The 124,801-nt window shown below is 41.5% G+C and overlaps 3 protein-coding genes and 1 non-coding gene across 4 annotated transcripts; 2 read left to right on the forward strand and 2 right to left on the reverse strand.

The window, feature by feature from the left end:
• Window positions 1–19,161: 19,161 nt before the first annotated feature.
• On the forward strand, window positions 19,162–44,060 carry HSPH1 (heat shock protein family H (Hsp110) member 1). The gene is made up of 18 exons (XM_068930116.1): window positions 19,162–19,515; window positions 20,873–20,930; window positions 24,169–24,309; window positions 26,142–26,264; window positions 27,437–27,536; window positions 30,481–30,614; window positions 31,130–31,374; window positions 32,264–32,492; window positions 33,552–33,658; window positions 35,118–35,251; window positions 37,865–38,070; window positions 38,897–39,028; window positions 39,783–39,920; window positions 40,344–40,469; window positions 41,014–41,121; window positions 41,228–41,347; window positions 42,534–42,695; window positions 43,190–44,060. The coding sequence occupies exons 1-18, from the start codon at window positions 19,409–19,411 to the stop codon at window positions 43,388–43,390; spliced, it is 2,571 nt and encodes an 856-aa protein (XP_068786217.1). The 5' UTR covers window positions 19,162–19,408; the 3' UTR covers window positions 43,391–44,060.
• Window positions 44,061–44,193: 133 nt separating this feature from the next.
• Window positions 44,194–65,669, reverse strand: LOC104151642 (cilia- and flagella-associated protein 337-like). Its single transcript, XM_068930117.1, has 22 exons — window positions 65,629–65,669; window positions 64,697–64,743; window positions 62,738–62,855; window positions 62,381–62,450; window positions 58,998–59,241; window positions 58,056–58,161; window positions 57,259–57,410; window positions 56,737–56,839; window positions 55,563–55,669; window positions 55,395–55,474; window positions 55,253–55,307; window positions 54,178–54,223; window positions 52,971–53,030; window positions 52,287–52,449; window positions 51,540–51,635; window positions 50,756–50,814; window positions 50,354–50,495; window positions 49,639–49,678; window positions 48,721–48,809; window positions 47,337–47,527; window positions 45,862–45,962; window positions 44,194–45,772 (listed from the first exon to the last, which is right to left on the reverse strand). The coding sequence occupies exons 1-22, from the start codon at window positions 65,650–65,652 to the stop codon at window positions 45,598–45,600; spliced, it is 2,268 nt and encodes a 755-aa protein (XP_068786218.1). The 5' UTR covers window positions 65,653–65,669; the 3' UTR covers window positions 44,194–45,597.
• Window positions 65,670–69,593: 3,924 nt separating this feature from the next.
• Window positions 69,594–87,950, reverse strand: LOC138066084 (uncharacterized). The gene is made up of 7 exons (XM_068933192.1): window positions 87,837–87,950; window positions 79,894–80,176; window positions 77,393–77,446; window positions 74,240–74,323; window positions 73,604–73,669; window positions 70,175–70,257; window positions 69,594–69,690 (listed from the first exon to the last, which is right to left on the reverse strand). Exons 1-7 carry the CDS (start codon window positions 87,902–87,904, stop codon window positions 69,594–69,596), a joined length of 735 nt encoding a protein of 244 aa, XP_068789293.1. The 5' UTR covers window positions 87,905–87,950.
• A 6,001-nt stretch (window positions 87,951–93,951) lies between these two features.
• Window positions 93,952–94,024, forward strand: TRNAV-AAC (transfer RNA valine (anticodon AAC)). Its single transcript has one exon. It is a non-coding gene; the product is annotated as a tRNA-Val (tRNA).
• Window positions 94,025–124,801: the final 30,777 nt, after the last annotated feature.

A 124,801-nucleotide genomic window follows, 5' to 3' on the forward strand; every position in this document is an offset into this window, starting at 1 on the left:
AAATATTTACAACTCTATCACAATGATGTAGTGTACAGAAATACAGGCCTGCTACGATAGCAGAGGCCTTAAGAAGTGGAGGCACAGGATGCAGCATAGAGGAGTACAGGCATGAGATAAGAGATGGGGCAAAGCCGTGGTGGCACCGGAGAACCTGTGCCTGTAAACAGCTCATCAATAGTCAGTTAAAGAAACGCAGACCTGGAGAAAACTGGTTTTAGGGGTATAACAAAGAGACAAGGAAGTGTATCGCATAAGTAAAAGGCACCATATGCAGTAAATTCAAATGTAACGTGAACCTGCAGACCAATGAAGAAACAGCAAAGGTGTAAAAGCATGTTAACAAACATCTAAAAGTGACCCCAGATCCTACCTTGAGGAAGAATAAGTCATCAACATAAACATCTTATTCCTCCTAGTGAAGGGATCCAGATGCTGACAAAGTGCCATAACATCCTGACCTCCACTGCCAGAGTTAAACTACCAACCTTAGGACTCAGAGGAACAGTGAAGGGTGAGAGTAACACCAGGAGAAGGGCTAGAAATCAAGAAGCATGTATACAACTATTTTAATTGCAGTTAGATGTAATTGTTACAGAAAAAGAATAGACTAATAATGATTAGACTCTTCAGATTTCAATTACACTAACAATAAATTCTTGGCTTTACCTACATATAAGGCACGCTTCCTCTTTGTGCATAAACAAGATTTTGAGTGTAACACCTCGCAAGCTAGGTAATAATTCCTTAGATAGTGGGTACTCAAAGACATGAATTCCAGTCAGATCTGTACGTGCACGCTTTGCTCTCAAATGCGCACAGGTGGTTTCCTGCATGCACAGTCCTTTCTTCCCAGCCCAGTCACTCAGTGCGCACTAATCTCACTGGTGCAGTGCACAGGTAAATTATAAACTTCCTATGTTTTTAATCCGGTAAGGCCAGCAGCGCAGGACCTAACTTAGACTCTTCCTAAAAACTCTGCAGCTTTTAGGTCGACTGCACAGATGGAGTGTTCAATAGGGTACCTTAAGTACGCCAGAGAGGCGATTTTAAAAATGAATGGAAATCTTTTTGCAGTGGTAAATGTTCACTCCCACTGCAAGTTTAGGCAATCTACATCACTTTAACCTGGTACTAGATTTCACACTTTTATTTAAAACTGTCTCAATAGAGACATACTAGTGATTTCCTTAGGAAATTAGATTTATTTAATCTATTTGCCTATCTGCCTTATATTACAGAATATAAAGGGATTGAAGAGAAAGTGAAAACAGGTGGCAAGTGTGAGCAGCTACAGATTGTAATTTGCATTACAGAACAATTTCTTGTTGCTGGCATTCTGATTCACTGAATAAGTTACTGGCCTAAAAATAAACATTCTGTTGCAAATTAAGTAGAAACTTTCATACTATGTTTTTCTCTCTGATTCTATGTGCATGCTCATTATCAGGGGAAAAAAAAGCGTTTCATTAGTTATCCGTTCATATCTATACCCTTAACACAATAAAAGGCGTGAATCATTCTGCATATCATGTGTGTCTGCATTGAAGTGTTTCTCCTTAAATATTTCATGAGTGTTTCTTGGCCTTTCTCCTATTTCTCCATTCTGTGGTGGTTTCTGCAAATATGCACATATTTTATAAACAAAGATCATGCCCACAGAAGTTGGGCTAAACTTGAGACTTCTCACTCAGAATGATTAAGATATACCTATGTCTGAATACTTCCCCACTCAGCAAGTTGCAAGTCAGTAAGAAAAAAATCTTTTGTTGATATATAGCTGATATTTTGGTTTCTCACAAATCTAAAAGCTGTTTCACTGCACTCATTATAAATAAGGAACTCTTACACAAAACCTAATGCTCTCCAATTGTTAAGAAAAATAACACTAAAATGTTTTACATCTTATATTTGGGGCTGTGAGAGGGAAGGAGGAAATAAATTTTTTTCTTGACTTCTGCTATGCATACAAACTCAGATTATGTTTGCTTGTTTTTCTAACTACACTCCCTATTAGGTATTTTCCATTGCAGATGGCACGAAAATAATGAATTTTTTGGTGTAGAATAGTGAGTTTCAGAACACCACCACGCTTCCTTTCCTTCTAGTATCACATATATCACAAGTTAATAAATAATGCAAATGTAGCACTGTTGCTGTGCCATCTCTCAAATTAACTAGAAAGAGAGCCTGCCAGACATATGCATAAAGTTACGCATATCAAATTTATCTTGTCCTCACTGGATATCTTTTACAGATCTTAAATATAAATTAAATGTTTTAAAGTATTCATCATAGGTGAGATTTAAAAAAAAAAACCCAAAGTACACTTTTTCCAGAACTAAAAGTAAAAACAGAATTTCTTGAAAGGGGTAATTGAAATAAATTAAATTACTATGTTCTTTGAAACAACTTTTATAATAGCATGTATAGTATAGCAATTTTGCATCTGAGTTACCACATTCTAGTTAATTTAGTTAATAATAGTATCATAAAATGTGAGATTAAGAGGTCTGTAGAATTTGAGATTGTTTTTTCCTATTGATTTGTGGAAGCTCTGCTGCTTTGCTTCAACTTGACAATCTTGATAGAAGAACTTCAGCAACGTTTCCACAATTAAAAACTTTTGCCTGTGATTTGAATAGCAGCAACTTTTCACCCATGATTCTGGTCCTGAAAACATTTTATGTGCATAAGCAGTTAGAGATCAACAGGACCATTTATTTGCTAAATTTAAGTCTCTACCTGTTTCCAAAGGCTCAGGGTCACTATTTAAGGCTTTTCCATGGATCAGACAGCTATAAAAAGCCAGAAAATTCAGAGTCCCAATGAAGAAGCAAGCTTGTAGCTGTGGCAAATGTTTGTATTTTATCAAGCATAAAGATGAACCTTCACAATATATATAAACACTACCTGTATTCTAATAGTGCCATTCAGGCCAATGTTTTATTCATTCATTCCTTTACATAAATCAAGGGATAGACAACTGTTCTAGCCCTGAACAAAGTGTTCTGACAGCCAGAAAACCCAAAGAGTCTCGAACTATCGAGGGAAAAAGGAACACCAGGAGAATTTCTGAGGCGGAAGATGGCAACAGAGTCCATTTGAGACCAGCTGGACTGGCATGTGGTTCGCTAGTGGCTGGTCCTTGTGAAGATGCAGCCCAACAGTGGTTCAGGATAGCCAGAAGGCTCTGTCATAGACCAAAGCCAAGTATTCCTATAGAAAGACTATGTAGGAGAAGCAAAGGGAAATCATGAATCAGAAACAAGGACCATCAGTGAGTGTGAGTAGCTGACTAGAACTATGTTGCTACGTTAGCTGTTCAAAAAATGTTGAACCAATCCAGGAATGACAGTGTATTTGTATGGTTTCTTGAAATTGATGGGGCAGGAAGGCTTTTTTGGCAAAGAAATAGGTCTGTAAATCAGAAGACTTAACTTCTATTCCAGCTCTACCTCAAAGCAGCTGCTTTGTCCTACTCAGCAAATTACATAAGCATAGGCCTAACTAAGCTTACAAATAGTCTTGCTAGAATCAGCACAGCTACTCAAAATGAGTTCAAAATTACACACTCTGAATCACAATATGCATCTGTAGAATATAGTGAGTTTCCCAGCTTTCAGCTGCTCTAGAGAATAATTCAATGACGATTCCATTCCATTAAAAACATGAATGGTCAGTTAATACCCTTGGAGCATATCCACATTTGTTAAATGCCGGGCAGTGAGCTTGAGCGTGGGAGCCCTCATGGTTGCTCAGCTCTTAACTTCACTCCCTGGCCCTTTTGGACCACTGTAGCTTTTCCCAGGAGAAATCTGCAATAAAGTAGCAAGCCCTAAGTGGTGTGAATTTGACTCAGTCAGAGCTACTTGGCCTGGGACTTGTCCCATCTTGTTCAGAAAGATTTATATAACCACAGTATCAGCCCAGGTGCATGCTCTAATCCTGACAACCAAACCACTCAGGGAGATCAGCACTCTCCAGTGAAATCTCTGCGGGCAGTCCACAATGTAGTTGGAGCTTCTTAGTCTCTCTCCTTCTTGGGCTAATCTAGGAAGCACTTGCTCTTAGTTAAAATTTTGAGGACTGCACATTGAAGTTAGTCTCAAGTCATTCAATTCAAGCTTTATAGAGAACTGGTCTGGGGACATAGCAGAGAGTCATGGGAACACAGAATTCAGTCAAGCAATTTCTCTCTAGTTGACCCTCAGCATGTGATTGACATTGCTGTTATTAGATTATACCCCTCTTTAAAAAAGACTAGGAAAAACACTGGATATACTGAAGAAAGTAATCAGTCCCAGATTCTTAGAGGATTGTGAAGGTGGACCAAAGATGATTGCTTGCATATAGAGCAAGCTCCTCTCTGTGACCTGGCACAGAAAATCTCCCATGTAACAACATATTTTGAGGCTTGTGATAGCATTGTCCAAGCAGCACAGACTATGGGTACTCAGGGGTGCCAGGGGCAAATACTTCAACATCTTTGAAGCATTACAATCTAAGCCACGCATGAGAAACAGGAGCTCTATCAAGCTGTGGAACATGAAACAGATCCCCAGAGTGCCTTAAGACAAGGGCTTAAAAGTCAGTACTTCAGTATCTCTTGGAGACCACATTTTGAAATTTCTAACTGGATCATTCTTGTAAGTGTCACTGAAAACCTGTTGCCTCAACACAGCCAGATTCCAAACATGTCTGTTCTTCTGAAATACACACTCAGCAGCAGGAAACCTAAAATGGTTATCCTAATTCAGCGAGCGCAAATATAACTTACAGCTGCAGTCTTGTCAAATTCATGCTTCTTAAATTTGTAGTGTAAAATATACAGTAGCTGTAAATCAACAGGTCTGTGTGAAAGAGATACATGTTTGGGATATGGAATACTTTGGAAAGTGAACCTAAAAACTAAATTCCCTGTCTCCCTTTCTTGAAGCTTTCCTTCCCACTCATTTCTCCTCTTCAGTCAATAACTCTGTCATCCCTCCTTCCCACAGGCTCATAGCTTAGTTACAGAACCTGATTTTTCTTCTTTCTCCCTGTATTGATTCAGGTATTCAATTTTTCTGATTATATCTTATAACATCCTCCGATGCTCTCTGCAGCTCTCTATTCTCTGTGTAGGCTTTAGTCATTCTGCACTCCTAAACTGCTATCTCCTCTTTGGCTTTTCTCTCACTTACTACAATACCTCAAATCTCCCAAAAAATCTATTACAAGATCTATGCAGTCTATCTGAAAATTGCAGTACTAAGCTATCATATCATAGAAGGGATTCAGACTGTCAGTGTCCTGTGAAAAGCATCTTACTATCCTTAAGTTAGTATTAATATTTCATAACATTCAATTATATGCAACTGTAAAGTTCTCTTCTACTTTTGGAGGCTCGATGTTGTCTCAAATTTCACTTTATGAGACTAGTTTTAAGATTAAATCATTTGATTAGTACTTTTATCTAGATTCAGAATTTAATATTTGAAATTATTTTGTCTTATGTCATATTGACAGGAAGTTTCATTTATAAACTATTTGTAGCCCTGCACTCCTGAAAAGAGCTGTAATATAAGTTCATGCAGGATTAGTATCTGCAGATAAACATTTGCAGAGTTAAAATTATGAGAAAATGCATTATTATGATTTCTTGAGGCTGTCATGTGATGAGAGGAAGATGATTTATGCATCTTTCTTTGTACTACATACAGTCAAGGAGAAACAAGAAAAAGGAAAAAGGAGATAGAAGACTAAAGTTTTTCAGTCTCAACCAGCCATGGGCATATCACCCACTTCTTTGGTCAAATGAACAGCTTGCTAGAAAGAACTGTCAGACTTGATACTTTTGTCTCTTGCTGCTTCCATCTGACACAGAATTACTTCTACCAAGCATTTCCAAACTCTTTGTATTTTCCTTGCTAAACTACTGCTATTTGAAAATAGAAAGCATAAGTCTTAAACTAATTAATATTATTTTTTAATCAATATATGAAAATATTACCTTGTCAACCCAGAGAGCATAGAAGAACAGCAAAGGATTTAAGAGAGTAAAAATATACAGGAACAGAATGTTTCCATATAAAGAGCTTAATGGTCTCATTGACCACTTTCTCCTGCTCTTTTTCCTACTAGACAAGAAATAGAGCAGTATATAGAATTCCTTCTCCTTCGCAGTGAGAAAACACTCTGTAACAGATGGTCAAACGTTATCCTCTGAATTCATCCCACTACTTTTCTGTTGTTTTCATGTTCTATAAGTAATAGTGTTGACTCAGGTGTTGACTAGTAGGCTAAGCTAGATCAGCTGTTGAGATTACTACACCTCAAGGTGTCCCACTTCACACAGGTGGCTTCCACATACTTTCTTTTACCTTATTATACCTGCATTGTAAAGTGTGGCAGTTCAGCAGGAACTGTCTTAAGAATCATTATGCCATCCCATTGCGGCAGGAGAAAAACAAAACAAAACACAAAACAAAAACAAAGACTGCCACAACCCCACCATCTACACCACCAGAAGTAGAACAGACCACATCTGCATTACAACTTTTAATACCATTAATCCTGAGAAAGCACCTGTGATTTATGTTTGGATAAAAACGCTCTAAGCAAGGGTAGGAGTATAAGGGCTAGTTTCTTCAGCTGAAGTAGCTCTCCTGTGAACCAGCTCAGATGTGCACAATGATCATGCCCCAGAACAAGCAGGGTGTGGAAATCTCCACTAGCTGCTAAGTGGGAATAAGAAAGGTCTATACATTGAATTGTAACATAAGATCAAGCACGGTTTTCTCTGTCACTTGCATCTTTATCGACTTTGTACCTATGTTATTAATTTCATAAATACTTTTTTTCTTAAAGGGACTTGAGAAAAATCTCATCTCCAGATCTGTAGAAGAGGCATTGGCATTAGCTACTCAAATGGCCTTCAAAGCAGGACACGTAGGATATTCTCACAGAACCCCCAAAACCTTTTGACAATGACATCATAGTATTATGTTTGCTCTGATATCTGTGGCTATCTAATACAGAATGATAAAATATTTGTGACTTGTCTTCACACCAACAACTCTGGGCCACACACACAGCTGTTTACCTTCTTTATCACTGACCTGAACAATGGGATGGAGTACAGATGGTGCCAAACTGCTGGAGGAGAGGAGCAGTCAACAGCTTGGAGGGCAGGGCTGCCATTCAAAAGGACCCTAACAAGCTAGGGATTGGGCTGACAGAAAGCTCATGAAGTTCAAAGTCCTGCACCTTGGGCAGATTAGACTCTTATAACAGTATAGGCTGGGACTGACTGTCTATGGAGCAGCTTTGCTGAAAAGGGCCTGGGAGTCCTTGTGGACAAGCTGAAGAGAAAGCATAGCGCCTTTGTGATGAAGGCCAACTGTACAACAAGCTGCATTAGTAGGAGTACAGTCAGGAGGTCAAAAAGGTGACTAGTTCCCTCTACTTGTTCCTTGTGAGACTGCACCAGGAGTATGAGGCTCTCCAGTACAAGTGGAAGGCTGACAAACTGGAGCAAGTCCAGGGCAGCACCAAGATAGTTAACAGCTTGGAGCATTTGATGTACTAGGAAAGTCTGAGGAAAGTTCAAACTAGAGGAAAAAAAAAGACTAAGGGAGGTTCTAACTGCTTTCTTCGAGTATCATAGTGGAGAAGGCAGAGGTTCTTCTCAGAAGTGCACAGTAAGAGTATAATAGGCCACAATTTGCAGTAAGGGAAATTCCAATAGATATAAGGAGAGGGCAACACCACAGAGAGATGATCCCTTGAGACAAGTTGCCCTATGAGGTTGAAGAATCTCCATCCTTGGAGAAATTCAGAACTTAATTGGACGGGAGCCTAAGCAAACTTAGGTAAGTTCACAGGTGAGCCCACTTTGAGCAGAGAGTTGGATCAGATGACCTCCAGAGGTCCTTTCCAACCTAAATTGTTCTGGGATTGTAAAATGGTACGGACAAGAGAAAAAAAAAAAAAATGACATGACACCTATGTAGCACTTATAGATTGATAATGTCTGTAGGTATTTGGGGTTTGTAAACTGCCTCCTGGCTTAGAGGTTGAGATTTTGGAGGGCTACAAAGATGATTAGAGGGCTGGAGCACCTCTCCTATGAAGAAAGACTGCGAGAGCTGGGCCTGTTCAGTCTGGAGAAGAGAAGACTGAGAGGGGATCTCATCAACGTGTACAAGTATCTGAAGGGGGGGGTGTCAAGAGGATGAGGCCAGCCTCTTCTCCGTGGTGCCCAGTGACAGGACAAGAGGCAACGGGCAGAAACTGAACCACAGGAAGTTCCACCTGAACCTGAGAAAAAACTTCTTCACTGTGAGGGTGACAGAGCACTGGAACAGGTTGCCCAGAGGGGTAGTGGAGTCTCCTTCCCTGGAGATATTCAAAACCCATCTGGATGTGATCCTGGGCAATCTGCTCTAGAGGTCCCTGCTTGAGCAGGGAGGTTGGACTAGATGATCTCCAGAGGTCCCTTCCAACCTCAACCATTCTGTGATTCTGTGGTACAGAACCATTTATATAGAGCAAAGTCAAGTGAACATATAAGAAAAAAAAAGTCAAAAGATGCTCAGGAGATTGATGGCAAACCCATAAAGAAACATATTGCCAAAAGAAAGCATAAAACATACAGTTCTAAATGAAAAATGCCGAGTTAAGACTCCTTGGAAAAAATTGCTCTGTGGACATACTCAGTATGTTATACACTATTTAATAGCAGTGACAAGACTTCATGTATCATTACAAAAAGCACTATAATCCTGAGAAAATGCCTGAGATGCACAGTAAACCTCAGTAACTGGAGCTTTGTGTAGACAGCATGGAAAGCCACTGACTTGAATTTTACCTAAAAAGTTGTAAAGACTTGCCAATGATCTTCTCTAAATCAGTAAAAATTTTCTCTTTTCATCACAATTATTGAAATTAACAGATCAGACATCTTGATCTGAACTAGGCAAGTTTGAAGGACAAATTATGTTTCCAACGCAGGAAACATTTCCAAAGACAAACTGTTTCAAACAGTTTTATCTACTCCAGAATTTACAAAATTAAAATCATGGAGGGGAGAAGGCATAGAACTTAGAAAAAAATGCTAAAGGTCATTAATTCACACGTGCTCACACCAGGACCTATGCTGCCTCTCAAATCAGTAAGACATAACAAATCAAAAGCATCTTTCCATTTTGCAAGACATTGACTTTCTGTTCCTATCTGACATCAAGTTCCAAATTCTATGAGACTGAAGAGGTATAGTATCAGCTGAGTAGCCTGCAGAAGAAGAAGAGAAAAATACAGTCCAGCATACCACTTCTTGAACCATGGTCCCTAGTACTTCTGAAGGCCTCCATTCTGAAGGATCAATGAACCGGATCTAAACAATTTTGACAGATGTTTGAAATCTCCATCATTAGACATTGTTAGGCAAAGATGAGAGATCTACCTCAGTACTTACCTCCCCTCATCATTAGGAAGTTTTTCCTGATGTTTGACTTAAACCTTCATTCTAGTTTTGGATATTACTTCCTGCTTTACCCTTCATAGGCCTAGAGATAAGATCTTTCATAATTCTTCTGTACTTGACAAATATCATGTTTCTGCTCAATTTATTTTCCAACTAAATAGAGAGAATAAAGAAAGTGGGATTCTTTTAAAGTTAAATCATTGATCCTCACTGGTTGCCTCAGTGTGGATATTTGCAGCCTCTGCCCATTTTTCAGGTCTAAAACTATCTGTTACTTCAAGTTTACCTGTGAGGCTTTAAATATATGAAGAATGAAAGACCTTGAACTTGCAGAAATGCACTGCCATCAGTTTTGGAGTGGTATAAACAGGTACACCTGATCGGTTTATGCATTAGAAATAGATAATCCAAGAAATGTGATTTAATCATCTGTTCTTGAATTTTGTAACCTGGTCAGACTCTAACAAACACATTCCTTAAAAGGCCTGAACGAGCATTGCAAAATTCTGGATATAGAAGGTTCATAAACAGTTTATAACAGATACTGGGTAATACATGATCTGTTATTTTTTCTGATATCTCACTGAATGGCAACATTTTCTAAGAATAACAAATAATATTTTTATGCGGATTTTCATTTATGCTAAAATTATGGTATATTTAGCCAACATACCTGCATATTTTACCCAAAATACAGACATAAACTAAAAAGTTCCAAATACTATATTCCTTTTCACTTGCTCATTGTGTCCCACAGTAGTAAACACTGTATAACGGTCAATCAGTTTTCAAAATGCAATCATTGTCAGTTTACTTCATTAATCTAATGGCAAAATACTTTCAGTTTTCTACTATTTGAATATTTTTGTCTGTACAATTATTTTAATTATCCCCAGAAAAGATTTATACCAGTAGCTAAATGAGGTATTTGTCATAAGCTTTACAACAGTAACATACATAAATTTGAAATAGGCATACATACAAGCTTCTGATTTGGAACAAATTGTGTGCCTGCCAGCAAGAAGATTAAGGTCCAATTAAAAAGACCTAAATACATCTTAAAGGTAAACTGCTTAGAGAAAATTTCACGTTTACAGAAGCATATAATGCTATTTCTTACGTCAGCCATGTAGGCATCAACATAAAGCAGCTTTTAATTCAGAAATCAATTTCAACCAAAGTCCAGAATAAACCACCTAGGTGCAATTCTTGCTTTTTAACCTAGTGCATAGCTTCACTACAGGCCGGCTGAGGCACATACACTAAAGCAGACTGGCTGTAAAGTACATCTTTCTATTTCTGTCAAAAGTATCAGAAATGATCTGCAGATTAGAACTTGAAATCAAAGAGGAGTTCCTTAAACCAAGCAACATCAGTTCTTGGTCAGAAATCCATTACCATTTAGAGCAAGATGATTACTTAAAAGTAAGCTAAAAAAAGAAAAGAAACACAACTACTCGTTCTGCTTTTTGACTTGCCTTATATAGTTACGCTTGAAGGAAGAAAGAAGTTGAGCTAATACCATAAAACCTAGGCTAAAGGACATCCATACTGTCGCTTACATGAGGCTATGGTGCCCCCCAATGTCCAGAAGTTATAGTTAAGCTTGGTTTTTCTCTTTTGATCCAACAGCATGCAAAAAGCAACCTATATGATGCTTACTAATAACCATTTGTGTATGTCATTTCTTATAGGTTTGGCTCAGAAATAAAATTAACAGATGTGGTAAATTTCAAAAAAGGCAAATATTTCATATATTTATTTTGCTTTTGGACATTTTGTTTCAGCCTGAATTCTCTGCAAAATGTTTACTAGCATAGCCCAGGTGAACTCAGACAAGTCATCAAAATAAATTTACCAGTATTTTCATGATTGCCTTATTATTTTAGTCTCTGCACCTTTTGGGCCCACCCAGTTTGAGCCACTCATAAGGATCAGTCTTCATGATGTTCCAAACAGTGCTCAGACTTTATTGTGACACTGCTTCAATCCACTCTCTTGCATGACAACACAGTTTTCATCCACTGATCCTTGAATCTAGGCCACGTTTAAAGGAGAGTAACTTTTTAGAAATGCAACCACCCATAACTATACACAATGACTCCAAACAAGAATGTATCATATTGCAAAAGTTTACAGTTATTGTTAAATGTTTGCATCTCATTTTTTGTTTTTAGTCTGGCTCTCAGTCTCCCATCAGTGGATAACATCACTATGTCTCAAATGGAAAATGTTCTAAGTGAGATTTAGAATTATCTGCACCAGAAAAAGTAAAGTCTGTAGGTAAATCTTAACAGTGGATTATTTGTATTTTTCATATTTATCCTTCATAGAGTATGTTCTTTAAGCTATAAAGCATGCTACCAGTTATCTGAGATATAGTCAAGTCTTCCAAATTCTTTACAAGAAACTAAACCCAGCAAATGACACTCATTTACAGTGTCTAGATTACAGAAAGTAACCTTGTGGTGATATCTATTCCTCCACAGTAGTATGTCTGGATAAAGTTTTTTAAATAGATTATATTACTTCTTTCTTCACATTTACTAATCCTTTATACAACTAAGGATTGTGTTACCTTGATTTCACCATGGATTTATGATTGAATCTTATGTTCACCTAAGAAGAAAAAAAAGATAACAGAAAGAGCTCCCTTCATAGGCTCTTAGTTTCCAAAATACGCTTAATATTCCTTAGTCAAGCATAGTCGATCTTCTTCTTCCAAAGAATGATTTTTACAGGCTCTGTATGTATCACCTCAGCAACATTTTTGAACAAGAAGGGAGCAGTTTGACCCATTTCAGTAATTACTCAGCCTGCTAATTTTTCATTTACAATATTTGATATTTTATCCAATTGATTTTTCTATGTTTTCTATGAGGTCATTTTGAAGTTTTAAATTCTCAAAATACATTTTATTAACAGATTTCTGTGGCAGCATGTTTTAAGACAGTCATATATTTATAATAGCTGATTTACTCCAAATGTAGCTATAAACACACTATAAACCTTAAAAAGGAACTTGCAACATTCTATTTAGTGTATTTGTTGCAATTGCTTACTTTGTGACAATACAAACAGAGAAATAACATACATACCAGTTCCCGTTTAGGAAAAAAATGCAAATGTTGGTCTTGTGTATGCATACACAAAGATTTATTATAACAGAAAGATTAACTACAGAGGTAATTAAGGTTAGCTCTTCAAAAAAAAAAACAAACTACAGTTTAGCTATATCTAGTTATGTATCTTTTTGTACTGTTCAGGCCTAACTCTGCTTAGTCATGGTATACTTTAAGTAAGGCAGTGAAACTGAGAAAGAAATCAATTTCCTTGTGTCTCTACAAAGGTTTTTTTTTTTTTAAGTAAGAGTGTTTTTTTTTATTCCATTATTTTGATTCACATAAAAAGAAAAGTCAAAACGTGGACCCTCTTTGAAGTGCTTGGGACATTTTCTAGTGAAAAAACAGTTTGAATTGGAGTCAGAAATTCATAGCAAGTACTTGTCATACTAATATTGCAAGTGTTATTTTTAAAACATTCTACCAGTGTTGAAAGCACAAGGAGCCTGCATAATCCCTGCACATCTAATTAGCACTGAATCATATAAATGATACATAATGATTTGGCAGCATATTGCCAGATGGTTTGCTATCAGATGAAGTAGTAATAGCTTGGCTTCTTTCTTTTCTTCCTCTCCCCTCCCTCCAAGAATTTTCATTTATATCCATTTTTACATCCATTTCATATACTTAAAAAATAATGCTCAGTTTCTTTGATTTTACATACACAAAGCAGTTGAAAATAATTATTTGCAATATTGTTTTAAATCAGGACTGTCTCCTTGTTTTGTAATCTTTTTGTATTTATTCATTAATTACACTCAGGCATGAGAGAATTTATGCAATCAAATTCCAGACTTAAAAACTGTTCCCTTTAACTCTTTATTACTTTCAATTTGTGATGACACCTGGACATTTACATGAGATTTGTTTTGCACTGTAATCAGATCGGGTTTTTTTCCCTCCATCAAAAGACTTATTGTGTCTAAGCAACAAAGAAAAATAAAAAGGTTGTAAGAGAATCATGAACACATAAGCAATCAAGTTAAAGTATTTGAGATGCATGAACACCTAAGGCTTAACGTTATTGGAATGCTACCAAACTCCACAATTTTCAACTTAAAGCATGCACAGTATACTTACTTTAATATATTAAGTCTTTTAAATACTAAGTAAATAAAGTTTGTTGTTCTTTTTCCTAAAATCTTCATGTTTTCCAGTAAGACAATTCAGCTGGGTTTAAGTGAAAGGATTAAAATATCTGTGCTACTTTTATATGAATAAAATTGAAAAGTTTACAATACCTTGACACTATAACTTTTAACTTCTCTTCTCCAACTTGGTATTACTTAGTTTCAAGATTTTTTTTTTTAATCCAGAGAATGGTTAACCAATATTAAACAGCAATGGTAGTTTCTCAGAAGTCAAAACAAAAATTCGCACTTAATTTTTGAGAAATGCAAATTAACCTCAGAAGCAAAGTGTGCTCCATTTTAATCCATGTTTTATAAGCATATTACTTAGTTCTATTATTAGGTGAGAAAATTAAATAAATAAGATTCCAGAAAAGAATTAGGACAGCCTTGCTTTTAGATTTAAAAGCTACTTTGGAGGATAAGAGTCTTATTTGGGGTGTCAGAGAGCAAGATAAAAAGCATTATTCCCCCTGGGTTACACTCAGATTTGAGTCCACGCTATGCTATGCCTTAAAGTATGCTGAAACAAGGGCAGAGCCATGAAGAGTCACATTAGAGTCTGCCAAGCGCTGAGGCTTTTATCAAGCAGCATGCAAACTCTGGCGAGTGAAGTTTATTTGCCTTACTCAAGGGGCTGTACATAGTGTTTAAAGCGGATATTCCCACATTAGGGAAGCTCTGCACAATACAGCTCAGATGTCAAACCTTTATAAAGCAGTGTGCTTTGGTTGCTATGCTTCAGACTATCTACAATACCACCTTGGTAACATATCCTTTTTATTTCCTTCTACAGGATCGGTTGTTGAGGAGCAAGACGCTACCAAAGTTCAAGCTACAAAGCAAGAGTAACATTAATACTTCCTATGCAAACAGAAAAAACAAAAAGTCAAATGAAAACACTTAGCCACTTTACACACAGAATGTGGTTTTTCTTATCTACTGCTTTGCATAGTTGAAAAAGCCTTTGGCATCCCATATTACATATGGGAGTAAGAATAGCTGTGCCTGCAAATCCCCACAGCATTTCACTTAATACCAGCATCTTTTTCACATGAGTTGCAAAATGTATATGTACATGAAAATAAGTATCATATAGTGATAATATACATAGTGATATATAAATCAGTGTTAAAAAAGCTGGAGTACAACATTGGCAGCAAGGGAGACTACTGGAGCTATCTAGTGAATTTGTATTTCCTGAGAACCACAATTTGATAGGAACTTCAGCCTTTCTTTAGAGTAAGAAATGATCTCAAACAATATCTTTGCTCTTTAAAACTTTGTCTGGAACTGAAGATCAAGAGAACCCTAATCTCATCAAGCCCTCATTAAAGGCCTTCTCAAATAAAGAAGGGGGAGAGAAATGCTGCAAAAGCTTACATTGACCAGCAGATCCACTGTATACTATCGTAAGAGCCTACCGCTTACTGTTACAGTATGCCAGCTGCAGTAAAGCTGGCATAGGCAGGCTCCAAATAGACTAGAAAGAGATAACATGGGTTGGAATGCACCTCAGTCCACAAAGGGAAACTGAGAAAATACATAATGTCTCCAAAGAAATGCTAGAGAGGCCTATTTATTTTTAATTGCAAGGTTTAGATGTGGCCTGCCTGCGCTGGGATAGGTTTTCCTATTTTGTTGTTGTTGTTGCTTGTTTTTATTATAATATGAAGACTATATAGAAAGAACACTGACTCTGTTATCCCAGCAGAGCTTCTATACATCTTACACATCTCTTTTGGGGCCCCTGGCAGCATAGCAGTTCTGAGAACTCAACAGATTTGTAGGTTACGTTCTGTGATATTTTGGCCTTGTAGAGGGACATTAGCCGGTCATCTTTGTTCAGCCGGGGTAATGCTTTATAACTGTAATATTCCCTGTATATTAATGTCATTTTGCTTCTACCACATGACAGTTTATCTACATTAAACATGGTGCAGCAGATGAGATCCCTCCACTTCCCATCTCAAATTTAGTTTCTTAACACTCTTCTTAACACTTTCAGTCCTAGAAAGTGTTACACACTTCTACGTTCCACAATACAGAACATCCAGTTCTAGAACATCCAGTTTCTAATAAGAAAACAAATTTTAGAAAGTCTAACCAACTTACGAAGACCAGATTGTTTTTTCTCCAAGTCAGTGTGTGGCCATGCTTAAAGAGGCCCTTAACTATCACAAACAGTAAGAGCACCTCATTAGCTGAGCTTCCTGAACATGGTGATGAATAAAGGAAAATGCATGAGAGAGAACTCGGTCACCAAACCATCTCCTTAATCACCATAAGCTAAGCACCTATGTAGTTAGGATGAGTATTTGAGTACCCAAATTTTCCATCTAAGCAAGGGAACCTTAAAAAGTTGAAAAACGCTAGTAAAATGTTTTATTCTGATAATGAGCTGCAATAGGTGATGCTCTGTAAAAACAGAAGAGTTGAAATAGAGATGGCGTATCCATACCTAAGAATTCAATATCCCACTGAACAGTGAAGTTCCGAAAGCAAACTAGATTTTTTCTAAACTTTTTAAAAGGTTTATTATCTCAGTTGTACAGCTCTTGGTAGGTCATAGTTTCAATGATTCCAGTCTTGCTGGCTATAAGCAGAGCATCATAGTCTACCCAGAGAGACGTTAGTCTTCCCACCATCAGACTTCAGCAGCATGTTAACCTTAGCCAAATTGATCTGATTATTTGTTGGTTTTCACCAGCAATGAAAAATAGGGTGTTGTTATTCATGACATAATGGTCAAACCTGTTCCTCCATAGAGCGTTTTTCTGGGGTACCTGTGCACTGTCCAAAACTGACTCATCTTTAGGCTGCAGAATGAAAACTGTGTGTGGCTGTGACTGCACTTTCAGAATGACCCCTACTGCTGTCTTGGCTACTACAGCCTCCTCCTTAGCCCTCCTGGACAAGCACCTTAATACTATTACTGATTGCCCTTAGTAGAACTTACCTCCTCTCCACCTCCTCCACCCAGCCTGGGCATCACTTACACCCCACATTACACTCCCACATTACAGTGGGAATTCACCTCACCAAGCAGGTCACTATCAGTAGGTGCTCCTGCTCCAGGCCAAGAAAGATGAGCTGGATTCCTATACGGGGATCCCAGTTCTTGAGAGCCATACCTCAGCCACTGCACCACAGTATACTGTGCTGTAGCATAATACATCAGATACCTGCTGGCTGATACACTAACTTCCAAATTCACTATTGAGCTTAACATTTTTCACCTGTTAGAGATCAGCTGCAAATCTGGGCAGTCATTTACCTTTGACTAGAAATAACACAGTTTACAGCAAAGAAGGAAAAAAAGCAAAAGGAATGTTTGTAACCTACTTTTATCATCTATGGTGACACTTAAACTACTGGGTATACCACGTATTTGTCATTTGCCACAACAGGATTTTCTAAACAATCACTGAAAACACTAGGCAGCCGGCTTTTTGACAGATAGAGCTCAGGCTGACATACAGGTGAACTAGTAAAGCAGGTTAGATTTTCTCTTACAAATTCTAGAAAAGTATTATCTGGGACACAAGGAATTGGGACACTTGTGAATAGGACAGAACTGCTTGGGGCATTTTTGGTATCACCTAAGAAAAAACAAGATATTTAAGTACCTAAACGCTTTAAACACATCTACCACCCTGTTTGAAAGTGCAGTGCCGGGAATATTTGCAGAACCACAGAATGGTTGAGGTTGGAAGGGATCTCTGGAGATCATCTACTCCAACCCCCCTGCTCAAATCGCCATGTCAAGTAGGGATAGGAAATCTCATCAAAAAAGACATAACATTTAGTGTTTTGGCCATCCTGTCAGCTAATTCTTGGATTATAAATTACATCCTCAGCTAGAGTAACACAATAACCTCCATGGATTTTTCAGGAATCTAGCTCCTATAATATAGGCAAGCATTAAGACACTTTCAGTGTGCCCCATTCTATTTTAGGGGACAAGTTCTTTCCCTTATATTCTCAAGAAGGCTTAGGATTCAAGGCAGCAGGAGTTGAATCTTACTCAGCTCTGATGAGTAGTTTCAGTGGAAATAGAGTGCTACAGCACAGCATGTGGAAAGGGAGTAGGGGCAAAATACTGCCACTTTATTCCACCCAGGGACGCTCAGGACCCTTAACACTACCATCTCTCCCTAACCTTCAGGGCAGCCAGGACCAGAAAGCCAATGGATAACTGGCATAACGCTGGCAATAGCAATGAGATCTGTGTACCTGCTGGGAAGGCAGGAGGCAAGTGGCTGAGAAGACCTGCCTGTATCAGGGAATGGGGTCCTGAGCAGACATCTAAAATTAAATAGCTAGGAGGAAAAACACGTGAATATTATAGTGTAGTGGATTATAAAACCTAAAAAAAAAAACCACACACATGCCATCTTCAGAAAGACAAGTGACCTAGAGCATGAATATATGATTTTTTTCAATCTGTTCTGGTGCTTCTTCCTAGCCCTAACAGCAACCCAACAGCAAGTTAAGGAAACAACTTAGTTATGTGATACCCAGCTCTACAGAAAAGAGCTCCCTGGTGAATAGAGGACTAGCAATATTGTCGCAGCTAGCTGCTTAACTACCAGGCTTCCGCACATAGAGGCCGAGCAAAAGGCAAGTTCCCTGAAAGGGAAAGATCAGAGCCGAGCAACCTACTTGCCAGCAGCGCGCTGGGCGGCCCCCGCCTGCCGCGCTCGGGGCCGGGCGGCCGCGGCTGCACCCAGGCCGCCATGACCGGAGCGTTCAACAGCCCCGTATCCCCGCCACATCCTCACCCGCGGCCAACCCCGGCCTCCTTCCGCTCCCTTCAAAGCCCGCACCGTTGGCAGCCCTAAAATCACTTGCGCCCAAGCAGCCCCCGCGCTTCGGCAGAGCCAGAGCGAGGCTCTCCGCACGGCTCCCCCTCACACGCCGCGCCGCCCGGCCCCAACCGCTCCCCGGCACCCCCCGGGCAGGGGGGAAACCGGGGCGCGGGGGTGGGGGGAAGGGAAGGAAGCTGAGGAAGTGAAGAAGGAAAGGCGGCTGCAAGCAGAGAGAGGCAGAGCAAACGAAGGCGAGGGCGCAAGGGGATCGCACTGCGGGAGGCGTCACGAAGGCGCGGAGCGGGCGGACGCCTTCACTTGTTCCCCCCCCTCCCCAGCCCGGACGAGCTGCTTAACGGCCGATGTGCGCGCGCGCTCGAGACACCGACTACGCGCGCTGCTCACCGCCCCGCCCCGCCCCCCCGTCTTTGGCTCCTCGGCCCCGCCCCTTCCCGCCCATCCGGCCCCGCCCCCTGCTCCGCCGGCTTTGACAGCGGCCGGTGCAAAGCCGCCCCGCCTCCTCTCGCCGCTTCTCCTCTCAGAGTCGGCGGCGTCCGCGGTCGTCATGAGAACAACGCGCGTCACACGGCTCCGGCGCCGCTGATTGGCAGAAATCGTTCGAGAACGCCGCCGAAGGCGGAAACGGAAGCCGCACGTGGAGCCGGTGAGTGGTTGCCGCAGTTTCTGGAAACTTCGTCTCATTGTCATATTTAAAGCGGCGGTGCCGGCCTCCCTCCCCTTCGCCCCTTTCGCCTGGAGACGCCGCGCGCGGGACTACGGCCGGGACCGGAGCCGGACGTGGGTCCGGGGCTGCCGCAGCGCCGGGTCCGCGCGCAGCTACAGCGGGGGCGGGCAGCCCCTGGCGGCGGGGCTATGGCCGTGGTGGGCTTTGACCTGGGCTTCCAGAGCTGCTACATCGCCGTGGCGCGGGCCGGCGGCATCGAGACTGTCGCCAACGAGTTCAGCGACCGGTGCACGCCGTGAGTACGCCGGGGGAGGAGAGGCGGCCAGGCAGCCGGCCGGCGGGGTCCCTCAGGCGGCCGCGGAGCGGGGCGAGGGGGGGTTAACGGTCGGTGGAGGGCCCCGCGCTGGAAGATGCTAGAAGCTTCTAGGCGGGCGGGGGCTGGGCCCGCTGTGTGTAGGCAGCGGGAGAGCCTGTGTGGGGGGCCACAGCCGCCCGGCTCTGCGGGGGGGGAACCCCGGCGCCGCCGCGCTGCGGGGGAGCGCGGTGTGGGCGGCGGCGGAGGGGGGCCGCGCACCGAGCGGGGGGAACCGCGCCGCGCCCCGGGACGGAGGAGCCCGTGCCGTGCCCTGCTGCACCTCCAGTACGTGTGTGTGTGTGTATCGGGCAGCAAAACGCCCGCGCCGAAATGGGTCTGAAGCCTGTCTTTTTGGAGGGGGGGGGGGGAGCGCATACTAACTGGGAAAATGCGGACACCTCGCAGTTGGGGGTGTTTGTGAGCCTGATGGTGCGGCAGGCTGGCAAAGTCCGCTGTTGCGACGTGAATTCCCACCTAGGGAGTGTAATTTGGTGCCCGTGTGTTAGAGGGTGGTCTGTGTTAGCAGGTGGGTTCTCCCGTGTGGCTGGCGAAAGGTGGTGGTGGAATTGAAATCCTCAGCTTTGCCGTGAATGGCTTTTAAGGTTAATTTTCGCGGGGGAAAAAGGGAGAGGATTCAGCTGTAGGGTTGCTTTCTGTTGTCTCTTGTGCAAATGCATATTGCTGCAGGCAGTTAAAACAGTTTACGGCTTAGTAATACACGCAAATGAAATCTATTTTGCAGTTGTTTTGTTGATGAAGTTTAGCAGTCTAGTTTTTATTGAAACCATTCCCCAGAGCTTAGTATACGTGAATTTGAAAGTTCTAGATTTCAGCTATTTTAATTTAGCCTCATCAAAAAGTGACAATTTAAACGGAAAAAAAGCCAGTTTCCCTACAGTAGGGTAGTTCGGTTGGCTGAGTGGATTCTCCTCTGAATGTCCAGAGCAGTTTGCCTTTGTTATGAGGTCAGATATAGAATGCCTCAGGCTCAGAGCAAGAGTTATAAAGTTATGAGCAGCCAAACAGAAAGGGGTAGGATGGAATCTGGCTGTGACATCTTAACTGTAATCATCATATTTAACTGTGTTTGAATAAACAGTTGTGAAAAGTCCTGAATTTAAGCTAGGACCCTAAAATAGGTAGGGCTCTTACTGTAGTACCTTAACCACAAGCTGTAAGAACCTCACTTTAACAGAAACAGAGTTTCAAGTTTTACACAGTTGCAAAAAATGTATCCACAGTAGTTCTCAGTGCTATTTATTGTCGCTGTGGAGTTAATTGACCTGTTCTCTTTCAGATCAGTTGTTTCGTTTGGATCCAAGAACAGAGCTATTGGTGTCTCAGCTAAAAACCAGGTAGGTCATTTTCTGACGTTTGTGAGTAACAGTAAAACAGCTAATGCAAACTCTTGTTCGGGTACCAGTGTAAAATCAAATAATTTCTTCTTGTTAGTTAATCACTTTATTTTAGAAATGCAGCACTATGCTGCCGTGCTTCCTGCTGAGAAATGCAAAATGCAAGTTGTTTTAGAGAACTTTGCTGCTCTCTTTTATTAATTGAAGTATCTTCCAGTTGAGCACGTTTCTCTTTTGACAACTTAGTCATAAAGTTTCTTGTCCTAATGCTTACATGTAGGATTTTTCTGTATTTGAAGGAAAGCATTTTAAATAATGGATATAGTTTTTTAAAATTAAGTGCGAGTGATGACCCTTGGCCCAGATTCTTACAGCTACTTAGGTACCTTGTTACCTTTGGTTTCCTTGGGAAGTAAGTGTCTATGTGTTTTTAAAGTGTAAGTCTTTATTTTTGTTTGAGCTGTTCTGAAAGGGATTTGGAGAAATATTTAACGTTTTATTTATTTATATACATAAATAAATAAAAAAATAATATTTTCATTTGAAAAAGAAATATCAACTCTGACACATCTTAAAGTAACTAAATGCAGTGATTAAATTCTCAAGTATTGTAAACCCCTGTTCTGTAGGTTGTTATGTAACTAGTGGCAGTATAGACTAAGTGTGCAGTCTGTGTTGGCCTGTGCAGATCTCGTGTAGTGAAGGCACTGCAGTGGGTTTCCATGGAGAGAGCACTAAAGGAGACTTTTTCCTACTATAACAGCTCCCTTAATTTTCAACAGCCAAGGAAATAATAATTTGTGTGTTCATAAGCACACATACAGCTTTGGTTACAGGTTAACATTCAGTGTAATACAGTAAATGTGTGGGGAGGGTTTGCCTTACAAAAATTTCACTTTTATCATTACATCTGTTTGGGTGCTGGCTTCTGCTGTTTTAAGTCATAAAATAATTCATCAGTGTGCAAAAATGAGTGAGTTGTTAGTCAAAACAAATGACCTAAATTCTATGTAGATTCTCTTGAGACTAACTGAAAGATATAATAATGTTGCTAGATCATTCTATTAAATCCTGTCCAGAACTTCAAGTAAACTGGAAGTGGAGTAGATTTTTTTCTTAAAGTTGCATTTAAAAGCACATATGCACAGTGATCTTGTTTTTTCTGCCTGCCTGGAACTTCAATTGCCTTCAGACTAGCTAGTGTTTTAGGGATGTTAATATGTTGAGTCTTTCATTTTTAGTTGACGTAGCAGTTGAAACAAAATATTTTTGCCAGAAGAAAAGAATGTGAAACTTAAGTGATAAAAGATTTCAGAGCATGAATTCCTTTTGTAAGCCATCCAATTTTTCTGATCACCTGTTGTATAGGTCAGGTTTCTTTTGTAAATGTGGAAGTTCTTTGACTTGGACAACTGAGAGTTACATTTTCAGTGACTTAAGATGTAGTAGCTGCACATACTGAGAAGGAAAATGATTATCTTACTCATTTGGGTAATAAATTTCTTAACTTAAAAAAAAATCTTGACTAGTCACTTCAAGAATGTGGCTATATCTAAAAGGCCTCAGGATACTTGGAGGTGGTCTCTTACTCTGAAACTTGAGCTGTTTACAGTAGTGAATTTTTTAAAAGAAATTCTGTGGCATTTTAAGTAAGTCTTGATAGCACTGGATGTGAGCAGCCGTGTGTCAGTTAACCAGCCATAATTCTCAGCTTTTTAAATTGTGACTAAGCAGGAAGATATTGAAACATGTAGAGCTCTGATGGCATAAAATTACTCTGAAATATCTTAAGATTGTTCTCTTGGAAAAGGCTTTGAGTTTAATTCTAAATTAGGTTATAAAAAGCCACCAGAGTGTGTGTGCTTCTCTGCGCACTGCATAGTAGTTATTTTTGCATCCACATTCTTCAACAGTATAGTTGTGAGTTACAGAACATTCAAGTAGTACGAAGTTGTGGCTATACAAATAATGAAGTTGTGCCAGAAAATGGTTTTGGACACTGGAACATAAATACTTTATTGTGTTAAAGTATTGGAGTAGTTCCTGGCATGATTTTGGCCTGTACAAGCTAGTGTTCTGTATTACGATTGCTGGGTACTGTTTGGCAATTAGAATGGGCTGGAAACCATTTGCAGTTGGGAGTTTGGGTGTGGCATCCTTCCCCACACACGATGTTAACTGGAAGTTAGTGTTTAATAGTATGGATATGGACTGCTTCTTTGTCAGTGAGTTTTCCTGATGGAGGAGTCTCATAGAAACATAATTTACCAGTGTAAGATATAGTTTCAATCTCGCAGTGGTTAATTTTGCATGTAATAAAAAAGTGACAGTTTCCTTTGAGGGTAGCAGAGACAAGAAGTCTTCCTCAGCGTACTCATCCTTTGACTTACTACCACGCAATATGTTGGTGCCTACCTGAAGTTGTACAGGAGGGAACAATGCACTTCTGTAGTTTCCATCCAGTAGAATAGGCTTCATTCCACTCATGAAGGTATTTGAGGTTTATTTCTTATAGGCCACTCTGACTTGAGCATTCTGCATTGTGCTGCTGATAAAGAATGCCTCTTTGGGTTCGTTCTACAGGGAGCTTGCACTGTGTTTCAACATATACTTTAAACTGGCACCTAGTTCCAAAGTGTCTCGTGTTTCTAGCTGTTTGTTATCACGCTTTATTTTCCTTTGGTCTTACACAGTAATTTTTGCGACTGCTGGGTGAACGTGAACAAGGAACTGAGTTGGTTTGAGAGTAACTCAGGAAAAAGGCCAGGAAGTACTGAACTGGATCAGGAGACTGATCAGCTTGAAACTGAGTGACTGAACAAACAATTGTTTATGCTTAATGTAATGGGAGCAAAAAAATGACTGGAGATGAGGTGACTGGGATTGCAGTGCCAGCTTGCTGTCATTGACGGTATTTGTGAAACTGGCTCCTTTCTGTAATTATTTGAATTGCATCTAAATACGTGGCTAAAGTAGTAGATATCGTGAAGTGATCAGGTGAACAGTAATAGGATTTAAGATTTTAGAGCTACTTGTGTCATACTCATTTAGATTTTCTGCAGTAATGAGCTGGTATGAACCTGTAGTACCAGATAGCAATTACAAGTGCTATAAAAATAAATGTAACAAGTAACAGTCATCCTAAAGCTTGACTGGTGCTTGGGGTCATATAGAGAGCAGTGCGGAACATTGCGGGATGATTAAAATAGTTTCTGAAATATCCTGTTTTTCTTTACAGCAAATTACTCATGCCAACAACACCGTATCTAACTTCAAGAGATTTCATGGCCGTGCATTTAATGATCCTTTTGTTCAGAAGGAGAAAGAAAAGTTGAGCTATGAATTGGTTCCTATGAAGAATGGTGGCGTTGGAGTAAAGGTAAATTTGCAGCTTTCTGTTTTTTATAGCCAAATGGAAAATTTTGCATTTCAGCATTTAATCATAAAAATGCAGATGTCATTTAATTTCTCTAAAGGTTTTCTTAAACCTTTCTCTTACAGAAGAGCTGTTGTAAGAATAGTCAACTTCATCTTGAAGTAGTGTATATTAACTATCAAATAAAACTTCATTTGCAAGTAATAGCTCAAATATGAATTTCCCTGGTGGCAAATTGCACACACAGCTCAAACATTGCAGCAGAAAAACTGCTAAGGTAATTGCAAGGTTATGTGGTTTTACTTTGAATTATTAACCTTTTTCTCTCTCTGGTGTGGAATGCATTGTAACATTGTAACAGGAGGTAACCTGGTTACCTCCTTCTCAAGTGGTAGGAATCCGCTACAAATGAGCGACATCTTTGTAGTGGAGTGTCTGGTATCCTGTAAGTTACTTGCAGCAGATGTTCAAAAACAGTCTTTACAAGATAATCCAGGTTTTTGTCTTGCTTACACTACAAGGAGTTTGTTGGTACAGTGTTAACTTTTTCTAGGAGAGGTGCAGTTACTAACATTAGATTCATCTATATTGGTAATGACAGGTTTGTTACTGTAACAGACTATAACACTGCTTCCCAGATGAAGGCTGTAGCTTAGTTAGGGCTGTGGGCTGTGTTTTCTTTTCTCCATACCTTGAATTGGTGCCTCAAAACTTCAGTATAGATCAGGCTAGGTAATGAATGGATTACGTAAGAGACTATGTATTAGACTGAATTCCTTACTGGAAGGATAGTCAGGTTTTACAAAAGACGAGACACTTTCTTGATGCAGATTGTGAATTGTGATGTTAACAGATGTTCCAGACAGAAATTAATGTTTTCCTTTAATTATAATAAGTGGAGGTGTCTTTTATTGTTCGAGAATGTCTACTATTGAGAGAACAGTGCTACTTGGTATTTCTATGTTTTCAGTCTGTTTGGAGAACAAATAAGTGAGTGTTTTTTCTATTTAACTGGGGAGGGGGGAAGATTTGAGAATAGCTGCAGTGAGAACGTTCAGTAAGTTGTGGGGTATTTAGTGACCACTTGTTCCACTGAAACTGTGATACCTTTTTTTTTTTTTCCTCTTCCAAACTGAAATGATATGAATAAAAGGCAAGGACTAGTTTGAGTCAATCATAAAATATTCTTTCCCTTTGTTACTGGCATTTATTCTATTACACAGAAAACTGGTGATTCCTTAGTAATTTTCAGGAGGGAGCAGCATGAGAATTAACTTTTTATTGAGCTTTGTATTTTGAGCTTATAGCTTTATATGCATATAGTGAAGTTTTGATGTGTAGTTCTTCATTTCAAAAGCATCATCTTGGTGGTTAGGCTTTTAGGGGAGTTAATTTTTTGACAAAACTCATATGATTCAAATGTTTGAACAGAAATGTGAAAATGTCAGGGGGAGAAAGCACGTAATTCTATACCTTTCTGCAGTTGTCAGCAGCTTTTAAATGATGGTTATTTTCACTTTTTTAGCATAATGCTGTGGGACCATGTCTTATTCATGCTTTACAGTCATGCCACTTTCTAAATCACTTGAAACTCCCAGCTGTTTTCTTCATCTATTTAGTTAATATGGTTCTTGATGCTTAAGTCTGTGTGAAAATAAATTATTGCTTCTGTAGATGTTCAAGTGGCAAGTTAAATTGTAAAACCAGTCTTATAATGGACTAATTACACTTCTCAGGATTGAAAGAGTATTAGGCAGCAGCCTATCCAAAATGTTAAATGTAAGTTTTTCTTCTGGTTGAAACTGTGGAATCGTTTCCTGTGTTTTTCTATCTAGGTGATGTACATGGATGAAGAACACATCTTCAGTGTGGAACAAATTTCAGCTATGTTGTTGACTAAATTAAAGGAGACTGCAGAGAGTAACCTGAAAAAGCCAGTAACAGACTGTGTTATTTCTGTAAGTAATTGTAGTGTATGGGAAGAGTATGTCTTCGAACTTCAGATATGGAGGGTGTTCTGTGTCTGTTTGTGTACAGTGAAAAAGAAACCATATAAGCACTTACAAAGGGATTAATTCTAACTAGCTTTAGACTTAAAGAAATCCCAGGCCACTTCCATATTGCAGTCCCTGAACTATTTCATGAACTCATTCTCTTGGTGGTGTCTGAACTTTGGGGTCCAACAGCATTTTCTGGATCCAGGTGTGTACCCTGCTGAGTAGATTCCATGTCTGAGAACACTACACAAAGAAGATACCTTTTTTAAATCAAAGTTTGCCCTTTGGCAGCTGAGAACTTTCTGTCCTATTTTTAGTCATTCTTTCAGTAAGGTAACTTTTTTCAATTTGTGACTGCACGGAAAGTGACCTCAGATTAAGAACAGTCATTCCATTGCAATGCTCAAGTATAAAATAACATTCACCTGTCTGTGCACAGTGACGCTCTGAAGAAGTCGGCCTCCTGTTGCATCTAGGCATGTTTGGCTCTGTTATTAGAAGAATTTGTTCTGCAGTCAACATCTGGAAAGTTAATGTCTTCTAATGATGTTGTTTCTGTCTCCGAGGGCATCAGAGGTCTCTGTCCAAGGCTGGAGTTCTGTAGGAAATTTTCAGTAATGTGCTACTTCAGAATCTCTTACTGTTTTTTGCCTGAAGTCACTTCGGCCAAAACAGATTCTCTTTTATTTGTATTATCCCTTATTTCTTTGTAGCTGTCATCTGTAATATTGCTGTGCTTCTTTTTTCCTTCTTGGACAGAAATACTTGTATTAGTTGCGACTGTGGTTCTTCTTTGTCTCTCTCCATAATACCTGGTTGCATATTTTGCACCAGTAATTAAAGTTCTGTTTTCTTGCTCGAGTTTCCACCATTTGTATACAAGTATTTTATTTGCTTTTTGCTAGTGTGTACTAGTGTAAATTAGCTGATGCTAGCTTAATTTTATCTAGTGTGATTGAGCAGAATGTTTGAAGCCTCAATTCAGTACAGTAGTTGTATGTTAAAATCTTGCAGTGAGTGTCTTCCTTAAAGATACAGAACAGAAAATTTTTAAATGCAGATTTTCAAATGAACAGTGTTTTGTAATGTATCATTTTCTGGAAATAACTTTTGTTCTTACCTGCTTTCTTCAGGTTCCATCCTTTTTCACAGATGCTGAAAGGAGATCTGTTCTGGATGCAGCTCAGATTGTTGGATTAAACTGTCTTAGATTAATGAATGACATGACAGCAGGTAGGTATGGTAGAATAACGGTTTCTGCAAAGCTGTATATGGTGAAAGGTACATTTAGGTATTCTAAGAAATAAGGCTGGCTTTAAAAATCAGGCACTAAGCAGACTTGTTCTAAACACTTGTTGCTCTCCTCTTTAACTTAAAATCTTTCACGTCATATCCTCCATATGCATGTGCATATAAAATGAAGCTTTAGCAATAGTTACATTCCTGTGTGCTTGCTTAAGAGTCGTTATGCATGCCTAGACTACTCATCCATTTAGGGTCCAGATTTCAGTGGAAAAAAACTTAAAATGAACAGTTATCAGATTATTCAAGGAATTTCCTGTAAGAGTGCTTAATCTTGATCATGTAATAGTTTCCAAAGCTTTTTGTCAGTGTAATTGTGAATTTAAAAAAAAAAAAAAAGAATAACTGTTTAATTGCCTTTGCTGATGTGTTCAGGACACTAAAAATAATTGTCAGAACAAATAGCTTATTTGGTGTTTTTTTAAATAAGCATTCTTATCCTAAGTCTTCCCACATTTCTGTATGTATTTGAATTGGTCAGAAAAATAGGGAGGGTTTTATTTTGTTTGGAGAAACAGGAATCTTTCATGCCAGCATTTTTGCTGAGCGCCAGGTGGATTCATAAGAAGTAAAATCTTAAACATGCATTGATGCAATGGTATCTTGATGTTTTCTAGAATTACTTTCAGATACTTATCTGTGGTAAAGTGTAGGGTTACTAGTGGACATTGCCATTTGATCAATATTAAGAATTTTTAATTGAGCACTGTGTGTATTTACACCTAATGAGGAACAAGTCTGACAGTAGAAAAACCCGTAGGTGTGTATTAGTGTTATCTAACTTCAGCTTAGCCTCTCATCTCTATAGCAGAGTGCTATAGAGAGCATGTGGCAGTTTGAATTCTTGAGTTGGGTAAGTGTGGATCCCACAGTAGATACACTTATGTCCCATGTTTGTGTGTGTAATCTCAGCTGCAGTGTTCACTCAAGAGACGTGCAGTCCTGCTGTAGAGAGAGGATGAGGAAGGGCAAATATCCAGCCCTCTGCTTTTAAGTTAAAATTCCATTTTAAAAATATTTATGAAGAAATCAGTTTCCCCCCCCAAAAAACAGTTAATTTGGCATTGAAAAAGAACCTTTCCTACCCCTTTCTTTTTTGAAAGAGAGAGAACCCTGCAGGCCTGATTCAGAGATGACCTGTCATGATGGGGCAATATGTGTCAACTAAAAGCCTCGCTGCAAAAGGCATTGTCATTTCCTTTTTTGTTTATTTGGCAGAACACTCTTATCAGCTCAGTCTCTGGCTATACGTGAACCTTAAACTTTTCAGGACTTGTTAGCAAGGATCTTTAGAATCTTTCCATTGAGATGAAAAGTTCTCTGGAATGCAGATAAGCTCTTTCATATCCTTAGCACCACCAGCATGTGTAGCATATAGCACTTCTCATTTTGATTTCTTTGGCTTGTAGGGGAATCAGTACTATTCAAGGTTTTCTAACATTTTAAATTTAAGAATCTTTGATAGTATATGTGGGGAAGAGGTCCTGATTTATAAGAGGGCAGAAAAGAAAAATAGTTTATTTCCCTTTGTTGTAATAAAAGGCAAATGCAGCTGCTGCCTCCAGCTGTGATTTATCAAGTTCTGTTCATAAATTCATTTTAGCTAGGAAACAAACACAGTGCGTTCAGTCTGAATATAAAGTCAAGAATATAAACATGAAATGAAACAGGAAACCAACACACAATTCAACAAAATTTAGGTATCGGGTATAGCACTTGGAAATACTACATGAAATTAGAGATTCTGTTCTTGAAGCACCTGTTAATGACTTGGCTGCAGGAGGGACTACTGTGATGCTGACAGTGGGTTTTTATAGACTGCAGAGAATCCACACAGGTGAAAATGAGTGTGCCAGCTGCAGGGAGAACTGTATTAGACCCCACAATTCATAAATCTCAAACCTCTGCTCAGTGGGAAACCAGGCTGTCCTTGTTCCAGATGGTGTGGAACTACTGTTCTGATGTGAGAGAGGGAGCCAGTGTTGCGTTCTTGTCATGCAAGAGGATGTCACTGTGACTATAAAACCTTACTCTTTAGAGCACTTATTCACAGCCTTCCTTACACCTTTCTAATGCTCCAATTCCCTTGCTTGATAATGTGGCCTGTAACTTGGGCTATTATCTTCAACATGGGATTTTTTTCATAGTGCTCGGATGTCTTGCATGTTCTGTCTGCCATGCCGAAAATCTCAGCCTTTCCTACACTGACGTAGCTGAAAAACTCTCTAGGCTTGTGTTTTTCATCTGTTACTGCTTCAGCCCTGTTCTAGCTCTGACACTGGTATCCATCCAGAATGCTGTTGCAAAGTTTCTGGTCTGTCCCTTGACTGTGTCATCTGGTGTTTACATGCCCCATTGGCTTCCACACTTTGAATGTACTTCACAAACTGTTCTTGTCTGATTTCCTGCTTAGACTGAGATTCTCTCTTGCAAGCCTCTGCTGCCTATTCATAGCATTCTTGGACAAAACCTCCATAAGTGCGGTATTCCTTGTAAATACAAAACACTTAAACACTGTATTTCTGATACCTAGGAGAAGCCAAAGACTGAGATGTTGATAAACTGAGATCAAAATAGATAACCCCCAAGCAGGGTCATTGCTTCTAGTTTTGTTTAAGCGTTTAGGGATAGAGCATATACGTGTTTGAAGGAGGTTGGTTTTTTTTTTTTTTTTTTGCTTTTCAGATTCTAGGGCATATGTTAACAGAATACAACTTATGTATAGGTAAGAACTTGCATAGGTTATACTATGTTTAGTACAAGTCTGGTTTTCTCTTGGTGCTTTTGATCCTATAGCTCATGTTCGGAAGGATGGCTGGTGTGTACTTGGAGACTCACTTGATTACATTGTTATTATCTGATACTTGTTTTGCAGTGGCTCTGAACTATGGAATTTATAAACAAGACCTTCCAGCTCCTGAAGAGAAGCCACGGATAGTCGTGTTTGTTGATATGGGACATTCTGCGTTTCAAATATCAGCCTGTGCATTTAACAAGAGTAAACTAAAGGTAGTAAAACTAAGTTGAAAATAAAAGGCTTTATGAAACATAAGAATCAAATGATCTGTAAACCCTGCTTTGCTTAAATAAGTTTTGAAATAGTTTAGTGCATGTGCAGTGGCAAAGAGATGACAGATGTAGACTACTTTTATCAGTGCCCTTCATTAGAATGGTTTTAAACCGAGGCAGTAAATTGCCTGGTGTACACCAGGCAAAGGTACACAATACAGTTGGAATCACTCAGTTTGTTTTATCTAAATGAATGTGTGTATGCGTTAAAGATGAGTTACTGCTTAGATTGTGGCTGCTTAGGATTGTCATCTAGTTATTTAGGCTGGCTTCCACTGTGAAACTAAAGACCAATTTTTGACTGATGTGGCTGATTAAAATAGATCCTGTGTGTTGGAACGCGGGCTGAATTTTCTCTGACTTTTTTTGGAAACAAAGGCTTGCTGATGTTGGAAGACTGCTACAAAATTTGATTTTCACTGCATGTAAGACTAAATTGTGTTCTTTCAAACCAGGTGCTTGGGACAGCATTTGACCCTTTCTTAGGTGGAAGAAACTTTGATGGAAAGTTAGTAGATTACTTCTGTGCAGAAATAAAATCAAAGTACAAACTGGATCCAAAAGCAAAAGTTCGAGCTCTTCTTCGTCTGTATCAGGAGTGTGAGAAGCTGAAGAAACTAATGAGTTCAAATAGCACAGACATTCCCCTAAATATTGAGTGTTTCATGAACGATACTGATGTATCTGGAAAAATGAACAGGTGAGGTCTAAGACAGGCAGTTGCTTTGCTGGCCGTGTTTCTTAAACTGCTGCTTCTCGTGTCCTAAAGAGACTTGTTGTGGTAGATTTCAGGGCAAGTACTGAGCAGCTGAGGCATTTTCTTTTAATGCTAGAATAACTAAGGCTGAAATGTAATGTTCAGCTACCTGAGCAAAGAGATGCACTGCTCAAGTGTAATATGTGCATGATAAGCAAGGGTTCTCTTTGTAGAATGACACGTTCTTAAAACCACAGACAAATGCATGCAAACAAGACCAGTGGGGTTGACTGGGCATTAAGGTCTCCTCCCTATTCAGATAACCTAAATTCCATACCATTCTTAAGGCAGCAACAAATGGAGCTTTTTTCTTTTTTCTGTCTTTACTGTACTGTGGATATTAACAGAAATGGAGGGCAGAAACAATGCTGTTGGGGGGTGAGTTGATAATGGCCTGGTGTAAATAAAGGTCTCTTTTTAAACACATACACGCTCACAGGCACAACTTCATTTGTAGTTACTGCTAGTCCTGTAACTAATATCAAGTGAGTATTTAGTCCCCAGTACTTAGGGAGTAGGCTTTCATAGTAAAGGAAGCACGAGTGCTTTTTGTGTTATCTGTAATCTCTGCTCAGAGGCAAAAATACATTTGTTTTGCAGTTTAATTGATTAACTGCATTCATAACGGCATAGGAAAATCTGTAGAGCAGATGTTTATTATGCACTGCCTTGTCTATTGCTGTCACCTCAGTCCTCTCACAGGAGCTTAGCCTCAAGTCTCTTATTGCAATGTATTTAACAAATCTGGTCAGAATTGATTTAGAAACAAAAACACCAGGAAATCATAGTGGTGGGACAGGCATGTTTTAATTAATTTTATTCTGTTCCTTAGGTCTCAGTTTGAAGAACTATGTGCTGACTTGCTGCAAAGGATAGAGGTGCCTCTACTTTCACTGATGGAGCAAACACAATTGAAAGTGGAAGATGTGACTGCTGTAGAGATTGTGGGGGGAGCAACCCGCATTCCTGCTGTCAAAGAGAGGATTGCTAAATTCTTTGGCAAAGATGTCAGTACAACGCTGAATGCAGATGAAGCCATAGCTAGAGGCTGTGCTCTGCAGGTACGTATTGGTAGCACTTGAGAATCTTTGCACTTCTATTTCCTGGGAGCACTCTTTTGGAGAGCTAACCAAGCGGTTAGGAGAAATGTGAGAAGGCCACTGAAAAAACCACGTTGAGTGGTTCCTTTAAAAGCAGGCAAGGGAACGTACTTGTTCACTAATCTGTTTATGGAACTTTGCTGTTAGAGTTCAGAGCGCTCTTCTATGTTACGCTACTTTATTTAAAGTACTATTGTTGGGTGTATTCTATAAGCAGCCCATTCTCCTCTTCAAAAGAACAGGATCTAGGAATCTTCTTTTTAAAGAAAAATTTAACGGTCATAGTCAACCTGAGAGAAGGATTTCTTTCATCACCAAAGTGTGCAAAACGTATCTATGTCGAGCCAAAAACACTGCAAGTTTGCATTTTCTGGTATCCAACTTTCCATCCATATAAAACTGACTTTTATTCTATTGTTATCCCCTGCTCCCCTCTTTATTTTTATGGTTTCCAGTCCAAGTGAACTATATTTTTACAGGCAAAACACTCCTTCCTCCTTTTCTGCTTTTACTCCTTCTCTTGTTTCACTCCCTCTTCTTTGTCTTGTTTCTTTATCCCATCTTACTAATTGCTTGCCATCACTAGCAGTCAATTCTCCGCAGAGAAAGAAGCGCGACCTGCAAGACAAACACTGTTTCTTTTAGGGTTAAGTAACGCAGCACGTCGATTCTTTGCAGTCCTGCTATTGCTTTAGACTGTTACCATTTTCAGAAAGTACACTAAGGATAAAAACTGACATTCTTACATTAAATGTTTGAACTAAGGATAATTGAGTTGTCTTAAGGGTGGGCCAAACGTCTCACCGATCCAAAGAATGTAAACACTTATATAGGAGATTTTTGTTTTCTTACCAAATTTCATTAAAATCAAGCAGTTCACCTACCTCTGTTTAGTACAGGCAACACAGTTCTCATGTTGCTCTGTTTACAGAGAGATATTTTAATGTATTGTTGGGGAAGGGCAGGGAGCAGAGCAGAAAGAGCAGTTAACCAACTGTAGTACATGTCTTTTTCTTTTAGTGTGCAATTCTTTCCCCAGCTTTTAAAGTGAGAGAGTTCTCTGTGACAGATGCAACACCGTTCCCAATATCTCTGTTGTGGAATACAGAAGCTGAAGACACTGAAGGGTAAGTAGCTCAAAATACAATTCTCAGAAGCTTTTTGGCCTTCAGAATTCAAGGATAATGTTCTTGGTTGTATTTAAATTATGATCTTGGCTTTCTGATGCAGAGACCATGTAGGTCCTGTACCAGAGACTGATGGCAGGATTCTGTATAAAAGCATGAGTTAAAATTTTAGCCATAACTATCTTCATAAATTTCAAAAATAAATTACAACTTTGGTGAGCAGCCAGTCGATGTCTTGTTTCCTGTATTCCCCATATTTGATTGTCTGTTTTTTTTTTAAAATGCAAAATGAAGTGCGTGAACTGTTAGATGATGATCGCGTTTTCCTTTTTTTTTTTTTTTTCTCCTTTTTTTCTTTGGTTGTTCTCAAGGTCTTCCTAACACATACTGGATTACTGCTTTAGTAGGAATGTTATGCATTATGTAAATGTTGTCAGCTTATGTGGATACTGCTTGTCTGGCTGAAAGCAGAAGCAAGGATTTAACCCTTCTGTGGTTGGCTTGTTTGACTGGAAGGGAGAAGAGAGATTTCTTGCAACTGCAGTGTCTTAAGACAGTGATCTCTGTGCCATTAATTATGCCATGCCTGTGGGAAATGCAGTTCTTGCTGTTCAGGATGTACAGAGATCTAAATGTCCCTTTGTGAGATGTTAGGGAGAGTAATAGAGGGACCTATTCATTCTTTTCTCATGTTCTCTGTAGTTCAGCCTTTAGTCTTTTGTCTCTTCCTTCTGTGGGGATGCAGAACCTAATATTTGATCTGTCACAGGTTTCTGAGAGCAAACTCTGGATTTACATTTCAAGTGGAGCACTTATTTTCTCACATTTAGGTTACTGGATGAGTTCCTTCCATAGTTAAGAGATAAAAATTAGCTGGAAATTAGAAAGAATCAGACTGACATAATGGGGGACAGAGCCTAGAGAAAGAACATAAAGCTGTGGGGTGTGCCTGCCTTCCCCCCTCCCCCCCCCCCCCCCCAGTTATATCAAGGAAGGAATAATAATCTGGTGTCAGGGTTCTCAATTGAACTATAGAAGGCAAATGAGTAAGGAATTAGCAGGGCTATAATTAGCCTTTTGAGTCTAACTGAGGAAGGGTGCAAATTATGATTTTAAATTATGCTGTTCCAAGCTCTGAGCAGCATTTTTGGAGGACACAAATTTTGCAGGTCTGCTGATAGTCTGTCACTCAAGTTTCCTCCTACATCTAAACTTGCTTGCTTCTGAGACCCAGATCAAAATGAGTGGAATAGGGTAATTTTGTTTTATAGTACACAACTGTAAATCCTCCCCCCCCCCCCCATCTTATTGAGCAGTAGCAAAGACTTTTCCTTGGAAGTGTTCAGAAGGGTAAATTTGTCAAAGCAGGGGGTTTCTCTTGACACTTTCCGACCCTAAATCAAAACATCCTAGCTAAGATATCTTGCTAAGACTGATGTTTTCTCTTCCTTAATTATAGGGTCCATGAGGTGTTCAGCAGAAATCATGCAGCACCTTTCTCCAAAGTTCTCACCTTCTATAGGAAAGGTCCATTTGAGTTGGAAGCTTTTTATTCTGATCCTAATGGAGTCCCATATCCTGAGACAAAAATTGGTAAGTAATTCTGGAAACGTTGCTGTCTCACATTGCATGGTATCAGTGTTGTTCTTAAGTCAACTCTAATAGTAACATGCTGCGATGTGTTACAGTATAGCTGTATGATGGATACATTTAGTCTTTTCTGTCTGGAGGACTCATTTTTAAACAGTTGCATTTCATAGGTAACTGAGTTTGCCTTTTGTTTAGCTTCAAAAGATGCCTCAGTGTGAAGAGATGAGGGGGAACTGGGACAGAATGGCCAGGAGCAGAATGGGGCTATAATTGCAAGAGATGCTTCTTAACTTCTTTTAATCCTTTTCTCTGCCTTTCATTAAAGCAAGCTGATATATGAAAAATATTTTTCATGTATCTATTCATATATCTTCTATATATAAAAAAATTGAAGTATGAATTATCCAGTAACAATGAAATCATGACATTCTTCTTGAATTATTAGTTTTTGTGGGTTTCTGTACTTGCTGCATTTTCCTTAATGTTGAGTAAGTTTTAATCAAGGCAGCCTGACACAGTGGCAGCTACAAGACAACAGTAGTAATATGAATTGTATTGGTAACATCTACAAACAGCTGTTTCTTACTTTTTGATAAATTAAAACATTGAAAGTGTTGACAGTTACAAAGAGTTTAGAATGCAGAGAGGTTGTGATGGTAAAGACAGACCAGTTAAATACTTGCCCTTGAGTTCTAAGCTTGGAGTCCCATGTATGTTTGCACAGTGGAATTAAGATAGACATTTATTACCAATTGTCAAGTAATTGTTTTTGTTAGGAAGCTGAACAGTTATTGTACTTTATTTTCTTCGGAATGATAGAAGGAACGACAAATCTCTCTTGTCAGGAAAACAGTTCCTCTTCTGTTTTTTTCTCTTTTGTTTTTTTCTTTGTTTGTACCCAAACTGTCCACTGGTTAGGTATTTTGCAATACAGCTGTGCTATTGGTTAACAGTACATTTACATTACAATATCAGAATTGTATTAAAGATTTATTTTACAAATACTTTGGAGGTGGTTGGGAGAATACATAGGGCGAAACCATGTCCAACTGATTGATTTACTGATAGTTTGGCTAATACATAATGCACTACAAAGTTAGCTATAACTATTGTTCTAACGGGAACCACCATTTATTTTCCTTACTTTAAAGTAAATTATGTGGTTGTTTCACTGATAGTCACAAAGGTCAAGTACCCTATCTCTTAGAAACTAGCATGATATTTTATAGTTGCAGATGCAATAGACTTTGATGTATGTAACTGTTACTGTAAAGACCAATAGTGGAATTTCTGTTCAACTTATATGGCCATAACAAATGAAAAGATCTTTAACTGCTGTTCTGCAAATTGAGCATGGAATTTGAAAATCAGGTTGGTTTCAGCTCACCACCCACTAACTCTTTGCTCAGAACAGTTGTTACTAGCTCTAATGGGCAAGTCAGTGGTTGGGAGGAAACTGTCAAAAGAGGGCATGTTGCAACCCCAGTATTACTGGATTTGCAAGAGAAGGGATCACAGTCTTTAACCGATAAAGTAGGCAGATAGAAGCCCATACACATAATGACCAGATCTATGACAACAAAACAGTGCATGTGAGTGTGTGTATATTCATCCTGTGATGAAATTAATGAGTTGCTACTTTGCAGTTATACAAGCATTATAATCTCCAGGTTGCTGTTTTGATGATAAACCTATAACAATGCAGTAGGCAGAAAAAACACTTGTCTGCTTTTAAGTTAATGTCAAGAGATCTAACTTTTCATACACTTTTAAACTAGTTGTGTGTTTCTTTCACAACACTTATTTCAAGTATTGCAGAGGCCCCAAAACTACATATTCTGCCTCAGAGCAAAAAGGTAATGACAGATTTATGTGGCTATTAGAAGCTGAAAATGAAAAATGATTTTTATATTTCAAAAATACTGTTTCTCTACTGGACAATAACTTGTATTAAAAAGACATTCATCAAAACATTTGCATTAAACTAAATCCTTGTATAGTGTTTTTATCCCACTCTTGCATCACAGACAGCACAGCTATGGCAGGGTGACCTTTTATTTTTGGTATTTAATCTGTGTTACTGGTGACAGGAAAAACCTACCCTAGATGGAGAAAATAAACATTCTCCCTTTTGTGTTGTAAGCTAAAATTGGCTGAACACTAACATATTTTTTTGTCTTCAGTAGTCTTAATTTCATTTTGGGGACTCTGAGATTCTCACAGATAGCAAGACATCATAAGGGCTTTCAGAACTTACTGTTGATGTCGAAATAGATGTGAAAAAGCATTCAATTTTGTCTTAGATTTATGGGCTCAATTTTACAAGTCTAAAAACTAAGGTGAAAATGTGTTCTTAATATTAGGCACAATTGTCATGAAGCCAGAATGACAGGCTTAAAAACCTGCAATGATATTTCCAGATTTCTGTCCTTTCCTCCTGCCAATTTTGTTCCTGATGGAGTGCCCTGGTGAGAAATTCATGAGTCATGAATTTCTCAGGCTCCATTGTCTTAGTCAAATATGTGGAAAGTCTTTTGTATGACAGAGGGAGGTATTTTCCTAACTCTGTAATGTTACTTAGTTAATGCTATCATGTGAATGTTATTTTATTTTTAGGTAGGTATGTTATACAGAATGTGGCAGCCCAGAAGGATGGAGAGAAGTCTAAAGTCAAAGTGAAAGTCCGTGTCAATACTCATGGCATTTTCAGTGTGTCCACTGCATCCATGGTAGAACCAGTTAAGACTGAGGAGAGTGAAGATGTCACTGTTGAGACCGAAGTAGAATCTCTGGACCAGAGGCCTCCTGAAAATTCAGATGATGTGAGTTGATCGATCTTGTGCATAAATGTCCTTATTGGTGAAAGTGCATTCTGGTAAATATTTAGGAAAAGAAATACCTTCTTCTAAGGAGGCAAAGTGAGGTTAACTTTGAGATGTGCCAAGTTATCAGGAAGAATAATATCTTTATAAGAATAGGAGAAATTTAATGCTGCTATCCTGAAAATGTGTGTATTTCAAAATCAATTGTAGAGCCTCTTCTAAAAGTGCCAAGTTATTCCAGTTATAGCCAAATGGCAGCAGGATTGTTGCTTGAGGGTGGGCTTGCTTGCAGCTGCTCTATTTATCAATGTGTTCCAAATAGGAAAACTCACTTTGCATTGTCATCTGTGCTGTCTGTGTTGAAGAAGTTTGTTTATAATTCTACATATTAGTAAAGTTTGGAAACTTCTTGTGAAAGGGAAAACTGGATTGTTCTACAGCATTGAAGGAAGGGGGACGGTGGGGAATAATGCAACATTGTTATGATAGACGTGATGTTTTAATAATTTTCTGAGGGGAAGAAAAACTGAAAAGCTATGATTCAATTAAGTAAAAGCCACTTTCAGTAAGAGAAAGTGGTAACATGCACACATGCAAGTTTTAGGCTGCCAGCCTGGCATCAGCAGCATTTTCACAGAGTCCTTCCTGACTTGCGCCTAGTTTGTATCTCTTCATTAGTCAAAGCATGCGTGTTTCTGTGTGTGCACAGGATGCTTTCTAGGGCATTTTGTATAGTATGTGTGTCAGAAATGAAGTGTCCTGTAACTTTTATTGCATACAAGTGCACGTGCCTTCTACATCCTTTGTGCCTGGGCTTTCATTTCAGAAAAATATCCAGCAAGAGAACAGTGAGGCTGGAACACAGTCCCAGGTACAAACTGATGGTCAGCAAACGCCACAGTCTCCCCCTTCATCAGAACCTCCCTCTGAAGAAAACAAAATCCCAGATGTCAAGAAAGTGAGTGACCCTTTAACTCTGAAAATGTTATGCTCTATAATGGTGGCATTTGTAAGGGTAACGTATTCCAGAAAATTAAGGAACTTGATACTCGGGACTTTTTTGTTTGCTTTTTTGGTGGGGAAAAATGATCTGTACAGCTTCTATGATCTCTTCTCCCTCCCCCCCCCCCATATCCCCAAGTTTGAAAAAAATTCCTGCAGGGAGTAAGTCTCTACCACATCCCTGTCTTTATGCAGTGTTGCACAGCTAATTGGTCTGGGTTGCAGAAATTTCAATTTGTTTAACAGCTGCAAGAGGCCAAGCTTACTAGACCTGCTGAGAGAAGCTGGAATTTGTTTCCTCTTAGGTTTAAGAGGCCCCGTCTATGTGGAAAAACTTGAATCTGCATGATATTGCTAGTAGTTTGTTTTTACATGGATGAAAAATGTTTCTGTTTAAAATCTTGCTGCTGTCAGCATCACTAGTGAAGTGCTAAGCTACAGATGGGCACTTCTGGAAAAATTGCAAATAGAACATATTCTGAGAGATGCCCTTCCCGTTGCTCAATTCTGTGCATGAAATAGACTGTAAACAGCCTAGAATATGAGGTGTAATCCCTGAAAGGGAAAGCGTCTCGCAAGTGTATGCTGAAAGTTATGAAAGAACACAAGATATCTGCTTGTTCCATCCAGGAATGTTTCTACCCATCAAAGTGTTACATTATCAGAAAGAAGTCAGGAATATTATCTTATTTTTCTTCTCTCCAACTCAGACAAATGAGAAGAAAGCTGATCAGCCTCCAGAAGCTAAGAAACCCAAGATAAAAGTGAAAAATGTGGAACTGCCTATTGAAGCTAACTTGGTTTGGCAGTTAGGAAAAGATCTCCTCAATATGTATATTGAAACAGAGGTGAGTTAGAGTGTGGTTAAGCTGATTTCTTGATTACAGTTATTTAACATTTCTCCACTTTTTATGGCAACCTCTGATCTTTTAGTGTAACCCCAGAACGTAGACTCTGACAGCTAATTTACTGTGAGCTAATGCACTGTCTAATGTTAACGCATAGCTGACAAATGTTAATCAAAAAGATAGAAGTGTCATTTATAGTGATAGCATCAGAGCAGTATTCCATGATAAGATCAGATTGGTTCAAGCTGTTTCAATCTAGAGAAGGACATCCCATTTCTTCTGGTGAGTCCACTGTGTAGCTATTAGAATGCTAGCAGTTCTGTGAACCAAGGCCTCTTGGAGATTAGTAACCTTCACAGAAGCTATGCTTTTTATGATGCCATTTGAAAATATTTAATTAAAATGTGTTCTGTTATTATGCAGGGTAAGATGATTATGCAAGACAAACTGGAGAAAGAAAGAAATGATGCAAAGAATGCAGTGGAGGAATATGTATATGAGTTTAGAGACAAGTTGTCTGGACCATACGAAAAGTTTGTTTGTGAAAAGGTAGGTTATAGTTTCAAGAGCGTCTCTGAAAACATTATCAAATATATAGTCTGTATTTCTTGGTCAAGCTTTATCATACCCATCCTGGAAGTAGCTGAAAATTGTTATTTATTTCAATAATGGCTGCGACTGATCCAGAATTAGGTTCTAGTTTAGCAAATAGTATATAGCCCTGAAAAAAAGAAATTTTTGTCATCAGGGAGTAAAGTTGTGTTTCCACATAAAGTCCACATAAAAGACTGAAAATGGAAGCTGCGTTATGGTATCCATAACCAGAGACATGAATTAAAGCCACGCTCCAAGCACTGGCTTGAGTCACAGGCAACCAGCTGCAAATGCTACCTATGTTGCAGACTTGTGTATTTCCTAGTTCAGAAGCTGGTATGATTTAATTGCCTTAATTAAGCAAAAGCTGCAGTAGAAATGCAGTTTCCCTTCAGGAGGCTAAAAATGAATGCTTATGAACGTCCTGTTCATACAAGACAAGCACAGTCAATTAGTTCATATTTTGATGTTCAACATGTTGAATTGTATTGACGCATAGGATCTGCGAGGATTCTCTGCACTCCTAACAGAGACAGAAGGCTGGCTATATGAAGAGGGTGAGGATGAAGCTAAGCAGGTGTATGTAGACAAATTGGAGGATTTAAAGGTAAGTCTGTTGGTATGCCAAAAAGCAAAATTTCCAAAATACCACATGAAAACAGTGTTAATGAATGTTAATGAACTGTGTAGTGCATACGAAATGCTTTTTCCAGAAATTAGGTACTCCGATTGAAATGCGCTACCAAGAAGCAGAAGAACGACCGAGGCTGTTAGAAGAACTGGGACGCAGGCTCCAATACTATGCTACAATAGCTGGGGAATTCAGGAATAAAGTAAGTGCCCTGAAAGTATCTGTCTTTTACCACACAATATTTCACTGAGGTCCACCAGCTGGCAGAGATTTCAAATTTGCTTTCAGAGGACCTGCAGTCTACTATTATATAGGTCATGAAATTAACACCACAAATGTCTCGCAGTACTCTGCTTCAGTTGCTTGATACTTCTCTGGATATTTTCAGGCCCAAAAGTGCATTCTCATAAACAGTGAAGGCTAGGCTGTAGTCTGATGATTGATCCTTTAACAGCTAATCTGACTTCTTTTAAAGCTGTGCTTTAAACATGTACATTTCAGTTCTTTCTCAGCATGGCACAATATCCATTTTTGCTCCTGAAACATGAGTATAAAAGACAGTTCAGGATAAACTAAAAAACATACAGCATTTTATGTATAGGATGTATCCTTTTTTGCCACTGATGTTTGGAAATGACTTTTTTTATAAGTATGCCTGCCTCTGAAAATTCAGTCCATGGCTTTCACCTTACCAGTTTAAATAGGGCAGCTCATAGCACTCAAACTAATTAAATTTGACATCAAGACTTGCAACAGAAACAATTCTGTCTTCACAGTTGTAGATTATAAAACCATTTTTATTAAGTGAATCATGCAGTAATATTATACAGTCTTGACATAACTAACATCATTGAATACAGCAGGTTTAAGATTCAAATCAGTCTTCTGAATTCCCAGCCAAAATCAGAGGTTGTGTTGCTGGGTAGGTCCTTCCACCCTCTGTCAGTTACTTGCATAACTGTTAGTATGGCACAGTGGGGGACGCTTCCAAAGCTGAGCCGCTCTCAGCTTTCCCTTTTTGTGTACAGCAGAAGGGTACCGTCGTAACTGACCTGGGCCCACATAAGACTTCCCTGAAGATGGGGCAGGGTTTCCTTTAGCAATCCTGTTACAAATGCTGTGTTATCTTATTGCAAGCCCTGTTTGTGAAGCCTGCTTTCCCTTCTGTGAAATAGCTCTCTTGCTTGATTATCGGACAAATGAAGCTTCAACATCTATATTTCTTGGTGTCTCTGGCTGTAACAGATCTGGCTTGTTGCCAGCACTTGTTTATTTTCAAAATCAGTGTAGATGATAAATGGTAATTGATTGGAATAGTCTTCTCAGCATAACTTGATGCCAGGGAACTTGACATTATTAAATAATACAAAACATCTGAATTTGTGCAGGATGAGAAATACATACATATTGATGAAATGGAAATGATGAAAGTAGAGAAATGTGTTGGTGACGTGGTGGAGTGGATGAATAATGCTGTAAGTGCACAGGCTAAAAAGAGCTTAGATCAGGATCCAGCTGTGCGTTCAACTGAAATTAAGGCAAAGCTACAGGTAAGTACTGAAATAACTAATTTTAGAGGCTGGTGCTAAGGCTTAGACTGACTTTTTCTTTTTTGCTGTTTTGTTTTTCTTTGCATTTAATCTTGCTGCTGCAGTGTTCTTAAAGGGTAGTTAGAAGATGTGGTAGCACATGATTCAGTAGAAAGCAGAGGAGCTTATAGTGTACCATATAGAATTTTGTGGAGCTATAGACATTTTGCGTTTCAGTCACTTTGAAAAGTCGGTTGACTTTTTCAGTACTATTGGTACAGAATAGTCTTGAAAAACATGTAAAATGAAAAATGTTAAATGAAGTACTTCTGTCTGCAGAACTAAGTAAGTCAGTTAAGTTATTTCAGGGTGCAATCTGTACTTGTCAATTTGGACTCAGGAAGCAAATAAAGAGACAAGTTTCAAACAGTAATGAGCACAGGGCTCAGCACGCTGGTGAAGTCGATGAGCCCTTAATACATATTCTGATCATAGCTCTTTCCTCTTTCTTTCAGGAGTTGAACAATATCTGTGAGCCTATTGTAACACAACCGAAACCAAAAGTTGACTCTCCTAAGGAAGAAAATCCATTAAATGAACAGAGTGATTATAAAAGCGAAGACATGGGAGAAGATGACAAAAATTCCGAAATGCCTCAACAAAATGGCGAATGTCATCCAAGTGATCAAAACGCCATGAGCATGGACTTGGACTAAACCACTGCACTTGCAGCAACTTATTTCATCCTGTGACAGAAGATATTTTTGCTGTCGTATGTGATGGGGGCAGGGTAGGGGGGATGCATTGTTTCGGGAGCTATTTATATTTTTCTTAAAACTTGTCTGGAATATGTTGTATTATGGGAGGAAGAGTAGTAATAATGATGGTCATGACTATCCTAAAAGGAAAATTGCCTTGGTAACTTTCAGATTCCTGTGGAATTGTGAGTTCATACTAAGCTTCTGTGCAGTATTTAACCATTTGCATCACTAACGATGAAAAGAAGCCCTTGCTCAGAAATATACTGCTACTTCAAGAGGTTGTAACCGAAACCTTCGTAGGCATTTGTAGATGCCAAGGTAGTTTTCTTTCATCTGGACATCTAATTGGGTATGTCAATAAAAAGCCAGTGTCTATCCCATTTTATAAGGACTTTCCAGAATAAAATCCTTCTGTTCTAAGGCTTTTGACTATTGCAGTCCAAAGCACTTATCAGATAATAAGATGGTGAAATGTGTTAGTAGCATGCGGAAACACTTATGTTTCGTCTCTTGCTAAACAATACATTTTTCATGTGGGGTACATAAAATGAAGGAAATGCTAATTCTGTTAGTGTTATTGTGAAGCCTTTTAATGAGCTTTAAAATAAAGTTCATTTTACTGCTATCTCCTGACTTGTTGGCTTTAGCTGTTTTCAGTACTTCTGGTATAAGTGAGTGCCCTTTTTGGTGTTTATGGCAGATAAGCAAGGCTGCTACTTTGCCTTCCTGTGCATGAGTCCTAAAAAGCTGTAACTCTCATACTTAGCACAGAACAGTTTGTGCAGTAAGCTGAAAGTAACAACTGCTTAACCAAATAGACAAACATTCATTTTTCTGTGCCCTAAAGAATGAATATACCAGAAGGAACCCAGAAGCTTCACAAAGGTAAAGCATATGATAAATTTGTAAGATTTAGATCCCTGTAGCTTAGAGACCAAAACCTGCAGTTCAGAAGATCATGTTAAAAGCTGATTAACGACATCACAGTTTCAGGTGCCTTTTGTTAAAGATTGAGCTAAAAAAGCAAAATGAGGTTTCAGCTCCTTTTAAGCAAGTGACTGGTTAGACCTTGATAAATGGTTTAAGAACAAAAAATTCTTCTCAGGTGAATCTCAAGTCTACAAAAGAAGCTTATTTTTCGGTACATGTAGCAGAGGAAGGTGCTGAAAGAGATGATTCATATCCTCTAATTTAGATGTCAGACTATACTAGGGAACCCTGAAGTCAGGAGGTAAGAGATTTTTCTTTTTGGAAGCATATTGCAAAGTGTGTTTGGAATCTCCACTGATGCACTGGAGTATTGACTCCCTGTGTAAGCATGTATAACCAGATGCTGGAAGGCCACAGAATCACTCAGTGCAAGGTCTTGGAAAAGGATGTGTGGCTCAGGAGTATTTTGCCTGCAACAACAAAACTTCGGGGGGGGGGGGGGGCGGAAGAGGAAGTTTTGTTCCACTAGAGCTGCTGCAGTGGGAGTACACTTGAGAGGACTGGTGCTTACTTAGGGCCAACTAGTCTTACTCTTGCCTTTCTCTCTCCTCATTATTGCTTTTAGTAACATCCCTAGCTCTTCTAACAGACAGGGGCAGGAGCAATGCTACAGTGCACGCAGCTTTCTGTAGCAGTGCCTAGTTGTCAGCATTGGCTGTAAGCAACTGGACTACAAAAACACAGATCCATGTTATAGGCTCCTCATGCCTGCACTTTCCTCTGTGCTGATCCATTAGGCAGTTGTGTACAGTAGGCAACACCAAAAATCTTAGCTCTAGAAAAAAGATGGGGAAGAATCTAAAGAAGTCACTAGATTTCAAAACTGTGTTTGCAGTGTGGAGGAGGGTAGTAATTTACTTCTATTGGTCCCAATATAGTGGTAGGATCAAGATTTAAGCATTTTAACTGACTTACACTTCTTGCTTAGGTTTTTACTTGCTGAAATGGACAGTATGGCTCTAGCACTGTAAAGGATGTTGGAACTTATATGGCAAACCAGAAGGATTCTATAGCAGGAAGCTTATTCTGATTATAGAAACACTTTGTTGAGGCATTTTATTTAAAGTAGAATTCTGTCGAAACAGCTAGTTCTCGAGCTACCAGAAAAAGCTTGGCTGGGACCGAAGTGATGGATTAGCACATGTTCAGTTACCTCTAGAGAAGGTATTGCTCTAATTTTCCTCTAATGAACTTTCATAAAAGAAATCTGAACCAAGTACAGACAAATCAGGTTTTTCACAAATTTCTGGAACATTGGCTATTTCATAGCAGTTAATGGTGTGGTAAGTACTCAATCCCTTATGATTAAGTGGCTTATTTAAATTCTTACAGTGCTTGTGCTTCAATCTAAAGGAAAAAAAATTGAAAGTGGAAATTAGTGATGCAAGTTTCTTCTTCCCTCCCCCTGAATTAATGAATTTCTCTTTGTAATTTACCTTTCACCAGAGCTCTGTGAAAGCCACTTGTTCACTCCTACTTTGATCTCAGCATCAGTAATAGAGATGTGAGGATATTTGGGATGGTAGCTTTCTTCATGCTGCAACATACCAAAAGAACACTCAGTAGTGCAAGGAATAGTCTGATTGCTAATCAGTTTGATCTTATTAACATGGTGATTCTTTGGTCTTACTGTGCTACTGATTAAATAGTGCACAAAGATCTCTTTTTTTTCTTCCCTTCCCTTCCAAAGGAAGAAAACTTGATTGCTCAAAAACAGGATTTTGAAATGCTTCTGATGGAGTATTTTGGATAGTGTATGTTAAATCATTACATTTACTTGCAACACTCATCTCTAAATTCCCAACTTTATATAAGCATTTGTGAGTGTTTTGCTATTATGGCATTACTAATAAGGAGGATATTCAGAATATCTTACTGTTTCGGTATGTTTTTTCAGGCTGTGTTTTGAGACTCTTTTGACTTTGAAAGATCCTAGAAAAGTATCTAATAAAGACCACCTTTTTGTATCCAAAAATCTGTGTGTGAAGTATACTGGGAGATCAAATCTCCACTAAAAATATTTAAGGACATGAGTGACAAACCATCAAAGGCATTTACTCAGACAGCCTTTATGGGTCATTATTAACCTTAGCTAAGTGTATAAATATGCCTTATCTGCTATTATCTTTGCCGGCATAACAGACTTGTGAATTAAATGCTGCTTTAAAATAGAGTTTGTAAGCTCCCAACGCACATCAAATAGCTTGAAATTCAATCTTCCTTTATTTCTGAATTTCAGATGATTCAAACTTAGGTAAAATACATAAGACTTACTAGAATTGTTGTATTTTATAGTTTGCTGTTACATTTTTTTTCAAAAGATTAATGGAAGTAATAATTGTGAAATGATGCACATTCTTAGGGGGAATCACCCCTCCCCGACAAATCTAAGTATTTTAAACCACCATGGTAGAGTTTAGAGCCACAAAAGGATAAGGGCAAAGCAAACAATGTAATATTTTATTTATTTATTTTTAAATCTACAGCATAACTTCTCACATAAAGGCTGGATCTAGCATATTGTTAGTCCATAAAAATGTAAAGAAAAATGTACAGGCTGACTATTACTAAGGCTCAGTTGGTGCATGGTAACACTTGATCATGTGTCTGGTCCTCACTGAAATGTTTCTTTCATTAACACCTGATAAAAATGATGAAGCCAAAATAAAACAATCTTTCTGAAATACCAAATATGCCAGCCAGCTGCACACTCATATTAAAGTTTTAGTTTACCAGATGGTAGTCTAATACACCACAGGTTTGAATTTAATTCTTTGTTTCTTAAGCAGTTGTACAGAATCCAGAGATATGCCCTAAATGCACCACCTTGCCTACATCACTTGTTTTACTAGAGGACAGCAATGGAGGCCTTACCCATTGCATGGAGAAAAACTGCTGTGTATGCACAAACCTTAGGCACAGGTTTCCCCTGGGCTTTGGGACTCTGGTCTGAGTTGATGACTTCCAAGACAGAAGACTGTCCTTCTAGCACTGGATGAAGGGGCAGGCTTTGTGGGTCTATCAGGATTTCATAGGGAACCCTGGGGTGTTTCCAGGAGGCAGGAGTGAAAACCTCCCAGGGCTCAGCCTGGCCAAAGGTCCCTGGAGGGCGGAGAGAAAAAAGGAAAAAAAGATATCCATGTAAAGAGGCAGATGGGCTAATTCACAAACCTGCTTTTCAATGGACTCATCAAGTCATTGTGGTACCAGCTAAAGATTGTAGGAAATCTTTGAATAAACTTTCTTCAGGGGAGAGAACGGGCAAAAAGCAGGAATCACAGCACATGAGTTGCAACAAAAAGCACATAAAGAAAAAAGTGTCACTGCTTTAGGCAAGATACCAAAGGAGGAGGGACTTGAGGTATTGCTGTGATTAATCTTTGGCACCAGGCTATCTATTTATGTGAACTAGGGCTGCTTTCCTCTAATTCTGAAATTGGACTGCCAGGTGAGTTACTAAATTTGATTGGGGGGAAGGGGGGGGGGGTTAAACTTTTCTGTAACAGCTGAGCAGCCTGATTACCAGGATATCTGCTGCTCTGATACAAATATTTGTCATGCATATATTTGTGGTTTTTGTAGCTCCCTATGATTAAGCTACAGTATAGTTCTGTGAAACACATTCAATACATAAATAAATAAATACATTTTATATAATCTTCAAAGTCAGATGTTATTTATTTCATGGACCTTGATCAATCCCAAAAAACAGTATTGAATTCAGTACATGTTATCGCAGATAATTTCGAGTGACTTTCAAAAGTGGTGAAGGAGCCAAAAATGCAAATAGAAAAACAGGACCTAAACATATAATTTCCACAGAGTTAAAAAAAAAAAAGTATTACAAAAAAAAGCCATCAGCACCTGCATCTTTAGATTTTTAAAAAAAATCTTAAAAAGCTGGCCTTTAATTCATCTGACTGAAGGCGTTCACTTCTAAATATGATTTTACAATACTCTTCCTCCTCAGAAAGTAAGAAGCATGCTGGGAATTGGAAAGAAGAGAAAACCCCATAGGTGTTCCTTGTGGATATTAATAAAACCCACCCCGTCATTCAAATGTAGCCCCTAGTGATGTAAAACATGAGATGCAAGGCTGAATAGTACAGGTCCAAACTCTAAATCCCTTGCTGTAGTCCAAGAATCTGTTGCTTAGACGCTCACTAACTTATGACTGCAGTGGTAGGGTAATTATAAAAGTCCACATCACCTTTGTAGGTTTTTTTTTTTTTTAATCTGTATCTGCTGTTTATTAACTGGTGCCTTTTGAGTGCTTAGCTGTTATTATTACTTACCAATGTATTCTCCAGTCAGACTCCACAGGCGGACTGTGCAATCTATAGATGAGGACAACAGGACTCTGTCTTCATCTATCACCTCTAATCTATCAAAACAGAGAGCAGCATAGACAGGTATATACAGAGGTTCCTACCAGGAAACCTGTGACAGCATCACTAACTTGCACCTTCTGTTGTTGAGCTTTACTGCCCCAAAATTTCATCTACAGTGGGTAGCTTTACAGGTTGGCTTCAGCATACAGATGCTTATCCCTCTTGGCATGCCTCTACAGAGACTGGGAGGGAGAGGGATCCTCCAAAGAGAGATTCAGAAAGGGAGTTTACCTCTCAGGATCAGTTGCCCACTGGGGTCCCTGCTCCCTTGGACTGCAGAGGGGACCGGCGAGCCCAGCCTTCTCGGATTGAGGAGCTCTGTCAGAGTGTGTGATACCTGTGCTGAGGGCACGCAACAGAGCTGATGTAGCTCTGCCGAAGCATGTGATACCCATGCCTGTGACAGTGCTGATGTTGCAGGTCTGCCGGAGCGTAATACCTGTGCCTAGAGCATGTGTGGCAGCGCTGATGTTGTAGCTCTGCTGGAGCGTGCGATACACACCCCCAGGGCGCATGCAACAGTGCTGATGCTGTAAGGCAGCCGCTGTTTCAAGGAACTGAAGCGCCAGGTACTATCAGACAAGTCTGAATGACACTGAAGTAAACATGGCACCATCATGGCACTTCACACGATTTGAGAAGTAATCAGCACAGGCGATCTCTGAACATCAGCAGAGAGCAGAGCTGAGGTTTCTAGTGTTGCCAGTGTAGATGATAATTAAGTAACTGAAACACGTTCCACTGAAAAGCAGCTGTTTATAGGTCTGTGTACTCTGTAGCTATTTACACAGCTCAAACTGCACTATGTAAGACCATACTTACGATACAACCATTTTTATATGTGCTCGCCAGTGATGCATATCTACAGTAAAAGAAAGAATAAATCTGTAATATTCCCTATGATTCACAGTAATACACAAATATATGTCAATAGTGAAGAATATTTCACCAAGTGTCACTTCAGAGAGGCAACATTTTGTGCAAGGCCAAACATAAAGCCTACGAAACAAAAACTACATATTTCTGACTCAGTATTTTAACCTTTTTTTTAATGTAACACAATGTTAACATAGTTTTCACCTAGGGCATGTTAAACTGATGCATGTCTGTTTAGCTCCCACCAAACTACATGGATTTGAGTGTTACAGGATGATATGTCAACATCCTTACTGAGATCTGGCTCAATCCTTACCTCATACTGAATTCAAAGTAGGTTTGTTAGTATTTAGCCAATGGACCATTAAATCGTTTTACCTAAAATGCTTCACAGAGGCAAATTTAGCTGTGCTGAAAACAAGTCATCACATAACCAAAGTTAGATTTATGAGATTGTACAAGAGGGGAAAACAGATATAAATGTGGCTCGGAGGAGTATTTTGATTTGTTTGGAGTTTTTTTTAATATAGTTTCAAATCATAAGAACTTTGTTCATTTTAATCCTTATTTTCTCTTCTTGTGTTTGCTTAGATGCACACACATACATACATATAATGATTCAAACAGTTTATCTGTGTAAAAAACAATTCATACCACATACATTGTGGTGGCTCCTGCTCCAGATTCCCAAGGGCATAATCCTTGATGCTGTAGACATACACATAACCATCACTATCGGCCGCATAAAGAGATGAATCATCAGGAGTGACAGCTATGCTGCTGATTGGAGATTTTACTCGAGACTGAAATAGACGTTCAGGTATGATTAACCAATAACTTATAGTCTGTGATAATACAGTCCAGACTGTTTTAATGCACTTAAATTGCAGCATTCAGGTGATATAACTAATCCAAAGAGGAGATACATTTGTAACAACCAATCAAGGAGATTGTACTTTTCCTCTGCCCTCTATTAATCATACACAATTTACCTGGAACTGCAAGGGCGGTGCCAAACAGTTCTGCCTGGCTTACTTTTGCCTGTGTCAACAGCCAAACTTACAGGTATGAAGCTTGCTGGAGGTGAGGCTCCGCTGAGCAGGCTCCAGAAGATGAGAGAACCTGCAGAAAAACAAATCAGAATGGCAGAAATATTTCTCAGCAGTTGTGGAGCATGAGTCTATTGGGACAGGAATACAGAGGTGATGAAATCAGAATTAGAAGCAACGATCAAGCTATTCTCCACTAATCGTCACTTGTCTACAAGTTATTTACAGTAATACACTGGCTTTTCCTATAGTGATGTTTTGTCATTTTTATCATGCAGCTCGGATATTCTCCAGGTATTTTCCATCTGAGTAAATGATTATTTTCACTTAAAACTTTAACATAAGGCAAGGGAAGGATCAAGAAAACATCCAAATTTAAGGGGGAAAAAAAATAGCAATTAAGAAAGGTTAGAGGGAGTCCTGCTATCAGCAAAAAACAAAGTTCTGCCATCGAATGGATGAGCACGTTCTCCCAGGACCAGAGCTCCTGCAGATTTTACTGCACCGGAGAGGAGTGTTCAGCAGCCACGGGAACATGCAGCATTAAGGTGCTGACCTCCTTTTAGATGCTGTAAATCAATAATCTGAAAATACATCCTTATGGATTAAAAGCGAAGGGAGAGGAAAGATTCGTTGTGACTGCAATCTGAGAAACAACTAACTCACAGTTTTCCAAAAAAACATAATTCAGGTCTGTTTTTCGAAAAACTATAGTGCAGATCATTTAAAACACGCTCCATACACTACAGAGCTGTCACATTGCTGGGACATGCACCACATCACAGTGCTAACTCCTACCTTGAGGCCCATTAGAGATAAGAGCTGCTGCTCCAGATTCAAGCATAGCCATGCGAGTCCTTAGAAATACAACTTGGGTAACACTTGTGTCTATAGCTTGGAAAGGAAAAGGAAGAACAAAATTCATGTGTCACTGCAAGCCTGCTTAAATGCTCAAGAGTTCAGCATTACCCTTCTGTAAAGAATAAAACTGAACCAATAAAATAAATTATGTCGACACAGCAAGATTCCACCCTGCCGCTGTATTGAAATTATGATAACCAAAACCCCTGCTTTTGTCTTTTTCTAACACAGTGGTAACGCTTTGATATGCATTTATTACAGCTATCCCTTCAAAGCCTCACAAAACCACCAATATCATCATTGATAGCTTTCAGTAGAGCTGATCAGAGAAAGATGGAAACCTTTTACAGCGGAAAGGTTGTCTACGGAAATTAAAAGCACTCTGCAGAATCATGGATTATACCAGTTTTATTTTGGAGTTAAAAAAAGGAAAATTCTGGGCTGTCTTAGTAGTTTTAGAACAAAACTTCTATTTTTCTTGAAGAAACAGTTTGAATGATAAGGTTTACTATTTGTAAGATAGAAAGATAGATTGATAGCTGGTATAAGTAATCTCACAAAAATCGAAAACAACCATTTAAACCTATCTATCTTAAATATTTTTCTGGTCTTCCTTTTGCAAAGATTTTGCAACGCTGAGGTTTATTTATTATTGTCACTGCATTGCTCCCAAACGGTACTCGCCTCCTCCCTCAGCGCAGTCAGCAGGAAGTGGAGTGTGAAGTTTGCAATAGATGCAGCCAGAGTTCATGTTCCAAACTATAATTTCACCATCGTAACTAGCTGTGGCGAGCAGAGTCGGTGGACAATAAGCAACACACAGGATATCCTCTTTATGACCTTGGGTCTGGATGCAAATGGAAAAAAGCCATGAAGGAAAAATTGTTCATCCTTCCCTTTTATTCAGCAGGCTCTTTGGCTTGGTCCAATCCCACGCAAGAGCCTAGAAGGAGTGATTCCTGCTCTCAGTCTAATGTCCTATACACAAGGCATGAGAATAACCTCTCCCTTCTCCACGTCCCCTTCCAGAAAGTCTTGTATTTTCCATGAGTCTGCTGCAGGTTTGGTGGCACCTCCTTTCCACCTCCCATCTCAGCTCACAAACATTCAGCTTTATCTGTCTCCTCTTCCCCGAGCTCAGGCTATTTCTCTGACTAAGTCTCTGACTTTTCCTAGACATTATGAAAACTAGTGACCAAGGCATATGTGCTGCTAAAATTAAATTAACAGCTGATTACAAAAATATCATTTGCCTAAATTAAATCTAGACCAAGTATTTATTTGTTGAGCCATGCTGACTTAAATAGTGCCATAGCTTACTGGTCTCCTTAAAAATGTGTTTGAAATATACTCGAGGTGGGTTCTTACTATGTCATCCTGCCAAAAGGGCTGAGGTTTCTGAACATGATGAAGCTCCTCTGTGCAGTCCTGTACCAAAGACGACAGACAAGGGAGACACTGGTACATCCATAGCTGGAAGGGGTTTGCTCTCCCTCTCCCCAGACACACATTCGCCTGCTCAGCAGGAGGGAAGGCCAGCGCTATGCAGTCTGAACAGTCCTACCTGCAAAAAGAGCTGGCCAGAAAATGGGAATTCCACTTCACAGAAGGTAAAGAGGTTCCTAAATTGCTTTTTGTTTCAATTTAGGATGAAGTACTTTTTTTGTTTGTTTCTTTCTTTTAAAGAAAAAGAAAGCAAGAGAAGTGTCCCAGAATAGCTAAAAGCTAAGTATTATCTTTTTCTTTCCCTCTCAGTCCCATTTGCAACATCACCCAGTTTGTTGAAGCCAATATGTTTGGTTTCAACAAATGTCCATTTGAAAATTTCTTTGTAGGAAGATACCTAATATGTAATGCCTGCTGCTAATTCCCAAGGGCACAGAAGGAAATCCTGCATCTTATGAGGAAACACCAGCCCTTCATATCACTAGAAGTAATATGTTTCCTCTCTGCATTTTAAATTTAACCTTGGTAGAGGTCACCATGATTTGGCTATCTGACAATGGACAACTACACGTTTCTCTGATCACAGCCAGATAAAGCTTTACACAGATTTTGCTGTATGAATGGCTCAAAATTCTGAGTTCAGAGGACAAGAAAACATTGTGGCACTTACTGAGCAAAGATGTACAGATACAGCCAACTTTCTGCACTGATTAGTCAAGCCAAACTCAAAAGAATTACTCCCAGCCCCCAAGGTCAATCCAAACCCAAGCAACTGCAGTTTTACCAGGCAAATCAGAGTGTCATCCGCCGGGCACAAACACAAGCCTTAGAGAAAGCCACAAAATTGTGCCTGCTTTCTGAGCTGAGCACCATCACAATCTAGAAGCAGGGAGGCCCATTTTAACACCACTTGCCCTGTGGGATGATCTCTCAGGTTTTGTGCATCTTGGATACATTTTTGGTTTCAAGCCCAGACAGAAGGTTTTACTAGTGGTAAAACGTTTTTTGTTCCTTTTCAGTTTTTACAAGATCAAAACACTGAGTTCTGGTTTTCACTGAAAATAGGAATTTTATACCAATATTTTTATGCTAATAGATCATCCCTTTCAGATGCAGTCCTTCTACTTACAAAGTACACGTTTATTCTTCTGTCCCATCCAACAGCTACGATATACCTAGGAGAACATTCAGGACACTGCTCAGGATGCGTTTGCTTTATCAACAAACTTTTCCAAAATTAAAAAGAGAGGCAGTATTTAAATATGGCTAGTTTAAATATTCATACAAGGTCAAATTTACCCACTGGTTTCTAAAGGATGAAGCAGTTATCTGCAATGTGCCACTCTGATCTTACTCTTCCTCTCAGAAACTACAGAGCTCTTCATCAATGTGCGTGGCACTATGCTTCACGTAATAGGCTCTGACTTATATGCGATGCTATGAGACAAATAGCACAGGTATACTGTCTATGATGTAGCAGAGCAATGGCACCAGACAGCTTGACTTTTAGAGCACCATCTGATTTGCACATGTGTCTAAATGCATATATAGAAGGGAAGGGACAGATAAAACAGCTGACGGGGACAGCTGAAAAATGTAAAATCCAACTGACAAGAGTTTTCTGCTCAGTCCTTAGCTCAGGATCAGTTCTGCCATTGCTAAAGGACTCTGTCCCAAGCAAGACAGCTCACAACGTTTAGTCTTGTCCTTGCAGGCAGGATGTGTTCTCTCCTAGGGGATCCTAGGAGGGGTAGGCACCTTCCCCTGGGATCCCTGCCTTTGCAGGTGGTATGGGGATGTGTGTGGCAGGGGGGAGCCCCTGGGACAGACCCTTTCCCAGCTAACCTCTTTCCATCCTGCAGGCTCTCCGGAAGGACTGGGGTCCCCTAGACATTGCCTCACCGTGGATGCGCAAACTGAGCCTGCCCTTACGAGCGGTCACCGAGAACCTGAGCCCGCTTGGTCAGGCTGGGCGGCTCCGTTTGTCCGCACTACGCCTCTGCTTGGTTTTGTTTTTGTTTTTTTTTTCTTTGCAGAAGCTGCAATACATGTTTCTTTCTGAGGCACATATATCTGACTAATCCTTCAGGAATGTCTCAGGGGAGCACCTTCCCACAGAAAAGCATAGTTACTTGCTGCATAAACTCCCACCAAACGCATCCGCCCCTGGGACAAGGCTCACTCAATGCTGTGGAAGACCTTACTTGCTCCTATTCACCACCGCATAGGTGCAGTCACAGATCTCGTCACACTTTCCTTCTGCAGGAGAAAAGAAACCAATCCATCCTCATTTATGCTCTTTAAATATTTTCCAATCTTTCCTCCACATATTCCCAAACCGCTTACCCCTCTTCAGAGTATTCAGACAGTGCCCGTTATTGTAATTCCATATCTTCAAACATCCATCTCGGCCTCCTGTAACCAATCTAACACAAGTTTCAAATTCAATGTCTTTTTCTGCATGTACTAGCAATAATGCCTACAGAGATTTAATAAACACAAAAAGAAATGTACCTTCTTCCACTGCCATCAAAAGTCAAACAGGTAATTGCTGCGTCTCCATGGGCCCTGGTGAACTCAAATAACTGCTTTCCTGTTTCAAAATCCCACACTTTAACTGTCTATAATGAAAGAAAAAAAAGTCAAAGAAAGTCGGAGCCTGAAAAGAAGCTCAAACTTTCCATTTCAGTTCCTACTCCTGGTCCTCACCTTCATGCCCTGGCTTTCTTTTCTGTTGAACAGCAAGGAAAAGCCATGTCCTTCTGTCCCCTTTACTGACGTCTCAAATATCTACCTCAGTAATACTACACTGGGGGCTAGAGGACAGGTTTCAGTGGGGGTTAGTGCTTAAAGGCCCTTGTATGAACACGGCTCTGGGTGTCTAGCACATGTGTTTCTGCTGATAAAGCCCCTGTGGTGTGAACATCCACTGCTGGGTGGCACACAGCTGCCCACGTCCGGGCTCCTCCCCACTGCGTGCTGCTGCGCTCCTGGGGTCACAGGACAGGTCCATCGACACTGGCCTCCTTTGCAGGACCTGCCCTGTGACTGTGCTCAGAGCGCATCCCATCTCCTTCAGAAGACTGACAGAGACAGTAGTGTTGCCAGCCCTGTTTTAATCCAATATCCGGTGATTTTGGTACCTACAGTCCCTCCTACAGAAGCTGCACTAGTTTGTGTAGCAGATGACCACCAGATGATGTGTCAGTGCAGAAGGGCTGAAAGTCAAGAGGCTTCAGCGCAATGGACCGAGGCCACCTGCCTGCAGGGACACAAGAGCCTGCTGAGCAAAGAACCAAAACAAGGTACTGGTCTATATTAACGGTTCTCCTACCAGTTTAACTCTAGATGAAACTCCTGCAGCAGCACCCCCAGCACAGCTGCTGGGGCTTATCACTACTTGAATCATTTATCCCAGGGAAAACCCACTGCAGACTCTAGACAGGCACAACTGATGGGATCAGGGAGCAGGAAAGGGAGCAGCATAAATAACAGATTCATGTTCTCAGGAGCAGCTGCCCAGAAGATGAATGGGATATGTGCTGCTTTATACCTTCTATAATATTCTCCATACGGGCTGCTGTAGAAAGCAGGGCATTAAAAATGCACAGGCAGACAGAAAATAGCTAACACTCACACGAGGCTGTCAGAAGCACTACCTCTTTAGCGCAATTCAGTTTTCACTTACAGATCCTTCCGAGCAGCTCACCACCTGCCTGAACGCTCTGTTATACTTGCAGCACAGAACAGGCTCCACGTGAGAAACTACCAAGCGGTGCTCTGGCAGAGGCCTGTTTCATGGAAAAACACTGCAGTCACTCACAAAGCGCATAGTTTACCCTCCTTACTCTCACCCAGCGTTTCCCCCAGGGCTCCCGAGATAGGGATCAGGGATCCGATCCGCTGGGCCAAACTTTGCAAGTGTCACAGAGGGTAGGAACACTTGGAGCTGTGATTCATCTTCTTCCTGATTCATCAGCCAAAGATGGCAAAGAAGGATGCTGGGTTTAAAAGGCGCTAAAATCTGAGATAAGGAGAATGAGGCTTTTAGTCCTTACAAACAATGTGCTCTTCATCTGCCTCCATTATGGCACTCCTGCGAGTCCTTAGTAAACTATTCTCTCACATGCCCCACATTTACCCAACCTCAGACTTCTGAAAAAAGCCACAAAATACTCTCCCCCGTCCCTTATCCCCAGCCACCTTTTACCTCAATTTTAGGTAAAGGAGAGCAAGTGTATCTGCAGCAACATAAAGTGATTGTGTGCCAGGCGCATAGAGGCAAGCAGAGAGCTTGCCCTTGATTCCACTTGCTTTTGAACAAGCTGAAAACAAGCAGCTCTGGTCCTCAGCATCCCAAATCTATGGGGAAAATAGAAAGAAGAAAAGAGAATGTGGTTTACTGTAGAGCCTGATGCACCTCAGTGTGCAGATGAGCATCTTGCCCAGGCTGCACTTCGCACGCTTGCAGGAGGACAGTAGGAAATCTGGCAGTAAGCTTTTGCCTATTTTGCAGCATTTCATTGCAAGGACCAGAGGCTCAGTAGCAAAAAGGATTGTTGGAAGTGTCTGCAAATGGACCAAGAGGAAAAATCCTGCTCTCATTTCTGGCCAGTTCATAGCTGTGCACACCCCTTTTGGAGCCACTGCAATTTATGAAAGGGAGAAGGGGGACCTGAAGCAGAAGTCTCATCTGGTCTTTGATCACAAGCAAAGCACTGGGTCAGGCCTTGCTTTGGCTGGGGTCGGTGCCCTCGGTTAGCCCTGGGCACAGTTATGCTGTGTGGTAATACACATGCTCAAAGGTGCCAAGTTAAACTTAGAGAGATAACCCCAACGTCCCAAAAGCTGAGTATTTGTCTTCAGAATTGTAAATGCTGGCAATACAGGCAAAAGTATGCATTTACTCTGTGCAGATTATATACTAGTTACACATTCAGAAGTTGGAAAATTTCAGTAAATTTACATAGAAAGAACAAGAGTATTATATCAGTACCCTCTACAGACCTTAACAGTGTTATCTGTGGACACAGATATTATCTTAGCATCTTCTTCAGATATGTGGAGGTAAAAGATTGGTGCTGTGTGGCTTCTGAGTATGCCTGTGCATCGGCTGAAATTTAAATAAGAAAAGCTCAATACTAAGCAGTTTCAATCTGTGAGTTTCTTACTAAGCCAAGTAAAATATAAAGGCCCTAAATCTATTAATACTTGCATTTTGGAGAGCTGTGCTGCAAGTTTTCTCATGAAAATTTTAGCAACAGCAATTCTTCACTAAAATGAAGACAGAGGTACTGCAAACATCTACCTGCAGAAAGCAGCTCTTCCTGCTAGTAAGTACTGCTTCATTGCTTCCTTGTGCTCCCCACCTCTGCCTGCTTTCATCTCTGCTGCAAACTCCCAATTCTGTTGTGCTCCTGGCATTCCCTCTCTGCACAGCACGCAACACAGTGGCCTTCTGGCCTGTAATTAGATTTCCAAGAGTCTTGGTAATGTACAATGATGTGACAAAGCCATGACTCGGAGTCTAAGGCCCTCCCCCTCCCCCTCCCCCTCCTAAAGGCATCTGTTTTAGCAGAAAATGCTGCAGGATTGGGAGCTTACTGATGAGGAAAAGCTCCAGCCAAGCTTTCAATGAAAACAGTTTGTTATTTGGTAAAACACCTACTTATAGAAGATGTTTTTCACTAGGGTTTCAATGAGCTAACGGGGTGCAGTATTCTTAAAAATAAAGACCTGCAATGCCATGCTCCTGAGCACCTGACTGCTATCAGAAGTAATGCCAAGCAGCTGTGTTCCTGAGCTCACAGACTGTTAAAGATGCTAGCGAGTTGCCTCCTTCACCCAAAGGCAGGAGCATAGTTAGCTGGTGGGAATAGCTCGCCTGCCACATGCAGGGCTGCGACCCGGCCCACTGAAGCCCTCTGACGGGCGTTGCAAGCCCCTCACCTGGGCATGTAGGGGTTCCACAGCCGGATGGCTCGATCCATTCCCCCCGTCACAAGCAGGTTGTTTCTCTTACTGAATGCAAATGTCTTTACTCCTTTGTGGACTCGGAACACAGTTTGATCCCCTTCGGCTCTCCTTGGAGGAGATCCCATTGCCATTTGCCCTTTCCTTCCTTTTGAGCCTTTCCCAGGCTCCTGTATTTCTTTCATCTGCTGCTCAACATTAGTAGCTCCAACAGTGCACCCTGGAAAAACAAAGAAACCTCACTCCGCAAAGCTGGGCAGCTGGAAAGAGTCCAAGCCCCCAGACTACCTACCACCCTTTGTGAATTAGGCATTATGATCCTGAGTCATTAGATTTTCATCTTTCTTAATTTTAGAAGTAGTTAAATCATACCCTTTTTTATCATATTGATGTATTCCTCCTCCTATACCTAATCTTTGATGATAGATACTGAGTCTCTCATTAGTTGACACAGAGCTGTTTTGATCTTCTCTAATAAGTGAGCCCACCCCAGCTACCTAGCTGGTTTTTTTCCAACCCTTCCTTGAACTTCTTCCACAATGTTGGCAATTTTTTTACCAAGGAGCAATGCGGACTGACAGCAGCTTTGCTGGTGTCCTTCCACGTGCTGTTCGTCCCAATGCACAGGCACAAACACAGCTTGCACCTGCCCCTGGGACATGATTTCTGGGCAGGAGAGAGCAAAGGAAAACCCCAGAGGGACCAAGTGACAGACAAAAATTAGAATTTTAGAGAAAAGCAAACACTTCTGTCATCTCCCTCCTAAAGCATAATTGTTTTCCTAAAACAAGGCAGTAGAAAAGGAATAGGAAAACCCCAGGACAGGTAGGAATCAGCACCACAAAGGCAGTCCAGGTCCTTTCTTCCCATTCAGTGTTCCATATTCCTTTTTATACAACCTGGAAGTTACACAAAATTAGCAGTATTTATACAGTGGGGTTGTGATCTGTTGCTACTGAGAGGATTCCAGCTAAAGCTGCCACAGAATTTCAGAGCAGAATAATTATTGCTAATTTTATAACCTTGAATTAAGCACACTCTCCAGTTACGAAAAATGAACTTTGTGAAATTGAAAAACAATGTGTGTTTATAGTTAGATCATGAACTAAGAGAGGAGCTGTCACTGTGCCAGTATCAGCTATTTTAGATAACCGTACGTCTGCCTACTGCTCGGTGAAAGGAAACCATAGACAATGTGGTATCAGCTTTGTCTGCAACTACCACATTTAGGCTGAAAAAAAAAAAACCTTCTTGACATTTATTGGATTTGCAGTGTAGATGGGCCATTAACCTTGTGCACGTTCTTCATACTATATGGGTAATAATATTTGACTAACTCACAGTGTTGCTCTTAACTAATGACTATACTTTGTGCTGAGGTTACTGGAGGGGAGGTACTATTCTTGCATATTATTACCACAAGTGATTTAGGATAACAAAACCGCACCACTTTTTCTTCTACATGTCTGAGAGAGACACATACAGGGGCCTGAACTGGGAAGGGAAAGACTGACCTCCAGAGGCTTCAGGTTTTCATGTTCCTCACGAAAATGACGATTTTAAGATGCATTGCTCATGTGGCTAGATGACAAAGAGGATTTCTAACTAATGGGAACAAAAGGACACTAGTCTCACTTTAAGTGTTTTTCTGGATGACAGTTAAGGATAGCTTAAGGGAAAAAAACATAAGAAATATTGTACCAGCTGTTAATTTGTACTATTCCCAACAATTCAACTAAGACTAGAGAAAACAAATACATGGGTTTAAAGATGGTTGCTATAGAAACCAGAAGAGATTTTATAGCTGCTTATGAAAGTAAAGGAGGTTCTGATTGATAAGACAATTACATTTAAATAGTCACTATGGAAACTAAAGGTGACCTTGAGGAGACTGAGTTCTCTCACTCTGTTCCTGTGGGCAGATGAAGACAGACTGGATGGGGGAACACCGGGGCTGGGCGATAAAGCAAGCTGCAGCAAAGCGGCACTCTGCTTACTGCGATGTTAGAAGCGTTCAGCATTTCACGGTTCAAAGCTGTGTGAGCGCTGATCTGTATATTGATGAAGTGTATTTATTTACTTACCCTCAAAAGAGGGGATATCTCCAGTTGAAGTCAATAGGAGCTCTGCAATTGACTTCCTTGGGAGTGAAACAGATTTTAGAGACCTTCTTATGTCTTTAACGCATCAAAGCAAGGAAGTACATTTGCATGTCTCCCATTGAGCTCAGCATTTAGCAGCTGCTCAGCTGCTTTGCTGAAATGAGGCCATGGAGTTGCTGAGCACTTTTCACCTCCACTAACAAGAGCTGTGCATGCACAGTGGTCCCAGACATAGGAAATGAAGGGAACTGTATATGTAAGTCTTTTTCTTGTGGACTGGTTATTTAAGGACTGAACAAAGTTAGTCAGCTTTCATGTGATACAAACCATTAGCACCATGATAATTCCTCAGCAGCCATTTAGCATTTGTTTTAGATATACATTTTTTTAAGTCATTGGCAGGTGCTCAGCATTCCTGGACACAAGCTGAAAACTGAAAAATTATTCCATATGTCTACTTTTACATTATCACCTTAATTAATGCAAAGTCTGTCCTCCAGGCATTTGAAACACGCTGACTTCTCACTAAGGGTTCAGACTGTGACAGCACCCCTGAGGCCACACTCTCCAGCTAGTTCCTCGCCCAAGGAGGACACACACTTCTGTATCACTTAGAAAATCTTTAGTTCACACTACCCACATACCAACAAATCAAACAGTTATTGATCAGTCAGAGATTTTTATCTTGCATTATTTCCAGTGAGGTAAAAAGAACTAGACGGCAGTCTCAGAAACACACTTACATTTCTGAGATTTCACCAAGTTTTCAGTGTAAACATGCAGGCAGGAGGAAACAAGGTAGTTTGGAGAAAACCTGAGGATGCAGGTCCTTGACAGAGATACTCTCAGACCATAGAAATAGATTACCAAGTAGCATACTTCCTTTGTGACTCTTGCTCTCCTGCATTAGCTCCCAAAGTTGGCAAGACTGGTCAGGAAAGCGGTTCAGCTCAACTGCAAGGCTGCTGCCTTTTCTAACTAGCCTTGGATGGGCTTATGAATTGCCCGCTCATGTAGAAAAGCTAGCTGTGCCTGTAAAATAGATAATTCTGGGGGGGAAAAAAAAAAAAGAGAATTCTGCTTCCGCTCTGTCCCCAGAACATGTTTATGCTTCAGGCCACTTCTAGCGATGAAGGTAGCAATGCCACTGTGGTGGGGCTATAGTAACCTGGAAAAGCTGTAAGCCTGGAAGCACAGAGAGCACATATTATCTTGAAAGAATTTCCTACTGGTTTTAAAGATAAGTAAAATTGTTACCTATTACTAAAGCTGTCAACTCATGGCTGGAGGTAGAAATCACAGCTTTAATGGAGTCATAGTAATTCAGCTGCAAAGAATGAGAGAGAATGATATTTAATACAAAGTTGTGACCACAGGAAGGTACAGTTTGCTGGGCTACTTTCTATTCTGTTTTTGTGTCTACAGAAAGGAAAAAAACACACAAATAAATAAGAACAAATTAAACTCTTTTCACGAGAGTGAATTGTGTAAATGTGTAGCTGAGCCTCTTCTTCCCAGCATGCTGCAGCTCACACTCTGGTCAAATGACAGAGCAGCTCTGCCACACTTTTTATTTTTTTACCTGTGGCTCCGCCACACTTTTTATTGTTTTACCTGTGTAACCCAGTCCTCGTGCACTTTCCAGCGGATGTAAGTCACACTGGGAGAGAGAATAACACTCTCGAGGCAAATGCTTGGCAGATTTTCAGCTTTTGGCAGTTTCTTCCATGTTCTGGAAAAAAATTAAAGTCAAGGTGTAAAGGTGGGGAGAAAGCAAACTGCCCTTCCTGGAGTGTTGGAAGCCAGTATTTCATCCCCTCCGTCCACGGACAGTGGGGACTAGTACATGCATGAGAATTCCCACCTGAGCCTTGTCATGTGGGACTGCCTCAGTCTGTGCTGCCTTTTATGAGCAGCTGCCATGGCAATCCTGGATTGCAGGCTGCTCCAGGAGACATACAGCTGGCAAAGAAACCAGAGGGAGAGCTAATAAGGTCTATCCAAGCAGGGGTCCAACGTGGCATAGTGAACGGAGACAGCAGGTCATTCATGCAGGGTCACTCTCAAGCGGGAGCTGTGTTATGGAGACACCTTCCTATCTCCACAACAAACTGGGTTCTGGTTTTCTAAACTCCCCAGAGAAAGGAGCTGCACCCTCTGAGCTGCCAAAGGCAGGCAGGAGACACCTGAGTCTTCATGTCCAGAGCAGTGAGGGTTGGCCACACCATGGCTTCTCCTAGCCCCAAATTGCTGACAAAAAATAAGGGCTGGTATCTAAAGCCTCCTTTATTCACACAAATAAGCCCGCCCAGTTTTCTGAAGGTGATATCTATGACCCCTCCTCTCATATTTCATCAGATGGATGAAACAATTATCTCAGGTGCTTGGTTGCAATAATTAACCCCAGCACCATTACCACTATATCCTCTGCAGCTTCTCGGCATTGGGTTACCCTTGATTCATGGGTTTAGGTCTTGCCTGTTGGGTAGGAAGAGCTAGAAGTTTTGTTCTTTCCTTCTTTAAGTGAGATCTGTAACTGTACAGAAATATCGAACAACTTGACAGGAGTCATAATATGCTTTTCCACCAGGCACTGAATCAATCCCCAAATACACACATGGGAATCCGACAGCTTTCTCCCTTTAACAGTCAGAACGGATAACACTTCTCTATCAGTGCTTAGAATGGCTCAGAAAGGTATTTTTCTGAAACATTTATCATCCTTTTCTTCCAAGCTGCAGTGGTCTCAGGACATGCCTCCTGTAAGAACACACTATTCCATATTGACTTCAAATCATCCCAGTTTGTACAGATTCCCCTGGGCCTTGACAAGCTTATACAAGAGGCATAAGCTGTCTTTCACAGACTATTTCTGCAAGCTGCATTTGGAAAGCTGTCCAAAGAGATGATACAAATTGCTCTCCTCCTCCCACCTTCCAATTTTAAAGAAAAAAAACAAAATGATTATGATGACAGCCAAGCAACATTTTGAGAAAACAGACCATGAAATAGTCAAAATCATAGAGGTTTGGAATCCTAAAGCTCCCTACCTGTAGGACGTGTATTGCTTCAGTGTCCAATCCTTTACCTCTCTGAAAAGTGACAAGTGGCCATAGAGCCTTATAGTTTTCCCCTGGTAAATACCATAAACCAGTGGATAGTGCAGGAGCAAGCTGATCTGGACACACACTGCAGTAGGGTTTCTCTGAGAAACGTGTAAAGACAGTAAGCACCATCTGCTGGTTTGATCATGAAAAAGTATCACAGACATTTTTCATCTGGTTGCATGTCTCTGCATCTGTTCTGCCTCCAGTTTTAGCACAAACACAAAGAAATTTATGCAACAGCATCAGAATGGACCACCCCAGGTGGGTAATTCTAGCCTAAGCTAGACTGGGAACCTCAATTGGCCCCATAGATAAACCAAGATAACACAGCACAATATAAGATCAAAAGAAGAAAGTTAAACCTGGTAAAAATTCACAAAGATTTTATCAGCATTCAAACTGAGCAGCAATAGAGACCTTCACTTTTTACCTGGTTTTGCATTATATTTAAAACACAGGTGCTTACCTTAGGAGTTCTCCCACAGAGGACATGAGCAAAATGTTGACACAGCCCTAAAAAAATTGAAAAACAGAAGCAGCCAAGAAATGTTTTGTAAGAAAATTGTAGGCACACACTCATTTTCTCCCTCAGTCCCTGATCTCTAAGGCAGATTTGCACAAATAAGGATTTCAGGATTTGGCACAAATATAACAGGGCAGTGTTTAGCAGATGGCTAATTCATGTTGTAGATATTTGTTATCAAAGGACCAGCGATTAAGCCAGCAAGAGCTGAAGGCACATATCAGCTTCACAGAGCTGCTCAGCAATTTGCAAAAATTGAGCCCAGAGTACCAATAAAAGTAATGAATACATGAGAATTGCCAGTTTCCAAATGAAGAGGAGAGACAGCCCTAGCCTTCTGCATTTAGAGTGAGACAGAAAATGCTACATCCACAGTTAATTCATGGTAAGGCCTAATCCTGCGAGTTGCTGGGAGCCTTCAGCTCATGATTGCCTGCTGAATCCAGCATGAAGGGTAGCGGTGCTTTACACATCCCAGGTTTTGGGTTCTAAATTAGCTAGTTAACAAAATGGCTCAAGGAGGTCAAGGGCAAGCGTTGGGGCCCGAGGCTTGGAGACCACACACTTACATAGCCATGTTTCCAGAACTGGGTGTACAGAGAACTCCTGGCCCTTCCTCTGTCATGTGGCTGGAGATAAAGTGCTAACAATATCAGGGGTCAGCAACAAAAGGGACCTGCTCTTGCTCCCGCAGGAAAGGCATTTGCCTGCACTGAACAGGTACAACAATTCACCCCGCCACAGTTACTTTTTATGGTTTCCTTTCCGCAGTCTATCCCATTCCCTGGCTAAGCAGAAGAGCATTGGACAACACTAGATAATCAGAGTTTGAGATTTGAAAAGAACTTAAAAGGAGGACTTTTTCAAGTGCTTACCTGATCGTCTCCGTAGAGAATCATACACTCGTCATGATCAGTGTAACTAAACAGAAGAGAAGAGCAGTAAACAAGACCTTTCACTGCATCTCCACTTAGGCTTGACACGCTCAGCAGCTGAGTGGTACCTCTCCGGTGAAAGGCACATTGTTCCCACTGCCTCGGGGTCTGCACAGACCAGCCAGGCCCCACATACGTCGGCTCGGGGAAGATGAAAGGTATCTGTGTGCAATGGGGGAGTTTTCCCACTCTGTCCCTCCCCTAGAAGTGTTAGGGTTTATGCAAGGAAGAGCTAATCAAGGGAGGTTTGCTCGTCTTGTAGTTTCTATACAGGGCTCAGGCAGGAGTTAGTTACCTGAATGTTAGGGTGAGGGGACTGCTAGCAACTCTCTCCAGTGGCCATGGAGCTCCTACCCCAAAGACAGGGTGTCAACACTGCTTTCTGGTCACAGCCCATAGCTCAGTGCTATCATCAGCCACACGCAATGGTACTGCCATTGGCCACATGCAGTTCCTTCTCTCACCCCTCCAACAGCACGAATTGCATATAAAGATGTTAGTCACCTAATTGAAGCCCTACAGTGTGGCCAAACTGTTGGCTCTTTAGTTACGTGCAAATCTCCAGCTGTTCAAATGTAGCCCCATTACAGAGCTGTCCTGTGTCCAGCACAGGAGAAGACCACTGTACAAGATTTGAGTTATCCAAATCTCCAGCTGCGGGAGGAAATGAGCCAGCGGGGGAGCTGAACATGGCATGGACAGGTTGTCCGCCCAACACTGTCATGAACGGAGGCAGTGAGACCCTCTGGGAACTGTCAGCAGTGGCTTTTGTGCAGCTTCTCCTCAGTTAATGTCTTTTGGCTCTCGGCCACATGGCAACTGCAGTAAGCACCTCCCAGACTCAGTAGGTTGCTCACCCCCGCACTGCTAGAAGCTGTTCATATCACAGTGATAGAGGCTGTAAAAGAGCCTGGATATACCTGACTAGGCTTCCTCCTTCTTGTGCAGTGTGTGCTGCTTTGAGGTTTTTACAGAAAACTAAAATGGCGTAAGAAAGGCTCACCGTTGCCACCCACCCATAATCTACTCCCAAGGCATGCCCTGGGAGAATCTGGCCTAAACATTTCAGGGAAGCTGGGCTATTTCCCATGTGCTGCATTTGCCAGGGCTTTCTTCAGCCTTTCAGCTGCAAAGTTTGATGTCCCAAATCAGAAGCTGGCTCATGCAGGAGAGGATTTAGACAGTTCTTTATGAGGAAAAAGTATGGCTTAGTCTCCCACTACAATAACAGTTAAAAGAAGAAAAATCAGCCAAAATCCTGTGGTTAACACCTCCTGGGAGGAATGAGCTTGTGAGGACTGGGCAGGCAAAAAAAGAGAATTTGTGAGCCTCAGTGCTGTATGCCATGCTTATTCTGTCAGGCAGGGATGGAAGAGGAAAGATACATATCTTCCTAACTCTAGCCAATGAATAATTTTTTCCCGGAAGATGCTTTAATAAGCATTCAGAGCCGTCTCCTCAGACTACATTTGCTATATGAAAAATCTGAGGTTTATTTGTTTTGAGTCTTCTTTTGCTTTACTGACTGGAAGATAAAGTCCCATTAATAATAATAATAATGAGGTTTTTCCTGCCAGACACTGATGTCAATTTTATTGTAGTGGATATTCCATGCTTGCACAGCAGAAATGAATAAGAGAGAACTTAACACTCTTCATTGCTTTGATCAAGTTAGTGAACTAACAAAGCTAAATCTCTAACAGTTCCTTATATTCACAGCCTCTGGCTTGGTGAGAACAAGATGAAAGACAGACATCAGAGATTTCATTTTGGAAAAATAGCTCAGAACAAACTCCTCAAGCCTGTCCCACTGTCTGCAGTATGCAAACTGAACAGTTTTAATGGTAAATGCTAGCTATGTTCATGTAACCAAAGTACACTGAGGATTCCTCACTCTAAGCACAAAACATTATCTCAAAGCTAAGGCCAGCATTCAGGTCACCTAATGCATCATTAAGTACTGTTTAAACCTACAAGTATTTTTAAACATTTGGTGTGAACAAAACCCTGGTTTCATCAAAGTCTGTGCTAAAACATCCCTATCATCCTACCGCCACAATAACGTGTTCATGCATTACAAGGTTTATTGCTTTATCATCCCATTAACCCAACCTTTTGTTTGGCAAAGGTCCTACCCTTATAGGGGTTTTTTACAAACTAATAATACTAAGCTTCCCAGGAGCCTAATTGCTTTTGGTTTGCAATACTCCAGCTTAATATAGGCAGCTGTTTGTAGCTACTTATTATAGATCCTTGCAGTACCTGATAATAAACTGTGAAACATCACGTGCAAAATTAGTTGTAACACGGCTTGTTAATTATAAAAGCTGCGTTAAAGTACATGTTTCATTTAACAAAACAATTAGTTATAAATATTTTATCATGACAGCAGGCTGTTTGGGGCAGTATGCAGTAGTTAGTGGGGACATTCATCACACTGGAGGCAGTCCTGCTTTTAGTCACTTGGAAGGAAGCAGGATTAAACTTGTTCACCCAGTGCTGCCCTCAGAAGAATGGCCCCGACTCCTGCAGCAGACAGCAGGATTCGGCAGAGCGCGGCATGGATGACAAGGGTATATCAGCCGCCTGAACAGCAGAAAAACAGGACAGGACAGAAACTGAATCCTAAACATGTTTCAGAAGAAGTGGCCCAAATCAGTCTTGTGCAAGAGAGCAAGAACGCTCTCTAGAAATCTGTTTGTCTGCCAGCCCCACCACAGACCCCTCAGAGGGTCTTCTGATCATCAGTATTTCCTAGCAACCACCCCATGATCAAGGAAGAGGCTGTTATCTCAACTAACAGGGCTAAGCAAACACAAGCGATGTCTGTGATTCACTATTTTGTCCACGCTTAGGACATAAGCCTAACTTGGCACAGGCTTAAGGCCTCAGGAAAAACACAGCGGGGAGTCAGACCTGACCCTGCGCAGCGGCAGCCCAAGAGAGGGAGGGCAATAGTTTCACAAACAGCAGAGCAAGGTAGGGGCCATGGGCACGTCTGCGTCGGCACTGCTGCCCGGGCTAGAGGCACGGCTGACACTGACAGCCCTAGCACTCAACCTGTGCTCTGGTTGCATTCCCACACAGCATCAGCCTGCAAAAACTGGACTCTCTTTGAAACTGCACCCGATGCGTTCACCATTAGAGCCCAGCTGGCCCCATGGACTGAGGTAAAACCACTGGGAATGTGCATAGTGTGGATGCTGGACCTCAGCACCAGTGTCTTGCTCCACCAAGCTGCTCATTGCCTATGTAGATACAGCCTTCATCAAATTACATGGTTAGAAATTTTACCTCAACCAACTTGCACAAGTTCACAGAGTAAACATATATATATGCTTGAATGAAAAGAGAGGAGGACTGTTCTATGCTTCTGTAATACTCCAAAACATGGGAGATGTAATATATTTTCCCTCATAATCACCCACAGTATAAGGTAGCTAAAGACTAGGACCTCATAAGGAAGCTTTGGGATCACTCACCTAAGCTGTGCATGGCATTGTCAGTCAGCATCATGTCCTGTTTATACTGAACATTTCTTAGTGCCCAGTATTTTGGAGGCAGATTCTCAACAGCATTAGCTGTATTTCACATTCACTCACCATCAGTCACAGGATGCATCCATATACTATCATTTATCATTCAGTCTGACTTCAAGCTGAATAAACACCCAAATATATAATATAGATAGAGTAATACAATTCAGATTATAATTAAGAGAAATGAAATGGCCTATGTAACAACACAGCTTTGTATTTCTAACATGATATTGTGAATATACGTCACGTGAAACTATAATTGCTGTCAAGACCAGACAGATCCAACAGTGCAGACAGTGAAAGAGAAAATGCAGACTACAGAGTACTGATGCTGAACTGGGAATGACAGCAGGAACGGAGTGTTGCTTACCAGTAGTCCAGTCTCAAAGGGACGGCTTCCAAGGCACTGATCTGGCAGTACGGCTCAAAGTTGGAAAGTTCATACAACTGGATTTTGCGATCGCTGTCACACAAATTTTAAACAGGTAGCAGATTTCTACTGTCAGTTGGCAGCGTATTACATTTTTTGTTTTAAACATTCTTAAAGTACAGCTTTTAGAGTGTCCATAATGGAATCCATTTAAGATGGCTATCTGGATGACCTAGTCTTGTCTTTCTGTTTTTTTGTGAACATAGAATTTGATCCAACGTCATTGAACAAGCTCACAGAAGATGTTGCAGAATTATCTTTCCCATATTTTTGTGCGGATTTATCAAGCTGTGATTTCAAGCAACCAGACTCCTGTTTGTTACATCCGTGGCCCTTGAGCAAAGAGTGACTAACAAGCTTGTCATTGCAGTGATTTTGGAAAAGGGCCCTCAACCCACTAGTACCTGCCTCGAGACCATTTAAGGTCTCTTTTGCCCTTTCCCCAGACATGGTGACAGGAAACTACTACAGTGAAATGTTTAGTTCTGAGGTGTATTTCTTGTCAGAAACCACTCACGCTGTTCCCAGGAGGAGTTTGTTGTACTGTGTCATGACAGTGAAATCCAACACCCACTTAGGTTTCCTCTTGGCGGTCTTCTCCTGAAAGGCAAGAAATTGTTGCCATCCCCACACAGCATGAAAAGACAAGATGGTGCTGCCAAGTCTAGGTTCTGCTTTTGCTGCACTCTAAACACATTCGATGACCTCAAACACCTTGCAGAGATTAAAGCCAAAGATTATCTGACCTCAGCGGGACTGAGCACACTGTACATTGCTTCCTATTAAAAACAAAGCAGAATGAAGAGTGATCCTGTCTCACTCAGGATGAGGCTTTTGCTCACCACCTCTCACACTGACAAATCAATCATTATCACCCATTTCTGTTGGTGGTGCTGCCTCTTGCCTCATGGCTTCGCAAAGTATGGCTTCTGTGATCAGGCATATGAACGTGGCCTTACAGGGACTTCCTTTGGGCGCTTGTTTGAAAAAGAGCTTACGCTCATTATTTGCATTTTTTGTGGGGTTCTCCCCCGGGAAACCTTCTGCTTTTGCTAAAGTCTTGATGTGCCTCACATCCTCCCAGAGTTAGGACCACCTCTGTGCCAGCATCTCTTTCTGGATGCAGAGTAAATGCATTTGCTTTCCCAATCTTGCTACTAACTGCTAATTTTGTAATCAACAGACTCAACAGACTCCTGTAATCTTCAGCTGTTTGACAACGACAGTGACAACCCTACACTAATGACACACCAAGAGCAATGGAAACTCCTATACAGTTCTGAAACTGTATATCATCTTTCCGCAAGGATTACTTTTCAGCTAGGAGCTGCTGGAAGAAATGAAAGGAACAGGCATTTTCACCAAAACAAAATGCATCGGAGATTTCAGGTCCTCATGCAAGCAAGCGTAGCTAAAAGGATCTGGGGAACTAACACGACAGCTAGTCGTTCCCAGGAGTATTACACTGTGCACGCAATATATTGCTATGTATGTGCTTCGTGCATACTAAGGAAGATACAATTCTACAAATATTTTTTATTGCTCTTAGCTCATTATTAAGGAGCTGTAATTTTTGTGGCTTAAACATACTGAAGTTCAACCACCTAAATGTTCAAATTATGAGAGTGTTGATCATGATATTGGCACATTCAAAAAAAAAAGGCTTTTTTAATGCCATGTTATGCTTCTAATTTCTTTATCTGCATGAGGCTCTGGATCATTCTAGAACTTTCTTGATCCCTCTCATTTTCAGTTAAACTTGCTTTCCTTAACATCTTGATCACTTACTTCTTTTTCAAGCCAGAATGGTAAAGCCAATCATGTTATAAGGGCTTAGTCACTGATAATTCTGCAGTTTTCTAGGCTTTCTCTCTAACAACAGCATATAAGGAAATATTTCTACTCTAAATCACCACACACTGAGGGAACTAATATAAGCCTGCATTTTAAGCGCAATTCCCTAGTCCTGCAGAGCAGACGCACTTATGAGCATCATAATTTAGACTCGTGTATTGAACAAAAGAATTCAGCATGAAACATGAAGGGCTTATAAGAAAACAAAATGCCCCTACAAAAATCATCTTGCTTCGTTTCCGTTTCAGCTGTGAAGACCACAAGGATACGACACCGTCTTCTTGAGCAGTCACCAGCGTGTGGTCAGCCAGGGAACAAATGCGCAGGATGGGTTCCCCATGGGAGAGCTGCTGCCTCGCGGCAGGGAGCGAGAAGGCCGTCTGCTTCAGCTGGGCGGAGGACCTGTCCTGTTCAGCATACTCCAGCTGCATGTACGTGCAGAAGTCATTCTGGCATGGAAGAGGGCCGGTCACTCAGGAGCGCGGCAGTGAAACACTGACGTGCTTGTGCTGGGCTGGGCCGTGATGCCACCTCGTGACACTGCTGCACCTGCTACCTGCTTTCCACTCAGTCTGAACAAGGGATCAACTACATGTTATAAGTTCCCTTTCTGGCACTCAAAAACCAAATGGGAGTTATGCCAACGCTGGCCGGGCCTCCGTGGGCAGCCGACAGCAGAGGCAGAAGCAGGCCAACGCTCTGACTGCAGCTGACACGTGTTGGATTAGTCTCCAGGGAGGGAAACTAGCACAGTTGGCAGCAGCTGCTCGCAAGCCTTTGCTTTGCTTTTCTCCTCCCCTCCCACCCTGAGCCTTCCTGCCTCCTCACCCTCCATCATCAAACCCCATGCAGATGCATAGTCCATCATAGTTGAGACTTGCAACATGGAGCAGGTGGTGCAGCGTGTGGTTCTTCCCTAGGGGGCTTCAGGCATTGGATTCCCCTCCAGGCCTGGCAAGAGGGCCTCGAAAGCACAGTGAGATGGTCTCACCAGCAGGTTTCTACCAGCGCTCCTGGCTGCGCTGTGAGTTGAGGCTGTGGGGCCGCCTCGCTCCTCTTTGGGCTCAGCCCACCTCTGCTCTGAGGCGTGAAGCATCCCCAGGTGAACGGCACAGTCCTGGCTCCCACCCCGCTGGACGAGGTCCAGGACACCACCACCAGGATACGGGCCCCCTGCTCCCAGGGCACCTGCGCGAGCAGAGAGGGCAGCACAGAGAGCACGCAGGCTCCCACTCAGGAGGCTGGTGGGAGGCGCTGGTGTGGGGCACTTCCACAGGCAGGGCTGAAGCTGACCTGTGGGTCTGCCCGGTGCTGGCAGGTTGGCACAGGCGGTAGCTGCGGGCAGCCGGGAGAAACACTGCATGACAGACCTTGGGAGCTGAAGCCCCGGCTGGCGAGAGGCCAGGGACTGAGGGGAGAAGCATTGCCCTGCTGCTTGTCTCCAGCTGTGTTCCAAGAGACAGGACTTTGTGCTCATTTCTTGTAAATAAGAACTTCATCATAGAAATACTCTGCTCCCTTATCAAATTTTCCTCCGAGGACAGCAACCTGTAATATTATAAACACTAGCTCACAAGAAGAGTAGGGGCCAGGGGAGGGCAGGATGTCTGCTAGAAGCCATACCAAATTCGGTAATGATATCATGAGGCTGGGGCATTTATGGGAGGAGTGTTCAGCACAGGCCTATTGCTGTGCAGGACACACAGAGGAGCCGGACACAGATGTGGAATGTGCCTTTGTGAGAGTTTGAGCTGGATAAGGATTTCAGGATCATTTGCCCAACTTCTTGTTCGATTTGTGAAAAACCCAAAAAGGAAACTTGGATCCTCTCCCTAGAAAACTGCAGTCTAAAATAGAATGAAAAAGTGCATTTTATAGAATAATTTTAATATGAAAATTTGAATCTCATTTAATACTTTCTCTATTTTTTTAAAATTTTATTGTCAATCCTGGCTTAAAGGGTTGATTCTGTTGCTGAATTTATGAGGCTGCAGCTCTCTCTCTCATTCCTAGCTGACTAAAAATTGGTTCACCAAATTAGAAAAAACAAGTTAAGAGTCCCCCCACAAAGCTGTCCCACATGCACACTCACCCACTGAATACTTCCTGTTGCAGCACAGTCTATTTTCATGAAAAGCTTTTCAACTTGCTCATCAATCTGAAAAGTGTATATGATAAGACTTTGAGACAAATATGTTATGTGAAAAGTGGTTGAATTAATATGCATTGTTTTCATAACAGATTTTTATTCAGCTGGAAATAATTGGGCTTTGCAGCCTCAGCTTCCATGCTGCTTTCTGAATGAGTATCAGAATTTCAGGAATACATTATTTTCCAAACATGGATCAGATTAATCTAGTTATGGAATCATTTTACATAAAAATGCCAAACTCTTGATGATTGAACAAAAAAGATAGTGGCCTAGATATTGTTCAGTTCTGCTTTCAGAGTTATGCTACAATCTCACAGTTTTCACTTAAGAAAACAATCATTCTTAATCCCTCTTTTCACAACCACAAACAAGTAACCAATCTGGACATAGGAAGAAACTATATATTTAAAATACAGTTTTCCCATATTCCATATTTTATTTTGAGTGCCTAACACTCTGGGCTTCTAGGAAAATTCAGTGGCTCCAATAGCACAGAGCCCAAAGAGTCTCATATCTGCAAGGTTAACAAAATGTGGTGTTCCTTTTTGGGCTTTTTAAAAATTGTAGTTCACTTACCGTGCTATGTGGACTCATGCACTTCTTCATTATCTGCTTAAACTTCTCTACATCCAATGATTTGTAGCCATCCTTTTCCAACTCCTAAGAGTAGAAGAAACAATGGAAAACTGCTGAAAAAAGATTATATTTGGTTTGCTTACAGATCATTCATTAGCAAGCATGTTCATGTGAAGTTACACTTCTGGATAATTTAATCTAAAAATATAATTATTTTCTTAAATCTTTTATGGGACACTCAACCTGATTTTTTTACTTACAACCTTACATTAGCACCTCAGGATGGATGTTGCCACCTGACTTTAGTGACAACTGGACTTAAATCTCTTGTGCTTTTTTCAGCCTAGTGATACTATTTAATAAACAAAATTAAACCCTGTTTAACTATTTTCAGCCATCTGGATGCAATGGTATCACTATTGTTAGATAATGAAGGAAAACAAAAGCGCAGAAAATAAATCCAAGTCCTTTTTTTGCACCACTAAACAAAATGGTAATTTCAAGCTCCATAGAAATATAGCTGTTGTTCAGAAAAGCATAGTTTGCAACTTTTGAATAGTCTATACAAATAAGGCAAAGTGCTTTTAAAATACATACACTATGGATCAGGTTAAATTATTGATCCTGTGTGCACCAAGTGGGACAATGTTTTCTGGATACCCAAAAGTAGACCAGGTCCCCTGCCAGGCTGGGAACACAGCCCAGGCACCTCGACTGCAGCCACAGCTCTCGTCTCACCCCTCCTCAGCCTCCTTTGAAATCGAAGAAAATGTGTTTGCTGGAAATGGTTTGCTGAATCTGAAAGTGGCCAACCCCTTCATGCTTTTCCTCCTCTTTCCTGCCATCTGTAAGGCTTGTTATCTGACTTTGGGAGGGTTTCCTCCATCTTGCAGATCTTTCTCTGCCCTTGAGACTTCCTACTCCCTGGCTCCTTTGTCTTGCTCTCTTTCCAAGTCTCTCTACTCCACTTTCTCCCCATTTAGGTCCTTGTTTCCTCCCTCTTCCCTCTTCTCCTCCCTGAGGTTCAGTCCACGGGTCATGGACCCGTTCCTAGGGAAAAGGTGGAGAACTCAAGAAAAGCACTGTTTTCCTTACCTGCAGCCTTGCCTTTGGCTTGATCCATATCACCCTCTCACATACCTCTTTCTTCCCTCTTTCCTTGCTGTCCTTCATGGCTATCAGGGCAGTCTGAGCCAGTCAGGTACCCTGGATGCAGTGGGCCAGTTTCAGCCAGGGCCCTGAGGTGTGATTACTTCAGGTCATATAGAAAACTATGCTGTTTATTCATTATTTGAAATGTCTCAGCACTATTTCCAGGACTTCAGTTCAGCCAGCTGGGAATTTTTACTGCTCTGCCAGCATTGATTGCTGCACCACTCAGCTTAGCAGCCTCCTCACAAACAATTGGCAGCATCTGCAGAGAAGTTGGCATGCTTCTGGCAAGATGCTTAGTCTGCAAATCCACCCCTTCTGCAGCTGGACCTTTGACTCCATGGCAAGCAATTTGCCAACTTATTTAAAAAACTATTATAGGTACTGCCAAAATTCCCACGCTTTCTGGTGTGAATCATCTCAATTCCAAGTTTGGGCAACCTCATTACTCCTCTGAGTAATGAGGTCCTCCAAGCATGCTGGAGAGGTAGGGAAACACTGTTATTTTTCCTGATAGGTGCAGATTTGAGGCACGGAAGCTGAGTCTAGTCAGATCTGTTCAGAACGCGCTACGGTCCTGTGGGACCACGCACCTTGGCCTCCAAGTTCTGGAAACAAGGTACCATAAAGGGAGTTGCTGAGGGTGCACTTGGGTTTCATCACAGCGCTGGACCAAGGATAAGCAAGGAGCACATCCAGCGTGGGGGCTGAGAGGAGCCCCTGGACCTGCAGTATGGCTGTAGCCCATGGGCCTGGTGACTTGCTTGGGTCAGATGAGTGCCGGAGCACAGCTTGGAGCATAGGCAGAGTTCTGGCTACCCCTCTGTCACCCCATATCTCCAGACCACTCGCTCTCCCTTCGCGGCCACGATGAGCATCTCCCTGGGACTACTCCAGCTGCTCATCTCATGAACAGCAGCAGCACAAGAGAGGTATTTAGCCCTTTGATTACAAACATTTTAGACGGAGAACAAAGGAATAGCGCTGCTTATTTTGCTGTATCCCATCCCTGTTTGTGTAGGCTGTTCAACCTACAGCTGTTTCTTTTTTCCTGTCTGGGTGCCAGGTTTCCTCCTCTGTTAAAAAGATGTTTCTCTTTTGACAGCTCTTGGCTTCTTCCCTCTTATTAGCTTCCAAAAGCAGCTGGTGACTCTAATCCCAGAGCACCATTCCCATCTCCCTTCCTCTTCCAATGCATAGCTAAGCTATTTCCTCCTTGAGTGCCAGACTGCAGGAATCATTGTGAAGAAGAGTAAATTTATCATCACCAGCAAACTGCACATGCCACAGGCAACGGCTACACATTGACAAGACTTACTTCCCTTCCTTCCTAAGCCTTGTGCCAGTTAAGGAGATTCCTCCTGGCTGCCGGTACTTAGGGAAGCTCTGCAGTAGCACAGGCTGCTCTTGCAAGGCTTGGCACAGCTGTGGCTGCCATAGCAGATCCACTCCCTGGGAATGTTGTTCTTGCCAGCTGTGGGTGTTTGCTCCCATGCTTGTGCTCGGAGGCTCCCATGCTGCAGGGTGTTTGATGTTGTGTGCAGATGACAACAGGAAAGATTCCCCCTGGTGGGGATTTTGGAATCCCAGAGTAGTCTTCCCTATTGATTATAAAGCACTGATCCTGAAGTATTTGCATGAGCAGCCACATGGAAACGAGCTACCTCTGTAAAGAATATGCCTGAGGAGACTGCTCAAGGATACTGGGCCAACGCATCAGGAAAACACGCACGTTTGACTGCGTCAGAGTTGGTATAAATCATAAATTCCACCCCAAGTGTTCTTATCCCAAAGCAAATCAGATGTGACAATCACTGTGGGAGGAAAGTATCGATTAGAAGCACTAAATAGAAACACAATGAACAAAATAGATATTTTCCTTGCTCCAGAGTTTCTCTCCAATTAACATGTGGTTTTGGCCAGTTTTTCATGCAATTTATATATTTATTTTTCTGATCAGTGCTACACTGAGAGATAACAATTTCACTGGTCAAGCCATACCTGAAATGCAGAATTCAGTCTCTGAAGTTGTTCGAGAGTCATTTGTTGTTCAATCTTGCAAAGTAATAAAAGAAAATAGGTGAAAAAATAAGTCACTCACCTGTAGTGCTATTAGCCTCACATGCAGTAACGCTTCACATTAAATTATTTAGGTGCCTGGAGTGCCAGCTTTTACAAGGGGCAAGATCTAAACTACTTAGCAGACACAGTTTTCCTCTCAGACTGTTTTCTTGAATATATTTACTGTATCTGTGAAAAAAGGTCCCATTTGCACATCACACTCTCTAAATAAGAATATTTCCTGCACCTACTGAAGACAATGAGGATTCGACATTAACTTTGAAGGGAGCAAAACCATCCCATTCTTATTCTGCTGTCTTATTGCAAACTAAGAGTCTATTCCTGATAGCTGCTGAGAGCTCACTAGGTTCCTTAAATTGTATATAGTTCCTAGTAAAATCAAATATGTTTTTGGAGAAACAAGATATTGTCTGTATCTCTGCAGTCCTCCAGCGAAACTGCAATTATCTGTTTTTTCCCACCCTTTGCCTGGATTAGGGAGACACAGCGTTTGCTGTACATGCTCCAAGTACTATTATTTATTCAGCAGAATGACACACAACAGTTTGAAATTTTCACAGAGCTGCCTTCCTCAATAATTTACTGCATAAATAATGTTCCTTGAGTGGTGGTAATCAACAAGGTACTGGGAAGGTAAGCAGTGGGACAGAGCAGCACTTCATTATCAGTATACATACTCCTGATACACATATTCCTGATGGCATCAGGCAGGGATCAGTCCAGAGTGGTGCTCTCATAGCATTGGCACTGTACAGAGCCAGCGTCTCACCCGAGAAACCAGCTACTGTGCAGATACTACGAGAGGGGCAGTAGTGTGAGGGCAGCAAGTGGAACAGCAGACCCACCAGGGACATTCTTGTATTAAGCACGGGAAAGTTTTGGGAGGGAATGAGTTAAGGAAAGGACAGAATAGGAGAGCAGAGGGTAAGAAGGGCATACTGGAAGACCTGCAAGTCTGCTTCCAACTCTCCCCCTTCCTCGCAGTGAGTACAGGGGCAGAGAAATTCCTAGCAGAGCTATACAGATATTTCTGAATGACGGGCAGCTCCAGCTTGTGGCTCCTGCCAGTCAGGGTCTCTAGCTGGCTTCCCCGGCAGCTCTTTCCAGCCCCTTTGTCCCCACTGCTGCATGAAAGAGGGAGAGGAAGGGGCGAGTCCTGGGTTGGGTCTCCCAGAGCATGGAGAGGGGGAGCAATCTCCTCTGCAGTACGCTCAGCCCAGAAGGGCAATCTTAGCCAGACCCTGCTTTAACTCTATTTTAACTCCACGGTATAGCCATCCCTGCCTTGGCTGCTTCTGTTGCTAATGCCCTCAGCTGGAGTTACTGGCTGGCTTCCTTACAGCTCGTTCCTGCACACCCAGACTGTGGCAAAGCAAAAGAACAACCAAACAGACTCCACATGCCAGCCGCGACAATGCATATTTATACAGTCCTTATAATAAGAGCATGAAATACTTAGCATTTATATTGAGAATTTTGCCTTCCAAGCAGCAGACATGTATCAAGATACTAATTTTGTTCTTGAATACCAATATCTGCCTCTAGTGTCTCTCCCTCTCTCTCTCCTGAAAGTAAACAAATAACAACTGGCAGATTAGAGAGAAGGCATTTCTTTAATCAGAGTGACCTGAGGTATTCACACCATGCACACTCAGGTAATGAACATAACCCAAGTATTGTCATTCACCCAGAAGCAGTTTATGTTGCTGGGTCTGCCTAGAGACCCAGCCCTACTGAGAAGATAAATCAGCCTACATCCATCTGCAAAAATTTCCTCTGACTAATCAAACCTCGTATTTGTCCTACACCTGTCTATCTGCATCTCCTGCCAGAGCTTTCTCACCCTATTAGTTTTTCTTTTCTTTTAGCAATCCTGTAGTCTCTGTCATTCCAACTCCTCCTTCTTAAAAATGTTACCTCCTATCCACGTTTTTGTATTTTCTACTCCATCACTTGCAGGCTTAGCTTAATCAGGGAAAAGAGAGTTTTCTCTCAGCTCCAACTTGAGGGGGTTCTATGTAGGCTCATGGCCTGCCTGATGCAAGTGTTTGGAAATGACTGCCTGAGCAGTAACCTTCAGTTTGGGCAGGTCACACTGTGAAGATAAAAGGTTTGGTTTCTCTGTCTCTGGATCAGATCTCCCTGTTGCAGAGCCTATAATCAGGACTATATAAAGTCTGAATTGCATAGCCACTTACATGTGTTTTTGGCTGGCTCACAGACTCCTATCTTCCATGTGAATAGGTACCCATCTAACTCAGCTTACCATGACCATTTCTTTACACGTTATTGTGTAATTAAGTTCTCCCAGACTGCTATTGTCAGCTCTGTGTCTGGCTGCCCAGCTCCTCTTTGCCAAATCCTATTCGCAACAGGAACAGTTAGAAGTTGAGGGATGCACACTGTAACGTTCACAATACCTTTCCTTTCCAGAGGCTCTTTGCAGGGTTGAAGTGACGCTGAGCACGTGTGCTCTCTGATATGTTTTCCATGAGCCCAATCGAGTAACTTCTCTGCTGCTTTTTCAGCATCTCCTTCACCAGCCACTCTGGGAGGGGAGAGCCATCTTCCCGGGCTTCTTCTGTAAAGTCACTGACAGAAACAGGAGCTGCAGCCTGCAGCCCGATGCCTTCTTGCGGAGTCTGGGTGTGCCGACACATAGGGCCTCGAGCCGCGGATGGCCCTTGGAGCTCTGTCAGTATGCTGCCAGAGCCAATGACAGGAGAGAGTGACAGGCAGGTGACAGTGAGGGTGCTTCAACTAATAAGTCTTGGCACTACATTTCTACCTGCAGCTTGCAAGGGAGTTCATGGAGGGGCAGAGGCTTCAGCACAGAGCTGGCACTTGAGAGCAGGGCCCCGCTTTGCTGCTTGCGCTTTGAGCCTGAGGTTGGGTGAAGAGCTAGGAGACCTAAAATGGTTGCCCAACTCCTGGGCTAGCTTCTAACCTGCCTTCTTCAACAAACCTGGAAAGATGTCACCAGTGGTGCCAGAGCCCAGAGCCCTATGTCTTACTGCAGATGAGTAAAGAAAGACATTTAGGAGATGTTTAAGATACTAGGTCTGTCTGCCAGACCAGGTACAGCTCAAACATGGGAACTTTCCAATTACCACCTCCACTCGACTGCTACCTCTCTCCTGGCTCTGCTCTGGACCACTCCAACCAGCCCTCTGCAAGATGATGGCCTTGTAGACAGTCCAAAAGAGGACCATTCCCAAAAGAGAATATGGAGATGAGGCACCATGTTTGTCTCCTGCTATCCTATGCACTCCTTCAATACCATTTCAGCACGCTTAGCACTCTCAGACATCCACACTTCCTGCCACACTTCAGGACATGCAAAGCACAGCATGGGCTGCAAAACTTTCTTCACATTGTTTCAGACACTTTGAACTGAAAAAAATCTCTTACTAACAGTAATCATGTCTTACAGCCACAGAGGCATTGTATGGAGTCCAGATGAGACTCAGGGTCCAGTGCTGTGTGGCAGGTATGCACCTAGTCTGCTCCAGAAGGGACTAGTTGAAAGCAGTGGAGACAGGAGACTGTCTGTGCCACTTGGCTTTGGAGCCAGGGATTGGTCCCTAGCCTTCATTTATTTAGCAGTGGAAAATGAGAGAAGCGATAGAAAACCTAAACACACCACTGGTTTGGGAAGGGATGGTGAGGCAGATCGTATCTTGTATCAGCAGTAGGTGCTAATACAGTGGTCAGATTTTCTCAGCTGAGTTGTTACTTTGCAGTTCTGGGCACAACCAGAGCATGGCTCCCACTCAAAGCAGGACTATTACCAAAGCTAGATCAGGTCAGCCTTGGCTTTGTTTAGCCAGGTCTTGAGAACCTCCAGGATGGAGATTTTCCCTTTCTGGGTGGCTCTTCCAGGAATGCTGCAGTAGTCTCCTAGTGAAACCTTTACATCCTTCCTAAAACTCTCAAGGCACAACTTGTGGCTGTTGCCCCTTCTTATATCATGTGGTACTACCAAGAAGAGTTTGGATCTATGGTCTTTGCAAGTGCCCTTTGGGCAACTGCAGGCAGTTATTAGACAGTATTAGATTGGTCCTCCTTCTCCTAACTAAACCTACCCAGTTGCCTCAACCTCTCCTCCTAGGTCATAAGCTCTAGGCCCTGGCCATCTTGGTAAGCCACTGCTGGATTTTCTCCAGTTGGCCCATAGTTCTCTTGAACCAGTGGGTCCCAAACTAGACACAGTATAATATTGAATATTATCCTGCAGCCTTTACTCTGACACCCCCTTCCTTCATCTAAACACCTCCTCTTCTGCCACCCTTCAGACAGGAGGGCTGCTCCCTGTTCCCACCTGCCAAGCTCTTCCTTGCTCTTCTTTCTACTTTTTAGCTCCAATGGCTACACAGTGCAGACATGAAAAAGGCCAGCATATCCAAAGAGCTTACATCTTTTTCCACAGCTCTATAAGCCAGTACTATCCCTTCCTACAACCCTGTCCCACTTAAAAAAGGATGACAAAGACTGTTAGTCTGCTTATGTGCTAAGGACACACTCTGCCACATTCATTAATACTGTCTTATTTGTATTTCTTCCTTTACCTTATTACCTATACTTCCTTGTATTTGTACCCCTCCTGCATACCTATTAGATATACTTCAGCTCTAAACTCCCATGGTGTCGCTCATTGCTTTGTGGGCTTGGGTAGTCTCTGGCTCAGTGGGAACCTGGTCCAGACTTAGCGCTCCTGAGTATCACAGCAGTCACTGTTAAAAGGAGCATAACTTAATACTGAAAGCAACAGAATAAGGCTTTGGTTGGTGCTTTCTGACACTTGCTCTAGCTTCATCTGTGAAAAACACAGATGAAAAGTAATTCAAGGAAAGAAGACAACTGTGTTGTAAAATAGGCAAAATAAAACACAAGCTTGCTAAAGTCATTTTCAGATGACAACAATGTTCATGCTGCTACGTTACAAAACAGAATCTTCTGTGCCAGAGCAAGAATTTGTGATTTACAGAAAGTTAATAATCAAATACATTATGTAACTGAGAATAATATGTATGTAGCTCAGATCCCTATAATCAGAAAACAGTTTATTTCTTCCAGGCTCCAGCATGGGGGGGGAAAAAAAAAGAAAAAGAAAGAAAAAACAAAAAACCCCAAAAATACCCCACTGGTATACACTTGAGTAGAGATTTACAACTGGCAAAACACTAACAATCCCTGTCTGCTGTAAATCATGCCTGTGAGTGTCTTTATGAAACTATGCAACAGAACAATGATCCATACGCTAGGTGGTTTTCTAGGTCACCTGAGAGACCATCCTGCCTCAGAATGCTATGGTTTGTCAGCATATGTGGGCTTGAGAGGCAGTGGGGGTTGCCTGGTTCACGCATTGCTGAGATTGTTTGTTATCTTTTACAGCCACAGAGTGAGAATTATTTCTCCTAACACACCAGCAGTGGGGGAGGAGTACGGGGGAAGGCAGTATGTGACAACCACATTCAGCTGTTAGCAATGAAATACATGCAGAAACCTACAAATAGGCCAAAAATTATTGAATCTTAAGCTCTGTTCACTTCAAACTGGAATTTGTGTTTTATCTGCATAGATGCCAGTTACCACAGATTGCTGGAACAAAGATTGAGTGGGACCAGGAGACAGCATTTTGTAATGGTCTGTATCCCTCCACTGGGTTAAGTGCCACAAAGAGCTTAAAAGATAGAAACAAAGGAAGAGAGCAGGGATGACTGCTTTTCTCAGCTTCTTTATGGCTGTGGATGGAAAAGTTAAAAACAGAAAAGAGAAGAGAGAAAATGACTGCTGTCAACAACAAAGGACATGTAGGCCACACAGTCTGGTTACTGGGGCTTGGTACATTACCATCCATCAGCTGAGCTGGCAAGTGAGGAAAATGCCAGGGCAGCATTCAGCTCCAGATTTGGAAACCTTGGGCTGGGGTCTACAATATGAACGGCATCTCTGAGCTCTTGCTATAGCCAGGTGAATACAGTCATCCCCTGAGCCAGACGCACTATCCCACTCTCTGTTGGATTGTCTAAGGAGTCTGTTCAGTTGCCCAAATACAGGTTTCTGACACCATGTGAGATCCCCTAGGGTATCCCAGACATCTGTTTGGGAAGGTAGGTACAACAGAGGAGCTGAATCAAGCCCCCAGTAAATACAGTCAGTGAAGCCTAGGGAGCTATTCAGTTGAGCCTGAAGCGGGCACCTCCCTTTGGTCAGCTGAATCCCTCTCTGCACTACGCCGACTCTACCAGTTAGGTTTCCAAGGACTAGAAAGGGAGCTTGAACACCTAGCTCACATGGAGACACCTACACTTAGGTATCTGAGTTTCCCACTCTATCTGTGGGACCACGGAACTGAATCCCGCTCTATTTACAGTCTCTTAGCATGCCCCAGTTGCTAGAAAAGGTAATTTAGCCTAGGCCACTCTCAATGAGACACTCAGACAGATGTGGGACAGGCTAAGAGAGTGGCAATACATAGTTACGGCATACTAATTAATGGTTTATAATCTGTTAAACTGCCATTACTTGAGTATCCATCTGATCTACAGCAAAGGAAAAAGAACCAACACCTATTTTTATGAAATTTACTCTTTCTTCCTAGTTCCTTATTTCTGGTTTTGAACTCCTCATTAAAAGGTCAATATTTAAATAAATAAAACTTCAAGTAAATACACCCACTCTAAAATATTATGTTAATGATCATATACATAACTAAGTTTGCTTTCCCTAGTTTAGGGGAAGAACTGAATTTCAACTGCCTTTGCAGAACGCTTCTCCAGGTGTGCCAAAACACTATTTTTGTGAAAGTTTGATTGTTCTGAAGTGGCAGAGAACCACCATTCCTTGCCACAGAGCTTCTTTCCTGGGCAATCACAATGCTGTTCAAATAAAAAATTGAACTTTTATGGGTGATAAATGACAAAACATTTCTGTATGCCCTATCACCATATGACATTATTGAGACCAGAAGGGCCAGAGATGAAGTCACACCGGGGACAAAATTCAGCAAAATACTATTTTCCCAGCGAAACAAACACTGTGCAGAAATTGACCAACTTCTAGACACTGAGTACTCTTGTATGTCCCTTCAATGAAAAGCCCTTCCAAACCCAGTGTCTTCTTTCCACAAGGGCTCTCTCACATTACAATGAAATCACCTGTTTTTTTCCGGCTAACCAGGTTGAGCTCGTGAAGAGCACCAATCCTCATATGAGGATGAGGCAGGAAAACTGGGGGCAGCTGGAGCCAGTCACCTTGTCAGCTGTCCTGAGTTATGCCAACCCTGCTTCTGGGTCAGAGCCCTGACTCTTTTTGCTGCAAGACATTTCTACGGACTTCACCATTTCACATTTTGAAAAGGATGTTTGATGCTTCATGTGTCATTCCAATATCAGTCCCACCAACTCCATACACATTGATAGATATTTTTGTACTCGCTACCCAAGCATCACTTCTGTCCTCTTTCCTTGCTGTACTGCTGAGAGCTCAGGCTGACAAGGTGTCCTGGCTTGGGATATTGCTTTCTAGGTTGCAGTTCCCAGTTCAGTGGCGCTGATCTGCACTCCTTGTTCCAGTAACTTTCACGCGTTGTGTGAATGAGCTCAACTTCCTACGCTATTAAGATCACCCTGTGTTACTCTTCTGCTTTCATAATCTGCCCTCCAGTCAGTCTTTGTGTCATCCACAGGTTTGAGCAGTGGCAATTTTATATTAATTCCAGAGAAAGGTAAATATTGACACGTGTCCAGCCTTCTCCCAATCCCTAAGCAACCTCCTTGCATTCGGTTATGGTTCCCTGTTAGTTATTGCTGGGCATCTATCAATCATTCAGTTCCCAGTCCGTTTAATGTATACTCTGTCCATAAGACACCATGCTGATCACGTTAATCAGAATGGCTCTTAGTACTAAATACAAGCTGTTACGGATTTCTAACATCTACACAATTGCCTTTATCAATCTAGTTCCATGTAAATAAACAAGAAAGGATGATTTGTTTCGCAGAGCCATTTCTCATAACAGTGTTGATGCCTGCACCACTTTTGTATCACTTCCAACAACTTTATCTCACTAGCAGTTAACTAACCCATGCTGTTACTAGGATGCTTGTGTTTCTATACTCTTTCTTATGTCCTTTAGCCACTCAGCCATGGATCTTTCTTTTTACTGTTTGTATTAATTCCCTTCACTTGACAGCTTCTAATTTATATCCATCTACTTTTTTTGATGTTTTTAATCTTATGTAATTTCTTTCCCTTTAGGACATACAAACACACCTACACCATCTATTCTTACCTAAGTTAAACGCCTCCTGTTTCTCTGCCCTTTTTCCTTCCTCACAGTTCAGATATTACTCTGACTTCTGCTCCTGTGTCTCCAGCCCTTCCTATTACAGTATTCTGGAAGCCATTGCCACAATTTGATTGTCCAAGAAGTCTTCTTTTTTCTAGATGCTATGTAATGTAGAACTTCTGCTCCCAAACCACTTCTCCTGCCCGTTCACCAAGTTTGCGTATTGTATACCAGAAATTTCTTCTGTCTTCTAGCAGAGAAGTAACACCATGTACTGCAGTCAGATGGCATTTACCCACTCTGTTGAGAAGTTCTGCAAAGAAGATACTCTCTTCCCCTCTTCCCTTAGGAACTCCATTTACTGTCCTGCTTGACAGGCCAAGATAAATTTATAAAGACCTCCTCTTCCCCTTCATTCCCGCACAAAGAGATGGACTCACCAGTCAGAGATTTATCAAGACAATGGCCAGACACCAATCCCAGCTCTTAGACAAGGTAGCACAGTTTGATTTGTGGCCACATTGCTTAAAGCTAGTTCTATCTACAGCTGATTTAGCAGGGAAAGAGATAGCTGGAGCAGATCAAAACAGAGCCAGGGAATAAGCTAACATTCACTACTGTAGATAGTCAAATGCTCTAACCATCTCTTGTTTTGCAATATGGATGTATCGAGAGGTTGCAGAATTAGGAAACAGCCAGCCCCCACTGCATCTCCAGCAGGTATGTCTGACTTAGCCTGTGCAGCCACATGGAGAACAAACAAATCAACAACAAAAAGTGCATAAAAAATGTTATTCATCAAATTCTTTTGCTTCCAAAGAGGATATACACTTTTGGCCTCTAATGCTGTTTTCTTGGCTGTTCCTGATGCCCAGCAAAAAAATGGCACATTTGGGAGGGAAGACCAATGGAGTGCAAGTCACATCGTTTCCCACAGAAATGCCCTTCCTGACTCAAGGTATGTCAGCTGCTTCACGGCAGCCCTGTGTCACAGGGATATGTCCTACTGAGTGACCCAAGACTCATTCTGTCACAGGCAGTCAGTCAAAAAACAGCTCCATTTTCAGTCCTACCATAGGGAATAAACATAGTATGGAACAGGACAGCACGCTACACACAGAAACAGGGTTGGCCCGTGTGTCTCATTCCAGCTGCTTCTGGTGAGTGTCATAGTCAGAGGAACGTGGCACTTGGGTGACGCAGGATAGGGCCTGTTATGTGGGGCCAATCACAGCTTGGTTTCCTAGTCAAGCTCCATTGAACATAAAGGCGTGGAGAGGCAGCAGCATATTGCCCAGGGACGAGGTTTTGGATGAGCACATAGGATTTCCCAAGTGTTTCTGAACAATGTAACATGTTATTGGGGATGATCAGGGATTACAGCTTGTAATTAATGCCAAGCAAACGCTATTCCCTTATTTGAATATTATTAGCAGTATGATTTATTCTAACATTTAGTCATCTTTGTAAATTTTTTAAATTGGGCTAGCCTTCTACAAAGAACTGGTACCACAAATGAGGAATAGGTCATAAGGACCAATTTCAGCTCTGTAAACTGCTTGCCACCACCTATCCTTGACAAATGTTTATTTCTTCTTCAAAATCTCCTCCCTCACTCATGCGCAGTGTGCAGCTTTTCAGTACTTTCTCTTACAAGCCAGAATAAACTTTCATGTGGCAACAAATGCTCCAGGGAGAAACTAATTACAAGAAAACAAGCTCCAAAGCAACAGCCGGTCTAACAAAACCTACCCAAAAATGCCATTTGCCACAGAAACTGCATTTACATGCAAAAATACACACGCTGAGAAGCAAATGTGCAAGGCTGCTCAAGGAAACGGTTTCAGAGGAGAAGGGTAATTTCAATTTCTGGTGAGCAACAGCTTTGATTCCTTGACAACAGTAAACAGTCTCTGAACAATGCTGATTCCTGCCAGCTAAAGAGGTGCTCTGGGACTCAGCCTGCACCCATTTGTTTTCCACTTTGGGAACAAATTAAGAGAGATGGGAGAGCCTGGAACAAGCGTGGGTATTTCGGGGGAGCGGGAGGGAAAGATCATCTTCTCTTACCTGCTAAGGTTGAATGTTTCTAACTTCCCTGAGGCAGAACTCGGTCTTACTTTCTTCCTTAGAGACATGATGTCCTGAAAAGTCCCCGAGCAACTTTAAAACCTGAGCTGTCGGTCTCTGGAAATTTGAGGCAGCAGTTGCTGCCTGCTGAACTCCCAGGGCCGGAAGGCGGCAGAAAGCCTGCTCGGCTGGATGGCTCCCCACCGACCGACCGCGTTTGCCGCAGCTCTGACCTCGCTTCTCCTCCCACACTTATCAGCATCGTTTGCGAAGGTGGGGATTACGCAGGGCACAGGCGGGAGGGGAGCACCACCCTGGCCAGGGCCAGCTCCCTCTGCCCCACAGCATGATGATTTCCCTGTGCCACACAAATCCTACTGCTGGGCCAACCACCTGTGATCCTGTACTGAGGGACACAGGGCAGTGCAGTGTAAAGTTCTTGTTGTGCTGGCCCCCTGAGCAAATAAAATGATAGCTGTAACCTGTGAATCTACCTCAGGGAACACAAGTTACAAAAGAAAATGACAGTGACTTTGTCCCACTGGAATTAACAGAATATTTAGTGCTAAACTCACTGGAGGAGCTGTTAAGACAGAGCATTGTTGGTTATTAAAAGGATATTCCATAATTGCTTCTCCATATGTCCAGTGTATTTGGAGAACTACAGCTCAACAGAGTTGCTGGGGGGTTTTACACATACATATATATGTATGTATGTATGCATGTATGCATATGCGTGCAAATATACATCCATTTCCTTGAATTCTGCAATTTTTAATATAATCACTCTGAATTTGGAGATTTTTTTGCCTTCATAGCCTACCAGCCTGAATATGCAAGTCTGCTAAGTACTTATGACTAAACTATTTTCTTTGGTAAAAATAACTACAAAAATCTTCAAAATAGATTCATTACCTTTTACATAACTGTTATTTTAAGATATAGTCATGAGCCATTTGCTAATAGTTAACAAGCATTTCCCTGATTTACTTCAGCTGCAACTATACCAACTCTATGAATTAGTCTGGAGCAGGAGCTTTTATACAGTTAATGGACGACAGTTTTTTTGCTGCAAAATGCTTCAGAAAGTATTTTAGATATAAGGGAAAAAATTTCCAACCTGAGGTATTCAAAACTGGACATGGCCCTGAGAAACCTGATCTAGCTGGACTTGCTCTGAGCAGGGGTTGAACTGGGATGATCTTCAGAGGTCCTTTCCACCTATAGATTTCTGCAATTTTATTTTAAAAATGTCACTCGGGGAGAGAATTTATTTTAATTGAATATATTTAATTTAGCAAAAGAAAGAAAAGGGACAAGTTCAGAAAGTCACTGGTTTAGGGAATTCAGAAGTCCTTCTGCTGTTGTACGCAAAAGAAGCACATGGAATATATTTAGTGAAAAAGATTTATTTCAATTAAGGAAGAACAGTAATACAAATTTTCCATGAAAGTAAACCATAATGCATCGTAGTGGTTTCTGCATCAGGAAGAGGCCTTTTCTCTGTATAAACTGAATAACAGTTTTTCTTCCTAGTGACAATAACTGGGTGCAATTTCATGACCTCTGCCCCCAGCACATAAACGCAAGTGCAAAAAGAGCGGCTTTCATTTTTCAACAAATGCATATACTCTGAGTACAGGTTTACTTCTCTCACCACCAGTATCTTTCTTTTGAAAACTCTACAACTTCCTCTGAGATATCAGCCCTCAATTCAAGAGTACTCAGCTAAAATCAGGCCCAGTTCTTCTGAGACCGTTAACTGTATTAGTACATCCTTCATACTTCATTAAGCAGGCAAGTGCTGCAGGCCCCAAAAAGCCTCTGTTTGGGGGAGTATCTGACAAGACTGCTATCTTGCCTTTGGCTCAGAAACGCCTCTAGCTGAATTAGCCCCAGCTATCATTTGGCTATCCCCAAACGATACGGCTCTGAGAGAAATTTAAAACCTCATAATTACTGTGTTGCCATGAGCCAATTCCTTGTTCCTGTTCCGAGTGACTGAAACTGGGATTTCGACAAAACCAGAACCAGAGCACAGGTGAGACAAGACGGGCTACAGCCAGCAGTAAGCGTGGCCACTGCTCGGTTACTACCAGTCTGGCTGGTGCCCTGGAAAAGGAGCCACAGCTTCACAGCTGCAGCCTGGCGAGGGCTGTTTGTGTGCCCTAAGTTCCAAGGTGCCTCATTACAGCTCTGTGCAGGACCACTGTGGAGGGACTTAGGACAATCATCCTTTTCTAAACACCTGCAGCGGTGCAAGTAGCCATCCTAGGCTAAGCACAGGGGCAGTGTAGTAGATCCCTGCAGCGGTTGGGTCTCCAGAGCAGGCGGCCATTTCATTTCCAAGGCCCTACATGGGCTGTGCCAGAGGGAGGCTGGTAAAGCAGCATGTGGGGGAAAGAGGAATGATTTCAGGCACTGGGATGAAGGCACACTTACCTGCTTGACAGTTCATAGCCTTGATAGTATCCTCTCTGCAGGCTAGTGGGGAAGAAAAGAATAACATCAAGCTTTCAGTGGGAAACCTTTTTTTCATTTCTGCCTTTATGAAACAGGCAAACACCCATTCAACTACTCTTTGGCTGTCACTGTATTGTAACCGCTACTGAGACCAACCTCCATCAGGTAGACCTCCGTCCTAAACCTTCTTGCTAAACCTTCTTGCATAGCACTTAGCTGCCCTAGTCAGATCAACCCATCTATATGCAGCCCACTAATCAGATAATTGCCCTTGCAAGATGTTTCACCAAATAATATGAATTATGAATAGATAAACTTTGATGAGATTCCAAAATATGAAGTTAAGTAGGTGCAACTAGCTAACAAACCTGATTCCTAAAAATCTACACTTTTTTATATAGGAAGCTTTCTCCTGGAGAACCAGTCTGGGGCATGGTGCACATTATTTCTAAATACTCATTTACTTAAATCTTTGCAGGATCAGTGCTGGGCTTCCAGCCTCAAGATACATGTTTCATCTGGAAAAAAAAGTGACTACTGACAGACAAAGGATTCATTGGAAGAACACATACAAATGAGCGCCAAGAGTGATCGAAGTTTAAGCAGTACTAGCAAAGACGCCAGCTTCCAAATCCCCACATCTAGTGGAGGAAGAAAGTGCAATACAGCAAGGCACTGATATCAAAATAATTGTATATTTATTTACAATCAAGATTGATTGGAGAAAATGACCTAATCACAATCAAACACTAAAATGCACTTCCGAGGCAGTGTACCCAACAGGTACCAGTTACCCTGTGCCCCAGAAACATAACAGATGCTACTTCTTATGGGTTCCACAAGAACTTTTTCATCAGTCTGATATACTGTTGCTGCAATCTTTCAGGCAAATCAATACACCCAGCCAGAGGACATAAGGAACAAAGAGAGGCTCAGAATCCACCATAGGCCACTTCCCAGTTACCAGAATCCACGGGTCCATTTTGCAGCCATGCTTGTTCCTCCCTAAAGGGTTGTTCTGGTCTCATGGGATGACGAGAGTGAACTGTCACATCACACTGGAGAAACAGTCAGTCATCGTTAGCCATCCTGGAGCACAGTCTTTCTCCATCCTGCAGTAATCCTCTGCCAGTGTCAGCAGCTCAGGTGCCTACTCACTTACAGTAGAAGTGGATGTCTTTTGATTGCTTGGGAGATTTTGTTTGTAAGATGTAGCAAGCACTGAACACCCAAGGTATCAGCCTTCCGACTGAAGAGTATGTGATGGCAGTGAATGAGGAGAGTAAATTGGCAAAGGAGGGGAATACTTATTTAGAACGTTATCCGTTATGGTGAAACTGAGATTTGGATTTGGAATTCAAAACAGGGCAATAGGGAGTTTATTCTTTAAAGTGCCTTTCTCTTCCAAGCAGGAATCACAATTACATTCCAGCACAACTTTAACATATGTTCTCACTAGTATCTCAGGCAGGGATAAGCATTCTCCTGTAATGTACTATACAGAAATAACAAGAAAAAAATCTCTTTTTATGTCCTATAGCACTAAAAGGTAACAGCATGAACTCTTGGAGGAGGCAGGCACACAGTGGTATTTATTTTTTTAAAAGAATGTTAAATTCAGCAAATTGCTTACCACGTGCCCCTACAAGATAAAGATGTGATGGGCTACAACCGCACCATCCATTCAGCACCTTTCGAGAGGGGAGGCCATTCTCCTGCTGGTATCAATAGCATTTGGGTTGTCTGTCTGAAGTTTTCTTTAAGACAAACGTTTTTCTCAATCTTTTTCACAACGAAGGTAGCCAAGCTTTGGAGCAAGTTGCTCAGGGAGCTTTGGAGGATGACCTCCAGAGGTCCATTACAAGCTAAGTTATCCTATCATCCTATTATCTCACCCTGGATCCCATTCATTGTGTTTGTAAAATTCCCTAGCGATGTAATTCAAATAACAATGTTAGTTCAGCTCTTAAACTGTCAAATGCAGTAAAGAGGAGCAATGCTGGATGCAGCTGCAGTAACAATGAGCTCCTTCAGTGTTCTTAGTAATTTGTTCCCGACGTAGAGAATTTGATATGACACTGAAATTTTTTTTTCCAGAATCTGCTTGGCATGAACTCAGTTGCCTAGCCTTTTCTGAGTTGTACAGCTCAGTCAAAGTCACTATAGTAACTGCAGAGAAGAACATAAAGGAGAATGCAGCATGCTGAAAAACTAAACCTAGTTCCTTTAACCCTCTTTACTCTTCTCCATTCCTATACTGAAGGCTTCCTTTCTTCTTTCTGTGACACAGTCCTTAACCAGCAACAGACTCAATCCCTGTTCACTGAACCTTCAGAGTGGGCTGTGACCTAGACTTCATGCAAGTCCTTTTGCAGAAGACGATATTTCATCTGTTCTGCAAAGCACAACAATTCTGGCTGCATATGTAACAACGATGAAGGTCTTGAATCTGGTCTATATCCACTTTCGGCTGCCAGAGTTTTGGATTCACTCGGAGTTCAGCTTTTTGCCAAGACACTGGCAAATCAGACTTCCATGCTGGACTTGAGAATAATGGTCAATGAATACCCCTGTATTAACCTACAGAGGGAACTGAAAAGTATTGAATGGCATATTTGCCTATCGAAATTTTAATTACTGCATTTACACAAAAAGCTGTATTTGGGCAATTCCCACAGAGAGAATTGTAGCATGAGGCTATTAACCCTAACAACTCTCTAAAATGAAAAGTTTCAAATACCATTGTATTTAGCTGCTAATTTTAAAAAGGAGCAAACTGAAAAGTAATCTGACACTTTCAAAAAAGATAATTCAAAATAATTACAGATAATTTTACAACTTCCAAGAATCCTGGTCAATTTTTGCAGTTTTGTTACTTTCGTTTTTAAAGCCTACTTCTCTTTCCCTGTCTGCTGTGGAAAAACAGAACAAAACAAAACAAACAACCTCCCCCCCCCAACACACACATATGGGGAATTGGCAAAAAACAGGAAAGGATCAGACTAACTGTGGATTCAAGACCCCTTCCTAGTAAAATAAATTAAAAATACTGAAGAAGAAATCCATAGTTCTCAGCCAAATTCTGATTTCAGATTGGATGTTAGATATGCATTCACTTAACAACTTACCTTGAAGTTTCAGTTGCTCTGGCCTTTTTTCTCCTTTTGTATCTCTTGTCAATATCTGAAGAAAGCCACTTTGCACTGTGAACTGTTGCCTATCATGAAAGTGATGAGGTGCATGTGTTTACCATCTGTGTGTACATGTGTATCACAGAATCACAGAATGGTTTAGGTTGGAAGGGATCTCTGGAGATCATCTAGTCCAACCTCCCTGCTCAAGCAGGGTCACCTAGAGCATATTGCCCAGGATCACATCCAGACGGGTTTTGAATATCTCCAGGGAAGGAGACTCCACTACCTCTCTGGGCAACCTGTTCCAATGCTCTGTCACCCTCACAATAAAGAAGTTTTTTCTCAAGTTTAGATGGAACTTCCTGTGGTTCCTGTGGTATGATGCCTGCTCACTCCCGACCATGAACTATTTTGGGTTGGCCACTATCCAAGTAACAGCTAGCTTTTTTCAGGCCCTTCTGGAAAGCAAGGCTTGCTGAAGATGTTCTGACAGCTGAATATTCTGGATATTAGCAGGAGTTTCCGTAGTGTAGTGGTTATCACGTTCGCCTAACACGCGAAAGGTCCCCGGTTCGAAACCGGGCGGAAACACCAGTTTTCTAGGCACAAACAGTCAAAGAGGTTCCTGCAAAGCATTGATGATAATTTCTTGACTCAGGTGGTGGAGACACCATCGAGGAGAGGTGCAATGCTAGACCTTGTACTAACAAACAAAGAAGGTCTAGTTGGAGATGTGAAGGTTGGGGGCAGCCTTGGCTGCAGTGACCATGAGATGGTGGAGTTCAGGATCCTGCGAGGAGGGAGCAGGGCAATGAGTAGGATTGCAACCCTGGACTTCAGGAGAGCTGACTTTGGCCTCTTCAGGGACCTACTTAGGGGAATCTCATGCGGTAGGGCCCTAGAAGGAAGAGGGGTCCAAGAAAGCTGGTTCATATTCAAGCATCACCTCCTCCAGGCTCAAGAGCAGTGCATCCCTCTGAGGAAGAAGTCCAGCAAAGCGGGCAGGAGACCTGCATGGATGAGCAAGGAACTCCTGGCCAAACTCCAGCAGAAGAAGGAAGTACACAGAATGTGGAAAAGGGGACAGGCCACTTGGGAGGAATACAGGGACGTTGTCAGAGCGTGCAGGGATGCGACAAGGAAGGCTAAGGCCCAGTTGGAATTAAATCTGGCAAGGGATGTCAAGGACAACAAGAAGGGCTTCTTCAAATACATCAAGAGCAAAAGGAAGACTAGGGAAAACGTGGGCCCGCTGCGGAATGGGGTGGGTGCCCTGGTGACAAAGGATACAGAGAAGGCAGAGTTATTGAATGCTGCCTTTGTTTCAGTCTTCACTGCTCAGGCCAGTCCTGAGGAATTCCAGACCTTGGAGGCAAGAGAGGAAGGCTGGAGAAAGGAAGACTCTCCCTTGGTGGAGGAGGATCAGGTTAGAGATCTTTTGTCCAAACTTGACATCCATAAATCCATGGGCCCCGATGGGATGCACCCACGAGTGCTGAGGGAGCTGGCGGATGTTATCGCTAGGCCACTCTCCATCATCTTGGAAAGGTCCTGGAGATCAGGAGAGGTGCCTGAGGACTGGAAGGAAGCCAATGTCACGTCAGCCTTCAAAAAGGGCAAGAAGGAGGAGCCAGGGAACTACAGGCCTGTCAGACTCCCCTCCACCCCTGGAAAGGTGAGGGAACAGCTCCTCCTGAAGGTCATCACTAAGCATCTGGAGGACAAGAAGGTGATCAGGAGTAGTCAGCATGGATTCACCAAAGGGAAATCATGCTTGACCAACCTGATAGCCTTCTCTGACGGAATGACTGGCTGGGTAGATGAGGGGAGAGCAGTGGATGTTGTCTACCTGGACTCCAGCAAGGCTTTTGACACTGTCTCCCATCACATCCTCCTAGGTAAGCTCAGGAAGTGTGGGCTAGACGAGTGGATGGTGAGGTGGCTTGAGAACTGGCTGGATGGCCGAGCTCAGAGGGTTGTGGTCAGTGGCACAAAGTCTAGTCGGAGGCCTGGAGTTACTGTTGTCCCCCAGGGGTCAGTCCTGGGTCCAGTCTTGTTCCATGTATTCATCAGTGACCTGGAGGAAGGGACAGAGTGCACCCTCAGCAAGTTTGCTGATGATACTAAACTGGGAGGAGAGGCTAACACACCAGAAGCCTGTGCTGCCATTCAGAGGGACCTGGACAGGCTGGAGAGGTGGGTGGAGAGAAACCTCCTGAAGTTCAACAAAGGCAAGTGCAAGGTCCTGCTCCTAGGCAGGAATAATCCCATGCACCAGTACAGGCTGGGGGTTGACCTGCTGGAAAGTAGCTCTGCAGAGAAGGACCTGGGAGTGCTGGTGGACAACAAGTTAAACATGAGCCAGCAGTGTGCCCTTGTGGCCAAGAAGGCCAATGGTCTCCTGGGGTGCATGAGGCAGAGTGTTGCCAGCAGGTGGAAGGAGGTGATCCTGCCCCTCTCCTCAGCCCTGGGGAGGCCTCACCTGGGGTCCTGTGTCCAGCCCTGGGCTCCCCAGTACAAGAGAGACATGGCACTCCTGGAGAGAGTCCAGCGGAGGGCTACCAAGATGATTAGAGGGCTGGAGCACCTCTCCTATGAAGAAAGACTGCAAGAGCTAGGCCTGTTCAGCCTGGAGAAGAGAAGACTGAGAGGGGATCTCATAAATGTGTACAAGTATCTGAAGGGGGAGTGTCAAGAGGATGAGGCCAGCCTCTTCTCCGTGGTGCCCAGCAACAGGACAAGAGGCAATGGGCAGAAACTGAACCACAGGAAGTTCCATCTGAACCTGAGAAAAAACTTCTTGACTGTGAGGGTGACAGAGCACTGGAACAGGTTGCCCAGAGAGGTAGTGGAGTCTCCTTCGCTGGAGATATTCAAAACCCGTCTGGATGTGATCCTGGGCAATATGCTCTAGGTGACCCTACTTGAGCAGGGAGGTTGGACTAGATGATCTCCAGAGGTCCCTTCCAACGTAAACCATTCTGTGATTCTGTGATGTGGAAAGAATACAGACAGAAGAAACTGAGAAAATTAACAGAATGTCTATGGCCAAAAGAATTATTAGATCATTTTTTGATATTTCTGTGGTCCTTGGTTTTTCATCATTCATGAACCGTAAGCTGACAACTGTAGTCTACCATGATCTGTTCCCTCACACAGGCCATGAAATTTCACCTAGTCACTCTTGTACCAAACTTAATGCCAGTGAAAATGCCCCCTTTTCCTCTGTAGTGTGACCAAGGTGGTGCTACACCAAGGATTCTTTTCCATGTTTGCTCACTTAAGGGGGACAGTAAAAAGAACAAGGACTCCAGGTATAGCACAGCCATAAGAAAATATGCATTTATTACTCAGTCTTAGATTAGTCTCTTGGCCTAATTCCCTACAGCTAGGCACTAAACAGTACTCTCTGCAGTATCCAGGTTTGCAACTGCTGTCTTAATGAAATTATCCCCGTCAGTCAGGGAGGAATCATGAGACGGCACCACCTGCTGTGGTAAAGGCTGTGCTATTCATGAGGTCTGCTCTTGCCTGCAGGCCTGTGACACCTATTATATGGTATGAATATAGTTAATATTAATATCATCATTAATAAAGCATGTCTAAAGTCCAATTTTAAAGTGGCTGATAATCAGCTTCCAGGTGTTGGTTCTTCTTACTACTACATTTGTGAGCTCCTGCTGAGATGAATCACTTCCTAGTCTTGTTCCGAGAGGCCAAGTGGCCTAAGCTGTTCAAGTCTCTCACTATAACGAATTTTCTCCATTCATGCTGTGAATATTTCTGTGGTTTTACTGTGGACTGTCTCCAGTTTAAATCCTCTATAGAATAGACTGGTACAAGACGGGTACATTAGAAAGATGGAAAAAAGGCAGCAGGACTAGTCAGCAAGCAACAGCGAAAGGCTAAATCAGAACAGCAACCACATGTTTCAAAATGGGAATGTGCTTTTATCAGCATTAGAACTGCTTACCTTCCTTGATCATGAATGCTGAAACTTAACACTTACAGCAGGTCTGACATTGTTTTATACGACAAATATATTAGTAAATGATGGGTCCTTTAAGTGCAAAACACACAAGATCAATATTCAGCTCTTCAGTTTCATCTTATTAACTCTTCCTCTCCATAGCCTATTCTATAAAGCATTAAAAACTGCTGCAATAATTTAAAAAAAAATGCAAGGGAAAAGGCTAACATTTCTTACTTCAGAGAACCAAGGATTATTTCTTTGCATTCCTCACAGAATTCCATTTGTTACTGATTCTGCCTTGGAACATGGTTTCCAGCGGTAATCTTGTGCAAAAGTATTGCAGCTCATAGGGTCACTGAACTGGTATGAACCGAAAAATCTTTCTGTAGTTGTCAGACTACAGAAATATATAAATAACATCTACTACCATTTGTAATACATTTCCTAGGGTATTTATAATAATTCATTGAAAAAATACTAGAAAATACCACAATTTTTGTCTGGATTGTCAGAAGTGGTAGTGCAGCACAAAACATACTCAGAGGGACTGCGAGGGGAGGGGAAACAGCCAGCAGAGGAAGGATGGCGCGGGAAGCGGCCCCCCTACAGCACACGCCACCAACGACCCTAACATGGCGCCTCAGCGGGGCAACCGTTGCGAGGGGCGTTTCTGCGCGCGGCGCCGAAGGTCTCGGAGGGGACAAAACTGCCCCTCCCAGGTTCCGACCTACAACCCCAGCTGCTCCTGACCCAGCTTGGAGGTCGTCCCGCAGAGCCCCGCTCCTTCCCCTCACCACGTTCCCCCTTCCCTTCAGCCCATCCGCAACCCCTCACCACCCCCGCCCCGCGCCGCCATTCCGGCGGGAGAGCCGCCGCGCCCCTCCGGCTGCGCATGCGCGGCGGGGGCGGCGGCGGGGGCGGCGGCGAAGGCGGGAGGGAGCGCTGCCTGCGGGCGCCGCCTGAGGGGCTGGTGCGGCGGGTCGGAGCCCGCCCGCGAGGAGGGAGCCGCAGTCGGTCGCCGCGCTTCGCCGCCGGCTTTGGACTGAGCAGAAAGGATCTACAGAATTGCTTTAAAATATCTTAATTAAAAAAAAATCATTTAAAAACAGATCAGCTGTTGTAACTGTTGCTGCTTCCCAGCCAGCGCTGCGGCTGGTTGTGGGGTGTTTCTTTCCACAGTGCTGTCGGCTCCTCTGCCTGAGCTCCGAAGAGGTTAAAGTGATCAGTGAAACGCTTGTTTAGTTCCTGGCGCGATGGGGTGACGGTGCCGCTGGCAGTGAATTAGCAGTGGGCAGCATCCTACTATGCGAGTTGGAGCTGCGTTTCAGCTTAGGCCAAGGAGCAAAATGCCGGGAACGAGGGGCGCTCTGGTGTCTTGTGCAGCTTTTGGGAAGGAGAGGTGTTGCCTGAATAGGGAATCTTTGTTTTGGTGACAGGGAATACTAAAGGCTACTATCGCTCAATTGGCAGCTAAGGGTGTTTTTTTTTCCCCCTCACAGTAAGAAACCTGCTGCAGAGGTCTCGGTAGATGAAGAGGGGTATTCAGCAAACACAGGGAGGAACGGCTGCTCTCGAAACACCTGCTCAGCGCTCTGTTTCGTTAGGCTGCAGCACCAGCGTAACGCAAGCGCTCCTTTTTCACCCTTCCACGCTCGTGTAGCGTGATGTTTTGTTTGACCGGTTTTGACTTTGTTACTGAACTACTTAGCTTAGGACTTCTACATTTTTATTTGGGGTCTTGGTTTAACTGCCTGTTTTTGACTCTTCACAGAATAAAGGAGATATTTCTCGGTAGGCGTTGCAGTCCTTCACCTCACTGCGTGGTGCTGACCGCTATGGGCATTCCTTTCGGCTTCTAGTTTCATGGCTCTAATATGTGAAGGACATGTTAGATAAAGGTGTCTATATCATTAGTTCCAATTATTTAAAACTGACTATTTTTCATGGTATTCTAGCTATCATGCCTTGAAAACACTCGCCATTGTATGCTTTTGTCCCTGAGGAACACATATGAGTGGAGAGAGAATAATGTATAGAGTGGAAAGCTGCTTTTTTATTAGATGTGCTTCCTTACGAACAGTGTTTCGTTATACCTCTTCATTTGTTAAAAATTGCCCAGGCTGCTGTTCAAAACCAGATTCGAATAGCCAGTCAGACTTACTGCATCCATCTTGCTCAATAGAGTGTTTTGAAAGTTCATTAAAAAGTTCACCATGTAAAAATAAAGTTTTCAGTGACAGCAGTAAATAATGGCTGTGGGCAGCAACTTACTTGTTACAGAGTTAGTTCAATGGTGTGAGTGAAATGGGAGCCCACTGGGCAGTTGAGAAATGTATCTTTTAATATAATTTTTAAATAGTCGACAACATTGAAACTGCCTTTTACACTGAGCTTTTGTCACAAATATTACTTGATGTGGTGGTTACAGTCAACAAATTAAGAAATGATTAGAGCAGACAAATATTTTTATGAACACAAAGCACCTGATTTTTGTCTTGGTTGCTGAATGTCACTGTTTAAATTATTTCAGTCATAATAAATTCAAGGCTAAAATCGTAAATGCATTTTTTTAATCACAATGATTTTCACTGTTTTGCTTACTAATTTGTGTACTTGCTGCATTATTTCATATTTTTTTATTAATATTCTGATGGTTTATTAATCAAAACCTACAGGCTGACTGCGTAATTGCTTTGAATTGCAGTGCTCCTACTGCAGTAGTACCGTTTGTGGGATAAAGGGCCACTTGCACTCCGCAAATATGACCGTTGTCATCAGCTGCTGTGTTGAACAGATGACTTCAGTATGGCAGCTGAATTGCTGTTTTTGGTGTACACGCTCAAAATATAAACATTCACTGGCAATACCAGTACTGCCTCAGTTTCTCCCTCCTGAAGCAGAGAAAGCAAAACACCCTGTTGCAATAAGGATATCTCTGAAAGACAGCGTAAGCCTGCATTGCTTGCCTTTTAGAAAATTCTGGTAATTAAGGGCTTGTTTCTGGTAATTAAGGACTTGTCTCTGTTGTAAAACAAGACTTAAACTGGACCAATAGATCTTGCTCTGAAATTTGTCGATTGAAAAAAATGAAAAGCTGATGCAATCCAAATGTATCTGAGCAAGACTTTGTAGGATTAAAGGAAAATGGACAGATCAGGACCATGCTAAACCAATAACTTACTCTGTTTGTGTTTTGTTGGGTTGTGTTTGACTACAGTCAATTTGTAATACCCCTTTGATAAACAAAACAGTGTGTATTGCTTTCTACTGACTTAGTCACTCAATCAAACTAGTCAGCTAGTGACAAACTCCCACTCCATTGCAAGCAAAGACTCAACATGCTTCCTTACTGCTGACATATTTTCACCCTCTATGGTCTATCAACCACTGCCATCTTCTGGCTATCAAGCAAAAAAGTTCCAGACACCAATTTAAAAATAAGAGTTTTAACAGCATTCTCATAAAAGACCAATGTAAAATTACTTGTTATGCCATATCAACAGATCATTTATTCTGCAAATCTGTTGAAGGGAATTACATGATTATTCTGAATTAACTCTGTTACAGCTACTTTTGTAGGACAGTGTACTTGCATTAAAGCCTGTGGTAAACATTTCATGAACAGGATTTATGGAATAGAAAAAGATTTAAAAAAAATACTTTTTCGTGTATATCATGTAAAGCTGTGCATTAGAAATCAAATTGAAAGTAGAGGTATGTCTTCACAAAGCATTTAAATTCCTATATAATGCAGTACTAAGAAGGGTCATTAAGAGACTGGTCATTTCTCTAAAATCTTCAGCAGTGTACCGATTTAACACAAAGTTGTTCTACTACAAACACACCATTCTGTTTTCTAAGCAAATTCAATGGCTTTCAAGACACACATATGGTTGCAACAGTGTAAGAAATTATTCTTACATTTTGAACAGATGGCATTAAATATAGTAATAAGAAGGCAAGTAATGTTAAAAAATATTAAACATCAATCACTGCAGCCTGCATTCATATCAGCATAAAACTGTAGTTTTAATGAAATCTCTTGTGCACTTAAATTCCATACATTCAGATCTTAGTATCAAAACTAGCCACACCGTGTTATTATTTTGTTTTATATCCTATCAAATCACGTACGCGAAAATACGATGGCTTAAGTCCCATTTTTTAGTGCACTTGCCCTGGCCTAAACTTCACCAAATGCAAGATTGCTATGTAGATGCGTCCTCCATAGTGAGTTCTCCAAGAAGGCTGGCTTTAGAGCAATTTCAAAAAATTGTGACTGTCCTTAAAATTAATTTCCTCACATTTCCCATCATTTTTACTTAGGAACAAGTGATGACCCTGGTCGTCTCAGCCTTTGTGAATGGGAGGGACACAGTGCTGCAGAGTACTCTGACGTTCTGTTTCTCACTCAGTTCATCAAGGATGCCAAGTTTTGCTAGCTTCTGGGACTGCATATACTGTAAATGACTGTTTCTTGGCTTTTGGAGGTCTTACCAGTCTTCAGGAAAGAAATTTGACTCAGTTGCATTACTAGTAGAGATGGGATTAGATTTTAAAACATATCTCACAATCCAGCTACTGTCATAAATGCTATTAAAACAGCAATACTATTGACAAAAATTAACAAAATTACTGCTAAAAATCTCAACTGTTAAAGCTGAAGTGCATAAAATGGCTGTTATTTGTGTTCAGGCTTTCTTCATAAAGATTTTCAGGAAGACATAGTAATAATGCTTTAATCCATAGAAGAACTGTTGTAGTTATTAAGTAGAAATCAGTTAAGTAATAAACATTATATATTTTAGTACTAAAGTTTAGCATCTTTATAAAAAAGATGCAGGCACCGTAGAAAAATATCATACTTTAATTAGTAATAACCTATCTGTCTATCATCTCAAAGCTGATTATTAGCATACAGATCACTTAAAGAGAGCATAGCAGTGATTTATTCACTTAGCATCTCTATATGAAGCTCTGAACGTGCTTCCCTGACATTTAATGAACAAAACAGTACAACTCTTGTCCGAAAGAGATTATTTATTGCTATTTTGGAAGCATAGGCAGATTAAGTCACTTACAGAATACTTCCAGGTGACATTGGCCGTAATTGGGAAAATTGAATCCTCTGCATACTATTCACTTACCTTAATCTCAAATCTGCATGTTTTCTTCAAAAAAAACCTCAAAAAATCTCCCAAAGAATTCAAGGTTCAAAAACTGAATGCCATGCACCGCCAGTCTGAAAAAAAACGCTGTGAACCCTCTTTCCATCTGCTAGATTTGCAGTTGCCTTGTTAATCTTCTTGTCTTTATTGGTCTTAAATATCGAGCAAGAAAAGACTACGGTAAAAACTACTTTCTAATAGCACTAGAATCACATTTGTGAAGTGGGTTTGAAATTAATAGCTTTACATACTTTACTTAAATATGGACATAAGAGTTTGCTTGTAATTGCCACAACCTAATAGAGTTATATTTCACAAGTACCCGCTAAGGGTGCTTAAACATTTTTAAACACGGTTCTGCATAGCCAGTGATGATGGAGCTGAATTTGGCCTCTTTGTTGGAGTAGCATAACAACCAAAGTTACCTATCCAGCAATTCAGATCTGTCCTTACTCTACTGATTCTTCACTAAAACCATGCTGCTTACTTCTTCCTGTGGTTTTTAAGTAAATATGTATGGAGTCCTTACAGGTGATTACAGGTTAAACGCTGCGCTTCAACATTTGCTTCGCTGGCTGAGGCAACAGTCCTGATGTTGAGGGAAGAAGGAAGGTCATGCTACTCCCTACCATGCTGCTTCCTGCTGAGAGGAACAGCTCGGAAAGGAGCAGACAGAGAAGGCCAGGAGGAAAGAGCAGAGCAGAGATCCCACTTCAGAGAGGAAGAGAAAAATGCCGCTCCTCAGACTCTCATTCTCACTGCAATGCAGTGTTTTGCATTTTGAGTTGAAAGTCTTGATTTATGGCAATCTCACTAGTTCTGTTGTCTAGTCCTCTGATTCTTGAATTCCTGAGCCTGACCACATTGTTTCAGGGAGCTCTGTTAAAGACAATCTTGGTGTCAGATTGTTGTTAAAAAAATCACTCATAGAGAAGCATGTTTTACAGGAAGCAGACAAGGAAGTGAACAAAGCAGTAATGTACATTAGCAGAGTGATTTATTTATGAGCTAGAAGACTGAAGAGTCAAGGTACCCTAAAATACTACAAGTACCCTAAAATACTACAAGAGGGAGTGTACCAATGACATACAGGAATTCGTATCAACTGTGAAGCAATAGGAAGGGAAGTTAACGCGATATATACCTGTTAAATTTGATACTTTCTCTAGTTACACTACACAGAAAATATGAGAGCACATTTAGAGAAAAAAATAAATCTTGATATGATTCCCTAACTTCTAAAAAACCGGCACTCTGATCTTGGTTGTACTATGAGCAGTTAATTTAGCAGTAGAAGGTCTCAAGTGAAGAGGGACATGAAATGTTTTGTGGGTGAGTACGCTGAGAAATTTTAGCTTTTTCGGTCTCATACTGATAAAACAGTTTTATCTTAGAAGACTATCTTAGAAGTTTCCTAAAATTAGGGTTTTATACTATTTGTATCAATATTTTAGAGATAAATTGTAATTATTCAAATATTCTGGACCATATCTAGGAAATTTAAGTGAACAAATATTTTGAATTTCATGTAACTCATTTTAGATAATCAAAGTTCAGGTAATTAGGTTTTACTGTTTTATGTATAGGCTGATTTGTATTGACATACCTCATAAGGTAACACTGAATTTTCTGTCTGAAAAATTGTCCCAGTGAAAACAAGGCTTACTCATTCTTTCCAGGAACATTATGATTACTTCCTTCCTCTCTGGGTTGCTCAACATTTTCCCATTTCCTGCAAGTGTTCTTTTGCAGAGTCCAAAGCAATAAAGAAAATCAAATAGAGCATCTGCTTTGAACTCTTAGGAGAAGCTCAGGCTGTCAAATGACTTCCCAGAGAAAAACAATTCTTCACAACCTCATGGAAGTCAAACTGAAAATAAAAAAACATGCAGCTAAATGTTTATCCCGAGTAAAGCATATTCTCTTCCCCCAAAAGTAGGGCTCATGCTTAAGTGACCTCTTCAGTATCTACTGCAAAATCCAAAGCATCACACAACAAATCTTAAGTTGGAATTAATCTGTCTATTGACAATAGGAGCAGGATAGATGGCCACTCGAGACTTGGTATCTGACTTTAGATGGCTACAGCTAGGTGTGATCAGTTCTGCTCTGTCTAGCAAAAGCTTTATTAGCCTAACAAGCTTCTAATTACTAGGAAAATTAGTCAAGAAAGTTCAAGATAAAATCTTAAATCCCCGTTACATGCTGTATCCTACTTATCTGCATAAAAATCGGTTTTAAACCACATCTTTCAACATACTTGTAAACATCACAACTATAGCCAGATGCAGCACGCTTTTCAAAAATATTTCAGTTTGCAGGTGCTTATGTGGTGATTTGCAGAAGTATACTTCAGAAACACCTGACTGATTTGCAGTTATCTGGTTTTGGAGCGTGTATTGTTTCTTCTCGCCTCGTTCCTCAATCAGAGGTACAAAACGTACTTTCAAGAGACCTATCAAAAACTGTATTCTTTGTCTTTCCAGAGGTCAGCATTATCTGAAGTATATTTAGTACAGGCAAGAACTCTAGCATAGAAACCATTACGGCAATATAAAAGTATGTTTGGCAAGCAAAATAAACAGGTGGACTTAATTGGAATCATGTTGGCAGAAAGGTTTTCTCCGTATAACGAGCATCTACACCAGAACTCCTTGCCCGTATAGCTGTAGCAGCAAACATTTTATCTTGCAGGTCTGCCTAAAATCTCGAATGTGAGAAGCTCATAACATATTTTTGTTCCAGGTGTTTCTGGTGTGAGATGCTGTTAATACATGGTAGAACAAAATACTGAGCGTTGTGTTTCTGGTTATCAATGGAAATGGATATACACTTTTTTCGCACAGTTTTTCTCCTGTTCTTCAACTTCACTGTTGATCTGAAGGAAATGAGTGGAAACTTGTTTTACAAAATGCTAAGCAATATAAGACTATTACTATAAAAGTCACTGATGATAGCAGTAAAGATTTTCAAGTGATTCATTCATCGCTTTGTAGGCTGAAATTTGAGTAGTGTCACAATTTGTAGTAACATCCTCAAGGATCGTTCTAAACTTCTGATTATGCTGCCAATGTTACAAAACATGTAAGCAGATATCCTGTTTACCAGTGACTATGCATCTGCAGGTGCTGAAGGGCATGCATGATTCCAGCTGGAGATAACATCTGATTTAGGAAAGTGGACTCTTCTTTAATCCAGGTATTCTCTTTATAAGGTAATGGCCAGGTATTATATTTCTGCTTATGTTTTTGGCTAAGGAGAAGAATCCTTATCACAAATCTTTATCTGCAGATCTGGAAATCTATTTATCTGCTAAAAAGTACTACACCTGCTGGCTGAACTTCAGTAGTAAACTATAAACATTCAAGATGAGCTCCGATGCGAAACTGCAGAGGCCTGTGGAGTTGACTCACAGCCCTTGCTCTGCTTCACTTCGGTTTGCAAATGCCGTATTTCTGTTGTACAGAGTCGACTTCTCAGGAGACACAAGGAAGGTGAAAAAGATGACAGGCTCTGATTACATGTTCATCGAGCCAACAGCCACAGTGACTTAAGATGTTACCAACAGAGCAGGTATCTGCCATGCCCTTTTGCTGCAGATCAGCACTGCGCAGTGGAGGATCACACAGTGCACGTGGACTCACACCTCTGACCTCCGCTGCCAAATCCAGCAGCTTTAAGCAAACTCCGCAGCAGTTTAGGCTAATGTTTGTTATATATGTGCTATACCTCTATTCTAATATAAATTCCTCTGAAAACTACTTATCTGCCAGGTTCAGAGTTAAAGATTATGTTTTGCCCCTGAAACAGTTTTAGTATAAAGAATGAGGTGACTTTCTGCATAGGGGCCCTCAAATCTGTTTATGTCCTGATTTGAAAACCCGCTGGTTTTTTATACATTCAAAATTGGCATCCTTCTAGGAGAGATCTGTTACCTTGTTTTGTTCATCCACTTACTTGTATTGCTGTATTGTATTGGAAAGACTCACTGCAGTGTTTAATCCATGCCACTAAACCTAGTTATTCTTCTGGGTACTTACTTACAAATATATTTTTGTTATTTCTTAAAAGACAAGTGTTAACCCCAGCTTCAGAATAACTGGATTAAGTATAACAAGGGCAAGAGGTGCACCAAACTTGATCCTTACTAATGGGCAGGTTAAAAAAATCCAGAATTCTGATCTTGGCACTGAAGTGTCAGCTTGCTTAGTAGATTTAAATGTCTGTATATGTACATTTATAGACTCACTTCAAACTACTCCCAAAGTAAGAGAGCAGAAAGCTGGTCCAGTATTATAAATTTATGGGTGTTAGGAAGCTAACCAAATAGCCTAAAACCCCAGGAGCACTCACTATAAACTGTATTTGCCCATTGGTAAAATGCTTCAGGGAAAGTAATGAGGTGGCCAGGTGGGACTTCTTTTCTGGTGAAGCACCTGACAACAATTTCTTTTCCTGTAGATGTCAAAAACCTTCGCAGATTTGGGATTTTGAAAAACAGACAAGGCTAGTTAAAAAGTCTCTTATACAAGCTTTCCTTCAGTCCCTATGCACCACTCTTTCCATTTCACAGCTCTTAAGAGTGAGCATATGCAGCAAAATGTTTCCATCTGAATAATTCACCAGCTAAAAGTACTCAAGAAGGGGATGACAACACGTGCCAGGATACTAGATCCAAAGTCAGTTTTCACTAGGCCATTTCAAGGTACTCTTTCACTGAGGCCTATTTCCATAGGAAAGTGCCTCTTCCAGTGGAATATAAATCAGTTTAGTGAAAAATGAAGTGTAGTTTTACAAGGGACTTAGTTACTGTTTGCTTAAAATAATTGGTAAGAAGTGTGTGAAATACTTCAGTTCAAGTAATCATCATTTAACACAATTATAAGCAAATGAAAATAGCCTAAGAACAGAATACCTTACTGTCACCCAGCTGATCAACACAACGGATTCCTACTGGGCCGGTGAACACGAATGGGGCTTTTTATTTTTAATCAAGAGAATTTTAAATATAAATAGAAATACAGGCAGAATAGAAAGTACCTACTGTTTAAGGAATCATTTTTCATTTTGACATTTTTAAAGAATACTAATGGTCGGCTTAGGATGGTATCTCCGTAGTCTTTATAATCGCTGTGGCTGGTGGGTATTACATCCCTATTAAAAAACCATAATTGCTACTGTTATCAGCTATTATTTTGGAATAGAACATTTTTCTGTTTTCCGTTTTTTTATGGAGAGCATATTTTATTGCAAGAAAAAAAAACATGCAATTCAGTTTCTGTTGTCCAAATCTTCCCTAAACTAAAGTAATAACAGAAATGGAAAGGCTTAAGAAATCACTTAAGGATACAGTACAATTCTTTCCAAATTGTCATGACAGTTAAATAAAGGGCATTTGATGATGTAGATGTCCAGCTGTATCCCCTAGCATTTGAAAATCTGTTGATTTGTGTTCCCAGCTCTCAGGATCTTATTGAGAAATACTGTATTTAGTGTTTATCTTCTAATGTCTCTATGCCTAGAGTCAGAAGAAAAAGAAACAAATACAACTTCCATGAGAAAGTAAGTTCCTTGTCCTTGTAGTTACAAGAAAAAACCTGAAAGCGTGATCCAGACAATATTAAGAAGGAAATAGATTTTCAGATTTAATGTTTTTGAAGAACATTATTTTTAAGCCAATGCTATGATTTTTTAATTTATGTTGTGGAACAGCTGACACTGTCAATACCAGATTTATTTTTAGCTAATACCTCCATTCTTTGCAAAAAAGAAAGTCAGCTGTGATGTGTAAAGCCTACGAAAACTTTCTCTTTTTCTCCTCCCCGAAAAACAAGACACAAAAATGAGTCAAGTAGCAGTGCCATTGCCATAAAAGATAACAGGGAGAAGAAAATGTTTGAGGGCTGAGACAATTTAATATAATCCTATCTATCTGTTGCATTTTCCTTGCAGCTCATAGTTCACTCTGAAAGCAGCTTGTAACAATTTCTATCAGTCCTGTACAGACTGGGGTTAAAAACAGGCAGAACAAAAACACAGAAAGCATTCCGGCTTATGAAAAGTGCAGGTTATAAAAACATCTTTTCTGTACTTTCACTCTGAAAGACATGACACTGGTAATTTAAGGTCCTGTATCATTTGCTTTGCAGTTCTCAAGCCTTCATACAAAATTTCCATTTGATCAGCAATGATTATGCTGATGGTGCAGATTATAGGAAAGAGGAAGAATAAAGATTCTTGCCCATAAAATAAAGATGTGCCTAATCTATGCCTTTTATTGACAAATCTGTAAGAATATAGCTGAAAAATATACCACATTTCCTGTGCAATACTTTCAGACTCATTTTCAGTAATTTGTCACCACTGCCCTGTAAGACCAATTTTTCAAGGGAAGAAAATTTTTCAGTGCCAAGACTAAACCAGAAAATAATCTAGATTTTTAGAAAAAATCAGCTTCACCTATTGATCTCATCTAAGGTATGATAAGCCTCTCAAGGAGACGCAAATTTTCAAGAATGGCTTTTGAATGGTTGTAAGCTATTGACTCCTTTAAGATAAAGCATGTTTCGTGGTCATGAGGTGCTACGCAACAGGACAACTGAACCCATAAAAATTCCATGAATTACAACTCACTCATTGGCTACTCTGCTGCAAGTCTGTGGTTTTCTGGAAATGCCTATACAATGTGCCCCTTTTGTACAGTTTTAAACCGTTGCACTTGTATGTGCAGATAATTGGTAGCATTTTTAGGTTTATTTAAGGGAAAGCCTTAGCTGCAGGATCCAGGAATGTTTTTCAAGTCCAGGTGCATAGCAGTCACATCCTGACCCTGTACTGGGGTGACCACCATCGCCTCCTGACAAACCCTGGCCAAAAGGCACCATCACATCTCTCTGCCAGTCCCTGACTTTTATGGTGGGCGATCCAGATCTCTCAGCATACCTCTCTCACCACAGTATAGCATAGCTTTAGGAAACCACCTCAATTTTAAAAAGTGACTTACAACTCTTAATTACCCATGGGCCTAGTATCATTCTGTGTACCTGCTGGACTAGTAACGGCAGGATTTAAAACGCACCCGACCGGCTTCCCTTCTTTACCACAATTGCAGTGACTGTTTTTCAGAACACGAGGGTGGCGCTTCAGGACGTGGGATAGACAAGAGAAGGCTGGGAGGGGAGCTAAGAGCACAGGTTGCACATACATTGGTATGACTCAAAAATCTGGCTGACCATGCGATTTGGTTTCGAAATCCCAAAGATGGAATCTGTTCCAGTGAAAGGATTTTTTTCCCCTCTTGAAAGCTTATAATCTTATCGCTTTTAGGGAATTGCCATGGTGTTTGTACCATGCAAAACATACATAAAACCTTTTTATCTAAATGTGTGTACCGCACTCACTGCTATGAGAAAGGTAAGGAGTCTAAAGGACAAACAAAAACACCAGTTGTGGATTGCATATAAAAAAGTTTAGATATATCTTAACAAATTGAGGGAAACAAACCAACCTTCCACCCAGCAGCTCTGTCTCTCCAGCCAGGATCCTAATTCCCAGTATAAGTACTGAAGTGGAATTGGCCTGAATTTCAGAAGGGTGGCTTGTGCAATTCACAGCCACAAATTCTGTAAAGTCAGAAGTCTGTAACAGCTTTGCAGATTAAGCCACTTGCCCTTAAATGCCTAAATGGAGGTTTAGCAACCTACCTTGGTGAAACCAATTTGGAAGGTGTCCTTTATATACCAAGGACAAATGCTACCCCATTTTCAGGGAGGGACAGGCTGGGACAGCAAGGTCCTGAAGCTCCTGCTCACCACGACCTCGAGCGCACGAGGCAGCTTGTATGCGGCCGTGTGCCTTCTCCGTGGCACGGCGTCGCCTGTGCATGGTGAAGGGCTGCGGGAAGCAGATCAGCACGTCTAGGTATTTCAGTAGCTGAGTCAGGCCACCTGGCCCACAAAGCTGCTCTGGTAAGATCTCAGCCACAATCCTGGCCTTGCAATTGGCAAAGAAAATATCTGCGTTCATATCTGTTAGTGGCTATTAAAACTATGCAAAATTAATTTGGGAAGGAGCTTTCTGAGCTTTCGCAAAGATACTAAAGAGCATATTAAAGACACATAGGTTTCCAAGCATACTAATTTCTGCTGTCTTTGGGCCTTTCAGGTTTGTTTCTTCCTTGCCCCATGACTTCCCTGACACCAGAAGTTTCCTACGCATTGTCCAAGTGGAACAGAGACTGTCTCTTAGCTTCGAACTTTGATTTGTGGTAGCAGAGGTAGTGGGGGGATTTTAAGCTCAGAACACTTCTGAGTTTTTCCAGATGTAATAAAAACGGAGAATGTTAACTCCAGTTAACAAAAACATAACAAAGTTACGGTTACAATCATTCAGGTATGAAAGTGCCACTGCTGTTCTTGGAATGTCAAATTGTTCATGCTCAGCTACTTTAACTTAGTATGACAGATAGATTAACTGATAGATTAATTGAGCTATTAAACATGTCGTGGCACAAAGTAGGGTGTAACCAACACTGAAAGAGCCTTTTGCAAGCTGAGAGTTGCTTTGAGCACAAACCAGAGTTAATGCCGTCCAAACTCTGTTGGGTTTTACAGTGAGGAGGATTTCAGATGAATTTACAGTTAAAGCAAATAATAGGATAAGGAGAGGAAATTGAATGCTTTGGTGCCAAATTAATCAGAAGATGCCTGAATATCTGGTTACAACTTCATTAATCGTTTATGAACATGCTTCAGTTACAGCAGCAGTTGGAAGTGTTTTTAGAGATACGTTTGTAGTTTTTATGAGCATGCTGAAATGTTAAAAATAGGTCATAGGTTTTGGGTTCCATTAATCAGACTCTTTTTGTTTTCACATCTGTTTGTAGGTACTTTAATTTTCCTTTTTACTTTAATTAGAACCCATAGCAGTGGAAATTACCAGTCTAGACGAACCAGCAGTTTGATTTAAAAAGGAGAGTCTATATGAGGAGCCTATTCTTCCCTTTCTGTCTATGTGAAGTTTACTGGTACAACTAATTCAAGAATGGTTGGATTATATGTATTTGTTTTCCCAGCTAGCAAATTGGAGAAAACAAGATAGATTGTTTATATATTATGAAAAAATATGGAAGTTATGTTTAATTAGCTTCCCATGGACACAATTAAAGAGGAAAGGTTAATTTATCTGCCAAAGAAAAGTAAGCACTTTCACGTTTACAATAGGAAAAAGTAGGAGATATTATTAAGAGAAGAAAATTAAGGCCACATCATCCCTTCTGCTACAAGATCCGGATGAGACAAAACAACTGGAAAGTCCACCAAAATTGCATCGTGGTCATCAAAAGGAAGAGAATCAGCATGGTGTGTGGCTCCTCTCTGATTGTACTGGCACTGCAGGAGCCAATACCAGTGAACAGCGGGGAACTGTACTGCCTAAGTTAGATGTGGGTGAATTCTGTCTACTTCCGTTGCCCTCAACACCCCACTTTCTGAATGCACATCTACACTGTAAACAGAGTCAAGGAAATGTGCAATTCATAGAAGCGCTATAAATAAACTCTGATGGAAAGTACGTTATGGCTACACGCTGCTGTTGGCTCTGCAGATTCAATCAATGTTGGAGAGAAGGAACTTCATGCTTAATTCAGTCTAATCTCTACTACTGGGATTCCAATGATGTTACTGTGAGATTTAGTGGAAGATCATGACTGCACACAATAACTGTGGGCATAATTAAGCTTGCAGAACCTTTCTTCTGACTGTTGTTAATGTGCAAGAAACCATGAGCTCAGACAGGTGAGCAGATGTCTATGTTTGGTTTGCAGGATAAGCCATTAGAAGAAAAGACAATCATGTCATAGTAAACTGAACACAATTAACAAGCATTTAGGAACAGCAGACATTTTTTCCAGATAAATTTCTGAGAGCAGAAAAGGGCTACAATAGCAAAGCCACATGATTTAGAAATTCTCTAGGGAGCAAAATGTGAGAAAGAGGGTTCTTTTTGCTACTCCTCAGTAAATGATGTGAAAGTGAGCAATTTTCAGATCTCGGTGCAGTGTGGAAATGAGGAAACTGAGCGATGCTGGTTCATACATCACATGAGTTACAATCTCTCGGTATTCTATAGCATATCTTGCTTGATTGGCAGCTTCTGTTTCTGTACTTTTGCCCCACCATGATCTTAATGAACGTGAATGCTTTAAGCGTGACAGTAGGGCTAGTCTCTTCTTGCTTGACTCTGCTCCGTTTGTGGGTCAGGCTTTCACGCAATAGGCTCAAACCTTTTGTAAAGAAATGGGAAAGGAAGCACCAAGACTTTTCTATTTAACATGATGTGATCCCAAACATTTTCTGAGTAAAGTATCTAGAGCTGCGATTCTTGGTGAGAAGTGCAAAACTGCAATATTTTGGGTACATGTGCAGTGAGTGGGTTAAAATCTATGCTCTTTCTGTACATCCTTTCTGTAAAGTGTTTGGAGATAATGAGGGGAAAATGCTTAGTAGAAGCTAATATTTTCTGTCTGTCAATAACAGTAGAACCATAAAATGAACCGAGTGAAGGAACCTTGTGCCCAGAACTGAAGGCTTCTTCCAGCAATGTCAGTATTTTGAATACAAGATTTATCTTTCCTTTACTCCTTTGGGGTCTCTTGTGTCCTGTAATTAGTTCTCAAATTATTGGTACTTTTGTTTAACTCACTTATTGGCTCCATTTATCCTACTGACCTCCAAAACTGCCTTTTAAATAAACAATATCCTTCCAGGAGCAAAAGACTTTACCTATCCATCGAGCTGCTTCTTCCCCAGAACTAACTGCCATCCTAAGTGTATTTGTTTCATTTCAGATAATAGCTCTGCTGATTGTTAGCAGAGAGAACTAACTATTCAGAACAGAAAGACTAAAACAAGCTGATTTTAAAAAGATATAGCTCATCCCAAAAGAGTCCTTCCCTTAGATTTGCAGTTAGAGTACTTATGGAGTCAAGAGTTGCTCGATTCCAGAGGGAGATCCAGTATCTAAACTTGCTGCCTATAAAGGGTAGGACAAAGGTCTTACTGTCTTTCACGGTTTGGCATTGGACCTTCAGGACTGAATGTCTGGGCAAGCTTCCATGGAAGGCGCTTGAAGTGGGATTCAGGTATTGACTAAGAAAAAGTGTAGGGGTCTGTATGTGAGCTAGGTATGTCAGTGGCGATCGACTTGGTAGTGTCAGCACAGTCTAGAGACTGATTCAGCTGACCACATGGAGGTGCCTACTAGGCTCTCTGGACTATATTGACTGGGGCTCAACTCAGTTGCCCGAAAGAAAGCATCCAGTGCTGTTTGAGTTACCCAGAGCATCCCAGTTAGCGTCTTACTGCCCCTGCAGAAGGATTAGATGCGCTGTGCCCCTCTGCCAGCCCCACACAGGTGCCACACATCCTACAAATCCTACCTTTAAACCACTGCATTGAGCCCAAGATCTCTATTGATAATGGTGACAGGAGCAGTGCACCATCACTCCCTTTGAAGTCAATGGCAACTTTAGTGTAGATCACCCTTAATTAACCCTCAATTCTTCATATCACTGTTGAGATCAAAAAAGAACTAATATTATCAGTGCTTATTGCTAACAACAAGAGCATGCATGAAAGAACCATTAAAACGTAGGGGAGCTATTTGAGTTACTGGGGAGCTGGTCTCGCTCATCCCTCAGCCACAGGAATGCCAGGGTCAGCGACGCTAATGCCACACCTGACAGGCGCTTGTTGAGCCTGTCGAGCCGCAATCTGCTACCTAAAATCTCCTAGACAATCTATTGCAATGTGTCTTTATTATCCTGTTAGAAAATTTTCCCGGTGTCTAACCCTGTGCAGTACAAAAGCCTTTTCTGTATTTAAAGACTGTTCTTCTTTCCACCCTTTGTTTGTCTATTCTTTAGCTAAATACTCTCCTTCTTTCACTCTTTCTTTAGGGGCCATCTTTTCTAGAATCTTTTCTCGCTATCCATTTTGATCATATTGTATCACATTAATTTTAATGTCAAATTTAAATAATTCAGCATAACATTCCAGCTGAGGCCTTTCCAGAGTTGTGAAAGGCATTGAGGCTTCACGTATCTTCCAGGATACCCTTCTGTTTGTAAAGCTTAACATTAGACTGTTTTCACCACAGCAAGACAATGTTGACTCACGTTCAGCTTATGATCCACTGTAGCCCTTGGAAACTTTTTAGAGGAACTGCTATCGAACCAGCTTTTTCCTCATCCCGTATTTGCGCAGTTGAGCATTTCTGTCCTCAGTTTTGTACCTTTGTACTTGTACCTAGCAAATTTCACCAATTTTTATTTAGACCATTACTCCACTCTTCCAAATTGTTTCAAATTGCTAATCTGCCTTCAGCCTGCTTGGAGGCTCCTCCTGGCATTTTGTTCTGTGTTCTGCCATTGGGTTACTAATGAAAGCATATGATGGATTTATATTCAGGACAGGTCACTGGAGTATTCCAATCAATATATCCACTCATTTGGTCAGTTAAACGTTTATAATTATAGTCTCATACATGATCTAATTATTTTTGCACTGTTTAGACATATTTCATTTAGTCCATATTTCTCTTTTTTGCTTATGAAAACATCATGTAAAACAGTTGAAAGCTTACTAAAATCTAGATACATAACTTCTATTTCTTTTCCATTACTCACAAGGCCCAGAAGAGATGTGGGTTAATTTGATAGTTTATTCTTGGCAAATGCGTTCTGGCTGTTACTCATTTTCACGCTTACAAATTCTTTATTTCTTCTAGAATTTTTCCAGAAATTGAAGTTAAAACAACCATCATATAATTCACTAGCCATTCTTTTTTTTTTTTTCTGTCAGTAAGAAACCTGGATAAATCAGGAGCTACCCTGCTGAAAGAATAGAAATGTTCTATTATAAACCTGTGTAAGGTTCAGGAGAGCCAAGGCTATTTGCTGGTTGTGCAGCCCTGTCATAATTGCAGATACTGAAAAAATTCAGATAAAAAGTAATTTACTCATAAAAAAGTAATCTGGAATATTTGCAAGAAGCAGAAGTATAAAAGAGTTTGCTGTTTAATTTGTTGGGAGCAATAAGAGCTCCCAATAATGTAAGCTCAGCTGGCTCTCCTTCTTCTAGGGCTTTGAAAGTTCCTGGAGTGTTTGTGATAGGATCGATGTAAGCACAAAGTCCTGGAAGAGCCAAACACAATTAGAGTTTCTTTGCTAAGCATGTTGCATCACATAATCCTCCAGTTAAAAACCCACATAATTTTGTTCACAGGGATTTTAAAATGTACCAACAATACAGCAACTGCTAGAATTACTCTATGAATTACTATATGAAGTGAGTTGGGTCTGTACAAAAATAGCAGCTGCAACGCACGATGGTTCTTGAGACAGATACGTTCCAAGTCTGTGTGAAGTATGAGAGGTTGGGGTTTTTTTTCTGTAACTTGGTTAGATACACTGTCTTTTACAGTTTCCATCAACTTGAGAAAAATGGCTCAAATTTCATTACCAAGCGGGTGAGCCCTTGGGAGAAATGTGCAGACCTTTGCACAGCACGTTCTCATTCTGACTGAGGCCATCGGAGTTACTGGTGTAGTAGGGAGCCAAAGCCCTGGCCCCGTTCAAGGGGCTTTACAATACTCTGCTTGGCCAGCACAGCCTTGCAGTTGTCCTCATTCTCTAGCAGAAGGTTTCTTTCTCATAATAAAATAATTCAGTTGTGCAGGTTTATTCCTGACCTTTTATATAGGCCACTTAATATCTGGGGGTGGTGGTTTGATACTGACATAAATACTTCCTTCTGATTGTGGCAGATGTGGCTGCAGTGAGAGTGATTTGGAGGGGAAGGAGAGCTGTGCAAGAGCAGAAAGCTTGCACTGCTGTGCAGGGTGGCTGAAAGCGCAGCTTGTCGTCACTGTGCTCTCCCCCTGCCCTCTGGGGCCGTGAGCAGCTGAATGCAGCGGACCAGAAATGAATGCTTTCACACTGGGGTCCAATCCTGCAGTCAGAAAGCCCATGCTTCAAGGATTGGGGATCCTCATAGTAACTTTTAATATAACCTGAACCTTGCTGGGCAGGCCCTTTAACACAGCCTGGAGTCTGGGCCCATGCTAGTAAATACATATAATGCTGCAAATTCCAGCTTGGAAAGATCTGTGAGAGAGATGTATCTGTAGTAATTTTTCATAAGGGAAAACTAAGGGAATCATGTTTTCCAGCTCTGGCACTTCTTGTGTGGGTAGGTCTGCAGCAGCTTGTGCCAACGTACCAACCTTGGAGAGTTTTCACTGCTTGACAACATGTTGAATCTTTTTGCAGATGCATGCAAGAGAGGACAGTTTCTTTGTATATTCAGGAAGATTTTAGTTATACTGAATATTAAAAAACATGGACTTACATGCTTATCATTCTATGCCCAGCTTTATAAAAAATCACAGAAGAAAAAATGTTTGGAAATGGAGAAAAATGTTGTCACTTTTTTCAGGCCACAGGAATTTGTCACCATGGAGACCTCCCGCTTTCTTTGAGAATGACTGAGATCTTATGGATGGAACATATGTGATAAAAGCAAAACACTATCACCAAGAATTTGTATTAAGCATTTTAAAAAGAGACGTCTGAGCACCAACCAAGGTCCGCAGACTGTTCATGCAAGAGATATGCTTCCACTTTTTTCCTGAAGAGCTTTTTCTTTCTTATGGGAAGTAACTAAAGGTTTTATTTCTAAAGCTGGCTAGATTTTAAGGAAATTGTGATACATACGGCTGAAGGCAGAAGGACTTCACTATTATGTTGTGTTTTTATACAATGAAGTACTCTTTCTAAGACGTAAAGTAGCTAGGTTTTAAGGGCATAATGAAGTAAAACTGCTTGAAAAGCTTGTTCCTGATTTTAGTATCAATTACTTAATTGATTTTGTCTAAAAACAACCAAGTACAGTGTGAGATTGAGCCAAAAGCATGAACTTTTTGTCAGCAAATCCCTGGGCTGCCTGTATAGCAGCTTTAACTGTGAAGCAAGGGTGAAGTTGGGGTGTGCCAAGTTCAGATCCATTTTGGGGACTGCATTTCTGGAGTAGTGCTGTTACAGCTGGGGTAACACTGGGACTACGGGAGCACCTATGGGGGGGAAAAAAAAACCCCGTGCTTCGTATGGCATATCAGACTATATCATCCCACTTCAGTCACTGCTCAGCCTTCATGAGAGTGTTTGTGAGTGAACATGGAAGGTATTGCAATAACAACCCAGGAGGCCAAACCAAATCAGTCCAAAACAGACTTCCTCACGAGCTTGTCTTTCTGATATGCCTCACATCTGACTTTCTGGTCTGTGCCTGACTTACAGTTGAGCCCTCAAGTTCATTATTTCTCTGACCACTTTTGCTGCAATGCCAAGCTAGGGCTCAGCTCTGTCAATGTCAGTAGAACTGCAGGGGAGTGAGGAGCTTCTGGAGGTGAATGTAGGTAGAGTGCTGCACGATTAAGGGCAGAAAAGAGCCTGCTGTACCTTCCAGCTCAGAACTGTGGCTCTTAAAAGAAGAACAGAGGTGCTAGTGGGATACTCAGCAAGTGAAAACAAACACATATTGTTCTATAAACAGACCCCTGATGGGGAAGGAACATGTGGATTTGTGTATGGGTGGGGAGGGAGAGAAAAAAGGGGTCGGGTCCCACATTATTGCATTGATTAGAATAGCAATTTGGTTCAAAGACATGTAAATCTGATTTAGACAGAATGAATCAAAACTACTGCAGCCATATGACGACAGGAGGTATAGGAAGAGTACCTTCTCACCCTTGCAAATGCGCACACTTCATGCCTAGTGGGTTCTGTCTGTCAGCCGTTCTAGTTGTACACCAGATAAGGCATCCTTTGTCCTCCCACAACACATATGAAGATAGGATGAAGCATAAAATCAGAATAAATATCCTGACATGTGCTCTGGCTAATCTAACAGAAGGGAAACTGTGCATTTACTCTTAATCAGCATCAGCTTTGTCCTGCTGGGTTCCATGGTATTAATGAACGTGGAGTGACACCTAGTGAGCACGGCAGCAAGAGGAGTGGGCACCTGAGTCTGCTGTTGTCCCAAGCCCAGGAGAAGCTGCCTGCGTTCCTGGCTCTGATGCCAGCAGGGTCCAAGCCGGGGAACTAGGCAGCCTTGAGGAGAACAGGAGAGCAATGGACACCCGTTCAAGTGAGATAGGCTTTTCTGCCGTCCTTTTACACCACGAATATCCAGGGGGCAATTGAGACACTGAAAGGAGGCTCTACTTGTGTTTTTTTCCTCTGTCCTCAGTTATCCTGATAATAAATAACACAAAGGAGAGGTACAATATATTTCCTTTATCAGTGGACAACATAATTATTTAGAGAAACTAGATGACTTCAGCTTTACCACAGTGAAAATGCTTTATGGAGGACTATTCAGGAAACTCAAGCTGAAAACTTAACAAAATTTATATTTAGCATACGTGGATCTCAGAAAAATATTAATTTAAAAATTACTGCACTTAAGTGCTGTGCTATGAAACTCTTCAAACTAAAGCAATGGTTTCTCTAGCTTCAAGAGTAGCTGGTAATCCATTTCTACAGGGCATGGTGAGTGGTACCGCTTGCATCTCTTCATGATTCCAAGATTTTGTTGTTCTGCTCGCTGGACTGAAATATTTACATACAAAATTTATGAACACAGTAGTTCCATTTGACATATAGTGAAAAAGTTTAAGAGAGGATATCATCTACATTTCTTTTATTGAAATTGAACCTTCTTGCAGTTTGTATACATTTGCATTGATGATAGCATTTGGTCTGTAGCGACCAGTGCTCTGCATTTTTCAGGCAGCAGAAATATGCCGTTTACAATGCTGTCTTCTTTGGGAGCACTTTGAAAAGCTTTGTAGGGGTCGGGCCTCTGTTGTCCTCATGTCTTCATTGTGCCTCCTCTATAAGGAGCACTAATGACACAGTGATTATCTTGTGTGAAGGTAGCTCCACTAATAAATGAATGAGTGCAAAATTCTTTCAGACTTCTCCAGGTTTGGAAGCATGAATCCCAATTGTCTAATCCAAAATGGAACAAAGAATTACCGGGGCTGGAGGTGTCATTTCTGCATGGTTGTCTAGATCTCAGATTCTCGGACAGATCAGTCCATTCTGGACTACCCATATCTTGTCATTTCCATTCCTGTCACAGATTTTATCATTTCTCTTTCTCCTGAAATACACACATGGCACAGCATCATCCATTATCGTAGTGTTATCTAATGCCTGGTACTTCAGATGCTTCCTAATCTTTACAGTAATGAAATTCAATACGTAACAAACTCTGCTACAGGGCCAGCAAGCACATGCTGAATATTTGGAAGGAACTGGCAACATTCCACTTAAACTTCTAGCCATTCTTAATACAGTCAATCTGATATGTAAATTTTTTTTTTCTTTTACAGCTTCACTCTGACCAAGCTGGTTGTCAGGCTTGTGAAGGCAGTCCCTGGCACTTACCATTTGGATCTGGAAAGAACAGTGGTACTTTATATGCTGCTGCAGCTCAAAGCTATCTTTCAGTAATACCTACTGTCTTATCCTAATTAGTGAAGTAGAAAAAAAAGATGTGCAGAAATGCAATCAAAAGCCCTGACTACTACACTACAGAGAAAGCCTTTATCCCAAAAAAGGGGTGAAATCTAGAGTGGCTCATAGGATCATATGACTGGAAAGGACTTCATGGGTTGCCATGGCCGGGTCTGAAATAACTTAAACTACTTTTAAGGCTTTCTATGCTGTCTCCCATAACATTCTGAGAGGTAAGCTCAGGAAGTGCAGGCTAGATGAGTGGACACTAAGGTGGATTGAGAACTGGCTGAATGGCAGAGCTCAGAGGGTTGTGGTCAGCAGTGCAGAGTCTAATTGGAGGCCTGTAGCTAGTGGTGTCCCCCAGGGGTCAGGAAAGGTGATGGAACAGCTCCTCCTGGAGGTCATCACTAAGCATCTGGAGGACAAGAAGATGATCAGGAGTAGTCAGCATGGATTCACCAAAGGGAAATCATGCTTGACCAATCTGATAGCCTTCTCTGACGGAATGACTGGCTAGGGAGATGAGGGGAGAGCAGTGGATGTTGTCTACCTGGACTCCAGCAAGGCTTTTGACACTGTCTCCCATCACATCCCCATAGGTACCAAACTCAGGAAGCGTGGGATGGATGAGTGGACAGAGAAGTGGATTGAGAACTGGCTGGATGGCAGAGCTCAGAGGGTTGTGGTCAGTGGTGCAGAGTCTAGTTGGAGGCCTGTAGCTAGTGGTGTCCCCCAGGGGTCAGTCCTGGGTCCAGTCTTGTTCCATGTATTCATCGTTGACCTGGAGGAAGGGACAGAGTGCACCCTCAGCAAGTTTGCTGATGATACTAAACTGGGAGGAGAGGCTAACACACCAGAAGCCTGTGCTGCCATTCAGAGGGACCTGGACAGGCTGGAGAGGTGGGCGGAGAGGAACCTCCTGAAGTTCAACAAAGGCAAGTGCAAGGTCCTGCACCTAGGCAGGAATAATCCCATGCACCAGTACAGGCTGGGGGTTGACCTGCTGGAAAGTAGCTCTGCAGAGAAGGACCTGGGAGTGCTGGTGGACAAGTTAAACATGAGCCAGCAGTGTGCCCTTGTGGCCAAGAAGGCCAATGGTCTCCTGGGGTGCATGAGGCAGAGTGTTGCCAGCAGGTGGAGGGAGGTGATCCTGCCCCTCTGCTCAGCCCTGGGGAGGCCTCACCTGGGGTCCTGTGTCCAGTTCTGGGCTCCCCAGTGCAAGAGAGACATGGCCCTACTGGAGAGAGTCCAGCGGAGGGCTACCAAGATGATTAGAGGGCTGGAGCACCTCTCCTATGAAGAAAGACTGCAAGGGCTGGGTCTGTTCAGCCTGGAGAAGAGAAGATTGAGAGGCGATCTCATAAATGTGTACAAGTATCTGAAGGGGGAGTGTCAAGAGGATGAGGCCAGCCTCTTCTCCGTGGTGCCCAGTGACAGGACAAGAGGCAATGGGCAGAAACTGAACCACAGGAAGTTCCACCTGAACCTGAGAAAAAACTTCTTGACTGTGAGGGTGACAGAGCACTGGAACAGGTTGCCCAGAGAGGTAGTGGAGTCTCCATTCTTGGAGATATTCAAAAGCTGTCTGAACACAATCCTGGGTAATGTGCTGTAGGTGACCTTACTTGAGCAGGGGGTTTGGGCTAGATAATCTCCAGAGGTCCCTTCTGACTTCAACTGTTCTCAGATTCTGTGATTCTGTGATTCTGTTTGTAGAATATTAAGAGCTAGAAGCTGTCTTCTGATTTCCAGCTAGGTCTCATCCATAGCCAGTATCTCCAGACAGAGTTAAGAGCCTTTTACTGTGTTTTTCTCATTTTCCCATTCTATTTCTAATTCAGCTTGTTGTTTGACAGTTCTTACTTTTTCCCAGCACTTCTTAAGCAGTAAGAAAAAGCATGCTTTGTTGATTATGTCTTTCTTCCATTCTTGGTAGGCTGTCTTCTTGTTCCCAATATTATTTTAAATGATAATTATTCATCCATTTGATCGTGGAGATCTTCCTCTTTGCTTAGAATACAAACTTAGCATAGTTAATGTATGTAGTTTTTATATCTCTACAGTAAAGATGTTCTAAGCCTTTTTCACAATCAGGCCCTTTAGTTCTTCAAAGCATTAAGTAACTCTCCTTATTTTATCAAAATTTTCCTTTTGGAACCGATGAGATTGTTACTCATACACCTTCTTGTGTTCATATATCAAAAAAATTCAAATTAAGCAGTTCAAGGTAGTTTTCTCTGATCAGCTATTTTAAAACATCCCCACTACTTTCCAAAATCGCTGACCATCTGGTAAAATAAACTGTTGGCTAATACGTCTGGAAACATATATGACCTAGCATTGTTAGCATTTGTGCTCCAGAATAATCCCAAGAAGTTAGGGTTGTAGGAGACAGTGATTTCAGCTGTCCTGTTGTGGTTTGGAGGAGAATAACTCTGCTTTGTGCCACCAGAAATTAATTTGCTGTAATACCTTATTCCTTTATTAACCCTGGTGTAATTGTATGTGTGAATATTCAAGCTCCTTCTCAAAAACCCTCCTTCTCAAAAACTCTGTGACTGGGTGATACTGGGCTGTATCGCTTTGCTCAGCATCTAGCAGAAGGTGCTGGGATTTCAGAAGTTGTATACATAAAACAACTTTGTCGTCATGCCATTGTTCTTTCAATTGAGACCAAAGGCACTGCAGTGACATCTACTGACTTGTTTGCATGCATCCTCATGTCAAGTCAGTCAGAAATGACCCTGCAAGAGCCTCTTTTGAGGCTGCAATGTGTCCCCTTCAAGGCCTGCAGACACATTGGCTCTGCCAGGTCTTTGCAGTCTACGGCTCATCAGTTTTGTATTGTGCACAGTGTTGCTTGCAGGTGTTACCAGGATTGCCACTGTCCCCACACCATGGCTGTCACTGCTTGTGTGTCTGCCTGACCATGACAGTCCCTCGGGTACCTCCATGCTTTCTGCACAGATGAGTTTGGTGCCTTTGTTTTCTAAACAGATAGTCTTCACTGGCTCTCGAAGTAACCATGAGCCCCTTCAGTGAATAATCGTGCTGCCATTCCCTGCCTTTTCTGGTAAGTGATAACTCCCTCCTCGGAAACATGCTAATGGTGTCTGGGTGTCTTTTCTAGCTGCCTTTAATAAGGGGTGTGTTTCTCCTACTGGCTTTTCCCTGCCCTGCTTTCCTGCTTGGAGGATAGTGGGGTGACCAGCCTATTCCTTATTCTGTAGCCATGCCATTTCCCACCTCAGGCTGAGGCTCACCAGTATAAGGGCTCAATTTCCTGATTGACTTTGGCTGCTGAATCTAATGTTAGGGTTAAGACAAGGTTGCTGAGCACCAGGAGAGGAGGTCCCCTCACAGGTGTGATGACAGCACAACTTAAATGCTGTTATTGTCGATATAGTCACCTGTGTACCAGGTGTAGAACCTGTATGTATATTTGCTCCCTTGAAGGGTTCCTGGTGGTTCATAGGTGGCAGGTGGGGTCGTAGTTAACTAGAAAGGAATTCACATGCCCTGTTAAGTTTAAATGATTTAACAACAACTAAACAACGTAACAACAATGTGAATTCTATTATATCTTATTATCCTATATAACAATGCTACAATTTCTTATCCTATTATATACAATACACTATGTTATACCATAAGAAAAGGAGACAATATTCCACCATAACAAAGTAGTCACAGAAATACATGGCAAATTATCATAGTACCCTGATGTTACAATGCATATGCAACCAATTCCAGTAAACCTTATTACCCCCCCACCTGGAAGGGAGGCTACCCACGTGGTTTGAAAGGGAGGAGGGAAACGTGAGGAGCGAGTCACCACCTACCATCACAGGGTGGAGGTCAGCGCCTCGAGGCTGGCTACGTCACACCCCCGCCCCCCCAGGGATGGAAGAAGACCCGCCAGACCCAGCTGCCACATGGCGTGCCTGTCAAGATAGGTCAAGCTAGCAAAGCTTGTGGCTGGCGTGGGTGAAACGTAACCGCTGGAGGGCCACCAACTGGTAAACCCTCAAAGGTGAGTAAAGGCTTGTCAATAGGGAGAAATGGCCATGGCTGAATCTTACCACCGGTTTTCTGGTGACTTCTCTGGAGCGTGCGCTGGAAAGAGTGTCCCGCTCCCCAGGGCTTGAGGATGGCGCTGACGGTCTTGCTTCTGCACTGCCGATGGTGGCTGTCCTGCAGCTTGTCTCAGCAGCACAGTGGTGCTCTTCAAATGGCTTAGTAGCAGCACCGCTTCACAAGCATGGAGAAGTGCCGCGTGTGATTCTTCTCAGCCAGTCCGTGATTTCAACTCCTCCATTCCCTCCATGAAAAGCACTACCCAACTACTTACAGCATTGCCTTACACGCAGTCCCTGCTAGATGACGCAGGTGTTTTCTGAACAACCACTGGCCACGCTCACGGGCTTCGCCTCTAGCTGTCTTCCTGTCGGGTCACTTCGATCCCAAGCGCTCCATAGAGGATAATGGGTCTCAGAGACTCCAACTGGAGCACTTGGGAGGAAAACTTTCTGGAATCCCATTGTTCGTGCCACTGGGGTCCACGTAGTACTGTCCCACCAATCATTTTTAAACCAGAGTTGGAGGTTGAGAACTCCTGCCTTTACCCCCTCACAATTAGA

This window comes from Struthio camelus, chromosome 1 (genome assembly GCF_040807025.1).
Source record: "Struthio camelus isolate bStrCam1 chromosome 1, bStrCam1.hap1, whole genome shotgun sequence".
Classification (NCBI taxonomy): domain Eukaryota; kingdom Metazoa; phylum Chordata; class Aves; order Struthioniformes; family Struthionidae; genus Struthio; species Struthio camelus.

Excerpts from the sequence above, each read along its gene's own strand:
- HSPH1 (XM_068930116.1), top strand. The coding sequence starts at position 19,409 with ATGGCCGTGGTGGGCTTTGACCTGGGCTTCCAGAGCTGCTACATCGCC. Across the intron at positions 24,310-26,141 it reads ATGGTGGCGTTGGAGTAAAG|GTGATGTACATGGATGAAGA; the intron begins GTAAATTTGCAG and ends TTTTCTATCTAG. Across the intron at positions 41,348-42,533 it reads CTGGGGAATTCAGGAATAAA|GATGAGAAATACATACATAT; the intron begins GTAAGTGCCCTG and ends GAATTTGTGCAG.
- LOC104151642 (XM_068930117.1), bottom strand. The coding sequence starts at position 65,652 with ATGATTCTCTACGGAGACGATCAG. Across the intron at positions 59,242-62,380 it reads GTTGACAGCTTTAGTAATAG|GGTGCACTGTTGGAGCTACT; the intron begins GTAACAATTTTA and ends TTGTTTTTCCAG. Across the intron at positions 51,636-52,286 it reads TGACTGCGCTGAGGGAGGAG|CTATAGACACAAGTGTTACC; the intron begins GCGAGTACCGTT and ends TTCCTTTCCAAG.
- LOC138066084 (XM_068933192.1), bottom strand. The coding sequence starts at position 87,904 with ATGTCTCTAAGGAAGAAAGTAAGACCGAGTTCTGCCTCAGGGAAGTTA. Across the intron at positions 80,177-87,836 it reads GAAACATTCAACCTTAGCAG|CATACTGACAGAGCTCCAAG; the intron begins GTAAGAGAAGAT and ends TGGCTCTGGCAG. Across the intron at positions 70,258-73,603 it reads CAACAGGAAGTATTCAGTGG|GAGAAGACCGCCAAGAGGAA; the intron begins GTGAGTGTGCAT and ends CTTGCCTTTCAG.